At 38.5% G+C, this 115,391-nt stretch overlaps 4 protein-coding genes across 4 annotated transcripts; 1 reads left to right on the plus strand and 3 right to left on the minus strand.

Moving 5' to 3' along the window:
- Positions 1-3,704: 3,704 nt before the first annotated feature.
- Positions 3,705-10,363, minus strand: LOC139714622 (E3 ubiquitin-protein ligase RNFT2-like). The gene is made up of 8 exons (XM_071626302.1): positions 9,961-10,363; positions 9,124-9,200; positions 8,511-8,611; positions 7,622-7,775; positions 6,308-6,454; positions 5,411-5,476; positions 4,898-4,999; positions 3,705-3,836 (listed from the first exon to the last, which is right to left on the minus strand). The coding sequence occupies exons 1-8, from the start codon at positions 10,361-10,363 to the stop codon at positions 3,705-3,707; spliced, it is 1,182 nt and encodes a 393-aa protein (XP_071482403.1).
- Positions 10,364-18,861: 8,498 nt separating this feature from the next.
- Positions 18,862-28,845, plus strand: LOC139714621 (uncharacterized). The gene is made up of 9 exons (XM_071626301.1): positions 18,862-19,094; positions 19,590-19,680; positions 20,055-20,189; positions 21,126-21,296; positions 21,900-22,059; positions 24,876-24,960; positions 25,805-25,958; positions 26,708-26,861; positions 28,718-28,845. Exons 1-9 carry the CDS (start codon positions 18,862-18,864, stop codon positions 28,843-28,845), a joined length of 1,311 nt encoding a protein of 436 aa, XP_071482402.1.
- Positions 28,846-41,371: 12,526 nt separating this feature from the next.
- Positions 41,372-104,125, minus strand: LOC139714623 (extracellular tyrosine-protein kinase PKDCC-like). The gene is made up of 5 exons (XM_071626303.1): positions 104,069-104,125; positions 65,218-66,198; positions 54,955-55,150; positions 46,527-46,781; positions 41,372-41,975 (listed from the first exon to the last, which is right to left on the minus strand). Exons 2-4 carry the CDS (start codon positions 66,157-66,159, stop codon positions 46,570-46,572), a joined length of 1,350 nt encoding a protein of 449 aa, XP_071482404.1. The 5' UTR covers positions 66,160-66,198; positions 104,069-104,125; the 3' UTR covers positions 41,372-41,975; positions 46,527-46,569.
- An 8,654-nt stretch (positions 104,126-112,779) lies between these two features.
- On the minus strand, positions 112,780-114,775 carry LOC139714625 (testis-specific serine/threonine-protein kinase 5-like; the record flags this gene model as incomplete). The annotated part of the gene is made up of 3 exons (XM_071626304.1): positions 112,780-112,919; positions 113,373-113,428; positions 114,576-114,775. Coding segments are annotated over 3 exons (396 nt in total), but the record flags the coding sequence as incomplete, so codon positions are not given.
- Between the last annotated feature and the right edge of the window lie 616 nt (positions 114,776-115,391).

Genomic DNA, 115,391 nt, shown 5'->3' on the forward strand with positions numbered 1-115,391 from the left:
AACATTTTCTCTTTATTTTTCATTTTTTGTGGAATAACATGAAAGAGAAACGGGACTGTAGCAAGACAAACCCACATTTTTGTTTTCTACTTTACTAAACTGTGAAAGAAGCAAGACCGATTCTGTTGTACAGAAGGAACTGTGAATATTTTGGAATTGTACTTTTATGCATTACATGTGTACACAACCAATACCTTCGTTTGAACTATGTAACATTTTGCTTTTGAATGTAGAAGTGTAAGTATGATAATGATCACAAATTACGAAAAAAAGACAAAAAATGTGAAGAAAAACAAACTCGATGCACATGTTTTTATTCAGCGTAACTCTACACATTATTTAGTGTGAGATATTTGGTGTGTGACATGGCGAGTGTATTGCACGTGGGGCTGATCCGAGATGTGGAGATTGGAGGAAACCAAAAAAAAAAAAAAAAGATCAAAGACAGCACAACAAAAATTGTATAAAAACTTGACCTTGAAGGTAGGGAAACAAATTTTGCCGTAACATATTTCAGTAACAACGGGAGGGAATGTGTACTACTTACTTGTCACCCCCCCCCCCCCCCCCTAAAAAAAAAAATACTAGGATTTGTATTGCATTTATATCTACATTGTATAAGTTTACTTGTGAATTGTGACACCAGAACTTGTAGAATTCCTATCTAGAGAGAGAGAGCAGCACATGGAATTATTCCAAACCAAGTCTTTGAAACTTGATGACATTTGAAGTGAATGTCTAATTTTCCTAAAACTCTCATTGATGTTTTTCACTTATCTGTCTGCTTTTGCAGACTGGTTGACCGTCCCTCTGGTTCCTATTACACAGATAGACAAGGCAAGGAAGAAGAAATGCCTGACGACAATGGGTTTCATATCTCACATATTAATATATTTATATCTTCCACAAAGCAATTACTTTCTCTCATCCGCAAAAGCATGACCTTCCATATTTCAATATTGATGTAGTGTTTTCTACGTAATTGTATAACTAAACCAATATTAGGGCGACATAGGTGTGAGCTACAAAGGAACTGGAATGAAATACAATTACATTGTACAATGCATTAAAAAAAAAAGAACACACATACACATGTTTATTCTCAGTCTGAGATGGTGTTAAAAACTGTGACAGTCATGCAGTGTGCTTGCAGTGACAGCCTATTAGTCGCCCTGTACTTCCAAAAAGTATGCACATTGTACAACATACAATACAATCCCCATGGACAGGGCAAAATAATATTCATATGGTCTATCAAAGCCCCAATCTAGGATGGATAAACTGGCTTTGTAAACTTGTATCCCTCGATCCAGATGGTACAATCTTCTATCAAAACTGACCTCTAAATTACAAGATGGCAATTCACCCACACTAGTGGGAGGAGCTTGACATGATGCAGGTTTTGCAACACTGATTTGTCATATTAGACGTAGGTGCAATGAAATATATATAGTACACTGTGAATATACTCTGGTATTTCCATGGAATTGACTACTTCCTAATATCAGTGAAGAAATGATGAGTAGCGTGCCGTGGCTACAATAAATTGAACACTTTTAACTGCACTTCTTCACCACTGTCCACCTACAAGCAGTTTTTAAGTCATGCATCTCATTATTTACCTTTAAATAAATGACGGTCACGTCCCACTACATGTGTTCCTCACTCGTGATCAACTGCCTTCTGCACTATCGTCTAAGGAATGTGTAATACCAACAATCTGTTGCACTTTTCCAGGAATTTGATAACTGCAGTGACAAAGCTTTCTATTGCCAATGAGAAAAAGCATTCACTCTACCATGATGAAAAGCACCTACACCACTCTATAAGAATGAGGATGAAATTTGGAAGTGGATGTTGTGACAGATAAAGGAACTTGAATATTTGCCATTCTAGAAAGTCTGGTATTTTTTTGTTTTGTTTTTTGTTTGTTTGTTTGTTTGTTTTTTACTGCAGCAATGGTCAGTGCATCACACTCTGTTTGTTTCATCTTTAAGAGTAGCTGCTTGAATAACTTTGAGCACCTTGAAAATAGACATAGTGTACCAACACACACAGACAGAAACATACCATTTTTAATACTTCAATACTTCACAACAGTACTCCCCCATGGAAGCTCTATAAGTTAAAAAAAAAAAAACACACACACATAATCTCTGTCTCTTTATGACTAGCAGTGCTACATGTTATTTTCAATGATTTAGAAATCAATTCTTCTTAATACGATACTTGCAGTCACACCAAATATGCGACAAAATACAGACCAGGTTTCAGTGCAAACGTGTCGTGTGTTTCCACATTGACGCAAAAGGAATGCAAAGGAAGCGACTTGAAAACATGAGAATCTGGAAACTTGCTTCACAGAACAGTTTGAGAGGAGAACATTGACTGATACAGACATGTGGTGCTATTAAAGTTTGACCAATTTCCATTTTTGAATAGTAGTTTTCTCTCTCTTTTTTTTTTTTAATGCTATGCATACTAGCCATTTGATCTTATACAGCAATCTGAGAGGCATGACAACGAGTTACACTGGTTGAAAACCGGGTATGTCTTGTTTGATAGTAATGGAAGTCAACAGATTTCTATCCTTCTCTTTTCTCGCTGGGGATGAATGCAGGCAGTATCCATGGTAAAACAGATTTAGGCTTTCCAACTTCACCACCATGAAAACACGTACATCATCAGTGTGTAGGAAGTCAAGTAGAGTAATGGCTTCATCTTGTGCCTTGAAAGCGTTGTATGCCCCTCACATTTCATGAATGAGGCCGACATTGCTGTCTGTGCTGAATGGAAGCTCACGTTAGCGCATCACTGACGCTGCCACAAACCCATCGGAAATGATTGAGATTAAAGATTTCTCTCGACGTCGTTGCTGACCCTGGCGATATGAAATTGCTACATATGATACAGATCTTTCAGTTTATAGCGTGTATATGGTTACTGGATACATATTCACAAGTTAGACGGAGCTACTTCACAGGAAAATGCCTAAAGTAAATCAACTTGAATGGAAAATAGGAAACAAAAAGAAACACTGCTGGAAAAATATTTCTATCATTATATATCTTTATATAGCTATGTATTTGTATTTATCCTTTATGACACATTGAGCATATTATTTCAGCATGTCTGCAGAGAGTTCATTGTAACTTCTACTGTTAAACCTCATTGTCAATTTAAATATGGGTATAAGAGTGTCAATCTACATCTTTTTTTTTTTTACCACCTCATCTGGTGATTTCACTGCGTGCAGTCCAGGAATTATTAACACTCTTCTCTGGTTGATTGGATGGTGTCATACTAGCATGCTGCTGGAACTCCTCGGTGCATGTGGCGAGACGTTGATTGTACGTATAAGTAGTCCATCATCACAGCTTCAATCAATCACACACACGTGGAATATCACAAGGAAGCAATTACCACAGCTGTTTTTTTGGAGAAAGTAGTCTGAAGTGGACTGCAAAGCAGAGCCTTGGCGACAGCCCAAACAATCTGCCGGTTGGTGGATGCTACTCTTGCGACAGTACACCCAATCTGAAGGGTTGACTGCAGTCAACATCTCCATAGCAACAAATTTGCTACATGTCGCTCAATGTCCTTTTTTGGAAAAAAAAAAAAAAAAGGAGGAAAAAGAATTGCCCCTTCCACAAGAGCATGTAAGTAGCTGCTGAAAACTTGGCATTGACTGTAAGAGTTCCTCTTCAGAAGAGCTGAATGGACATGGCCGTGGAGCCGTCACGCCACGTGGGCGCCGAGGCGATTTGGGCGCGGCACATCGGGCACGTCCTCTCGCGGTCAAACCATAGCGCCACACAGTCCTCGCAGAAGATGTGCTGGAAGAAAGAGGAAAAGGCAATATGAGCAAGATGTACCACATGAGCATGTAACTTCTATGAGCTGTAGCATGTATTCATTACTCTTTAATTCTCTTTCCATTGGTATCTGCATGAAAGCCTATCAACCTCTCTTCTGATTAAAATTCTAACAACATTTGATAAATTATATTGACCAAGGAGGTGGACAGAGAGTCCATCTATATCCTTGATACTGGCCATCTGCTTGTGTTCTTTTAAAGGCATTTGACAAGAGCATAGTCAAGTTCATGATTTTTTATATTCCCCTTACAGGACATCTTCAATGGAGTTCATATAGCATTAATATATATATATTTTGTGTGTTGTTTTTTTTTTTGGGGGGGGGGTGGAGGGGGAGGGGGGCAACTACTGAAATGGAAATATTACAAAATGTTATGATAGAGACAGGTAAGTGGGCCAATCTAATACTAAGAAGTAAATGAAAGGCAGTAATGCAAGTCTGAAAGCATCTGAAAGCATTTGACTAGAAAAGAAAAAGTCAACCATGGAAAAATAAAAATGGCTTCATGATCATCAGCCTGCCACTGTTTAGTGTTGCTCTTCTGGGACCCATTTCATGAAAAGTTGCTGAGATAGCAACTTGCTAAAATGGCAAGTGCCATGGCAATGATACAAATTTAACTTCCTGTTGCTACGAGAAGTACAATGTAGCTATGGTAGCAAGGGTTGTTATCCCAACATCTTTCACAAAATGGGACCCCAATGTCTCACCTGCAACCTTAAGAATGAAACGACTCATGGAATTAATTTCTTGCATTATCCGTGGTGAGTAATTTTATACAGACATTTAGATTGCACCAAGAGTACTAAATTTCAGATAAGCATATACTCTAAATGCACACAGAATTCATATCTGTTTTTTTTGTTTTGCTTGTTTTGTTTTGTTTTGTTTTGTTTTAGATATATATATATATTTTTTCTCACTATGATCCGTGCTCTGATAGTTTGGTTTCATATCCATTCATATGCTGTGCACATGCTGATATATTTTTTCCACTCAATAATAGTTTGCCTCTTACTTTGCAAGCAAGCTGGATCGGTTCTTGGAAGGTGTCTTGACAGATGGGACAAGCCTCTCCGACTCTCCTCATCTGGTCCTGCGAGGGGGTAGTACCGTATTGCTGGTTGAGAGAGAACCAAAGTGGAAGAAATGAATTATGTATGGCGGGAGAGCTGCTACAACTGTAATACTCAACATCGAGTTAGCAAGCATGTCAATGTCTCTGAAAATTGCATTTTAATGAGGTATTCTGGAATACAGACATTATCAACTGGATTCTTGGCTTCAGCCACATACCTAAGAGCTGAAAGGGACTCCTTTATCAAAATTGACGTTACCCTGACTAGGGCATTACTGGAATCAACTTGCTGCAAATACAGTTAGATCAACTAGGTGATTTAGCATCTGACACATTTTCCCTGTGTGATACAGTTGTCTTTGATGCAATTAGCAAAAAAGGGAAGAAGGTGTTACGGAATGACTTTGAACATAATGTGAACTGAATGCACATAAATGTAATGTATGAACTCACCACTTCACTAAAAATGTTCCTCACAGCTTTTCTCACTTCGCTTTGTTTTCTGTAAATAGTAAAAGCCTGCGACAGGAATGGACAAGGGCAGAAAATAAGATAATCTTGTTGTCATGCACACAAAACCATACTGCTTTCAAAGAAAGAGCAAAAAAACAAACAAACAAACAAACTATTCTTATAAGGATAATGACTGGAGAGAAAGCCAATTCAAACACTTTTGAATTTCAATATACGGAATTGAATACAATATAGTTTCACGATATCTTCTTCCAGCTCACACACACAAGCAAACAGAAAATACATACACCTCTTCTGTGCAGGAGCAATAATTTGAGCATTTAAAGGTGCATAGTCCCGGTAGTGTAGAGGGCGCTGTTGATGATACTGCCGATCACCGTTAGCATTGATACGAAGATTACTGAAGTTGAGCTGTCATCAAGAGTAAAGTGCGTAGGTGTTGCTACCTAACGTTGCCTTCGTTGTCTTCTCTGCGCATCGCCCAGTCTGTAGTAATGCCAGGGTGCGTGCATATGTGCTTGTTATTATGACATCACAAAAGAAGTTTGCTAGCCGAATCATGAGCCGAACTGTGATCGGACCACTGACTACAGTGAATCAGACTTTTTCGGACTCGGGAAGTGGGCCACAGCGTAAGCGCTAAAGAGGAGTCGATAGCGTAGGTCTCTATAGGAAACTTGTGCCTTGCGCCCTCGTACGCATTTGACTAAAACACCAGGACCATGCACCTTTAAGCAAACACGAATGCCACCATCTGCTCTTCAATACATGCCAGCACAAGCGTCAATCAATCAAATCCCATGACACTTTTTCCCACTTCTCCTTTACATCCCAATTGTTGCATACATCAAATATTTCCTGCTGGATCATACTCACTTTTAAAATAACATATGCAAAAGTTAGGACGTAGCTGACAACCCAGTGTGAGTCCCTGTCATCTAGGAAGTAGGCCAGCCACAGAGGGAATGGCGGTAACATGCGATAAATCTGGGACAGCTCCTCGATGGCAAGATATACTTTCCCCTGCATGAAGAAAAAAGAAAAGTTGGTGATGATACAAGTGAAGCAAAGAGACAGATGCAGATATGGATAGAGGAATAGATAGATATATATGAGTAGATAGATACAGATCAATAGATAGATGAATAAATTGACAGATAAGATGAATAGATAGATATAGATAGATGGATAGATCAGATAGATAGATAGATAGATAGATAGATAGATAGATAGTGATTGATACAGAGATAGATATACAAACATGTAAAAACAGATAGACAGAAACAATATAACAGCATGTGCTCTTCTAATGCAATATCAATTCACATGTAACCAGCACTACTGGAAAATGACTTAAAGTCGGACGATCGTAACCCCTAATAGTACGTAAACTCCCGAACGAACGAAGTTTGTGCATGCAATTGCGCAATGCCAGACTGCAGTGTTACATCCATAAACGTGTGGGACAATGCTGCCACTGAGACACGTGTGTGTGTGTGTGTGTGTACGCATCATACACAAATATTGTGGTGATTGGAGGAGAGAGGCCAGAAGACGCGTGGCTCTTTTGGCCTCTCTTCATGCCCATGCGCACTGTGAGTGTGCGTCCATTCGGAATCTCGCGTGGCTCAGACAGCCATTTTGGGTCAGGTGATTTTGAGACCCAGTGTTGTTCGCTGACCCATTGAGCCAACGCTATTCTCATTCGGTGTCACGACATTGATACAGAATGGGGGGAGGCAGCGTGTTGCGTTCGTCTCTATGCCGCACAAACCACTCACCACGATTGTAAGGCTTTAATAAATACTAAAAAGATTGAAATTTAGGAATCACTAATTTGCAGACCATTCCCCAGAAGATTTGAAATGTTTTTCAAAAGTCAGAACTTTCATTTCTGCTTTTAAAAAAAAATACCAGAAAGGTTCCTGCAAAGATCTATACATGAAATCTAAAATTCACTTTTTTTTATACCAAAGTTGTTGGTGACTCTGTGAATCTTGTGAATTGAAAGGGCTTGTAAAAGATGGCAAAGGAATCAATGTTCCCTGGAATCTTCAGTGCAGAATAATTCTCTCATCTGTTCACATAGTAACGACAATGTGAGCATTCCACAGGAGTGCTCTCAATAAGCTTTATCATCATTTATAAGGAGTTCTCTCTGGGCTTGACCACACCCAGAAGGGCACTCACCCTCTTCTTGAAGCTGAGTACTGATGCAGGCAGGAGGGTAACAAGGCACTTGAGACACAGTGTGGAGTACTTGATGACAAAGTCTGAGATGCCCACACACCACAGCACGGCCCACAGTGTCATCTCCTCGATGTTTGGATTCAGGAAGATCAAACTAAACAAAGGAGAGGAAAAAAAATCATACATGCGTCTAATGTGATGACGACAATCCCCCAAAATAGTTGTAAAATGCTACCAAGTTTCCAGACATACCAGTAGTTTATGGGCACGGTATAACAGGCGTGTACACCTCTTTGGTGATGCAATTTACTCTACACAATAAAAACCAAATTGATTGGAGATGGGTTTTTCTGGACATCATGTTTAGTATTGCTGAGACGGACTGCCTGTAATGTCTACAGGTTTTGTCAATTGAACTGAGCAGAGCATGTTGAGACAGATGTTTGTGGACAGATTGACCATCTAAAAAAATCAACCACCTGGTAGTGCAAGAACCATCTTTTTAAATAACACAGGAAGAAAAGGTTTCACAAGGAGAGAACAGAATAGTGATATCAAATAAATCTGACAACGGTGAGGCAAATTACTCCACTTGGTGTGCTCCTCAATGTGCAACCAGAAATTATCTACACACAGCTCAAGAAAAGGTACAGACTAGAGAGAGATAGAGCATTATGAATCTATGCAAAGGCAAGATTGATTAAATATACCTTCACACAGACCGGGAGAGATTCCAGATGAGATAGAATGGCCGATGGAGACAGTACATACAACTGGACCCCATGAAAGACCAGCTAGTGCAGCTGAAAATACACTATCCAGCCATCTTGTCAGATGAAAAATGAAAACGAACAAACAAACAAACAAACAAACAAACAAACAAACTCACCATTTGTACAGCTGCTGCTCCTCCAGCACGTAGTAGATGAAGGCGATGTTGACCATGAGGAGACCGAGCCTCAACAGTAACGATGGAACACTCCTCTTCTCCTGATGCAGGAGAAGAAATGAAAAGTGAAAAACAGATATAGCTGCAGCCAAGTACGAGCAATGCTCTTAGAGTCAGTTGACCATTGCTTTCTTGGCACTGACAATCACGATGGCCAGATAATTTCAATGGAAACAACATTTAATTTGTGTAACAAAAGCACACACACCTTGCAATAATAGTGATGCTACAACCTTTGTCACCTCAGAGCAATGTTCTACAGGGAAGTTGTTGCACACAACTTCAGCTATCAAGTGATATGCACTTCTTAGATTAATATATAATATGTTTATTATTCATCATGCTTTAATTAAACTAAATAATTCACATTCAAAGTCCAATCAAAGTCCTAAAGTAAAAACAGAATAATCACATGAAGACATATAGAAAGACCAAAAAAGCTGTCTTACAAATTCATGCCAGTAGCTAACACAATTGACATCAACTGGCTGCCCTTTATTCCCATCATTCGACAGCTTCTTGACATACTGCGTGTGGATTCAGAAGCACTTACCTTCAGGTCAATTTCTCGTTTGACACTGCCGCTGTGATGTAGGAATGTGCCGATCAGACCAAGAAAGACTGTCAGACCTGCACACGGATAGAACATGGCAATGATACAAGGAAAGACGTCACACAGCCATGTCACAGAGAACATTCTGTACAATTTATGGAAGCAATTTATATTATCTCTAGCGCGCAAACTGAGATTCAGACCAAATGATGAACAGCAAGATAAAAAGCATTTCTGTCAAGATCGGAAAGAGATACTGGCATGATTTCAATTCTATCTCAAAAGGAAATACTTAGAGACTTATTGAATATTAATGCTCAAGAGCAACAGAGGTGATCCTCTCTTCTTTTTGAGGATTATCGTTACATGACAGCTGCTAAAGACTGGAATTTCCTTCCCCCTTTCCCTCCCCCCCCCCCCCCCCCCAACATTCATGCAAGAAAGAATACTAGCATTCAGATATTGCTCTAATATTATTCTGTCTATAGATTTAGGCACTATCAAACAGATCAAATGGGTAAAAAAACACATACTACATGGTATGGCCCTAGACATACTTCATGTCTTTGTTTTCTATGATATGCTTCTTTTCATTTTCATTCGATTTGTTTCCATGACTGAATTTGAAAAAAAAAAATCAAATGTGATCAAGTAAACAAATGACAGAGGTCATGCAAATTTAAATTGTGGGGAATAAGCAGCAGCCAATTTGGTACAATATGTTATTTCTAACACTGTTAATGTGTGCAGTCAAAATACTACAATGTATTCTAATACTCAATGGACAATAAATTGGAAAAACTACTTCACAGCATGCCAAATGGAGGTGGGTCTTACCAAGACGATGGTCGTAACCCAACTTGAGAGCAACGATGAGACCAAACAGCAGCAGCTCTGCACACCCTTCTGAGAGGTAGTGGGCTAGGTTGGTGTCTGTGAGGCCACCACGCCCACTTTGCCTACCACCCTCTCTATCTCCTTCTTGCTCTGGGTCCCCCATCGGCAAGCCTCCTCCTCCTCCTCCCCCTCCTCCTCCTCCTGATCTTCCCGCTCCACCACCCCGCCCTCCCCCGCCGGGTAGATGGAAGCGTCCGTCTGGATCTGGCATATCGATCACCACCATGTCCTGCTCTGAAGCGTTTGCTCCGTCCACTTCCGGGGGAGCGTCCATCGTCTGGAGTCCGGGTATGACGTTCTGAAGAGCGAGATTCAGTTGGCTCCGGAGAGAGCCCGCCGACATCACTGGAGTGTGCTGACACTTACATGAAACTCTTTGATTCGCACACTGGTCTGCTGCCCACACAGAAACTTGTATCCCTTTTAACTCCTGCACTTGGGAATGTACTGCCTCTCGGGAATAGGTGGCATTACTGAAGAGAGTCCCGACTTCCTTCAGACTTCCCTTAATAGATTCCTACACAGCATGGACAAAAGAATACCAGTATAGATTTCATAACCAAAACAAGCCTTATCAACCAATAACAACAACAACAACAACAACAACAAAATACACACACACACACAATAGGAAGACTGCTCAAAGAAATGACAAGGGAACTACAACTGTAAAATGTCTTCATAGTAAAAATCAAATAGACAGTATAAAGATCGAAGACTGCTCTTGTAAACATTGGCAATATTCGTCTTGTGATATTTTCTTTAATTGTCTTTGTCATTGTCATTTTGGAATTGTGATCACAAACAAATCCCATCAAACATGCAGATTAACTGGCGGTTTTGTCACATTTGAACAGAATAATGTCTGCAAAGGCTGGAAAAACTTTATACATACATGTATTTATTACAGTTTATATAGTTTTTGTATGTAACGTTCATCATCTGTAAGTAAACATTCCAATCTAGACCTCTATGGTACACATAAAGGTTGTCCAATTTTCACAGACATTATTTCATTCAAACATGACAATTGGGGCATCATTGAAATTTCTCTTTTTTTTCGGTTGTTTTCCATTTTCAGAAAGAGAATACCGTATTTGTGGGTAAAATCAGCCTAAGGGGTAAACTTGACTTGGCCCCTCGCTCACGACCCCATTACAAAGGGCCGAGTTCACCCACAAATATGGTACAAGTTCAGAGTTGCTGCAATGCTGGGCCTTCTCAGTTTCTAACAGCACCATGATGATGAGCATATCGAGCACCAACTAAGAATAACTCGCGACTCGTCTTGTTTGTTCATAAATATATGGAAATCATATTCTCTATCAAACAAGCAAACAGTTACAATAGCATTAACAAGTGAAAAACAAAATATATCTAGCATCTCCCCCAACACAACAGGGATGTCAGTGATGCGCCACACGCATCTCAGAAAAAGAAAAATCAGAATTAGAACTTATGAATAGAAGAGGATGAGGAAGAATAGAACTTAGACGAGTCATTAAGTCAGAAGAGGAAGAATGGAAAAGAAAAAGAAGAAAAGGGGAAGATGAGGAATACGAAGAATCAGAAGAAGAGGAATAATCGAAAGAAGAGTTAGAAGAGGAAGAAGATGAACAAAAAATAACTGCGATCTTGAATTGCAAATTACAGGCACCATTTAGAATGCATGGGACTACAGGACATATGACATTGCCTAACGTTACAATGGCTATCGTATGATTCCCCTACGGCTATCGTATGTATCGGAGTTCCTACCCTACTGTAAACCTGGAGCAAAGCTGCACAGCAAATGACTCAACATTACGAAAATTGAGTTTTAAAAATCCTTACACGTTTACATAACACTATGCAAAGAAATATACGTGATAAAGAAGAGTACACTGACTTACGCAGAAATAAGGTTACCCTACCTCCGGCTAATGACAATGACTGTCTTATCACTCTGAGATCCGAGCTCCATACACGTCGTTAGTTATATCTGTGCGTACGTACAGTACGTGTGTGATGATGATGATGGCAGTGATCGCGATGCAAATGATCAATGAACTGATGAGGACGAGCAGTGCAAATTTGTACGTTGAAAGCGGGTACAAATTAATGTGCTCACGTTTGGCGACGCAGTTGCAATACAATTATGTGAGCGATGTATTAATGGGGAAAACCCGAATACTGTTATGAATGTTGAATTTGGGTGCATACAAATTGCTCTTAAAAATTAAAATTCAATTCCTAGTGACCGACGTTTGTCATCGGATGGAGTAGGCTAATTCCTCGTTGAAATTTCACGGATAGGTTTCTATTCGACATGTCAGCTTGTTTGAGAGCAGCCGAATAATGAAAGAGAAGATATAATGTCACCAAAATATGTGAACAAAATGTATGCAGTTAGGATGTACTACATTTAACCTCGCGGCCGTTTTAGGGTTAAGGAGTTATAATATTATAGGCCTAATGTTATTTTTATGGTTATTGGACGTGCATCCTTTTAAAGATGAGCGAGACATGATGATGGCAAAGGCACGGAAATGCGCGAATAGAAATTGCGCAAAAATTGATACATCTGGGGACCGTTTCATTAAACTTTTTGTCACTGATTTACACTGACAACTGTTAAAAGCTACTGAAATCCTTGCGTCTGACCGGCTGATAGCAAATTTGTCGGTGAAAACCTCCGACGAACTCGTTGATGAAACGCCCCCAGACATGATCGACATAGAGAACTATATACATGTACTTGCAGATTATTCCATCCGTTTTAAAAGTGATGAAATCGTCTTTTCCAGGAGGGTAGAGTTTGCCATAGTTTCAAACACTTTCACACCATTCAGGTCTCACTGACACTTTTGAACATATTTCTAGAAATGATTGACTTTTGCTTTAGCTATGTTTCATAAAACAGGGTGGCCTATGTTTCACGAAATTTGACGTCAATAATGAATAAACAAGCAAATTATCATGCCCGACATTATGTTACAGTTCAAAAGAATCTCAGAAAGACGGCAACGTCACCATTAGGTCCCGATCATCGATGACACCAATGCACCTACGCAATTCTTTGGTGCACGATCTACACGATCTATTATGACTTCTGTTTGAATAACTATATAGTTGATTAGCCAGTGTTGGAACTAGCTCGAAAGGGAGGGGGATACCAGACCCTCCACTTGCTCGGATCCCCCGCCACAGACTTAGTACACTTTGGGGATTAACAATTTTCCGCACTTTTCCCAAACAGAGCCCTATAGTGTGGATAAGATCATTTTATTTCAATTCTAAAAATGCAAAAGCTCCGTCGTGTGGGAGGCGGTACCCCCGGGGGTGTATCCCCTCCCACACGACGGAGCTCCCCCTTTTTGATAGTACGACTTACAAAGTGCAAGTGATGACGCACGCACTGAACAAGAGCAGAGATACATCTCCCTGAAAATGTTTTCTGACTTCTTTTCCATCGAGTATGCACCATCGCTGAATTTCAGGTCTAAAAATGCAAAATACCCTGTATGGGAGTGGGAGGGGGATTTTCCCTCGCACATGTCTTTTGATTATTTTGCTGCAATACATAATAAGTCAAGAAGTATAGGCCTACACGTACAGGCATTTTACCATCTTTCAACACAATTCAGAAGAGAATATAAGTGCAAGTATTGAAGAGGAAAAGAAGTTGGCAATTCTAATAGAGGAAAATTATGTTTGCATGCACCATCCTGTGCAGGAATATTGGGACTAAGAGCGGGAACCCAAGCGCTGCATGGGGGGGGGGGGGGGGGACGAGTAAGAGGGCAGGTATAGGGAGGTGTTTTTTTTTTTTTTTTTGGTGTGTGTGTGTGGGGGGGGGGGGGGTGCCGCATGTACGGTGTAAGTCTATGTAATTAATGTACTAGTATAATACAGGTCACGCGCCATTTAAGTTTTTGTTTTGTTAGGTGATCCGAGAATCCTCTCGGATCACCTTCTGTATCTGTACTGATTCTTTGTTCTTCTTCTTCTTCTTCTTCTTCTTCTTTATTTCTCCGCAAAAGTTGTGTAGAGACTAGCTCAGAAAGTGCATTGCCTATGAATGTCAAACTTATACCATATGTGTATCATGTCCCAAAGACGACATGTCAAGTAAAATCGTAGTGATCAGTCGACCGTGACGTCACTATGACGTCATTATATGAAAACACATTTTCAATCATATCTCATTAATGGAGTGGAATTTCTCAATGAAATTTACGTCACATAAATTTCAATTCAAGGGAATTCTACCCATATTTTCAGAATTCCTCGCATCGTAAAGACGTGCGCGTACGCGCGCGTTGAAATATTTGTATGCTCCAATCAAGCTCAAATTTTTTTTGCATACGTTTCAGACCATTTGGAGCATTTTTTGAAAAATTGAAAAAATTGGACGGACGCGTACGCGCGCGCACATATACGCACGTACAGCTCATATGCAACAGAAATTTCCCGATTTTTTACATTTATCGGATGTCTGAAAAGTCAAGGAATATTTCTAGCAAGTTTCAAGTCAATCCGACTCAATATGACGTCATACGGGACTGTCAAAGTTGAAATTCCGCGCGCGCGTCAATGGCGATATACAGTACAACAATGCCCCAAAACCGCCAATTTTAAATCCGATTTTACTCGTCAGGATGGACGGTGACCCCCAATTTTCTTTACATATTCTGAAAGCTGATGAGTTGTACATGTCAGTTTATGGGTTGGCGATACTGAAAAAGTGATTCAAAGATATCAAATTTCTTAATAAAGTAAAAAAAGTAAATTTTCAAAATGACGTCATCAATTTTCAAGTTTACTTGGGCGTATCTCACTTATCCTTTGCCAATTTTCACCCAGATTTCAGTATGTTGTAGCTTATTAAATGTTCTTTCATTAATGTAATTACAACATTTTGATTGGATGGCGGCATCACCTCGTAAAAATGGATTAAATGTAATCTTGTCAAATTTGACCAGTTTACGTGTTATCTCTATGGGAGAGCAGTTTTTCTGGCAGTGAAAATTGACATGACTATCTTTTTCGAGCATTAGCTCACTTATGCTTCGGTGAATTTTTCCCAGATTTTAGTATGTTGTAGCTGAGACTTTGGGCTATCGTTAATGTGCCCTCCATTTTTTCATACGAGGCCGGCATCACGTCGAAAAACTTGGTTGAAAATGGCACGTGGCTTCGATGCAGCGTCATTTTGCTTATACACAGGGCCTATGGAGCATGAAATAGGTCATTGCATAGCGCATCCGACTCGTAATCCTAAGGTCCCTGGTTCGAGCCTCACCCTTGCCAATATTTTTTTTTTTCAAACTCTTTTTTTCTTCTTTTTCTTTATTTAGTCTTAATCTCCCTTCCTATTTTTATCTTTTTCTGATTTTTTAATGCTTCTCCTTCAAATTTCTATAAAATAACATAATTTTTTCTTTATTTTTCTTTCTTTCTACTACATTCTGTGCAATAGATGAAGAACAACAATGGTTATCAATCCCATATTTTGCACATGTTTAGTTCACGTCACCTACATTATTTCATAAAATAACAACTTCTTGATCAGACACCATCTTGGGTATGTAAATTAGGGTCAAAGGTCATAAATGTTTCATCCTGTATCTTGGTGAATACATGTCCTATCTTTCCAATATTTTGCACACACAAAGATCACGTTACCAGGATCATTTCACAAAATAACCATTTCTTTCTCAGATGCCATCTTGGCTGTGCAAAGTGGGGTCAATGGTCAAATATACTTTATTCTGTATCTTCGTTATAGTGTATACGGAATATGGTACCAAAGATGGCAAACCCGACTCCCTTTTTTTTAAATGAGAATCCAAACATCACACGGCCAATGTCCATAACCACAGATGAACCTTTACGGTCATGCCTATTGGGATCAGGACTCAAATCATTGACTTTCGAAGAGATCGGATCACCTAATTTGTCAGTGTTGACAAATTCCGAGTCTAGTTTTGTTTTGTTTTGTTTTTTTTTACGTTTGGAGGGATAATGATGACCGTGATCTAATGAATATGAAGATGACATGATTATTGTGGTTTGCTGATTGTGCTTGATACTGTATGTGTTTAGTGGTGAATCCGGGCGCCCCCTTTATTTTTATTTTTTTGTTAAAATAAAAGAAATTAAAAAAGAAATGAAAGGGGGCGTGCGCCTTCTTTATTATTTTTGTTATTTTGCGCCCCCCCCCCCTTTCCGGAGTTCCTGGATCCGCCCCTGGTGTTAATACATTCGAGAGTAACCACTTAGCAAAAGAGATTATATCAGAGGGGTGAAGGTTGAGGTGTGAATTTCCTTCAATTTGTCTCCCTCTGAGAGGGAGTATAGAGGGAGACAGTGGAAGAAAATTCACACCTCGAGAGTAATGTTTTTGTCATGTAAATTATAAAAATCAAATACTAGAGATTACTTAAGTTTTGCCCCCCCCCCCCCCCCCCCCCCCTCGCCTCCCCAACCCACCCTAATCATGAAAACGGATTGACGCCCCTGCATGCAGGAAGGTGCTTTTATAGGGTGATCATGGCATGCTGGTAAGAATATAATAACATTTTTGGATAATTAGAAGTAGTGTAGGTTCTATAATTGAATTTAAGTGAATATTCAAATAAATACATATTTTGGAGCAAATTGCCCGCCCGGCAGAGAGCTCCATAATTCTAAACGAACAACAACAACAACAACTGTTAGGTAATCACACACATGAGTTCTCAGAAATGAGAGGAGGCGGGGCAGCCGGCTGGGCGGGGCGGGGATGAGGCCGCGGGTATGTATCCTGTACATATACTAGTAGTACAGTAGTAGTGGTTTGAGCTGAAGCGTCCGGCGTCGGCATGCCCACATCCCGTAACTCCGTAATATTAGGGTGCAAAGAGTGCTGTAAGTTCCGTTTAAATTGTTTCTGATTTCTTGTTATTATAATGTACAACGGGAGCGCGTTGTGTACCATAATTTATGACTCTAGAGCATTTATTAGGACAAAATCAAGAAAGGTTTGTTATTGTAATTGTGGAAATATCCACAAAGGCACCACACAAAGTGAAGTGAGTGGGACAATGTGATTGTTACGAGGGAAGCTCACTCACTATTTTTAGCTTTGTTGATGTAGGAGTAAACGACTCCATTGTATCCCATGCGAGCTAGTCTATAGACATTAGATGACCAACATTGATCACAAAATTGAATGGTGTTTATCATAGGCCTATATAGTTATGTCAAGGTGCCAAGTAGGGTCAGGGGTATTTTGCGGACAGTAATGAGGGTAATTTAGTACACTAGAGTCTAGACTAGGACCCTACCTCTAAATTTTACATTGAAATAGACGAACAATTTGTTCTCATTCGTTCTCACAAGTCTTTTTAATTAAATATTGTTTTGTTTGGTAATGAAACAAACTACAAATGCTTTATAAAGCTAATGATGAGACACTGCAAAGTGATAATATTTGATTAGGAATATTTTAGACAGTTCAAGGACAGTTTTCACTCTTTTTGTTTTGGATTCCAAGCACTACATGTAATGATGTATTTTAAGAAGCAAATACCATGTTAGACAGAAAAATCTGTCTGTCTGAAGGCATTTTTTTTTTTTTTGGTTTTTTTAACTCTTAATGTGCCATGGTGTAAACCCCCTGTGTGATGTGCTACATTATTCTGAGGTAGCAATATGCTTTGGGAAAACATTCTGTTTTTCAAATCTATATGTAATTTTCATAGATTTTTGTTACGCTGGACATGTAATGCACAGAGTTGCAGAGAAAATGCCAAGCTTTGCTTTGATGTATAAAATTGAATGGCAAATCTATGATTGTATTGTTATTTTTTATGATCTGCAGCTACACACAAAATAGTGACAAAAATAGTAACAAATCCCGGAAGGAACGCCGCTTGATGGTCAATTATCGCATAAACTGCAAGCTACATGTGACAGGAATAGTATCGCGAGAAATGCTTCCATTGTAGTGTGGCATTTGACGATTTATTTATCAGTTTGGGCAGGTTTGCGTGTTTGAGCAGAATATATGGGAAGTTGGCACGCTGTCGAGTGAGTCGGGCGTGCGAACATGGCACATAAAGAGTTAAGTCATTTTTAAAAATTCTATAGCTCTCCGTAGTATAGGAGGGGATTCCGTGAAGCCAGGCGTAGTCTCTGTGGAACATACATTGTATACCCCACGTGACCAGATACAGACCAATCTTTCATTCAAATATCATACGACATTTGATATACATTTGAATTCATTGAACATCCTTTAGAGAATTTTAAGTGTGGATTTATTTTCTAGCGAGTGTGCCTAGAATAGGAGATCTATTACATATTGTTGTTCAGCATCTACTTTATCATTTGCTATTAAGTATTATTTAGGTGGTTCTTTCCTTCTTCTTTTTTCAGATCTTGTACCAGCTTTACAGTTCTACCATCTGTGGTCTTCATTGCATTTCATCTCAGAGCAAATTGGTGCCAGCATTGATGATATAAATGATGACACAAACAGCCATGGCAGCGAAAAGATATGAATTTCTTTGCACAGTGCATAGGCTAGGAGTCTTCCAGGGGTGGTCTAGTGGTATGAGACCGCTTGATCAAGTTCAAAATGTGCAATTCAGCCAGTGCAGCGGAAGTTGGAGAGCAGCTACTGCAGTTAGAAGTTCAGAGTTACCTCAGACAGTAATATCAGGGATGCACAAAGTAGTTTTGAAAAGAGTGGCATCAACATCCTGTACATCTTTATCATCATTATCATCATCGTCTTCATCATTGTCATCGTCATCAGCACCATCCTCCAGTGCTCTGCCAACATCATCCTCCTCATCGCGCAGTACTTTGTCAATGGCTTCATCATCGGCATTGTCACTGCGATCGTCTTCATCGGCCACTGCATCGAATCCAGCTGTCGGGGGTCAGCGGCAGAGGCTCATAATCCTAGGGACAGGATGGGGTGGCTACAGTGTCCTGCGGAACGTGGACAAGTCCCTATATGATGTGGTGGTCATCAGCCCTAGAAATCATTTCCTGTTTACACCCCTCCTAGCTAGTACCACAGTGGGCACCCTGGAGTTCAGGTAAGATCTCACCAAGAAATTGACTTTGCTCTGGTGAAAAAAAATATTTGGCACTCACACACAAGCCGTGCTAAACAATGTCTTGATTGGATATGATATGATACATTTTGTGTGTTAATGAGCACTCGCTTTTTCAAATTACTTCAATTCTCATAAACTTGAAGTATCTAGCATGTGATCATTGATACTCTTGGATCAAGATTGAATTAAAACATCAGCGAACTTTCAGACATTTCTGTACTTGTTAGTCACACAATAGTTAATAATTTCTCACTTGCAAATCTGACCTATATCCATAGAATTATGTTGATGAGAGTGTTGCTGTTTTTGAGACCTGTGAAGGTCTGATATATCAATAGCTTTTACGGAGGTATCAGCTCTCACTTTCAAATCCACTAAGATATGACCACGCTTGGCATCAGGGCCAAAGCCTCACGTTAAGTATCTTTTGCATTTCAGTTGAGGATAGATTGACATGACTCTCTTGTTTTACAGGAGCATCATTGAGCCCGTGAGGAATGTTGGATTCAGACAGTCGGATCACTTTCATCTCTCTGAGGCCATGGATTTGGATGTCAAGAACAAGGTATGCACCATCAGATGCTCATGGTAACTCAATCTCCTTGTGATTTATTTTCAGCTACCCCTCATGCAATGCCATTCCATGTTAACTTCACTTTAACCTGTTGAGGACAAACTGATTTTGCTATAACCCATGTTTCCCATAGTCACCTGCCTGAGTATACTCGGGACTAATCTTCAACTGGTTGAATAAATTTCATGTAGGCACAACTGCTGTTTTGAGTTTCCGTAGCTGTTGTACAGTCAAGATAAAACAACCCGCCCCCCCCCAAAAAAAAAAAAAATGTCATTGATGCCAGAAGTGACATGAAGCATACAGTGAAGAACGTTTGTTGTATTTTATGAATTGTTTCATCTATATATGCAACCTCATTTTAGGTGGTAACCTGCCAGAGTGTCATTGATCGCAGCACGCTGTACAATCTGGAGTACGACAAGCTGGTGATTTCTGTCGGTGCCATCAGCAACACCTTTGGTGTGCCCGGTGTACGGGAGCACACATTCTTTCTGAAGGTAAACAAAAATGTGTGTAACTCTAGGGCACTTGATAGGCCTTTAGTACTATTCTTTTTCAGGCAAGAAGATTTCATTTCGTGGAATATGATTGCAAAAAGAAGACATACAGTTAAGCTCCAAGGCAATTCAAATTTGTGTTTGAATTTGCTTGTCCGGCTCTTAAAAAAATGCCAGATGCAAGGATATTTTGAAGGATAATTTGTTATTGCTACAGTCTTTTATACTGAGGAGCATACCTACCTTTGACCTCATGAGTACTTGCAAAACAGATGTTTTACCTGGAATTGTTTTAACATGGAATTGTTTACAAATGCTAGATGTTTACAGACTATACCAATTTGTAATTGGAACTGTAATGTTTGACCTAATCCATCATACTTTACTGCACGATATCTCTGATTATTGTTTTGAAATTGACCATAATCATGATACAAGGTTTAAAAATAATATGAATTATAAATCAATAAGAATCAGATCTGAAACAGGTAAACGCGCCTTGTCATATGCAGGCAGTATAATTTGGAGAGGATTTCCTCATTATGTCAAAAAGATAAACACCCGTAATGCTTTTCGGATATCATTGCGAAAGTATCTGTTATCAATATAATAATGATCCCCTATGAAAACATGTAAATAATTATGTACATATAACAATTCTTCTGTAAATATTGTAAATACGTTATATTATAATCTATATCATTGAAAGGACTGGCCTCAACTAGCCTGCACGCTATTGCCAGTTCTTTTTTGCCAAACTATATCTTAACTATTCATTGTTGTGACTTCGTTGACGATGTTTGTTTGTTTGTTTGGTAAATAAATCTAATTTCATTTCATTTCATTTCATTACCTTAAGGTATACCCAAAATTGTCAAACACCCTGGTAGTGCTGTGTTTTGATTGACTTAACTTGACCCATGCTGATGATTTCAGGAAGTCAGCGATGCCAGAGCGATCAGGAACCGCATCCTGAGCAACTTTGAGCTGGCCCTGCATCCGGGCATCTCTGAGGAAGAGAAGAAACGGCTACTGCACATTATCATCGTGGGAGGGGGACCAACAGGGGTGGAGTTTGGAGCAGAGCTGTATGATTTTGTGAAAGAGGTACGGAAATTGGCTCTGGGTCTGTACCTGAAAAGGAACGCTAGATACTCATTTAAGACTTGTGTGTATGTGTGTGTTTGGTTCTAAGTGTGATTGGTATTTGGCAAAGTTAAAACAACCACATTGATTAGAATGATAGCTAGTTGATACTTGCAAAACACCTTTTCCAGTGGATTTGAAGTGGTTTGAGATGTCATCCCTTAGTTGGCATTGGAGTCAACCTAGATGTGCAAACTACTAAGAAGTGATAGTGCAAGTTAAGTGACTACCGCAGGGTTTCAGAATAGATATGTCTTCAGTTGTTTGAATTGAGCTGTTCGACTGAAAGTGAGAAATTTTCCTAGTTTGCATATGAGTATTCATCAAGAATAGAGTGATCCATCCACCAATTCCATCTCATCATGCAACCTTTGTTTTTACTCCCAGAGGATTCTATCTTCATCAAGCAATATAGCATCAACAAACTTTTCTTTTTCTGTCAGACACATACAAATATTGACCAGTATTGCCCCTGTGAGATATTGTAAATGTCCTTTCTCTTTTTCTCCCTCACACACACACACACATGCATAATCTGTCTTCTTCTCTTTTTTTTTTTGGCAGGATGTCTCGCGACTTTACAAGCAGGAGCAGGGACACGTACAAGTGTCTCTCATTGAGGGTCGCAAGATACTGGGCGCCTTCAACAAGAAACTCCAGCAGTACGCAGAGAAGAAGATCCGTGCCAGGAGCCAGATGGAACTCATCCAAGCCAACGTCAGCAGTGAGTGTGATGTCATCTCGATGTATCTACGAGCTCGTTTCTACAGACTATTTAAAATTTGAGGTGATGCGAGGTCATGTATGGTGATTCGCAGTGATACGCGATGATGCATGGCGATGTGCGATGACACCTCAATTTTTTTCCTCAATAGAAACACATCGCGTTGTGGGTAATGTGAGGTGATGCAAGGTGCTCCGGCGTCCACCTTTTTATTTAAGTGGTTGATGCGAGATGATGTGAGGGACAATTTTTTAGATGCAACATAGCGGGTGACAAAATCTGCAGTGTGCCAGAAGTATTGAATTATAGAGATGCGCATCACCGCATATTTATTGCTCATTAGAAACGGTTCTTGAATACAAGGTGATGTGGGGGACAAACATTTGCGGTGATGCGAGGTGATACAAGGTGTCCAGTAGAAACATGCTCTATTATCCATGAATTTAATTTCAGTATTTTCAATTAATCAATTTGTTGTTTGTTTGTCTGGTTAGGCATTGCTGTTGATATTTTATATCATTACGTCTGCAAGCTGGACTAGTATTGTTTTTGTTTTTTTTCTTATTGATCTTTGGTTTGTGAAAGAGATAAACTGCAAAAGCACGATATGTTCCATATACTGTAAAAGTGGTTTCTTTCGCGTTGGTTTTATTTTCGCGCTTTGAGGTTGAACTGCGAATTTAACATCACGCGAAAATGTTTTGAACTCGCCCCTTGTTACAAAGCTATTGCACACAATGGTCATGCACACACGAAGATTCCGCGCATTGAGTGTATTGATGGTCAACACACACACAGGGATACCGCGCAATGTACATAGTGTTAAACTTTACAAGCATGTTATAAAGTACTCGAGAGACGGGATTTCAGGTAAGCCTGCATTTGATTTTAATTTCTATTTAATAGATAAAAGAATAATTGGATTATAGTTTGGGTTTTCATGTGCAAAATAAAACAGTTTTTGCCGACTGTGAATTCACAGATTTTGCCAACCGCGAATTTAAACACACGCGAAAAAGTCGGCACCGATAGAAACTGCGAAAGTATCTGTATGTGAAAGAAACCACTTTTACAGTATCTAGGATTTCTCAAATTATGTTTTGAAGCCACATACTATATTAAATGTGTTGAAATCCACAATGTGAGAATTGATAATTGATGTTTTATTTGTTCATGTGGATACAACACTTACTTTTCTAGAAAGTTCTGTAACTTGATGATGATAGTGATATTGCAGTAATATGGCCCATTGCATCAAACTTCATGAACTTATTTGTACTTGCCATTCTATAGTTTTCTTATACACTAAGTGAAATCAAGAGTACTTTCACTGTGGTAGCCCCGCTTGCGTAGAAATAGTTAAATTTGATAGGCATTATCATCACTTCAAACAGAAACAGTAATGGCTCGGGTTTTTTCGAGACAAATAGTGAAAGAAAGATGCCCCTAATGCTCCAAGTCGCTTAGTGGACTTGGCACAGATTTGCTTCTGCTTATCTTCATTAGTGATGTCTATTTTGAAGAGACATATCAATGTCTTTTGAGGAAAGAGCTTCTTCACCATATAGGTATTAAGATAAAAACAAAATTAAAACAAAATAGTAACATTTACTTCTTGTTTATCTTGAAAAGCTCACTTTTCAGGTTAGAAGAGTAAAAAAGACAAGAAAAATAAATAAAAGAATGACTGAGGTGATGAATCGGTGATTCTGGCTTGTAGGATGTTATCATCCTAATTCATGCTCATGTATATCTGAGAAGAGGATGAAAAATTGGCTGAGGTGATGGATCAGTCATTCTTACAGGTAGGATGTCAGCGTTCTAATTCATGATCATGAATATTCTGGCAAAATGGAAGAAGGAGAAATAGGCTGAGGTGATGGATCAGTGATTCTTACTGGTAGAATGTCAGCGTTTTAATTCATGATCATTAATATTCCAGAAAAATGGAAGGAGACAAAAATAGGCTGAGGTGATGAATCAGTGATTCTTACTGGTACAATGTCATTGTTCTAATTCGTGATCATGAATATTCAAGAAAAGGGGAAGAAAGAAATGGCTAAGGTGATTGATTAGTGATTCTGATGAGAAGGGTGTCACCATTCTAAAGGGATTGTATAGTTTTGGGTGAGACCTAATTACAGGTTTCTAACATTTTTTGGTGAGATAATGAGAAACCTCTTATGAAATATGAAAGAGCATGTAATTCTATGAGGAATTCAACGTTTATTTGATGAAAATTGGTTTTGAAATGGCTGAGATATCCAAAAAGAGCGATTCTAATAAAGTATGGGACCCACACTTTATTACGATCGCTTTGTTTTACTTTGTTTTTGGATGTTTCAGTCATTCCAAACCCGATTTTCATCAAATAAACTTTGAATTCCTCTTAAAATGGTATGCTCTGTACTACTGTAAAAGTGGATATTTTCGCGCGACTAATTTTTCGCGATTGGCCAGGTCAGAAGAGTTTCGCGTGTTTTTAATTCCGCGGAATCAAGACGGCACGCACAGGAACATATGGCAAGCAAAAATATTCGCGGGCTTTTATTTTCGCGCTAGTTTCTGGTTGCGCGAAATGCGCGAAAATTTCAACACCGCGAAAATTTCCACTTTTACAGTATTTCATAAGTGTTTTCTTGGTGTCTCGCAAAAAGTTACAAGCCCAATTCTCACCTCCACCAATACTGTATCATGCTCATGAATATTTGGGAAAAGGAAAAAAAATTCCGCCAAGTGATAAATCAGTGATTTTGACTTGTAGGATGTCATCTTTCTTACTCTAATTCATGCTGATGAATATTTTGTGTCACAAGGTGTCCAGGCAGACAGTGTCACTTTGTCCGATGGAAGGACCATCCCTTGTGGCCTGGTCGTCTGGTCAACTGGTCTGGCTCCCAGGTGAGGCACTGGTGTCTGCATTGGACAACATCTGGCATGGGAAACTCACTGAAATAATATATTGTTTGCAAAATTCAACTTTTTAAACTGGCAGAATGTGTGCACAGAATATTGTATGTCAGACTTGATTTTACAGTTACACAGTGCCTTGTTGTGCAGATGTAACGATCATGCAGTTCGTTTTAAGTCTTGACCAATTTTATACACTGTTAGGGACAAGTTGTTCATGAAGAAAATCTCGTAAGGGATTACATTGTAGCTTCTCCTTTACCTGTGTATGTGTGTGTGTGTCTAGCAGTTAAAGGCAGGTAATTGCCATATGTTTCATTTCAAAGATCAAGTGATAGCAAGTGACCTTTTACCTTGAAAGAGAAGATGTTAATAATGAAACCAAAATTTGGATTGAATAGGTTTGGATAAGTAAAAGCTTAACATTAAAAAAAAGCAATTCTGAGGTTGTCCTTGCTTTCAAAGTGCTTATGAAAGTTTCTATAGCTGAGTTTATGTGCTTTAATTGACATGAAAAACTTGGAAAGTTTTATCGCATAATGAGCTAACGCTATTATTGTTAAGTTGTGATTAAAGCTGCTAAAAACAGAGAAAACAATAAGGAAATAAAAATACTTTCAATCATAACTTCAAAATATTCCTTGTTATGTTACAAGTGAGGTCTCATTGGAAAGGTTTCATTCTATTGCATCTGATGATGAACTTTAAAATGTTAAAAGATGGTGCTTAGCCCATTTTGCAATGAAACTCTTTATGTGTTTCAGTAGAAGTATCTCATCATTTTTTTTCTTGAGTATCATTTTGTTCTTCTGTATTTCTCATGAACGGCATGAAGGCCATTTGTGGAGTCCTTAGACCTACCTAAAAACCAGCAGGGCCAGCTCCTGACCAACAGAAGACTACAGGTGGCCGAGGTCGACGACGGCAGCATCTTCGCCATCGGCGACTGCGGGGAGATAGAGGAAGACCCCCTACCATGTACTGCACAGGTGCGCATTAAATCCTTCTGTGTGCTATGTAGACATAGCTGTGACCTGCCAAGCTTTTTTATTTGCATAAGGTTTACCTTCCACCTAATTATAACAATAATTTTGAACAGACAATATTAAAGTACAAAATACCTCCTTTACCATGATATCTCTTGTCTTTTGACAACCCTGCAACATGTCTGTAATCACATACAGCATGGATTATGGTGCATTTATGGAGAGATATCAAATGAACAGCTGCTATCTGTCACCCTGTATCTTCCATATCATCTCTTATTATTATAAGATTTTATCTCACTGCACCATTATATAATCCTCCCCTCCTTCAATTATCTCCCCTTTCCTACTTGCTCCGCCCCTCCTTTTCCCGTTTTTCTCCACCTTCTTCCCCCATTCCCCCTTCTTGCTTCCCCTCTCCTCTTACCTTATTTCCCCCTGTCAACTTATTATTGTATTTCCCCCTCCCTCACCCTTTTCCCCACTTCCCTTTCCTGCCTCCTCTCCCCCTCTCCCCTTCTTTCCTCCTTCCTGTTCCTCCTCCCCTTACCTCCCTTGCCTCCTCCCTTCCTCATCCTTTCCTCCTTGCTTTTCTCCCCTTCTCTTTCCCCTATCTTCCACCCCTCCCCTCTTCCATACCTCATCTCCCCTCTCCCCCTTTTCCTCCCCTCATCCTCCTTCCCTCTTACCTCCCCCTCATCCCTAACCCTTCTTTCCCCTTCCTCACCCCCATCCCCTCCTCCACCATGTAGGTTGCCGAGAGACAGGGCAGATACCTTGCCAAGCTCCTTGCTCACCAAGGACCGGCCTCAGACCTGCCGCCTTATCAGTTCCAGGGCTTTGGGATGCTGGCCTATGTTGGGGACTACAAGGCACTGGCTGACACACCTGCCATGAAGACTCAGGGTAAGTTGACCAGTGAACTAAAGGACTGAATCATTATACAAATGATGCACAGGACAGAGTGGATCGGTGAGAATTGGATGCGCGAGTTTAACTTTGGAATTGTTTAAACCCATGAACGCAGCGAGTGGGTTTTAGACTGTTCCAAAGTTAAACGAGAGCATCCAATTCTCACTGATCCATGAAATAGTCCCGTGCGTTATTTGTGTTATGAAATGGGCCTGTTAATTAGTGAAGTACAACCATTTTCCCCATCATGCGTCCGGTACACCTACAACACTATACAAGACTTGAGCCATGCGTTCGGATTATACCGGATACATTGCTCAGTGTGGATTAGTAAAAATCAATGCGTGACAATTGACCAGTCAGATTGCAGAGATTCTAAAGCCCATTTTATAACAAGTAATGTGGTATTGCAAATTTTCATGATATAACACAGACCAATACTAATGAGTTTACCTTCACTACTAGAAAATTAGTTCAGGTTTAGTTTCATATTGCTCAGATGAAAATACATAGAAATAACAAACACACGGTCATGGACAAGGAAATGTTGCAGTACCATAGTAAATGAGAAATGTGATGGAGCCTACACAAAGGAAAGCTTCTTTGACTGGCTTGAAGGTCTCATTAAATTAGTTTTAACCGGAGGTTTAAAAAAAAAAAAAAAAAGCTTTGTGTGTATTCGTATTACTTAATAAAGATTCTTGGTTTTTTTTTTTTTTTTTTTTTTTTTTGGGGGGGGGGGGGGGGTGGGGGGGGGGGTGGGGGGGTGGGGGGTGGGGGGCATGAGGTCAAAGGTCAAACGTCAAGTGAAAATGTTAAAATCCCATTTTTTGTTAATATCTCGGAAATGGTTCAAGGTACATTCATGGAACTTAGTGAATATTCATGTACTGATTGGCAGTGATTTTGGAAACTTTAGGGTCAGAGGTCCACGTCAATTCAAACTTTCATTATTTTCTTATGTATGCAGTGCCTGAGGGTTTTCTTTTTTTGTTGAATTGTTCTTATTTTGTATGAGCCTGCATGTTATTTTGATTTTGTAATTTTACATTTGTATATCTATGTAATATTGTGTATGTATATTTTTCACTTTTGTAAAATCATTTGTAATTCAGCCTCTGGCTGTGATCAATGATTTGTTGAATAAAGATACCATTAATAATAAGTTACTGGTGTGAAAAGATTACACAGATTGGATAGACAAATTATGGCAAAAGAAAAAAAAAATACATGTACATATGATGAATTAGTAAATAACAGGGAAAATTGGTGAAAAAGTGTAAAAAAGCATGATAGCCACATTTTCATGACTGTTGAAGTTATTGCATTGTCATCATTCCATATGTCTATGAGTGTACATGTCAGTGCTCTCTCATCCAATGAAATGTAGTATTGTGACAGTTGAAGACTTGTTTGTTAAAAGCTTATACATTTGTATATGATTATAATATTATATCATATGTTATATAAAGCCAAACATCTTCATGCTTGGAGACGCTGTATGGCTCACTTGAAATGGCTATGTTCAATTTGTGAAATTGGATATAGCACTTTGATAGAGCCTTGTTGTGATTTCTTGTTTGTTTGTTTGTTTGTTTGTTTGTTTGTTTTTCAAAACCTATGTCATGTAGCATATGTGCCAGGAATACCAGAGAAGAAATTTACATTTTAGATTGAGTGGCTGGCAGTTATAAAATCTGAAACAATTTTGTCATACTTCTGTTGAAATGCTAAGCAATGCCAGAATGTAATAGTCTATAAATGGCAAACAAAATGAGAAGAAAAAAAAAAAGAATCATGCATTTTGTGACATTATTATTTTGTTTCTGTCTCTGTACCCTCTGCCTCAGGATTCAGTTCATGGGTGCTGTGGCGGTCGGCTTACCTGACACGCCTTGGCAGCTGGCGGCTGCGCATGCAGGTTCCCATCGACTGGACCAAGACACTCCTCTTTGGCAGAGACACCTCACGTTTCTGAGATGTGGCACTGAGACGTTCACGCTTTGGCATGCCAATTAGAGTGGGCCGATTATTCGTCAGTTTTGTTTTTGAAATAGTTAGTTTTGTGAACATATTTTGATAGTGCCATTCATTATTTTTCCATCCAGAGGTGATGCTGGAAATATGGAGCGGTGCTTCTGATTTGATACACACTGAAATCGGGTTCTTTATTACAGTTGAACCTCTCTTATCCGGCCTCCCTTTATCTGGATCTCTCTATTATACGGAGGCAATCGCGCCGTGATCTTTTTTTTTTTTTTTTTGAATAATTACGGGAGGAAAGGGGGATTCCCAACTCCTTGAGAACTCCTACACAAACACACATGAATTACATATTACTTCCAACATGATTAGCATACATTACATCAAATTTCCTTCCAAATTGCTTACCTTCAGACATTTTAACATCCCCAAACATCCCCAAATGTAACAATGAAAAGGTTGCAGTATACACATTACTACATGTGATACTACAATGGGCTACATCAGTACATGTGTATGTATATGTACATGTATAAAGTATTGAGTCTCCCGTATCCGGCCAAATCCCTGATCCGGATGAGCCCCGGTCCCGACTTGTCCGGATACGAGAGGTTCAACTGTATATGAATAAGCATGGCTTAAGTCAATCCAAGATCACCAAGGCAATGGCCGTGGATGCCACTATTGAAATCACTGTTTGGTTTTTTTGGGGGCAAGTTTATGCCCTTTTTAGAACTTCTTATATTTGCTGTCTTAGAACACTTCAGAAAAGTTGCTTTGCCTCCAGAAAATGATGAATTTAAGCCCTGTTGAAGAGTTGTGTGTAATGTGGTAAAAATTGGCAGAAGTTATGTTCATTTTTTTTTTCAGCTGACTGGCAGAGTCATGGATATTCAGTGTAAAACAACAGATGTTCTAAGTGTATTCATTCCTTGCGTATAATGGCATTTCCAACACCTAGTTTAGCGTAGTGATTAAGCCTAACAACCAAAAGATAAATCCATTGATAGTCTAACTGGAAAGTTTTCTCACTTGGTAGATTAAGAGATCAGGGATTTGATTATTGTGTGATTGAAACACAGCTTAAACTTTGGTGTTTGGTAAATATTCTCTACATGGCTAAAACTGACGGAAAAATTTTTGACAGTGCCTCCCAAAACACAATCTCATACTGGTTTCAGATGCTCTACCAAGACAAGGACTACTGAAGTGTGTTTTATTTATTTAATTTTTTTTCAGACTGTCCTAACAACTACCCTGTCAAAAATGACAATTGTCATTTTTGTATTTACTGTTCCAAACCTGCATGTTTTAGTCTTTACCTCCTGAAGTATATCGATACTATATTGTTTGCTGTCAGTTTACTAGTGTGTCTTTCACCGTGTTGTGATGCTGCAAGGTATAATACATGCCTTTCATTTGGTTTACTGTCTTTTCATAGAGGTGCTTTGTCCATTTGAGGTGCAGGTAACTCAGGCATCCATGTTTGGGAGCTGCTTTTCAGTATTGTATGTCGAAAATCATATCATGCACAGTTCAGTGGCACCTGTACAACCTTATTGGATGTTTTTAGTATGTATATATTTTGTGTATTGTTCTGTGAGAATTTGATAAACTCAGGGTGTTTATTTGACATAATTTTTAGTTTCATATTATGTATACAAATGGTATAAGTAAAAGGAGCACATCATTTAGCAAGACCTTTAAGTAACACCTGAACTGTCTCATAATATTTTGAATGGAGGAGAAAGTTTTTTCCTTTTCTTTTGAAAGCAGAGATATACAATAACAAAAAATTGGAAAATGTAAGTATAAAGACCACAGAATATTGCACGTGCAGTATTGCATATGGAAAAAAAAAGTACACAACTTCAATTTTGCTGTAACCAAGCAAATCTATATGAAACAGACTGTATATACCACCTTGACAATCTTGAAATACAGTACAAGGTATCCCAGGAAAGCCAATTATTTATACACTGCATATCTTCATCTGAATATTTATTGTTATTTTTAAGAAATTTTAAAGGCAGTCATTTTGGTTGAAACTTCCGTGAGTCATATCAACTGATCCAAGGGCAGCAGACAGCATTATCGTGGTTGGGAACCTGGGGTGGTATTCTGAGACCGTTTTATCTCTGTTGTAAGTCTGTTATAGCAAATCGGTATTCTGAACACCGTTTTATCTCTGTTGTAACTTGTGTTGTAACTTGTGTTTTATCTTGCGCTCCCTTTGCCTGCGCATACCATTGTCTTAGGGTATGCGTACGCGCGTACAACTGGGCGCAAACCTGAACACCCATTAGATTACACGGTATTCTGAAAACTGTTTTATCTTCTGTTGTAAGTCATGGTCCGTGCAAATTTATGCTTCTGAGATAAAACAGGGAGGAAGGTGTTTTATCTTTGTTGTAACTTTTGTTTTAACTTATGTTAGATAGTGAGGTAATTCATTAACTCAACATTGTGGTACGCGAGTTCAAAATAAAAAAAGATATACAAAAAAATAAAAGCAATGTAAGTACAGAAAGGCAAAAGATAAAGCAGTTTGACAAAATGTAAACTCATTCCACAATACAAAATTTGGTAACAGTAACATTGCAAGTACATTCGTGTAGCATAATATGCATATCATATAATAGATAGAACAACAAACAAATGAACAGAAAGGTTACCGGCAGTTTGTTTCAAGCACGAAAACACAAACTCATAAATACAAAACTTCCTATATACCATGCCAAAGACCTTTTTTTAGAAAGTTTCCTCTGAATTATATTTAATTGATACTGGATATAAAAAAGTAAAAGTCATTCAACTCTATTTATGGTACCGTTTATGATCATTCATCTTTCAAAATATCAAACATTTTTTTCTTTTTACGTGATCTCACTATATTCACCTATGAGAATTCGGCATTTTCAGTACCTTTGGGTGTTTCAAAAATATTTCGCAAGTGCTTGTTCTATGAGAAATTTGAAAAAGCTGACATCGGATATTAAATTTTTCACAAATATCAAGAAGTCAGTTAATCTTCTGAATGCTGTGAGTGCCCTTAATAAACATTAATAGTTAACAAAACACAATAAGCATGATAATTTCCTATATCCCTCTAATGGACAATCCTGTGCCAAAATAATGATAATGATAATATTAGTAATAATAATGATAATAATAATAATAATGATAATAATAATAATAATAATAATAATAATAAATTGCAAGGGCCTATGAAGCGTATAGTTCCCCATAAACCATGAAATTCGGATTCCTCTCACGAACGCCAAATATCTTATTATTTTTTAAACAAAATTTCAAGTAAAAAGACTCAATTTGAGATAGCTTTTCGAATCCCCGTACCGCACCAACTATACGTCAAAACTGGAAAGCAGGCATAATGATCAAGCTTCTGCTGTATATCTCTGGCTCTCTTTACCTGCGCATGCCATTGTCATATTTGTGCGCACGCCAGAGAATGAGCACTTGTTAATATGCGCAGAGTTAAGCAAGGCGCATTTGCCCAAGGGAGAAATCTTATTGGTTAAAACGTCTTAGATGCTACTTCTAACAAAATTTCCTATTTGATATGATTATTTGGGTGGGTGTGGCTTTCAGGACTTACAACACCGTTAAAACGGTTCTCAGAATACCGATTTACGACTGTTTTAGCGGTGTTGTAACTCACAGACTTACAACAGAAGTTACAACAGAAGTTACAACAGAGATAAAATGGTGTTCAGAATACCACCCCAGATGTTTTGTGCCTGTGCTTTCGTCGTGTGTAGACTCCGCGTAATTTGTTGTGAACCAATCCCACAGAACCCATGAGCCCGACACCTAAACTACATCCTACCCTTCTGTTTCCCGATAAAAAAATTACAGATGTCTGTAGAAATGTTAAAAGCAAGAAAAAGAATGAATATTCTGATGCTTCTGTGTTAAGAATTGTGGCATAGTAATAGGATAGGAATCTGTTTCTATTCTGGCTAATGCAAGTATTGCTTACCGCCTTGAATTTGATGCCATCTATTGTGATAAGTGTGAATGAGAGGATGACATGCGGGAATGTCTCCTTTGTGTGCAAATGTTTTTTTAATGGTTGTTGTGTGCCAATTCTAGAGAAAAATAGATTATTATTTAAGTATTAAAGGTTAATTTATACATCATGTCAGATCCTATAAGTAGCTTTTGACTTACATCATGTCAGATTAATAAGTAGCCTTTGACTTTGATCTGAATTATTGTTACAATGCGCTGATGGTGGTTTTCGTTTTAATGGAACCAAAAATGTGAGGACCACTCAGAAGAAATTGAAGCACACAGTTTTTGCTTTTGTGCCAAAGATATTGATGTGTTTTGTTTTTGTTTTTTGGGAATGCATGAAGTGTATCATCACACGTACATATGAGCTGCTGCTTCTGATACTTCGCATTACCCATTTGGAAAATCGTAATAGAGTTTTTGTGAACTTATGAATTTCTGAATCACTATTTTATGAGGAATATGGTATATAGAAGAATGAGATATTATGTAGCATTGTGTCAAATGGCTTAGTGATTATGAATCTGATTGACGGAATTGGTTGTGCAATTTTGTGGTGATCTACTAGAGCTGTAATTTGTGATATCTCTGTTGTTTCGAAATAAGTTTTTTAGGTGGATTAGTGTGCCAATCAAATGTATGTGTGATGCTGATCATGAAATTTGTCAGCTAGAGACTATTGTAATGACATAAAAATGAGTATAGTGAAAACATATAGAGAGAAATATAGCTTATATTGGTTCCTATAATTATATAAAGTGTCTTGATTTTGATATTGATGTCATTGAAAAGTGCATTTACGTAGAATGTCAAACCTCAAAGCAATATAAGTAAATGTTCTTGAAAATTAAGGCAGATCAGTCAAGAATTTTAAGCAAGTAGAGTAAAACTAGTGTTTCATCATTCTATTTGGCGAGTAATCACATTAGAACAGGATATCTTGAAAAAAAAAGTGCATATATGCATTTGTACATACATCTGGTATGGTTGGGGCACCACCTATCGACAGGGCACCTTCCCATCGACACCCTGCGTATCATGGCTGTTTGCGTATAGAACAAAAAAGTACGCGCGGGATTAAGTGTCATTAGCTATAAAAACAATAAAAACGAAGACACGAAAATCAAACTCAAACAAACCAAGCTAAAAATTACACATCCGATCAGTAACGACGCATGGCTGTGAAATTCACGTGTATTACCTATGGCCTGTGAAATTCACGTGTATACCTATGCTGTGAAATTCACGTGTATACCTATGGAGGAGAGGGGGTGTCGATCGCAAGGTTCCCTTTTTAGCTGCGCGAAGAAAACGGAACGCACGCACTAAAATTGCGCTATTTTAAAACGGAGATTCATAATCAACGAGACGGTCACGACATTCAAAACTGCAGTATTTATGGCATATTTGAGGTAAGAATTAGGCGGATTTGTATTATATTTTTAGAATAAACAAGCTACAGATCCTTAGGGTGTCGATACGTGGTACCCCCAACCCTACTCCAAGTAGTCTATACAAATATACAGTATAGTGGGGAACTCCTGATTGGGTAGGATTTTGAGGAGCACCTCTACATACATATCTTAGATGGATAGATATTAGGATACAACACCTCACTGTTAATATCACTGTGAAATTCATTAGCACTTTCATCCCTGACGAAGGGGGAGGCCCCCGAAAATACATATTTTGAATTAAAATCAAGGCAATTGGCATTTAATGCATTCCTCTATAGTGACATTATTATAGATAGATATAGATATGTGTATATATATATTTATATTATATATATATATATATATATATATATATATATATATATATATATATATATATATATATATATATATATATAATATATATATATGTACACACACAGAGACTCTAACTCTCCCGTTTTAGACGGGAGATCTCCCGCCGAAAACCCATTTTTGCAAAATCTCCCGTTCTCTTGTTGGAAAAAATTTTTTACTTATTGCTATGGTATGTTGAAAAAATAAGCCTTATACACACCAGAGACCATCTAGAACCCTAGGAACTTCGCGCTTCGCACACATCAACATGGAGTATCCCGTTTGCTAGGGGTTTCAGGCGGGAGAATCTCCAGATCAGAAGGTGCTTTGGGTTGGAGTCTCTGTATATATATAGCGAAAACTTTCTTTGTTTCCTTCCTTGTTTCCCCCCCCCCAAAAAAAAAAAAAAAAAATATATATATATATATATTATATCTATTGAAGGGCTACACATCCGATGACATGGCTTTTCACCACTTAGGCTTATGTGATTGTTGGTTGAGCAGAAAAACCACATCATCAAATGTCTCACCTTGTATTTTCTCACTTAAACTAATAATGTCAAGCCTACAAGTAAAGAAGATGTATCGTTTGCATGCCTCACCACACAAACAAACACACACACACACACACACACACACACACAGGAATAAGTGAGTTTAAATGCAAAAACGTATATATCCATATTTTTTTTCAATTTGAAATATTTGAGACTGAAGCTGCTGAAAACAAAGAAAATGATTAAAATATGTGTTATAATTCTAATAAAGTCTTCAAAGTATTTCTTGGTGTGCAATAAGGGCAATATCATTCACAAGTTAGATTTTTTTCTCCCGTTTGATGATGACCTTGATTTATAAAAAAAGAAAAAAAAAACACCTCTTCGATAATGGCATTTGTCTGTTTTTGCATTAAAATTCTTCATATATATATATACATAATTATACACATACTTCAGCATTTGGGTTTCTTCACAGAACAGAAGCATTCATATGAAACGACGCACTTATTTATATAGTGTTTTTTTAAATTTATTTTGCATCTTTTTCTTGCAAGCACTCCATCATATTTTAAAAAGCTTGCAAAATGATTAGCGAAAAACAAACACAAATAACCACCAATATTTTTCTTTAACATTTTTTTTTCTCATCATCTACAAATGAATGTTATGTTGCCACAACGGAGCACAAACAATTTGCACAAAATGACCATGTCATAAGAAATGGCAAGTCCTTAATGTACACAGAACGATCACTAAAAAATGCATCATCACAACTTTAAAAAATATTGCTTTCATATCTTATTTTTTTTTCACTTCACACCATAATTATTTGCACTTCTTGTTTCAGATCATGTGACTGTACAGAACTTATTATGGAAACACTGTACAATTCCAGGCAATAACTTGTCTCAGTAAAATTCACATTTCCGTAAAGTATGCAGAATGAATATATACACAGCTTTTAATAAAAACGTTACATGGCATTGTAATCACATTAGGTGGGGTCAACTATTCTTCTTCCCGTGGGGGGAAAAAATATCTTAATCATGTTAATGGCAACTAATACATCCCACATATAATATATATTGTACTTTACATCATAACTACGAGTCACTGTTTGTTTTGGCAAAATGTGTCAAGAGTAGCAGGCATTGGCAGTGCTCCTGAATCTACATAAATTCCATGATTTTACAAAGGATGGTTTACATATCACATGACAGTATTCAGCAAATCAAAGAATCTGCATGCATATCATTATGTTATCAAAAGTGAAGCGTTTAAAGGGACGCAGTCCTCACGAAATTAAAAAAAATATGTTGTTGTTGGTACCTCCAATGAACTACTTTCACCAAAAACAAACTTTCAAATCACCAAATAAGCTTGTACATTTTGGTTGAAAAAGTGTGACTCTGCATGGTGAATATGCTAATGAGCAAGTCTTGGCGGAGAGTCATACGTCATCGACGCACAACTCTTTCCAGCGGTGTTCTGCTCGTCATGCGTACGCTCCCTAGTTATTTATAAATACATGTTTACTATTTATTTTATGTTAATTGTATATATAAATAAGCTTGAAATATTTTGTTTGAAATAATAAAACCACATATTGTCACATTTTATGAAAAAATAAGATATCATTTTGAACACTTAAATTGGTTTTCTGAGGCACGGCTGTCAACTTAAGAGTAGGGCATCAATGACGTTGCACCTTTTGGCAGGCTCTTACACGATCGCTTGCAGGAATTATTTTTTTAAAATCGCCTACGGAGACAATTTTTGATGTCCACGCGTATAAATTGGTGAAAGGTTATATTTTTTACTCTTCTTAATTATCAGTACAGTGAAAATCTCAGGACTGCTTCCCTTTAACTCTTTTACTGACTGAAATCAAGCCTCCAGCTGTTAAACAAGATCTCGCAATGTGACACTCGACAACCAAGTTCATCCGTCCATGAAAAGACCTCTCGTTTTATTTGTGAGAAAATTGGCTTGTTCATGCATCCCCCCCCCCCACCTTAAGCCTGGAATGTCATCAACACTGAACATGGAAAACATACAAACTAATGTAACATACTAAGCTCATGTAACAACCAGTCCTCACTGACAGCTTGTCAATACCTCAAACAAGGTTCAACTGCTCAACATTTGCTGCACAAATGACAGCTGTGCACATCATCAGTACATGTATCTACAGTTTTAACCATCGTTTTCTATCTCTTTCCCTCTTTTCTTTTAGAAGTAAATTACTTGAAACAGACACATACCAGCCCTCTCCCCTACCCTCCTCCCCCTCCCCCATAAAAAAGTAAATATCTAGTACAAACAATTCATTTTTACATATGTATTTCATCCCATATTTGCCAAGTGAGGACATGAAAGTTGTACACAATACAGGAGTATATCATGCCAGTGCCCCTCCTACTCTCAACAAGCAGTATGACACTATTACTAAAAGCACATGCAAAGAATCTGTGCAATTCATCATTCTAATAGCATTTACATTTCTTCTTTTCTTTTCTTTTTCTTTGAGGGGGGGGGGGGGGAAGAGGTTGATGACATACAGTAAAAACAAACAAACAAAACATTTGCCTGCTTTTTCATGAACTACATTAGGTTTACATTAAAAAACTTTGTTTCTTCAGCAATCCCTGATATTGGCATACTGGTAAGCATACTGATGGCACTTTACAGTCAGTCACATTTAATGTCCAATTGCCAAGCTGCAGAGAAAATATGACCTTAACAAATCCCTTGGAGAAAAGCACAGAAGTCAAATTGGGGTATACACATTGAGCAAAGGACCACACACAAAAAAATAACGTAGGTGACCTCTGTTTCAATGTGATTCCATTTTCTTTTCTTTCTTTTTTTTTTTCATTTTCCATTTTTCTTCAGATCAGAATGAGGCAAAAAGGTGTCTGTCAGTACAACTTTACACAAAACAGGACAAAGTCTGTTTTATTAAAATGGAATCACTTGATGAAAAGCATTATGAAAGAATGGACAAAGAGACATCACAGCCCTCATGACATACATGTACATGTGTGGTGGATGTCACAGATTTCATGTTGAATGGAGATTCTGTGCAGTGACTTCAAATAATTTGCAGTGAACCGAGCTATTATGCACATAAACTCTCTATGCTTTATATATTTTTAAAGTTGCACAAAAGTTTTGGGAAACCAACCCCACATGGACACAGCATTGCAAATTTTCCATCACAATTTACAAAACTTTCAGATATGACAGACACTATAGCGAATATACAAAGAAAAAACAAAGAAATCTTTATCTCTATTACTTTTTGATCCCACTGGACCAATTTCAGAAAGCTTTGCTTGTTTACAATTTTCATATCATCAGTATCTCTGCACAAAATATCTTAAAAATATTGTGCCTTTTAATCTTCACAGCAGTTCAGTGGAGCACAAAATTTAGAAATATTTCCACATTGTGCCACATATTGCCCACAGAAAAACACATCAGAAATCAAATTACTGAAACATAATTCTTTAACAAAGAAAAATATTGATATGTAATGACATTGTCCCACATGGCTATAAAAATAAATGAAAGGTATTATAGGTTAATTGTTAGGTGTTCTACAAAACTCCAATGCTACATAGTGGTTTACATTTACTGCTTATTTATTCCCAACAATTACTCTAGACAATTATTGCAAACAAACAACAAAGAAACTTTGGAAATTTGAAGAAAAAAAAAAACACTTGCGATTTGATAAACTTGATACTAAATTTTGTGAACTTGGCATTACTAAATACATGCCTCCCTCATTACACTGCAAAGTATAGGCTCTGTGTAAGATAAGCATTCAAAGCTATGAAATAATGATGTAAGGATGTCAAAAACACATAATGCCATGCATTCTAAGAATGCATAAATAGTAACTCTCTCATATCAAAATCAGGTACATACATTAACAAAACTGTCACTATTTAGCCTGAACTAACGATCAAATTATGATGTTCATAGTTTTAGGTCTGTTCCTTTTTGTTTTTGTTTTTTCCTTTTTGTTTTTGTTTTGTTTTGTTTTGTTTTGTTTTGTTTTGTTTTGTTTTGTTTTGTTTTGTTTTGTTTTGTTTTTTTTTTTTGGGGGGGGGGGGTAACCATTAAAAATGTATCAAACAGATCTTTAAAAACGTGAAGTAGCTTGAAGCCATAATTACAGAATCACCTTGAGACTGAACAAAGAATGCTGTCCCCTTTGGGGTCAAGCACAAAAAACAGAACCAAAGATAATTGACATGATGTTAGAAAGGAAAGGTGGCAAGACCTTTACCTGTGAACCCTGTTGCTGTTTTCACGAGTCAATCCCTTGCAAAATCTGTTATTGATGATTGATGTCTTGGAATGAATGCATCAAGCATGGCAACTCGAATAACAATGATGCACAAGGGGTCGTGCACTACTGGCATCAAATAAATACCCCCTTGCAAACAAAACCCTTCACACATGAATTAAATTCAAAAAGGCAATTTATAAATCTTTTAATTTCCGTGCTTGTTTTTTGTGACCTAAACTACCCTTTCATACTTGTTTTGCTGCATCAAAGGAGTAAACAGTTAGAAAGAGCTTTTCATTCAAGCTCCATTGTGATTAGAATGAGATAAACAACTAAGTCACACATCAATTACAGTATCTATTCATTAGCCCTCATGGCTGATATTTCAGTCATTTGATGCATTCGCAAACATTTTGTCACAATAACTGCAGACAATACATGTAATTACAGAAAAGACTTTGAAAATTCAGACCCCCAATACCTAAAAAAAACTGCAGTAGATTATTCACTGAGACTTTGGTTTCTGGGCAAACCAATCAAAAATGGTTTTCATCATAATTTCTTGACTATGATCAAGAAGTAGGATCTCTCAAGCCTACAAATCAAATGTTCATGTTCACGTTTGACTGACCTGACATACTGTGGAATGAAATGTAATGAGCAGGAAGCATACACATGTAACACTCTTGATTTCTTTGTGTTTTATATCTATTTTTTTTTTTTTTTTCAGCATGCAAAGCTGGAATCACAGAAGGGCACATCAACTCTGATCTAGGCATTACTAAGCTGGAGCTCATTTAAGCTTTTGATACAAAGGCTCATGCATAAAATGACAGGAGTCTTTTAGTCTTAGGCTCAAATCACACATCATTGCAGTAATCATAACATTCCAAATGGCGCTGTGCCAGGAATACATCTAAATACAGAGAATAATAAATAGCACAAGCACAGCTGACTTTGGTGTGATAACATTGTCAGTTGACAAGCAGAAGGGCTTTGTTACATCTATATACTTTTGACCATGTGTCTTATGCCCATTTGCTTGTCAACTGAGAATAGATATGACTGTCTTAGTTTGGTTTCCTACCTATCTAATCATAGAAGACTGACTAGTCTCAACTCCAAACCTCTCTCCCTCTCTTTCTCTCACCCCAAATAGAAGCCATACAGTTTGTGAAAGTTTTCTCGATTGTCCTTCCACCAACGATGCTACTACATTGACTCCACCCCATTTTACCCACGAATACATCAGTGACACAGTCATCAACGAGCAGATATCATCTCTTTCTTTTTTCTTGGGAAACAAATAACACTGTTTCATGTTGTTGCTGATAAAAAATCTAACTTTGATTTTTTTTAATCTTTTTTTTATTTAGGGATTATTTATGTTTGGTCCATTCAGTCATGTTGCTCATTTCTTTTTCTATGTTTATTTGGGACAGGTGTAGGGTACATTTACCTACATAGGAATCCCACTCATAGCTCACTAATGACAATGCATTCAACACTCTGATAGTTGATGCTTACAACAAATCTCACAAGAGGGCGAAACACAGCCACCACAACCAAAAAAAAAACAAAACAGAGAAAATGTTCACTTAAACAGATAATGTTATTGTTTCTTGCATCTTCATGATGAAACCACTTCCCTGTCTGTCTAACCTCCTGTAAAATGACGCATTATGGGGGGCTGATATCCGACGGACGTAGCCTTAAAGATCCCATAGCATGGGGATTCACGGAGTGGGAAGGTGATCCCAGTTTGGGTATATTTGAGAATCTGTGTATCAAACTGTGCATAGCTTTACCACTGATCTCTATGTAAGCATACACACAGCCGAAGGATCTCCACTGGAGTCCACCTTTACCGATGAGCCTCCGCTTTGATGCGCATATTCGCTGGCACATGGCTGACGTGGGTGCTATTCAGAGTTTTGAACATACCCCGGTGGGCAGGGAAAGTTTCCTTGCGCTATTGGGTCTTTAGCAGGTCTTTGGGGGTCAACGACCTCAGCAGTTCACCCATGACGATAGATAGGAAACCACAGACAGCCCACGATTTGGTTTCAAACATGAATTTTCTTCTTCCACTATGACGGGTGCCGACTCCTAAAACATGGCAGACCTCCGATCTCCTCACGAAGTGCAACATCCGTCACTACAGTGTATGTTCCCTGTCACTTCCTCTAGCATGGGTCGGAGTGGGGGGGGGGGGAAGGTTTGGGAGAATAACATTCAGCTTCCTGTTGACTTCTTATCTTCTTCTTTCAGCTCCCGTTGCATTCCACGCATACTTGAGATGTTTTTTGGCAAACGCTGGTAAAAGGGTGCTTGGGTTGTCACCGGGGGCAAGTACGATTTCCTCGCCTCAGCCGTGACCTCATGCTCGTGTCTCCCCGCGGCGTCATATTCCCAGCATCCTTTGCGAGCTTCAGCCGTCTCCAGGCGGGGCCCGAGCCAGTTGTCAAAACATGCATCCTCTCCGCCATCTGTTGGGAGAAAAATGATACGTGTAAGGAACGCCAATTCGTGGATGCCTACGACAAGAGGAGTCTTCCAACACTATCAGTTCTCAAAAAACAGAAGTCAATGTCTTGGGGGGTAATGAAAATGGCACATGATGGTATTTCAAGAAAAGTGTGTGACCAAAAATAGCACAGCAGCATTTTTCTTGAGGAAATAACGTCAGGCAGGATGCACACACAGCTCCTCACAGAATGTAACACTGGCGTGAAGCCAGCATGAAGTTCATAAAAATGACATTGCTAGTGGCAAATATAACAAACAGATGTTTGTACTAGCAAAAAGGAAGAAGGAAAGATGACAAAATTGGCTTCCTTATTCACAGAACTGATGGATAAATTTTCCTTTTCTCTTGACTGTTCCTTTCTGGGAAAAGAAATTGAAAATTGTGCAAAGAGGGGCCAACAGCACTGTACATCACTTCAACAAATGTGATTAATAAGAGTAGTTATCCTTCTTTAGTCCCATCAAGCTCTTTACAGGCAGGACAACTGCTTACGTCTTAGATGAGAGTAGTGACTAGCAATGTACTCTTAGTGGCTGTGATTGGATAATGACTAAATTGCCCACACAATTAATACTAGATTGTGTGCCAGCACAAAAAAAAAAAAGGAAAGAAAAAAAATGGAGTTGACCCACTCAATATTGCAATGATATAATCGACTGGATGTGTTGGCAAATTGCCATGCACAATAAAAGGGTATGATTACACAATGATTGGGGCGGCTTTGTAGCTTTCTGCTAAATAAAGGGCAAAAGAACTCTATCTGGTCAGCTCTGCAACTTTTTTTTGTTCTTTCAGAAAGGAATTTGATTGACTTGGTTTGGACAGCCATCCAGCCACAGTGAGATGATTGTGAAATTGGTCAGTAGACTTATTATCGTTATATAATCACTGGCTAGACGTGTTGGCAAATTGCCAACTGCACAAAGGGGTGTGATCGTATATTTATAATGTACAAGGACTGAGATGAGTTTTTTTAACATTTGTTTTGTTGTCTTTTCAGTGGTTGTTTTGTTTTCCTTTGTAAACAATGTTTTATTTGGACATCCTCCAAGGTTTTTCTTCAACGCAATTCAATCTGCAACCATGGTAACTCGCGTCAGGAGGGCACATGTCAAAGCCTAGTCAGACCAGACACATCTTAGGTTTGGCAGTAGGAAAGTTCTCTTGTTCCTTATATTTCCTCTCATTGTCTGCGTAATCCTCACGCACATGACAACATGTCTCAAGTAAGAAATAGTGAAAGGTCACGTATATTAATACATTTGTATACACACATACATCATGATCAAGATTAGAATTCTCTGTAATGGACCAAAATAATCATTTGGGTTTAAAGACTCAAATTTCTAAAGTCTGTCTCTATACCTGGGAGAGTAATCTTTTCTCTACTTCTGTAAAAAATTTGGCAGCTTAAAACAAAACAGAAATTGAGATATTAGCAGTTTTTCTGGCACATATCTTTTTTCTACTGATGCTGCTTTCACTGCGAAATAGATTATATTGTACACGTATATTTTCATTGATACAGTGTACTTTTGCACAGCATGCCTGAGTGACCCTAATCTTTAAATCCTATTTTCTCCCTTTTTTCTATGCAACTGCATCTCCTAACTCTCTCTCATTTCAAGCATGTTTTGAATGGGTTAGAGTGGTCAAAATTTGAACAAGTTATATGTTTAAAGCTTAGAGCTTACATTGCACTTCTTTGAACTATGTAGAAAAGTGGACATTTATTTTGGTCTACTTTTTGTGCGTTTTGAGCTGGGCAGTCAGTCAGATAATGTGTGTGCATGTGCATGTATGTACATTCAAGTAGTATGTTCAAGTATACTTCTCGACAGGAAATATCATATTTCATGATTTTGTATATTTGAACATTCAAGTGGAATGTACAGCAACAAATGAAAAAAATATATATATAAATTTTTATTTATTTATTTATTTATTTTTTATTTTTTTGTTTATTTTTTATGTTATTTTTTATTTTTTTATTTTTTTTTATTTTTTTTATTTTTTAAAATTTTATTTATTTATTATTATTATTATTTTTTTTTTTTTTTGGGGGGGGGGGGGGGAGTGACGTACATAAGTCCATTGTACATCTATACCTCTGAGTCTGTGCGCATGATATATTTCAAATTGATTTGAGCAAATGTTCCAGACTGAAGATTTTCATTTGTGTCTGTCATATCAAGCTGACAGAAATACAACAGTTGGCAGGGAACCAATGACTGGCTGTCAGTCAGTGGATGATGGGGATATTGATTGATTCATTCCATTATGGAGCTCTCCATACATCCGCCCCTGAATGTATGTATACAAATCTTACTGCTAGCTTCAGGATGACTATTTCCTGTCCCTTAAAGGTTAAATATCCCCTTTGGAAAAGTCATAAAATTTTGCATGGTTGAAAAATAATGTCTCCCAACATCGTCTTTGAAACCTTACAGTTACAAACCTCAGAGTTTTTGTAAAAGAAATGAAAAACTAACCCCATGTCACTTCATAGTACACTCCTTTCTTGAACCGAGAATAACGGTTGGAATCTTTTTTGAAGATAGAATCAATTCACTGGATATCTACAGTCCATATTCCCACTCCATCATACAGAAATTTGCAGTTTTGTTATTCTGAGGAAAGGTCCAAATTACCTACAAATGTATCTCTACAATATACACATGTACCAGCTTAGGAAAGGAATCTAATTTTCAGGGTTGCAAAAGGGACACAGGAACTTTAAAGTCCAATGACGGAAAGGTATTTGAATCCAAAGTCATTTGAATTTTGTGTACTTCCTTGTGGTTTTGCCTCTTGGCCCGTTTTCAAGGGAAGATAGAGGGTTGGGTAATGGCAGACCCAGCAGGTATGGAACAGGAATAATGACAATGGATCTAATTTGAAAGAGTTTTTAGATTTTCTACAGAAATGTGGGAATGAGTGCACTTACGATTTTGCAGTTTTTGATTCCATTAAAATAATAAAAAAGAAGGATATAAACCTACTGATGGTTCTGTCCTATTACTATCTAAATACTGCAAAGTGAAATATTGCATAGATATCCAGCTTCTTTTCTCTTTCTTTATTTTCTTCCGTCAATCTCAGAAGAGGAGCCAAACATGTGACATTTACGCATCATTAGTTTTGGCTCCAAGCATGGCAAGGTAAAATACAAAGCAGACCTGCCAGGTACGTGTTTATCCGTTTGCCCGTCTGATGCTCGTCGCCTCGCCAAAAAACCACATAGCTCTCAATTAAGGGGATGAATGGATACGTTTATGCAGGATGATCGAGGAGCATGAAGGGAATCGCAAGAATTCCTGCTTATCTCGTTTACAGTCTGGTCTGCCGCCAGAGGGGTGGCGTGAACTTGAACCCCATCCCAACCCTGACTGAGCTGAAAGGGCGGGTGGCGCGACCGACGGCGGGACGCAACGTCATGCTTATGTCCCCTTCTGTTGACGACCACACACCTGTAAATCCGCTTTACACCTAAATGACAGAATGCTGCAACGCATACTCAAAGGTCCTGGATTGTGCACCACTCCTCCATGACTTGACGGAGCCATCGACAAATCTTTTCTCTTTTTTCCTTTCCATATTTTGATGCTACGTCTGAGAGAGTTTTGCATTGTTTTCCAATAAATTGATGAATATTTGATATACATGTATCCAGTAACTGTCAGTATTTTCATATGTTAGCAGATATTTGTTTGTTTGCTTCCCCCTCTATTGCAATGTACAGGTGTGTGACAGCTCAGTTATGGTTCATTTATACTTTTGTCCAAGCTTCCCTTTGTAAAGAACTGTGCATAGCCCTCTGATTAATTCTGAGACTGGTCTACGTATGTTTTTGAAAATGTGGAATGAGATCTGTTTTTGAAATTACACACAACACCATTTCCCATTTCATGAGTACGAAATCAATATTCTTGTTTTTCTTTCCATATTCTTTGCAATGATATCTTATCATATTCTCAAACATGTCTGATTTTTCTTGCAGATTGCACAAAGATTTTCAGGAAATCTGATTAGTCTTGCAATGCCTTCATTCCTTACATATTTACTTGTACAAGAGCTTGTGATGTTTGTCAGGTTACTACGTGAAACAGTGCTCAGAGAACTGGTGAAGACTTTTTTCATTTGTTGGTATTTCCAGAACTTCAATTATTATAATTTTGGTGGGGGGGGGGGGGGTACAATATTTGTCAAAATCTGACTCTCACCTACTTGTGTATTCAAATATTCTTGAGGAACACATTAAAATGCAGAAAGTTAAAAAAAAAAACTAACATAAAAGAAAAGAAAAAGAAAACACACCACACCACTGCTATAGTTTTTACCTAAAATTATGTGCAGGCTTCCAGGACACAAATCTTCCTGGATTTCACATGAATGCAGTTGAACAAATAAAAACACAAAGTCAACATACACTATTGGAAGATCTTATCTCTCTGTCTGTATGAAATATGAACACAAAAGTGTGTTTGTCCACCACCTACATGTAACTCACCCGTTGTGGGTTGACCACTGTGCAGGGGGGCAGGATGGAGTGGTCAAGGGACCGACTGCAGGTTCTTCAGCCGGTACACCATACCCTCGGCGTCGAGGTCGCCCCGCCTGAGGGACTTGAGGAGCCGCCGAGTGGCGGCCTGGAGCGGGGTGGGCACCTGGTGGCTAAGAAGTGGCCCGATGAAGACGTCGTAGGCCCGCTGCAGGTTGAGATGGGCGTTGAGTCCCCCACACTTCATGTTGCTGGCACACTTGACTGCAATTCAGATGTAAAACAGACGCGAATGGAAATATATATGAATATGAATAATATTAATATAATGTAGGCTAAATGTACTGTAAAAACCAGAAATTTTCCTGTGCATTTAATTTCACAAATTTCACGATAGCCAAGATTCATGGAATTAAAATGCACTGAATGCCAGTGGCAATTCAAAAAAATTTCATGCCGCAAAAAGGGCACTGAGTTTCAATTTGCAAAAATTTCATGCCACAAATATTTCTGGTTTTACAGTATGTACAAATACAATGTTATGTATAGAGGGCGCAACGGCAATCTCGGAAAGGTTCTTCACCGCTGCAAAATTTTGCCCAAAATTCCGGATTTGACCGCGCCCGCCGACATCGTTATTGTTATCACTGTTTTGGTGAGTGTCTCAACATTTTAATCCGTCGTTGAATTTGATATGTTATCGGTTGATATTTGAGAAAATATCGGCAGAACATTCCGTATTTTCTTATTCGGAAATTACAACGACCATAACGGGTGCTCAAGGTGACGACCCGCTGACCAACCCCACTAGCCGATCGCCGTCAGCCCCCTACCTTTCCAGCTGCTACCTTATCAAAGGTTTTAGTGGCGCCACCTAGCTGACCACGTGATCAAGCTTCGCAAGTGCATAATGGGCCGCAAAGGTATACTGCATTCCGTCGTCCTGCTGCTAATCATCTACATAGCTCAGACTGAGGCTTTCACTCGCTTAGCCATCCCACAGTATGAGAGGAATGAATGGCAGCAAAGGAACAATGAGCTGAAAGAACTCATAGCACCTATTCATCGTGACCTAAATCACCGCATCTTGACCCCCAAGGAGGCCGCCGACTCTTTCAGCCATACCGTCTTCGGCTACTTCGCTTCGCAACCCGACTTCGTCAAAGAAAACAACTCACGAGCATACGTCGAACATGAACCAAAAACTCTAGCTGACGCGCGAAAAAAGAAAAACATTCTCCGTCGAAAAGCATTTGGCAAGGAAAGCACTGAGGAAGACAGAAAAAACTTTCGGTCAGCAGTTAAAGCAGTATCTTTTCTGAAAAAGCGATCTGACAAAAGGAAAGCTGGAAAAACGGCAGCCTACCAGGAAAATCTCTACAGAAAAGACTTCTGGAACTTCTCAAAACAAGTATGTAACGGAGACTTTAATAAAGCTACCCCCAATATTTCCTTCTCGAAAGAAATGGCAGATGAGTATTATCCACAAAGATACTCCCGAGCTGAGCATATCGATTTTAATCAGCTCCAATGGTTCCCATACATAAACGTAGATGAAAGAAATTATGAATTTGATTTAACCCCGGTTACACCTAAACAAGTGAAATTAGTATTACAAGCCAAGAAGGCTTCTTCCTCTCCCGGGCCAGATGGCCTTATGTACGGCTTGCTTAGAAATACTCCTTGTGTTCACCATTTTTTGGCCACTCTATTTTCTCAACTACTTCTTGAAACAAATGACCCCCCTGAGAGCTGGTCCTGTTGCCAAGCAACGCTGATACATAAGGCCGGGGATACAAATGTACCGGAAAATTTCACAATGATTTCGTTAACTTCTTGTGTAAGTAAAATTTTCCACCAAATACTCGCAAACCGTCTAGCATGTTATCTGACTACAAATTGTTTCATTGACTCGAATGTGCAGAAGGCTTTCATCAATGGAGTTAATGGTTGTGTCGAGCATAATCAAGTCTTACATGAAATAATTGCGCACAGTAAAGCCAAGAAACGCACAGTGCATCTAACGTTTTTCGATCTGGCGGATGCTTTTGGGAGTGTTGGCCACGAGTTGATATCCCATTCCTTGCATCGTTTTCATGTACCAACCAATCTATCGGTGTACATCGACAATCTGTACGGTAGATTGCAAGGTAGTGTAAAAGGTAACAAATGGCTGTCTCAACCTTTCACGTTTAAAAAAGGCGTGTTTCAGGGAGACCCCCTCTCACCTATGATTTTTCTGTTATGTTTCAACCCCCTTATCGAATATCTCGGACAGATGAAGGATAGACTGGGGTATGATCTGAATGGCACCAGAATCATAACAACTCCGTACGCAGACGATTTTAGTTTGATCACGAACAACAAAGTACAACATCAAAAAATAATTGACCAATTGCACTCATACACAGCGTCAATGGGACTCAAACTAAAACCTTCCAAATGCTGCAGTCTTTCTATCTGCGGTGGTGTCCCTAAAGAGATTGACTATTCAATCGGCTCTGAACGTATTCGTTCAATCAAAGAAAAGTCTCATAAATTTCTGGGTTCGCATATTTGTTTTAGTGGCAAACCAGCCGAAGTATGCGAGTTCGTTCACAATGAAATAATGGTCAAGATGCAAAGAATTGAAGAAACATGTGTCCGTCCGGAGTTTAAGGTCGCCATCTATTCATGTTACCTACTAAATTCTATCCGTTTTTTGCTTACAGTTCATACACTGCAAAAGACCCACCTAGATAAACTCGATGTAATGACCGACAAATATCTGAAAAAATGGTTAGGTGTTCCCGCTCGTGGTGCTAACATCGCCATTGTTCACTTACCCCATGGTCTCAACATCCCCAGCCTATCTGACATCTACCGCCAGTCTCAATCTCTAGCTTTCACCAGATCGAGAGTCAAAGCTGATAGTGTCGTTAACCAAGCGATTGACTCCGCCATTGAAAGAGAGTCAAATTGGGCACGTAAACAGTCCACTGTTGTGAATTGTAACGTAACTCATGGTAAAGTGGAAAATTTAGTTAATGTGCAGACAAGCTCATGGAACGCAGTAAAGAAAATGGTTAAGCAGGTAATAGAGGAGGATACAGTGAAATACTGGACTGATCGAGTAGCGCCACTCTTAGTGCAGGGGAAATTCACATCATTACTGTTACTGGAAAATGAGAATCTAACATGGAAATCGATCATGTATAACCTCCCCAAAAGAGTTCTCAGTTTCATTATCAATGCGTGTATAGATTCTCTGCCCTCCTACACAAACTTGCACACCTGGGGTAAACGCCTCAGTGATAAATGTGTCTTCTGCCCGGGCACCACTGGCACTTTGCATCATATACTTTCAAACTGCCCAGTTTTTCTAGATAGATACGAGTGGCGTCATAACAACCTGCTGAGGTATATGTATAAAACATTTCTTGAAAATCTGTCCAACGGGACGATTTACACTGACTTAGAGGGGCACTTAATCGCCGGGGGCACCATACCTCCCCATATTCTCACTACAAGTTTGCGCCCAGATTTAGTTATCCTTAAGGAAGAACAAGATATCACGATTGTTGAACTAACTGTTCCCTTTGAAATGAACCTCAAGGATGCACATCAAAGAAAAGTAGAAAAGTATAATTCAATTGTGCGGGACATCTAGGATAAGGGCTACTCAGTGTCATTCCACGCGATAGAAGTCGGGGCAAGGGGCCTAATAGACCGGGGGAACAAAAGCCGTTTAAAGCGAATTCTGAGAACAACAGGTTCAAAGATTCGTCCAAACGAATTTTTCCAGACACTCTCTAAACTCGCCATACTCTCCTCTTTTTCAATATTTTATGCCAGGAAAGAGAGAGCTTGGGGGGAGGTACGGCACCTAGATCCATGACTTATTAGTTATGCAATATTCGCACCCACTATGAAGCCGACGTGGAAGTACAGGAATATGTTTGCCGGTCTGTAAGACACATGTTTGTAATCATGTGTTATGTATGTGATATAATTGTAGAATATTGTTTGAGGTATGTTATAATTATCAATATAGATATTTACTGTTTGTATAATATACAGGCGCAAATATTTACGGTTTATATGTGGTATTGGCTGTAGATTTTTTTTTTTCCCGGGAGAGGGGGGGGGGGGGAGGAGAAGGGTAGCCGCAGGTATGAGATGGGGATAGCGGGTGAAAGCTTATTCTGCCGCTGCGGCTGGTTTGGATTTCGCATTTTTTATGTTTTGTTTTTTGTTGGGAAAGGAAAGGAATTTGAGGTTAAATGATATGTTTGGAAAGTTGAGATGAGATTAGTATTGATGCACTGTAATATTATGGGTGAATGGGTAATTGAAAAAAAAAATGTAGAAATGTTTGTTTATAGTTTTTGGTTTTAGGTTGAAAAAGATTGATAGTTGTAAATAAGATGGGTTCTGATAATGTGGTAGGGGTATGGGGCACAGAGCCAAATAAAGATTAACGTTGGTGAAGATTTGATGAGATGATGATGACAATAAGGTTTATGTGGGGTTTTTTTTTGTATATATGTATGTGTGTGTATATGTATGTATATGCATATATATAGGCCTATATGTGTATTTGTATAATTTATTATATTATATTTTAATGCGGATTATTGTATTAATACTGCGGATGATAACTACATCACTGCTGTTAATGTAACACAGAAATAGTATTATGTATTGATTGTTTTTATTGATTGATCACCGGTAATATCTGATATTCTATGTGTGATATGGGTTGCAATAATGCAAACTCTAATATTGTTGTTTTGTATCCCCATGTACGTGTCTAAACCTGCCATTCGTTTTGAATGAAACGGTGGACCTGGTTCTTTTGTATATTTGTTATTCTCACACTTACTTGAACTTGAATAAAGTCATGATTAAACAATGTATAACATGTTTGTATAATGTACACACTGTATGTAAACAAAGTGCTGAAGTGATGACATTGTAGATGCACATCCCACATATTGTAAGATAAACCTTTAGGCCAGGTGAGGTTGTTTAGAACCAGTATCCAAGGTGATGAATGGCTATAACATCACGCTCTGATACTCTACACAGGCAAACCTGCCATAGTAACCACCTGTTGGTAACAACCACATTAATTTCCCTTGAGCAATCATTAATGTCATCATTACCAAAGTACTGCATACAAAGGAAGGAGAGGAAGTGGGGGGGGGGGGGGGGGCAAGGATATACATGTAGTATTTGCTGTCATAATGCTCAGGTGATTGCATTTTATAAATCCTGTGCACCATTGAACAGAAAGATCTATGACTCAAACACTTCATACAACCCAATGTTCATTCATTGCTCTTCTCACTAATTCCCTAGGACACTGGATCACCTGTGCTGGAATGTTTCTCTTTCGTTGTCGTGCGTACAGCGCCATGTGTTGACACTTGCCCCACACTCGCCCACACACCTGTCAAAACACACGTCAACAAAGCTTCTCCCTTCAGGAAAAGATGGAAGTTAAAGGCAGATTCCACCCATGGTGGAGGGGAACGGGGACCTGGACAAGGACAGGTGACTTCCTCTAGACACTCCTCTATACTCTGATCCCCTTTCTCTCTCTCCCTCTCTCAACCCACCAGTCACCCTACCTAAGCTCATTTGGATATACAATTGTATGATATGATATGATACGATATGATATGATATGATATGGTGCAATACAATGCAATACCATACAATAAGATACAATTATACAACATGACACAACACAACATGATGTATGGTATGGTATGGTATGGTATGATATGATATGAAGAATACGATAAATCATATGATATATCTTCCTCTTTCAATAAAGTACAGGCCACCTTGTGTTGTATAAGCCTACTGGTTATGATATGATATGATATGATATGATGTCTTCTTCTTTCAATACAGTACAGGCCATCTTGTGTATCAGCGTACTGGATATAACATGATATGATACAAGATGATATGATATGATTCAAGATGATATGATATATGATATGATATGATATGGTATGATATGATATGATATGATATGATATGATATGATATGATATGATATATAATATAATATAATATATGATATGATATGATATGATATGATATGATATGATATGATATGATATGATATGATATGATATGATATACAGGTATATATATGCACACAAACATATATTCAATGTTTTCTTTCTTCAGCTCAAAATAGCCTTGCTGCTTACAACTTGGTGTTCTACGATACCCCTGGTTTTTTAAGTTGTGTGTGTTTGTTTGTTTTTTTATATATGTATGGATGAATGCCTGTTAAAAATAATGAAGTCAAAAAGTATTTTGAATGTTTATGTCTACTTCTATGACCATCTACAATGTAATTCCACAGTGGACGGGGGAACAAGGAAATACAATGTAATCAATCTAATTATGGTTTTATGATAACATCAATATTGTAATAATGATTTGCACGATTATTGTCCACATATTGTGTAAATGCAATTTACATGCTCTGTAGCTATTAGAAACTGGTCTATAACAATTACTATCCTACACTTTTTCCATTCTTGTGTGACTCATTTCCACCACACAAAAATAAAAACTGTTTGGGAAAGTTTTTTGAATGTGAGGAACTAGAAAAAGGAAGATCAATTTATAAACATCAAGATTTTGATTTGCCTGGTTTAAGAAGTTTTCTCATAGTGTCAAAAAAAATCGTTTCAAAATATGGCAAAAGAAAGAGAAACCAAAAATAGAAACAGTCTTATGTGTGATGTGATAGCCAAGTCGTTCCTCTGTTTCAATCACCCATCATACTTCTTATCACAACAGACTAGGACAGCTCAGCATGTTCACTCACAGCCTGCACGCTGAGAAACAAGGTCTTTATCCACAGGGAGGGAAGGGAAAAGGGAGAAAATGGGTTTTCCTTCCTCCTGTTGTCTGCTATGCTAATTTTCATTTTTGTGTGTGAAAAAATTGTAGCGTCTGCCATATACCATTTTATTGGAAAAAAAAAAAGGTAAAAAGGGAAGATGATGAATTGAAGTTATCAGATTCTCTCCTAGAAATTGATTGAGTTGATAACAATCTGAACGACACCAAGAAACACACACATAGACAAGCAGACACACACACACTCTCTCTCTCTCTCTCACACACACACACACAGACATCACCCACACCCACATACACACAAACAGATGCACAAACACACACCTCTTCCAGTACACACAAAGCAACATGCATTCAAATACACCAGTCAGGAGGGGCCAGCGCTGACAAATAAAGTATTTTCACTCTCAAGGTTTTCAATGTTTATCATACAGCACAAACAAACACACCAGACTACTGTAAAAGTGGATATTTTCGCGCGACTAATTTTTCGCGCTCGGCTGGGTAAGAAGAATTTCACGTGTTTTTATGTAATTCCATGGAATCCAGACATCAACTACTGGAACATATGGCAAGCAAAAATATTCGCATGCTTTTATTTTCGCGCTGGTTTTGGATTGCGCGAAATGCGCGAAAATTTCAACACCACGCAAATTTCCACTTTTACAGTACTCCTACATTGAAAGCATTTCATTTTTCTTCGGATCTTGGGTGCTCCATCCACGATGGCATGATGTGTGTATTGCGCAATCAAGTGAAGCATCACCTGGTGAAATCAACACATCCTCTTCGGGAAGTTACAACATACCATTTCAGATTTTCGACGAAATGCCTAAGGAAATCTGAATTTAGAGCCAAAAATTTTTTGATCTTGAATGATGAGGGCAGATGATGTAATATTTGGCAAGTAAACTGTGCTGTTGATAAATGCCAGGTACAGTTGCACTGTCCTTATTCTGAGGAAAATCAATAAGGCAACTGTCGTGAGCATGTCATCTCTAAATACCTGAACATCAGCAATGTATTTGCTATATCCTTTCCCTTTTTCTTTCCTATGGGCCGAGAGTGGAGGCCAGAATTATTGACCACAGTCACAGCATGCCAAACTTCCAGTATGAAAATTAAGGTGGTGAATATCTATACTGACCATACTAAATAATCGTATTTTTGTATTCTGTCAACAGATATGACTTCTGTAATAATATGAACTATGTCTCTCACATACTGTATATGCAATATATACTCAACGTTTCTAATTCTTGACGAATCAGGACTTCCCGACAATTTCGCGAGTGGCTAACTTCACGATCAAGGAATACAGTAGGCCCTACTAAAGGGAGAAAAGTATGGGTGCATGTCACATTCATGTTGAGATCAGAGTTAATAATTTTGCATGTCTTCAAATTTGCAACATAGCCCCCATCTCACGAAATAAAAACCTCGCGAAATAAATGGTGCAAACAGTAGGCGACTTTTATAGTTTTTGTCTTGATGGATTTTGGTAGGCCTCGCCCATTTCTTTGCTTTTCTCAATCAAACTTCAAAGCAGATGCAAACTCACCAACCGACTTGCCTTCGACGAGGCACTGCAGGTTCTTGTCGCAGTCAGGCTCCGTGCTGCTGAGGTCGTCGACGTCTGCCAGCACCAGCACGCCATCGACCAGGACAAACTGTTCATCGCGGAAGTCGCTGATCGCCGTGCTGCCCATGGGGGAGCTCTCCAGGAACTGCAACAGGTTGCCCATGTCCATACAAAGCTGGGAGGATGGAGGGACGTGAAACAAAAATAAAGTAAATACAATCACATTGTTATGGATAGACAGATGGGAAAAAGTCTATACGTTGTAGATTCATTCATTTATACATTTATTTTTTTTTTTCATTTTCAACAGATTAGATGGATAGACAGATTAATAGACTAGCAGATGGACTGATTGATTGATGACAGATAGATGGATACATACTGATTTATTATTATACAGTCAAACCTGTCTTAGCAAACACCTGTCTATAGCGGCCACCTGTCTATAATGGCCGCTCTTTTCGACTCCCTTGCAACCCTTAAGCTACTCGTATTCTCTATCTCAACATGCTAAGCGAATCTCTGTTTCTTTTATTACCATTTTTGTAACAAATTAAATACAAAGTCCTGCAATGATCACAGGTTTGCCATGCTGTCAGAGCACCGTATTTACAAAATTCAGGACTTCATCACCTTTATATATTTGATGTCTCTAAATAAGCATAAATAGCAGTGAGCATATCAACCCTTTTGATCAATATGTACCTGGTACTCCTCCGTCTTTACAAGGAAAATGTCTTCTTGGCAAAGCCCTTTTTGAATAAAGCACTATTAAAATACAAGCATCAACTATGGCAACAACACATTGCTGCTGCACCTGTGGAAGCCAACTGGCAACAACACTTTCTTGCTACACCTGTGGTAGCCACTTGGCAATGGCCAATCACCTGTGTTGTTGACATGGCACCTGCAAGTGCAATATCAATGTCACTTACAACAATTGCACAACCCCAATTGTTGTCAAGTAGGATCTAGGTCTTTTAGGATGAGTACATCACACCCTGTCACCAGATTTCAAATCTATTGGTTTCTAGGCTCATTCAAGAACTGCAGAGATCAAAGTAGTGCAGGTGTGAATATTCTGGCGAAATCAAGCGATGCAAACAGCCGGAAGGTCAGATTGGCCAATGCAGGGTGTTGGATACCTTGAAATGTGTGATCCATTGCATTATATATCCTGCCCATCTTTCACACAAATTCCGACTTTGAGAGTTGATATTCAGCAGATCAGGTGATAAGGTTGATACTACACAGCTAGCACATACTAGTAATCATCATATTTCAGGCTTTCCTCCTTTTTTTTTGACTGGAATTTAATCTGTTTATCACACACACACACACACACACACACACACACACAAAGATAGTAGGCAGGTCCTATCATATGTGAGATAAAATACTTAATCCACAGCGCAAACAAGCTTATCACAGATTAAATTAAATGCATGAGGCCTTCTAACACTCTATACCACCATTTTCTCTGCAGGAAATATTCAATATTTATCGCCCTGACACTGAATACCAAAAAAACACCTCTCCCGCTGGCTTTTAGCATGACAGAACAACACGATCAGTGACAGCTCTAGGGATATCATCAACTTGATGAAAAACACCCCTGACCTCTAATTGAAACCAGCAATTCAGACATCTAGGGGTGGTTTTAATTAGCAAGTAGTTGCTATAACATTGCAAGACTAAGGTCTGACATTCCTGTTACAGTATCAAACTAGAAATGTCGCTAAGGCGACTGCTATGCCTCCGCCATAATGTATGATTCTCCTAATAGGTCTATAGTATATGTGGACAATGTATAATTACATTTTCACGATATTGGCAAAATATTGAAATTACATGTTTGTCACAAATGTGTTGAATGTTCACCTTCCTTTACCTAGGTTTAATTAGATGAATAGGAGAGCATGTATTTGGGGATTCAAGGACTTTAACTTGACTTTGACCCATTCATAAGTGTATGAATACTGTAATTTCAAGGTATGGAGAAAAAGTGTAATTTCTGTATTGAAAAGTACACTGTTATCATTTTTTTTTTTGGCCTTTGACCCTAAAATTCATAGGATAATCACTGTCAGGCAGAAAATGCATAAATATGTAGTAAGTGTCAAGATAACTTGAGCAACTTCTGAGATATGGAGGAAAAAATTAGTTCCGCACTTTCCCTTGATCTTTGACCTTTTGACCTTTGAGGCAAACCCCCACCCCCCCCCCCAAAAAAAAAAAAAGAGAAAAAGAAAATTTCCAGATAATCTAGGTTATACATGCATACACCAAGTGTAAAAAAAAAAAAATTGCTGGCATTACATAAATACATGTATGAGGGAAATAGAAAAAATTTGAAGTGTTGCACTTGACCTTTGACCCCTGACCTTTGACCCTATGAACCCTAGATTCTCTAGATAATAACTGCCAGTCAGTACGTGTATATATACTATGTTCCATGAAGATACCTTGAACAATTTCCAAGGTACGGAGAAAAAAGCGAAGTTTTAATATCTTAACTTAACCTTTTGACCTTTGACCTTTGACCTCATGACCCAAAACTTTCACCAGAGAATCTTAATTGGGTAATACATGTTTGCACTAAGTTTCAAGAAAATATCTTCAGGCATTGCATAGATATGGAGGAAATAGTGAAAATTTATGTATTTGACCTTGACCTTTTGACCTTTGACCTTGACCGTGTGCACCCAAAAGTTGATAGGCACAACTTCACCCCCTAATACACATACATGCCAAGTTTCATTAGGATACCTTAAAAGGTTTTGATAGTTACCCTGTCCACAAAATTTATTACGGACGGACGGAAGGACGGACGGACGGAAGGACGGAAGGACGGATGGACGGACGGACGGACGGACGGACAACCCGAAAACATAATACCTCCGGCACCACTTCGTGGCGGAGGCATAAAAATGCATACCGGTACAGTATTAGATTGCTAGAGTGGATATTGTGACAGCTGGCTTTAATTTGACTGAATTTTACTCTCTTTTCTGCATTACAAACTACGCTGACAAAATCAGTGCACTTTTAGTTGACCTTAATTAACCATAGTCAATATCAGTCTAAAGACAGAAAATCTAGCAGAAGATTAAAAAAAGGCATTTCCAAAATTGCATGTTTTTCTTTTCATTTTACTTCATTTCATTTCATTTCCAACAAAAATGCAATTTCAATAAGACATTTGAAAACACATAATCGCACACACACACACACACACACACAAACAAACATTGTAATCCAGGAAAATACTGTGAACTGAAATACAATAGATATTTTGACTTTTATGACAATACAGAATCAATATTGTTGATAATGGAAGGAGCTGTGAAAAAGCAGATGACAAAATAACCTTGCCTAATCATCATTCATAAGTGTATGTGACTCAATATCACTGTTGTGAGTGAAAAACCTTTGGAAATTGAAAATGCAATATGTTCCTTATTTCATTACAAAAATTGTCATGAATCTTGAACAATGCTCATTGTGTTATTTAATTCTATTCACCGAAGCCAATTTGAAAATTGGAGTGAAAGGGTCACTTTGTGAAACAGATACATTCTTATCCAATTGGCTGATTTAACTGGAGAAATTTTGATATTCTATATGACTGTCAGCAGTGCATGTACATTCACTTGGACATCATTATTAAAAAAATTCACAGTCATTTTTAGCTACATTATGAATATGAATGAATGAATACTTTCAGGTGTGTATTTTTTTTTTCTTTTTTGCTGTATGACAATTTTCACTAGGTTCACCTTTGTAAAAAAAAAAAAAAATCAGAAACTTTATTTATTCTTTGTCTAGAGAAAATGTGTATACACTGTGTTGGCATATGATATTCAGTGTAGTGTATAGTGCACTCGCAATTTATAAGTATAATTATGCTGGAAAGCATGCATACTGGTATATTTTTTGAATTTCAATCAAGAGGTTGTATGTTGAGAGACAGTCTATATCTGGAGCAATATTGTCCTCATGTGTGAATCAATCATCGAAATGTCTCTTCATCAAGCTGCAGATGGGCACTGCATCTCATTTTTCTGAAAGGCTAGCAGTCTCCTGAGCAGAACCCAGAACACCTACGATACATTCCTGATGGAGGAGAAACTTGAGGACGAACTTTTTTCCCCATGAAGGGGGGTCATGCTCTGTATCTGGGCCAATGGAGTTCGGCGGAGCGGCGGCAGAATTATACCACCAAAAGAAAGTCACCTTTCTTGATCTCAATTATGCTGCCATGTTCCAGTTAAACATAAAACTGGTGGCTGGCACCACCTTATATTTTTCTCCACAGGTCCCCTCCCTTCACCCCGCCCCCCCCCCCCCCTCCCCACCTCTGTAACAAAGATGTAGCTTTCTTTCATGCTATGATGGAAACTGGGACGCAGCTGGCTAAGGGTGAAAAGGGATGACGGTCTACACCAACCATATTCAAATATCTTTGCAAGGTTTCATATCACATTGTAGATGAAAGATGTGTAATATTCACCAGTAACTGGGTAGTGAAGAAATATAACATATTTTGTACAGGTACATCCAACACATCAGTTGGATTGATTTTTGAATCATGCTACATATTGCAAGCATACTATAACTACAACTGTAATTGTGTGTGAGTGTGTGTGTGTGTGTGTGTGTGTCCACAGACAAGAATAAAGATTTTTGCATTTTGTTTCAAAATCATTTTTCAACAACAGTTAATATTCTTTTTTTTTGGGGGGGGGGGGAGGCGGGGGCGGGGGGGGGGGTGTGAACACGACTACTTAGGAGAGTTAACTTGTATCATTTAGTACAGTACGTTAAAAAAAAGCTACCAGATTAAAAAATTCCATGATGCTGAAGTAACTCCACAACCATCCTCACTTCATCAGCACTCCACCCACTTGTACCCAAACCACCCCATCTTCTGAGTCAAATTACACCACCAATCAACACACTTTTAAACCTGACTGCGATTCCAGATTATTTTCATGCGACTTTTCCGCGCTTCAACCTGAAATTGTGACGGCAGACGGCCGCATTGGGGCTCTCTTGAAGCACTGTTCCCACACAGGTCAGGAAGCTCCCAATTTTTGATTTGCTCGCAATATCAGACTCGTGGATACCTCATCAAGATGATCTGTCAACAGCAACAGCTACCACAGCAAAGCACATGGTGGAAATTTCATCAAAGTCTTCCATTACCGACGGCAACCAGGCTGCGTACAATGTCAGGACAGTTTAAGCCGGTGGTGATCGGAGGGTTAAGTGGAAAAACACTCATACTCCAGAATTCCTGTATTAAATCAACAGAAGGCCAGTGTGACTGCAAAGTATAGCAAAATCTACCCTTAATACTTGGGGGTTTAAATAAGACCCCCAGTCCCACAAGCAAATATATCTGCTACATATCTGTTTGTGCCTCTGGTGGGCCCCCGAGGCAAAAATTGCTCCATGACCTGCTCCTCGTCAGCCAAACAACAATCTCTGACTTTAATGGGAATCAAGCAGTCTGTAAAGTTAGATGGTAAGTATCAGTGAATATAAATAGATTCAAAAAAGCAGAAACAGCATTTTGGGGTTCATGGCATTCACCTGTATTGACCAAGGTCCAGCAAATCCCTGCTCTGGGCCAAGGAGAAATGGCATGTCCCCAAAACTGACCCTAAAGTGAGTCTTACACTTTTTTTTCTTCATTTCTCTCATTTCACATGGCTTGCATCAGCTTGAAAATGATGAGAGGCCACTGCACACACACATGGTCAGAGAATTTTTGAGTACAGGATCATAGTAATATTAACTACTTGAAGTAGTTAATATTACTATGATCCCGTTTATACAAGTGTTCAAGGTCATGGACATGTCAATAAAGTTTCCATCATGCCAAGTTTGGGGTACTGTAGTCACAAAGTTTTATTTTCACATAGATCTAAGGGTAACAGCTTGAAAACACTGAACTTTCTTTCCCTTTTGACACCAGTGATTGGATTCTGCTTTAGATCAATGTCATCAAAAGTTTTTCAGTGCATGTTGAACTGCTTGTGAGCAAAATCAGGGACCCCCTGGCATACTATAGGGGGTGCCTACATACAAAATTGTACCTCTATCAGCCATAATCTATCCTTTTACAAGTTGTATTTCAGTATTTACTCTTTGCTCAATCTTTCCAACCAATTCATTTCCTCTAGAAATGAATGATGAATGATTTTGGTGTCCATAGAAATGTAAACAGAGAGTGTGGAACTGGTTGCCTAGTGCTTCTGACAATCGTGGTATACTATAGTTACTGGTGTCCTGGCAACGGCTTACACAATCATCACACACAAACATATCGGTTGTCATCCACACAAACTTAAAGTTTATGTTATACATCATACAAGTATTAAAGCAGAGAATGCGATGTGCATATATTGTATATTCCTGTTGCTCTGCTGGCTTGGTCTTCATCCATGATAAAATTTAGATAACTATTGATATGATAATTGCAACAACTCAGATTATACTTTATTACCTCCGCCAAGGGAGGAAGTTATGTTTTCGTTACCGTTGGTTTGTTTATTTGTTAGTTAGTTAGTTAGTTAGTTAGTTTGTCCGTGTGCAAAATAACTCAAAAAGTAGTTAACGGATTTGGATGAAACTTGCAGGAAAGGTTTAGAATGATACAAGTAACAAATGATTAAATTTTGGTAGTGATCTGAGAATTTTGGGGGAATTTATGAAGGATTTTTGATATTTTGCAGGTAGGCCGGTCAATGAACTTGGGAGTTCAGGCTGCGCGTATTTGAGGTTTGCATGCGCACACTAAAGTGCGTGCTCTAGTTTCTGCTAGGGCGAGGCGCGCCGTGCAGCTGAGGGTTTATGACGTTACAAAGGCTTCTATATTGGGAAATTGGGCGACTTTCAGCACACAATGCTATAAGTACGTATGGGTGGAAATCACTGATATCTCTATGGAAGAACAAGATCAGTGGTGGAAATGAGCTGCATGCTTGGCGGAGGTCTGAACTCTCATCAGAGTGCTTTTCTAGTTTACTATTGTAGCATTTTCTTTTTTCATCTATAGTCATCATCATCTGGAGCAGAGACAAATTTATCCTTGCAAGATGATTTCGATGCCTTTTAACTCTTTATGTGCCACATTCGCACGTCCGACTCAGTCGACGGCGTGTCAACTTCGCATATTCTGCTCAACAAACAAAGCCGCCAAAACCGATCGATAAATCGGTAATCCCGCGGTACAATCAAAGCGTTTCTCGCACTTTTGTTCCTCTCATATACGGCTTGCATTCTATGTGGTGAATGACTATCAAGCGCTGTACCCAACTAGATTTTCCATGTACACTTTAAGTTTCTGTCACTATTTTATGTGCAAAAGTCATTCCTTTACAGTAATGTAGCAACTGGTAATTCAAAAGAAAAATTGAAAATAGAATTGTTATACATTGTATATGGAAGCAAAGTTTGGCATTCCTCTTTAACTTTGCTCACTATTATGTCCAGCTTAACAGAAATTTGTAGAAGTTATACAGATTGGAAAAACAGAATTCTTTCTCTTCGTGTCTCAGAATAACGTGGCACACAGGGGGTTTCCACCATGGCACATAAAGAGTTAATAGTTCACTGCTTTCCCTTCTGATACTGCAAGGTTGCCCAAATTCCACATTTTGTTTTTTCCAGTGGATACTTTCAAAAGCAAAAACAAAAATAACAAGAATGTACATTTCACATCACAGTTATTAAAAGCTCCTTTTAGCAATGTAAAGTGATAATACGTTTCAACTTTTGTGCTGATAGCATCTTAAACTCCTTTGATGTTTGGAAAACATGAAATATAATATTTACATTTGGCTTGGAAACACTTACAAGACGTAACGTGTCATCCTCTAGAATTAGACATTGCGCAGCCATATGATTTGTGGTTCTTATATGACAAGGTGTGCTGTTATAGGGATAGGAGTAAGGAAGGAAAGATTCGCTGCCTGGAGAGCAGAATAGTTGGTCACGACTGCAACCTGTTTTGATCAGCACCGTCAAACTTGGACGTGGTCCAAAGTTGACTCTGCACGACAGGCAGCTGAGTGAGTGGCTTCAAGATTAAAAAAATGATAAACAAAATAAAAATGAAGGGGGAAAAAATCACTCCATCAGCCGGAGCAAATGCTTTGTCACATTTCTGAACGTTAGCTAGAGCATATTACTGGTGGCTGTGCAGGTTTTTATGGCAAGCCCGTTATTTAGACAACAGGGAGCGGGGTATTTATGAGTGGGTGTGTGACACACTGACATTTATAAGTAAATGGGTCTGTTCTCATTCACGAGACAGACAACATTGGAATACGAAAAAAAGTAACCTTTTCTCACAGCCATTAGCAGATTTAATCTAAACAATTTGGGTCCAATGTCGCTGTTAGACTCTTTTAGTACCTGTAGACTAAGCTGTAACATGCCGAGCTGTTCTATCTATATTGGGGGCAATGTCTCCAATGAAATTTTGAGTGGGATCACATGTTTGACTCATACACTGAAGTGCAGCCACATGAAAGTCCCACACAGCGACTGGTGCAACACAATATGAATTCATACACGGATGAAACTATTTCAATATATCTTCAGTTTACTCAAGACCTCTATGATGACCAAAAAAGATAACTAGCAAAACGGATGTGCCGGAACAGCTGAGAGAGGCAAGAGACGTAGGGTTGAAGATGCAATAACTGAGACTCATAATGATCGCATTATGTTGTCATGGCAACGGGCGACAATGCCCTGGGCTGAATTGGCTCTTGCGACATTTTAGTTTACTTCTCATGCAGCACTTTGAGCATCAAGAAGTGGAGGGAAGATGCAATAAAGGAGACGAACAACTATCAAAATGGTGTAAGAGGTGAAACTCTGGAATGTCTTCTACCATTATTTTGGAAGGAATTTGGTTTGTTTTTATGTTTACGAATGTTATCATGAGGACATTTTGAGTAGATGAAAAGGCTAATGGGTAAAAACTGCTCACAAATCCTGCACTTTACAGGTAGATTATTTACTGGGGGAACGTCATTGCTGGTTACTTGACGTACACCAATAGTATGACATTTCCTCGTGGCTCTCCCAACATGGTAAACTTTATTTGCTCTGTTTTTCCCTCTGTTCCCCTTTAACACACAGTCGGACTCTCCATTTCCACTTCCGTCTCATAGCCTGACCCAATTTCCTCCTGAAACAATCTAATTTGTTAATATAACCAACTCCCAAGGTCATTAAAGGTGTTGAGGGCATGCAGGCATCCAAAAGGAGTGTTAACGTTTCAGATTAAATTTGAGAATGCTCTCAGGTGGTCCTTCTATACTGGAAGGCAGGCTAATATGCCCCACCCCCCAACACTACTTTGTTTTTAAAAAAAGGGGGAAAAATGATCCTGGGAAGGGATAAACAACCCAAAATCATAATGCTGCCAGCCCCCTTCAAGGGGGTCATATGAAAAGTAATTCACAAGAATACCATTCTTTAAATTGCAAGACTTAAAAGTACAGTTTTAGACAAAAATCTTGAGTTTGCACTTAACATTAGTGCAAACTAAAACAAAACTTTGTACTTAACTACACGGGTAGCTATTCAAAGTAAATCATGCATAAATGTACATGTTTTATAAACAGGGTATAATCATGTCTATCATCATTTTCAAACTATTACCATCAAGCACATCATCTCACAATCCACTATTAAAGTGGAAAACTGAAGTAAAAATTCTTACCAGTAGTTTGTGGAAGGGTAGCATGCTAGAACTTTTTTTCTCAATTCCGAATCTTACAACATCCAATATGAGTCTTTGGCCCATAAAGTCTCGAGTGGAATTTGCCGTAAAAATCATCATTTTTCAATTGGCATTTCTGGATTTTCACAGTATATCATTTATTGCAGAAAATAACATAGAACTGGTAAGAAATTTGCCAATCTAGGACAGGAAAAGGGATTATAATCTATTTTTAAGTATATTTGCCAAACTAAGGATCTGTTAATAATCTTTCTATTACAAGACATTTATTCATAAGCAACTAGATACAAATGACAAAGATTTCTACTCTTCCCCATGAATCACTGACAATGAACACTAGAAAATATGATTATCAGATACAGCACCAGACCAGAGACATATGTCTTCCAGGGCTTGACGGGTTAAATAAAATAATTTGAATAAAACAGACATAAGGGTTTCCATGGTGATTTGAGACACGGAAGGCCACTTACCTTGACTCTCGTCTGCCAGGGCATCTCCACCAATTCATGGAGGTGGACCGGGGAGCCGAGCTCCACCACCAGGGTGACTCCTCTCTCCCGGATGTTGGGACTGCCGTTCTCACTACGGGCGCACAACCCGAGCAGCTTGATGACATTTGGGTGGCGCACCTGCCGTAATATCATCGCCTCCTTGAGGACCTTGTACATGGCGAGAATAAGACAGTCCTCTTTCTTCTTGTAGATGCCCTGCTGGAGGCAGTCCTTGACGTTCTTGACCTGCATGCTGGTGCTCTTGACGGCCACCTTCCGTCCCAGGAGCGTCCCTTCCTGCACAACCTTGGTGTGGCCCTGACCGATGGTCTTGCCCACCTTGATCGAGTCCGTGTGTCTGCAGCTGTAGATCTGGGTGGCCCGGTGGCCACCTGCAGCTGCTGCACCGGCATCTGCTGTCTCTCCGACCCCAGCCCACCCACTCTGGGCCTCCAGCCCTCGCACCTGGATGGTGCTGGCATGCTCCGAGTTCACCTGCTCCTGGAGCTCGTCGATCTTTGTGAGGAGTTCGTTCTCGTAGGCCTGGGCCTCTGAAAGCTTGCTCTGGAGGGTCTTCACAACATTTTCCAAGTGCTTGACCTTCTTGTAGTTGGAGAAGAACGAGCCGACGTCGTTAACATCGGATGGGTCCTCCCCGCCGGCCCCGCTGCGGAAAGTGTAGAAGAGGAGCGACAGCGACACGAAGCAGGAAAAGGAGATGGCCACTGTGTATGTGTGGATCCTCAACAGCGCCCTCATACTGGCGCACAATGTCCACGAGGGCAGCAGAGGCTCTGCGTCCCGCTGCCGCCTCTCACCTGGCCCATGGAGGGTCTTCCTCCTGCGCTGCCTCCAGTCTAGTCTGGTAGTCAAAGATGCGGGCCAAGAGATGTAGGACGTGGAGCATGATGTCTCAGGCATTCATTTCACCCCTGGAGCCTGCCCTCCTAGGCGTGTCATCTGTGGTGTGAGAATCAATGAGGTAAAATTGTTGAGTGCTGCTTCATGAGAATCAAGTACATGGTGCGACAATCCTGAAATTGCTATCATCTGATGATCTAATGCAGGTAAACGTTAGCCATAACCAAGGTCAACAAACCACACACGCGTTGCACCCACCTGCTTTGAGTGGTATTATGATCTGATGTATTTCCCCACATGATACAAATTTGTAGTTTCGGTCACCAAGGAAATACACTGTAAAGGTCCTGTGGTTGCAGGAAAACCCTTTGGCAACAAACATGGATGCTTAACTCATTGTTTATGGCACTATATGCACAAGGATTAACTGTACATGGTAGGTACAATGTGTGCTGTACCACAGGTAAAATAAATACCTCAAGCTCTACATACACATTTAATATGATACTGTACATAACAGTGTTTTGCATGAAGAGCTGTGTGTGTGGGGTGAGGGGAACTATATACCTCTCCCTGCACAGTGAATTGACACATCAGATTAATTTACCATCTAGTTTACAAGGATCTCTTGACAACAGATGGTGCGACCAATAAGAACAAATCAAACATTATACCACATGCAATCAGTCTGAAGCTGCATATCCACATGCAATATCTGTTTGAAAATGATTTTGGCTAAACACTAGGTATTTCATTCAACTAGGTCCTTCTCCCTTTCTCCTTATTTTTCCCTCTAAAAATTATGCATTTTCCAATGTAAAGAATCTTTAGAGCCATGTTTAAAAAGTGAAAATGCATAAAGTCTCCCATTTAAATGTACACTTGAAATAAGTGACTTTCATTTTTCTCATGCTTGGATCTTTGAAGGTGAGCAAAGGACAGAGTAGCAAGATTGATATTTCTACCAAAGAGGCTGATGTTGAGGATATATTCTTCCCCCTTTTTGTTGTTTAAAATGCTTGCAGCAAATTTTCCTTGCAGGCACACACATTCTATATATCATTATTATTATTATCATTTTAAAATTTTCAGTAATGTGACACACAGGTGTTACAAACCAACTTGCTTGGACCAACTAAAACTCACTGTTGGACAAGTAAAGTGAATGTGTACTGGACTGTTCAATACAAGGTTAGGCACTTGCCAAAATACCCATCTGGGCATGTAGAAAGAATACATTTTTTATAGTTCCCTCACACACTTACTTGGAAGATATTGGATATTCATAAGCACTAATATTCCAGTATCACAAAGCTCTTCATACTCCCAACCACTCCCCAAACTCCGAAATTCTTCCACACTCCGAAATTCTTCCACACGATCCATGGATTCAACTGCCCTCTGATGCACAGTACGCACACCATTCAAAGCCACTACATTGGGTAAATCAGGATGAAATCGCAGTTTTCATCTCCTTCATCATTACCCTGAATCGGGAAACTTTTGACAAAATGACACACCTCGTTGCCAACGAGGGCAGGAGTCACCAATCTCAATACCAACACTCATCAACCCATTCTGCACTAAATGCATTTGCCCTGGGGTTCTACCCAGCAATTTCACGACTGTAACTCAGTGTATCAGAGCCCTATTATTGCCTTTAAATGCAGATATTTACCTTAATTTCAACCCATACAGTGGCGGACGTGCCACAGCCCACCTTGTGATGATTGTAATGAACAAAACTACAAATTTTCAAATGCTTGATTCCAAAACACCCAACAGACATCTGACTACAAGTCCCTTCAGACTGACAGAAACCTGATACATTACAGCCAAATAGGATTTTGACTGGGTGTCGATTTTCAATAAATTTCATATTTGTGAATATTTCTACATATTTGAGCCATTTCTCTACTGATTCTTTCCCATCCCCACCCAAAAAACTGTTGTGTTCTTTGCTGTTTTTTTTTTTGTTGCTTCATGTGACTACTGCAATGTTGTCATACTATATCGAATGGTTTTGATGATCTGTATAATGCTCAGTCATGGAGCATTCTATTTCATACCCTCCGCCATTCTATTACCTTTGGTGTCATTCACAGTTTGAGGCACTTTGGGTGAGGGAAGTAGCACATGACCTGTTGCTATGGTGACACAGCTTTCACTCTAAAGGCATGTCATAGGTATGGCAGAGTTAAAGGGATCATATAGTTTTGGTTGAGACCTAACTGGGGGTTTCTAACATTTTTTGGTGAGATCTAATGAGAAACCTCTTTTAAAATGTGAAGGAGCATGCAATTCTGAGAGGAATTCAATGTTTATTTGATGAAAATCGGTTTTGAAATGACTGAGATGTCCAAAACAGAGCAATCCTAATAAAAGGTGGGACCCACCTTTATTAGGATCACTTTGTTCTACTTTGTTTTTTGATGTCTCAGCCATTCCAAAACAGATTTTCATCAAATAAAATTTGTATTCCTCATAGAATGGTATGCTCTGTACTACTTCATAAGTGGTTTCATGGTATCTTCCAAAAAGTCAAAAGCTCAATCCTCCCCTTAACCACTTTGTTATGAGAATGACCCTATGGTTGTTGGCTTAACTCTTTTGGTCCCGTGGGTATCATGTTTGAATGCGATGTCAACAGGATTTCAGGGTGGTGGTAGTGAGAGGGTTTAACCGACTGAACTCTTTGTAACCTTTCACCAGTGAATCGTGACAAGACAGAAAAGGGCCGCAAATGGGAAAGGAAATAGAGACACACAGCGAGAAAAGGAAGAAGAACTCTATTATCACTGTGTAAATACGCTAGGGAAAGCATTCATGGAGTCTGTAATTAGCATCATTCATCCATGGCCCGCATCACTGTCGTACAATGGTCAGGGCCAGTATTCCCAGCTCAGTGTCTGGATTTTGCTACACTGGGATGATTTGCTGGAAAAAAAAAAAATTAAAAAACACCAAAGAATAAAAGCACCATTCTATCTAAAGACTGCACAATTACGCTATAAAACACTCTGTGTCCATCGGGATATATAGTATCAATCCCATCATTACCATAATTGACTTCAATCAGGGAAGATGTGTCTTTTAATAGCCAGTGTAGTTCATGGAACAGTGAACAACTTTTCTCTTCTTTTTTTTTTTTTTTTGAGGGGGGGGGGGGGGGGGGAGAGAAGAGAGATACCAGGGAGAGACACCAGGGAGAATTGAGCAAGGGTAACAAAAACCCTAAACTTCATAGGAGGCAGTAAACCCCCACTTTGCTCTCTTGTTGCATTCACGTAAATGATAATAAAATTTGGAGTTATAATGCATGCACTTAATGTCGTTGGATCACTTTGGATCATTAACCAACAAGAACAAAGTTCTGTGAGATATTTTCATTGAACAAAATTGTGCATGTTTGATTTTCACTGGAAATTTAAACTTTCATTACAGGCAGAGCATATAATGTGGAAGCAAGTAGATGGAAGATTTCCCTAATAACATCACTGGTCAATTAGTATGAATTGAAACAAGAATAAACTCTCACCCCCACCCCCCCCCCCCAAAAAAAAAAAAACAGTTCAAGAGCTAATAGCAGCAGCCCCGTCACACTGCTGGTGAAAGGATTGCGGCATCAGAAATATCAGATAACTTTTACTCACACGTCATGAACCAAACATCATCTGAAACACGACTGGGAATATTTCAGACGGGAGTGCAAGTTGTCTATTATTTCTTGTGACATTAGCAGAGACATTTTGCAATGAGAATGCTTGGCACAAAAAAAAAAGGATTATTTTTTAGTTGTCATCTGCCTTTCACTACCTTGTTTAGATTTCTCCCTACAGCCACACACAAAAAGTGCAGCTACAGTAGCCTCCAGGGGTGTTTGTGACATCATGGTCACTGTAGCCGGAAGAAGACTGCTGAGCCGATTTTGCACACGCATCACGGTGGCAAAAACTCCTATTCTTCAGACACTACAATTTGCTTTGTTGCAGTGAGAATGGCAGCGTAAAACATCACAATCTTAAATGTCCCAAGAATAGCATTAGCATTCCTGTACTTAAGCATTGAAGCAAGGACACTGAGGGTCTATTTTCCTACATTGTAATTTTGTATGCTTGTCCCAACCAATGTAGATCCCCCCCCCCCCAAAACAAAACAAAAAAACAAAAAAAAAAAAAGTCTCAATCAGGTTCAGAGTTGTGAAAAAGATGAAATCACCCCTGTATCAACACCATCCTGGCAAGCCGTAATGATTGCACTATTATACAAGGTTGTTTCTGCTGTTAAATGGGGAAATTAAAAAAGAAAATGATGATCAAATATAGAAAAATATATATTTTCATAAAATATAAATGTATGACTTTTCATTCTGTAAGTAAGAATATTTCTAAAACTTTGGTAAAAAAAAATTTTGCCTGAGAAGCATTCAACCATCTGCCAAGCTTAGAGATGTTTGTTCTATTTGAGGTACATGTGTAAAACAGGTACCTATTGGAACATGGTACAGTAACTACATTTTAGTGCCACATACACACTCATGTACGAATCACCTGTCACAGGTTTTTTTTTTAATCCACTGGAAAGATTTTTAACTGATAAATATGTTATAGGAATTGTCATTCAAACATTGATATCAAGTAACAAACATCAGTTATGTCAGGACTGATTCATCTTGATATGAATGGAAATCTCTACAGTCCCCCCCCCCCCTTTTTTAGAGCATCTTTCTTTTTCTTTTCTTTTTTTGCTAGTCTATCAGGCTGGTCTATCAGTACCACAGTTCTTGGGAGACCATTTGTCTTTGTGATTTGTACAGGCTGCTCTCTACTATTATTTTAATAGACATTTCACAACCCTACCCCTCTTTTCACCAAAATAACAAGTAATTTATCGTGAGTCTCCATACCACATGACTGGGAGTGACATCATGGAATTCATCAGTGTCAAGTCCAATTACAGTAAAATCCACCCGGTGTGTCTCAGTTCTCTCTCCACCATGGGGCAAGAAAACATTACCTTCCTACCAGACATCCAGTGGAAAAAATATGTTCTTGTCCATGAACTATCCCAGCCTAGCCTACCTTCAAGCCTGTGCTGGACAATCGGCTTGAAAATCGATGCGTTATCAGTGCAGTCAGTACTCAGTTTGTGTGTTATATTGTCAGCCTTGAGCTAAGGCTGTTCACGCCGAATATTCATCCAGCACACTTTGCATCGGGAGACAAGGAAGATTTGAGGAGATTACGTCTTGACTGATACCCTGTCTTAAAAGACTTAGACCAAGATGTCCTCCGGATGTTCTCCAGAGATGAAACACCGTGGTACCGTTCTGCAGATTGTAATCACGCACAGCGTGAATGATGCGTGCAATGTCTTAACAGGCATCCCTTGACACCTCAGGGTATGTTACTACTAAGTATACCTTTAGCAGGGCTCCACACTAACTTTTATTTTTGGTGGCCCAAAGGCAAACATCCGACCTTTTTTGGTGGCCCAATCAGGCTACCAAATTCTTCATTTCTGAAATTTTGGTGGCCCGACTTGCATTTTTGGTGGCCCTGGGCCACCGGGCCACTGTTAGTGTTGAGCCCTGCCCTTAGTATAGCATAGTATTGCTGTTTTCTTCTTTGAAATACATCTACTGTGTAAACACATATTGTACCAGAAAATGAAGAAAATGTTAGTCAGAAAACTAGCAACATTGTTTACAACCAGGATGTGATGATATTCACACTTGGCCATTAGCATACATAGCGCACGCTGGCCACACCAAGACTTTTGGCCACGGTGACCAGGTGATGTCATATGGCTTCTCAGAGTAAGATTTACCACGAGAGTGGCCATCACTGGGATTTTACCTGGATGCTGCCCCATATCTACCCTGGATGGTCTAAGGAAAAATTTACCCAAAGGTCCTCTGGAGGTTACGCGGGAGATGTCTACTGTGGCACATCCCAACAGACATGGGGTAATGATATTCTCTGGAGGCTACCCCGAGTTTTGTGGTCTGTTCAGACAGGGCTTTAGGCATGCATTCAATCAATGGACAAGAGTGAAGAATCTGCAAGTGTCATTGCCTAACAGACCGGAAGCAAGACTATCATACTCTGGTGTTTATGGATACAATGCAAATATACATTTGTGTATTATCCCTTGTACAATCTACCTTCAAAATAAACAAGTTACCAAACTAACCAAATCTAGAGCACTTGATTTTCAAGTTTACAAGCCTGAATCCATCCAAAATGAAGGGGAAAAAATGTATATGATGTATAATGTTAAACATCTGTTTCACTAGCATCATACAATATGCATACCCTCAAATGTTCCTTGTCACAAAATGCATAAAATAGTTATACTACATTCTCTAGGAGTGTACGTAACCTCTTCGGACTCATCATGCTGAAGGCGAAAGAAAAAGGCAAAATAAAAACAAAAACAAAGACTCAGAAAAGTCTCTGTTTAAATCACATATTGCTATGTCTAGACAGTGTTGGAAATGAAATTAGTATATAATTCCAAATAGAATTATAATAAATATCTCCCCCACTCCCCCCCCCCCCCCCGATCTCTCTGTCATCTTCTCTTTTGTCTCACCATGGGGGGATAACCTTTGCTTTCTTTCAAGGGAGTAGTAAATACAAAAGAATGGATTTCAGAGCCGAGTAATAGGATTTCTTGGCATTCTTGCACGGTGTCCTGCAGAGACAGACACATCAGTGCATTGGGCAAAAAAATAAGTTTGAGGTACATGTATGATGGAAATAAACCCCTGTAGAAATAGGGTGACATGGACAGATTGAAGAGAAAAGGCCTATACACACACATTCAAAATTAATAGTTTTTGAATATTGATTTTTGTTACGCGATGCAAATACTGTTGATTCTCATGTGTGGACTCAAACAAAAATTGTTAACTCTCATGATCTGCATCAATACTTACTTTTTTTTTTGGGGGGGGGGGAGGGGGAAACCTCTGCTATAATTTGCCTCATGCAGTGTTAGTGAACCACACACAGAAAAAAAGCTAGCCTTTTTTTTTTCAATTGCTTAATGCAACTCACTACAAGGTGCATTGATACTGACGGTTAAATATTATGGTATTTTGCGATGTGACTGTACATATACCACTAAAGTAGACCACAAAATACCATGGTATTTAGGGTGGTAATTCAAACACAAAATGTGTATATGAGATTTGCGTGTAAACTGTCACAAAACACACTCCATTGCACATCGTTGTTGTTTTTTGTTGTTGTTTTTTTGTTTTTGCAAGTAACCTGACACTCTTCCTATCTTCTCCCTGTTGTTGAATTTTTTTGGTTTGTTGTATGTAATACTAAATTTTCATACCAGTGATGTGATGCCACAGAAATGAAAATCATGTGAAATTCATCTTACCAGACCTGGGGGGCAAAGATTAACTCATGCAAATATTTCCGCTTTTACAGTATGGGTCAACAGGGAAAGAATGGGTAATAAACCTTTATCAAAGATACAGACCTCTCAACCATACTGAATTTGGAGGAAAGAATCTAAATTTTGACCATTCCCAGCTCTTGTTTCAACAGGAGTTTCCTATTTTTCTGGATAATTTTACTACACACTCCTATGGGAACTGCTCTTTCTTTCCTGCTTTTGAGCAAAATCATCCTTATTTTTCAGTCAGAAAGGTTGGGAAGTCTGTATACAGTATACATATGCCAGACAGGATTTGAATCTAGGAGCCACTATCTAGGAGCCCAGAGTTTTTAACCCACAGTACCGCAAGTGCTAGAGCCGTTAGTCATCACCTTAGTATCATTCTCGTCTCATAAACATAAATGACAGACTAGCAGTTGGATCTCACATGTCTAATGACAGAACAGCCTTGAGTGTGTTCCAGATATTTTTTTTTTTCTCCTCCCAGTTTCAAAGTGAAAATGTGGCATTCTACTATTTCGCCAACCTATAACATCGTTGCCGACCAGACGCATTCTTCCGCATCATGGCACAGAGATCCATATGTGTGTGTTTTGCACACCCCTGTTAAGACCTTTCCAACTAGAAAGAGAGAGAGAAAAAAAAAAACGACAACACTAAATAAACAAAAATGTACCATCCTGCTGGTGCCTTGTTGTCATGTCATCAATGCCGTTCCTCATTTTTTTATTTGCATACCAGGGGGAATGGCAGGGAATAAACAAATACTGTACATTCCATGTTTAAACCACCATGTAATCAACAACCAATAAAGCCATTTTATTCAGATGTCAGTTTAAAGAAAGGCTTAGAAATATGTTGCTCAAATCTTGAATGACAGAAAGAATTGTAGCCGCATTCAAATGCAGGAGTATGAGTTACCGTTTTTTGGACGTTGCTGCAAAAATTGATTTTATTTGCCACTGTTCACACACAGTAAAAAAAAAGAAGAAAAAAATCACTTGTCTGCAGATGAAGTGCTTGAATCTCCATTGCTTTTTCTTAATAAAAAAAAAACAAAAACAAAACAATTTTCTCTTTCTATTATAACACACACTGCACGGGGCAAATCTTATAGCAAGAATTAAAAATAAAAGTTGGATTAGTTTTCACATTGCAAAGCATACTGCAAGAATCATTATTTCCTTTTTTGTCCACACACAAGAATTAATGGTTTTCGCATTGGAATGCAGAAATTGATTTTCAAAAAAAAAAACAACATAATTTCAGATGTGTGTGAATGTGGTTACAGAGTCTGAATCGACAAAAAAAAAAAAAAAAAAAAACCCTGAGTAAACATGGCCTAATTTGACTGTCAGAGTGCAATGCATAAATCTTGCCAACAAAACAAACACAGGGACACAAAAGCCCACAAATAAAACTGTACCTTCTCTATTCCCTTTTGAGATCTGGAAGGGTAGGTAGAGTAGAGGAACAAACTTGTGAACATTTATGGAAACTTTTTGTCCCTGTTACGTGATGTAAGATACAATGCAAAACCAGCATCATACAGTGGGCAAGTACATCTAGCATGAAAAAATAATGAACATTTTGTTTTAAAAAAGTGACAGGACAGTACGTCAACGTGGAAAAAAAAAAACAACATTAGAAAACTGTGTTGTCATCATACATACCAAAGCTATGTCGTCTAAATACAAAATCCTATCACGCAACCAGCGCAAGATCTCTCCCCCACGCAGGAATGCAAAGCAACACAAGTGGGTGATTTGATCGTTTCAATAAAAATCCAAAGCAGGTCCACAGGAAAGGGAGACAGAGCGCAGATGTCTGACAGCTCTGGTGGCTTCAAGCACCGACAATGATGTGAGCGACAGCGATCAGTCAATGAAACTCCACAGCAGGCCATGGTTCAATCAGCTACAGACTAGCCTAGCCTCAAGGCTGACAGATTTTTTTCCCTCTTCATTACCAAAATTTTCACTGGCAAATGACTGCTGTGTTGCTATTCTGTTCTGCTATGAAGATTTATGGCAAGATGACTCACAGTAAAGATTGTACAGAAACTGAGTAGATACCAATTCTCAAATGACTGTATTCTTTATCTATGTACTACAGTTGCTTATTTTTGTGTATTGTTAGCTATTCTCCTTTTTCGGGGGGGGGGGGGGGGGGGGGGGTGGGAAATGGATGGGGTTTGAACTGACAGTAATACTCAGGCAAAGTCTATACTTCTTTGCTAAGGAATAGAGATTATCATATGGGTGCACTCAATCTAGTTCATTAAGTGGAGAGTGTGCATGATTATAATCATGAAAAGTGAGAATTGTATGGTGGTTTTAAATCTCAAAGGGGATGGTACAACAACAATTGCAACAACATCAACAAAAAGCTTATCAGTGGATGGACTTTACATCAAATCTCCAATCTTGTCTGGTGAACACAAGAAGAGCTGTGATGTTTCATGAGATATACTGGTCTCGGCAAAACCGGACAAGTTCTACGGTTTCTCATCTTGATAGTTATCAAAATGAAAGAAAAAGCTGCTGGGAGAGCGGTGAGGATTTGGAAAGGAAAACGGACGACCATTAAAAAAAAAAGAAGAAGGAAAAAGCAATGTGACAGGACGCACGTCAGACAGGGGTAAGAGATAGAACTGTGGGTTTTTTTTCAACTTATGAATTAATCCTAGAACATTAACCACCGGGAAATCTACGGGATGATCAGCATAGTTGTGAATTGTAATGGTAGAAGGTCGAGGGGTGGAGTTGTAATGATTTTAAGCCCAAGTCATTTTGGTCAGAAACCGCCCAAAAAACGAGCACAGCCACATTACCTATCAATTTCCACATCAAATTACAGTCAACATCACATGAAATACCAACAGTTAAGGGGCCATGTGACAACTTGAACACAGAAACTATAATATTTGGAGGTATTACAAAAATCAAAGTACCGCAAAATCATTGACACTTTTTTTTTTTTTGGGGGGGGGTTTACGAGCAACAATGCATCATTAATTGTGGTCTTGTTTTCATGTGGCTGATTCTGCAAACAATAGCACTTGTCTTCAAGGAAAAAAATGAATGATCTAGTTTGTGTTAAAGTTGTTCTCAAGACATATCATCTGCAAATAGCATACTGCAGTTTGAAATTAATTTCTAAAAAAGGATCAAGATTATTACATACATCTGACAGTCTGAGCCAATTTTCTCTTCTTTTAAAATCACGATGTTAAAGAAAGGAAAGAGAATAAAAAAAACTATTGCAAAGCAAAGAGTATTCTGAATAATCATATTTTGTCCTTTTCTGATTTTGGGAACATTCTTAGAATAGGTTGCTTTAAAATCTACACTATTCAATGTAACCAAAAGTAAGTAAAGACAGTCTGTCATGTTGCATTGAAAAGAAGGAAAGGACTACATGATGTATCTGATACTCTCAGGTGCAATTTCTTTCACTCAATGAGGGACTGTAATAAAATGTACTGTAATAATAATCTGAAAAGCAATAATTTCGTGACAACGACTATCAATGGCATACATGTAGTGCAGCTATGGATAACGCAGCAATATTACGTGCGCCAATATTATCTTTTCTGCCTTGGAAAAGTACTTTTAATGTCTTTTTTTTTCTTCTAAAAATTACACAGGTCTACAACTTCATCATTTTCTTTTACAATGGTTTGGCAGGCACACACATTCTAAATCCATGGGAGAAGGAAAAGTACATGTACATAGAAAAAGTTGTCCTTGATCTATTAAATGTGATTATTTCTAAATTGGAAAGTGGCAGGGATTACATCTGTCCTATATTTCATCTAAGATGTGAGCCGGCAAGAATACCTCGGGGGAAATAAGGAGGGAAATGAAGGGAAGAGATAAGATTGCGGTGGATATACAGATTTCAATACAGAGAGGGGCTCTCATTTAACTAAGGGTGGATTCAGACCACCATGATGTTTAGAAATCAATCTCTTGGGGCATATTGTGCAAATGCCACACATGCATACACATATAAATAAACACACAATCATACATGTATTGTGTATCTAAAATGTATGACAACCTAAGTTTTGCTTCACATGATACAAATTATGCCTATCACCTTGCATAAAATTCATATGTAGAGAACAATGCTTTATAAGTTCAGAACTCATGACACTGAAAAAGACTACCCCCTCCAAACAATGAAAAATAAACAAGTGAATAAATACATACATAACCAGAAGGAAAAAAATGATACATTTTCTCATAGCTTCTTTGCAAAAATTAACAACAGAGTTTCTCTCTGGAAACAGGCAAAAATGGCAAAAGCTGATAGGCTATTGTTGCAGCAATTACTGTAATAAACTGCTATTTTTGCCGGGGTTTAATTTTTGTGAATTTTGCGAATCACAGTTGGACCGCGAATTTAACAACACGCGAGTCGGGTGCCCCTCAAACATGCGAAAGTATTAACTCTGATTCCAATATGAATGCAACATGCACACAAACAATGTACTGGTACCTAGTACACAGTATACAAACATCATTAACCCATTGAGGACAGCTTGATTTTGCTACAACATGCATTTCCCATAGACACCTGCCCGAGTATACTCGGGACTTATATTCGGGACTCGTCCTCAATGGGGTAACAAGGTATGTGGTAATACCATACAAATATTCCATGATATCAAAATTATCTACTCAGGACATTGTTGGAAGGTCCCCATTCACAAAAATTAACATAGACTAGCTAAATATATAGCAATATTGATTAGCATCCACAATATGAAGGCAGTGTGTGTGTGTGTGTTTTGTTTCTGTCTGTTTGTGTGTGTGTGTGTTTGCGCATGCACTAATGTCGCGTCCTAAATCTCTACCTAGCCTTCATACAACACAAAAGACTTCTAGCTCTGTCAATTCATCATATCCCACGTGCGACAGGTAATCAACCATACAAGGGCACCGCTGACAGATCGTTCCCATGACCAGCACAACACCCAGGAAGGACTGACCGGTGGACATACTAATTCATAAGAGGTCAGCTTTATCATCTCCCAACATTTATCAATTTCTATGAGCTATGATTTCTATTGACCAAAAGATCGGTCTGTATCTGGTCGTCGGGGATATGTTCCGCGGAGACTGCGTCTGGCTTCACAGATCCCCTCCTATACGGAGGAGAGCGACAACGTCAAAAAATATAAGACTCCTCTGGACAGACGGATCTTTCTGTCTATAACGTCTATTGCTATTAAGCAATTGTGTTGTCTTCATTTTTCATTCAGTGGTGTGTGGTGTAATTTTTTTTTTGTGCCATTTTACAGAACTGTAATCTATGCAAATATATCTCAGTTCCCTGTCATGATTCAAAACTTGCACTGTGCCAAACAATAATGCATCTTTTTTATTGTTTGGATGAGGAACTCACTACAAAACATCAGGGGTGTTTCACAAGGGATTTAAGTCGATTTTCAAATGTTAAGATCACCTTTAACTTATGGCATACCACTGGTTTCCCTGCTCAGTTTTATCAGCATTTCAAAATCAACTTCAAATTGTTGTCAAATTCTACAGAATAATTCTTTTGTAACTTTATCAAATTCAATTTTGTATATGAATGGCTGCATAAAAAGGCTCCAAAACCTTCATTTTCATTAAAAAATTAGAATACCATAGAAAACATCCACAACATACCATAATCTTAAGTTGATCTTCACTTTTGAAACTGATTTTAATTTTTTTTGTGAAACACCTCCCCCCATTGTTTTACAAGTATATAATAGTCAAAATTTTGAATATTTAACAAATGGTTGGGATTACCATTTCCTAATTTTTAATTATAATGATAACATAGCTAGCACATTACATATTCTAATTTGCATTCAAAATTTATTGCTTCTTTATTGTCAAAAAGCCTTTGGAAAACTCTTGAGATGGAATGTTAAACCTGTTCTTTTTGTTTGAAGAAGAAATGATTTGTAAGAAAAGCAGTCCTCTTCTGGTTTGAATACCTCCTTTAATCCAGAAGATTCCGGCAGCGTCTCAGGCTAAACTGCAGAGATGAGCCACCTTCGCCACTCAGTCATCCTTGTTATATGGAGTAGATTTATTCTTGGCAGTGGTTGCACATAGGATACACATTATCAGCAGAGCCAGACAAACAGGAAAAATGTGAAATAAATAAATGTAAACAGTGAAGCTTGCAGGAGGCAGGCCCTCTAGAAACAAATTCATTTAAGTTTTAATTTGATTTTTTGCGACATCCTGATTTGCTTTTTTGAAAAGTGCAGATACACATTTTTTCCCCAAATTTTTCAAATTGTTTACTCCAAACTTTTTCTCTCTCTTTTGTCTTTTTCTTTTTTTGCCATCATAGACAAAGCAATTATCAATGTGTATTAAAAAAATACAATTTTGCTGTCAGCAAGAGAAGATGCTGTGCCATATACACGTGTATAACAACTTCGAAGAAGACTGTCTCCCACATATATATGCATTCAGTCATTTGTAACTCTTCACATTATTTGTACACTAGGTAATACAATGTAGCTGCAGCAAAGGTCACGCAGCTGCTATGCACAATATCTGGAAGTACTGAATCACCTGCACTTGCCACTGAAAATAGAAATCTGGCCACCAAATACACTGCAGTTTTATGTACTTCATTTTTGTTGTTGTTATATTAAAGTTACTTCTGTTCCACTGGAACTTTGCATCACAACATAAAGTGGTATCACATCACAAACCATTTACAGTCGTACTTCTGCACAAACCTACACGTATTGACCACTTACCTTGGAGCTGGAAAGCCCTACAGTACAGTACGGAAAGTTGCGACCGTGGACTGCTTAAACATGAATGTTTACCCTTTAAATTATGTGCCCACAGTCCCATTGTCCCAAGAGCAAACAATTTTATTCAAGGTTTCAAGATCTATGGTGAATGCTTTAGCAAACAGTCCCTAACAAGTCACTCTGTTGGCAAACAGACGCTTTTTTTTTTCTTAAATGAGGAGGACATTAACTTTATAACCCGTTAAGGACGAGTCCCGAATATACTCGGGCAGGTGTCTATGGGAAATGCGTGTTGTAGCAAAATCAGTCCATCCTTAACGGGTTAAGCCTGTCCCACACATACCCAAAATTAAATGTTTCTTTTTTAATTGATATTTGTAATAAAATATGGGATTAGAATCAATTATTATGTGTGAACACATACACACACACAAACAAATAATTCAACTGTCCCAATTTGCATTCCAATGAAAAAATGAGCCCATCTGATTGTTTTCAGAAACTCTTGTGATAATTTGCCTTGCACAGTATGTGTACTCTGCATCAATTTCTTGTATAAAAATCTCACAATGCAACTCGTCATGCTATTAAAGTCCAAGGTAAAGGTGCCCAGTGTCATGCTCCAGTCAGTGTTTTAATTGTCATGCGCAGTTTGGAAATTTTAAGTGCTTCTCTTGCAGCCAGCCGATTGATAATTTCTGGGCATGTGTTAAATGTAGGAAATAGACTTGATAAGTGCAATCCAAAAACTGATCTCTCTTGCCTGTGAATGAGTTTGATGAAACAATTTAACTTTCATTCATATCCAACCAGGTAGAGCTGAACAGCATTAATTCTCTCATCTCCCAACGCTGCTACAAATTTCTCATTACTTCATCAACAGAGAGGTTACAGTCTGTTAAAGGCATAATTTACCATTTGCAGATGAAAGAAAAACACAGCATTAGTCCTTTGAAATAGTTATAGAATGTGAGTTAGGGATAGAAACAACCACTGAAAAAAATTTTAATCCGCATAATCGATGTCAAGTATCGGTAAGTACACAAAATGTGAACAATAGTTATAATAAGAATGTTTCCAGACTAAACCGTCTACAGCTATTGTTTATTGAGAAAAATACTGATACATGTTTGTATCTCCTTATATTTTAGGCTTTATAGCAAAAATGTTATATGGTAGGATGTTTTGTGATACAACAGACCTACACATATGCATCAAATGTGATATCTTGACATTCTTTAAAATCACTGCTCCCAAAGGTAAACAGGACTCTTAATTTCACAGACTTTCTGTAGTGAAAGTAACTCAACTTGCAATTGACCATGTGTGCAAATAGGTTGTTATGGCAGTCACAGAGTTAAGGTAAATATTAAGAATGTCAGAAGAAAAAAAAAACATTCTGGAGCACATATCTACATTGTACGAATATCTGTCAGGAAGACACTCCTTGTCTATTGTGTGACCAAAGGAAATGGTACAGGAGGGATGGGTTATCAGGGTTTTGGGGGGTTTTTAAGGTAAGATAATTATAGTTCTCAGAAGGGCTCAAAATTCATCTTCCACCATATTGAATTTGCTTGCAATATAGAAAAGGGTCTATCAAGAAACTTGTCTGGCTGCATGATTTGCTAGGATAAGGAGTTGTTAGAATTTTGAGATTAAAAGTATACAAATAATTTTGATCTCAGTACATACATGTATGACTTTTATTGTAGAAGAGCCATCCTCATTCAGTAGTGGGTGGGTAGAACGTTACGTGAAGATTGATCATGCCCTAGCAATCACACATCCCAACAAGCTGCATGTGATTCACTCTAACGTGGAAGATCATGGATACTGCTATGGCGTGATTTGTTGATTATCAAAAGTCATTTATACCTTTCACAGCAACCCCGAACAGATATGTTCCCATGTTGCAATACTGTCAGCATACCTTTTTGGCTAATATTTCATATTTTCAGCATTATTAACCCCACTGAATAAGAAAATCTTGTTATCACAGCTCAGTATTTCACACATTTTTTATGCATATGTGTATATTTAGAGTAAAAATTGACAGTTTCTGCAGGCATATTAAATCTACATTATACCTTTAAGGGATTCTTGGATGTAGTGTGTGATCTCTCAACTTTGAGATCAATCAGGAGTGGCTGCCGCACAGGTCAGGTGAAATTGCTGCCGCGGTAGAAACAACTAAAATACATTGTCTAATGCTTGCTTTCCAGTGAACACGACAAACTTGCATGTTTTCTGTGGTAGTGACAGTCCCCACCCCCACCCCAAATTTGTGATTTGTTCCTGGGGTCTCATATACTGGAATGGGTTCAGGGTAGCTATAAAGACAGTGTGCTGCAAATTCTACTACTGTATACGCCGAATATTTCGCGAGGTTTTTATTTTCGTGACTTTTGCGAGTTAGGTGCTATTTGTGAAATTAAAAACACACGAAAATATCGACTCTGATCCCGATGTGGACGTGACGTACGTGCGTACATTTCTCCGTTCAGTATAGGACTCCACGATCCCGTATTTAACCACTCGCGAAATCGTTGGGAATTCCTGACTCGTGAAAATTTAGGCTCGCGAAATATATGGCGTATACAGTACATCACTCGGGTTTTACGTTGATGTTGGCTGCTGTGTCATCTTCCAGTGATGGATCATACCCTAAGCACTTAGAGAAAACAAAGGAGGCAAACATGGAAAAAATACTTTATGCTGTGTAATTTCATCTCTCACAGTAGAAACCTAACACAACTTTAGCTGAAAGTTAGCATACCATTTACTAGCCATATCAGAGGAAACACAAGATCTTGCAAAAAAGGGAGTCAACTACCACTTAACTTCTTGCTTCATGCAAAAATATGTTGATGCTTGAGAAAGAAAAAAAAAAAATCACATAGCGGTCCCAAACTGTTAAAAATATTGTCTACCCAGCTTTTCTATGCATCATTCAGTGCTCGGTATGTAACGGTATAATACAAAGTAAATGTAGCAATCCGAATTTTCCCCATAATCCTCGGCATCCTGTTGTGTGAGTGGTGGGTTCAGATGCGGGCACACTGTGCATTTGGCATCTGTTGAGAGGAACAAAAAAAAAAATCTCTTTGATTCTTTCACAGATAAATGCTGTGAGTGTGAGCCGCATCACTGGCGGAACTTAAAGGCATTATCAACCATTTGCAGATGAAACAAAAAAAATAATACTTTAGCGCTTCAAAATACTTCTAAAATGTGAGTCAGGGATAGAAACAACCAATGTAAAAATTTGAATCAGTATAATCAATGTTAAGTATTGTTAAATATACAAAATGTGAACAATAGTTATGATAAAAATGTTGCCAGACTAAACCGTCTACAGTTAGGGTTTAATGAAAAAAAAATAGTGATATCTCCTTATATTTTAGGCTTTATTGCAAAAATCTTATATGGTACAGTATGTTTTGTGATACAATTACAACTGACCTACACATACATGTATGTATCAAAAGTGACATCATGAGTATTTTTTAACTCACTGCTCCCAAAGGTAAACAGGGCCTTTAACTCACAGACACTGATTAATTAAATGGTAGAATGAGCACATCACTCTTGAGAATACCACAGTGAAAAACACTCTGAGGTTTTCTCCTTGCAGTTTTTTTTTTCTTCCCGCATTAAGCTCCGAAAGGGATTACACAGACCACTAGGGTTCTTTGCAAAAAAATAATCCCCTTTTTCTCCTCTACCTTTTATTTTGGGTCATCACTCAGTTCGTAGACTAGGCAGAATAAAGTACTGTGAATGAGCAGTTGCCTTCAATTCGACCACAGAAGATAAAAATGCCAAAACTATCACGACAAAACAGTGTCATGTATAGGAAGGTATTAGAGCAGTGCTAGTGGCTTTTGAGAAAAAAAAAGTTACAATCATTGATTCATTCTAAGAAAGGTATGCTGATAAATGAACTAATTTCTGTCAGAAAATAGGATCCAATTATTCCACTTGCTGGTACGTGTACTACTTGTAATAACACAAAGAATTTAATTTTTTGTTATATTATGTATAAAATGCCAGAAACCACAGCAACTGTAAAAGCAACGAAGTACAGTAATTATGGACAGGTTCTAAGACAATATTGCACCTGGTTTTAATGGACATTTGTATCTGATAAATTCAGAGACACCAAGTGAAGCTAAAAGATGTCATAATCTGAATTTGTAACAGTATAACATTTCATCCTATATATAGCGATGTTATCAATAATTTCCTGGTATTACTTTTTTGTTAAAAGAGCAATGACAATGCAAAAGCGACCAGACTTTTAGAACAGGTGGTCTATCATTGTTTAAAGTTTAATTTATGGGTTATATTTCTAAGACACTGATTACTAGAATTCAGTTTAGTGTGCTCCCTCTTTTGTTCCAATTGCTAGAATCTAATTTAGATTTTCTGTTTTCGGTAGCAGTGGATTTTCCTATGTCTGCATTTCCCTCAGTACTAGATTGAAAGTTTGGGCTATAAGGTTATCAATTTCTAAATATCTGAAATTCATCTCAACATGCCACTTCTCTTGATCTTCTGATGCTTTTCTAAAACCTCACAAAATGGCCTTGATAATCAACCAGTCCTACAATTTCTCCAAGTGAAAACACTTAACCAGTGTATACAATTTCTAATTTAGCATACAGCAATATACTGAGCTAGATTGCAACAGTCTGGTCAACAATGTGAACTTTGCAAACAATGACTCACTGTATATATATGCAAGTACATTTCACAAAGTTTGCAAGTCGATCAATGTTCATGAAATTAACAACTCAGGAAAACATTGCCCCTGTAACACAAAATATGTGTTATATCTATACAATAGTGTATCATTTCCAAGGTCAGAAATCACTAACTTTTCATCTGAAAAGGGATTTACGTTGTATACACGATGTACTCATTTTTCACTCAATTACTACGGTTCTCAATTGTGAGTTAAACCACTTGTGAAATTGGTTCACAAGTCCAGATTTGCGAAATACCTCTGTGTACATGGCACATCATAGTTGCAGACAGTCTCTTCCAGTACCAATGTATGAAACATATAAAACCGTGCAAGGCAGATACTAAGTTGCTTAACGTGACAGACATAGAGAGATACCTGTCTAGGACCTGCTCCCACACTGTCAGGTGGAAGGAAATCACTGGGTTATTAACACCTTTCTATCACGCAAAGCGTGGACTAGCCTGAACTCAAGGCTGACACGCACACACACACCATAAATGTGCCACATTTATGTACTCAATGAAACAGGTCTATGTGTAACTATAATTTGATAACTTCTCTTGTTTTAAAAGCCCTCTTTTCCTATGGAATGTGGAACATGAAAAGACATGAAAAAAGGTGTATAATGTATGTACACACATTTACTGTTCAATTCAATTTCACAGAAAATGACTCCAATGTGTGTTGAAAGGACATGAAAAATACTATGTACATAAGCCTGAAACCTAAACTAGTCCAGTAAACGTCGAGAAGTTAAATCATTACAGAAAACAGGACATGAAATATTACGTCTAAAGAATTTGAGATCACGTACAGGGAGGTACAAATTTGTAGCCCCATTTGAAAGGCCTACTTGCTGTTTTTGGAAGGTCAAAAAAAACAAAACAAATATTTTGTCATCTTTGTGATTTTTTTTCTAGGAATATTTCCACTCTCCTGCATTATTCAAATTTCTTTAAAAAACCAGGTGATACTATAATTGTGCCATACATGCAATGGAAATAAATTTGATGCATGGGTAGGCTCTCTTTCTGGTCTTTAACAGCTCTGTAAAGAAGTCTTACAAAAGCACCCTCTCTTGCTCTCCTTCTCTTCTTTAATATTCCTAAAACTGCTAGTATCACACACAAAAAAACCCTCTTCTTCCCTAATTTTCCTTTCTACTGCTTCCTATAGAACTGTCTCCCCCCCCCCCCCCCACCACCCCCATGACTATAATTGAAACAGTTATCACTGTGGCATTATCCCAAACTCACCATTTCTTGAGAAACAATTTATCTCTCGAGAAACATATCTTTGCTACAGAAGTGAAGAGACCACAGATTAGACTGTGATCTAACCTATTTTCTGAGCACGTAGTCTAGAGTGCAATAGTATCAGTGAGATCATTAGTGGAAAGACACGTAGGCTAATAAACACCGCACAACATCAATCACTTGCACGGCAGTCCTTGAGATTATCTTATAGTATACATACACAACACATCAGGAAGGGTGAAGATGTGAGCAAAAACACATACCAACACGGAAGCACCATCAAATGGATGTGAGTACAGAATAGGCATGTTCATACTGGAGATTACCTCAAGTGATTTTCATTGCAAACTTCAATATTCCACACACACACACACACACACAAAAAAAAAACCCTTCAATATCACACCAGTGTACTTGTACAAGTTTTGTACACTGAATAAAAAATAAAAGAGGAATCACTGTTTGTTCATATAGGTGGCATTATGCTGACAGTGACCAGAAGCTCTTGACTATGGGTGCATTTATCTTTTTTTTGTTGGCAGAAACAGGTTTTCCAAACGGCTTTCAGGGATTTTTTTTGAACGGAAACGCAAAGTTGTTTCGATAATGGGGTTTGGAAAGCCTTTTTGAAAACCGCATATTTGTGCTTTCCGAAACAGGTTTTAGCCAGAAACATGTTTCTTGAAGTGAGATAAACGCAAAGCCATTTTGAAAAGACTTTAAACAGCGCACATCATATATGACCCCTTCTCCTCGGGTCAAACAGTGCAATGCAGCTGCGCAGAAACAAGGCCAGTTAAGTTGATAAACGCAACTTATTTTGTAAGGCGTTTGTATAGGGCTTTGGAAACGACTTTTGATAGTGGATATTTCAAACTGGGAAAAGATGATAAACGCAGCCTAAAACTAAGAGGAAGGCGAACATGTTTGCTTCAATACAATTGATGAACTGGTTTCTGATTCATCATTTCAGTTAGCCCCAACTGGGTAGCTCTATGTGTGTTATCTTTAGATGTGACCACAAGCAAAATAGTATTATATAGTTTTTACATGACGACTGTATGAACACAAGCATAGCAGGGGATTACTATCAAAATGTTTAACATATATTCAGATAGAAGTGAAGGTAAATTTGCACAATACATGCAAGATAGATTTTGCTCATCTTATTACAGTCACAGCTGGGGGACCTTACGATAATCATGATCTTATTTTTGAATTAAATCACATATCTTGCACAGGTATTTAAGTTATAATCCAATTCTACCAACTATGTGTCACTATCCATCCTGAAGACTTTAAGTGAAAACAACTGAAAGGCTTTATCGATTCAGCACAAAATGGCAGTCGAAACACACATCCAAAAGTGTGAATTGTTTGGATGATAACTCCGCATAAACACTACAAGAATTCACACACTCGTGATTCCTTTATTTGTTCTGCAATAAATATACTTCAAAACACTCTCAACTACGAGGATCAGTCTTCTGTTTTATCACAAATAAGGCAGAATTGGGATGGCTGTTGTTCTGTTTTTTCCCTGGATGACACATCTGATGATGAGCTATATGTCTGGAATCTTTCATCAGCCGCTGTGAGGAAGCTACAAGTCAAAAGGTCAGTCACCTTTGCATCTTCAGATGATTAGGGGTGAACTGAGGTCGCAGATCCACATTCATCCAGGAAGTCTTACAGGAAATTATATTTTTTGCAATTCTGTACAATTTTCTTTTAAAAAAATCCATATCTGCAGATGGGATCACTGTTTTTGAGTATCCAACTACACTCAGAGCTTATGGGCTAATCTACAGCTACGCAATCATTTACTTTGAAACCAGTTAGATTTTCTCAGGTTTATCGAGTTATCAGTGTAAGTCATAAAATCAGTATTTATTGATAGTTCAAATGGTGGCCAAGTTTTCTTTTTATATCTGGAGAAAAAACAACCCAAAGCAACCAACCCAAAGCAGCATTGCCTAGACAGTATTAAAAGCAATGAATAACATCAAATGGGTGCTTTAAGCCATAATACTAACAAGGAAAAGTAGAAATTACGCGGTGCGTAATATATGTCCCCGCCGGAAGTAGCATTTAGTAGCAAAATGTACAATATAGGTAAAAAGATGCAGGTCAAAGGTCAAAGAAGTCAAAGGTCAAAATTCTATGTAGAAGTTTTGAAGCCCTCACCTAGTGCCATCACATAAAGCAAACGGAATCGAAATCGGGTTAGAAATGGCGAAGGAGTAGCATTTGGTAGCAAAATGTACAATACAGGTCAAAAATCAAGGTCAAAGGTCAAAGAAGTCAAAGGTCAAAATTCTGTGTAGAAGTTTGGAAGCCCTCACCTAGTGCCATCACTTAAAGCAAACGGAATTGAAATCGGGTTACAAATGGCGAAGGAGTAGCATTTTGTAGCAAAATGTACAATATAGGTCAAAAATCAAGGTCAAAGGTCAAAGAAGTCAAAGGTCAAAATTCTGTGTAGAAGTTTTGAAGCCCTCACCTAGTGCCATCACATTAAGCAAACGGAATCAAAATCGGGTTAGAAATGGCGAAGGAGTAGCATTTTGTAGGCAATGTACAATATAGGTCAAAAATCAAGGTCAAAGGTCAAAGAAGTCAAAGGTCAAAATTCTGTGTAGAAGTTTTGAAGCCCTCACCTAGTGCCATCATATAAAGCAAACGGAATCAAAATCGGGTTAGAAATGGCGAAGGAGTAGCATTTTGAAGCAAAATGTACAATATAGGTCAAAGGTCAAGGTCAAAGGTCACAACTGAAATTCTGTATAAAAGTTTCAAAGCTCCCATGTAGTGCTATCATATAAAGCAAACAGAATCAAAATCGGGTTAGAAATGGCGAAGGAGTAGCATTTTGAACATTTTGATCACACACGGACGGACGGACGCTATGACACACGGACGGACACACGGACACACACACGTACGGAGCCCGTTTCATAGTCCCCTGCTCGAACTCGTTCGGCGGGGACAATTAATGTCTTTGATATGTCATTCAATAATGTATTCATATTATATGCACTGAACTGATGTTCAAAAGTGCAGATCAGACCCGCAAATGTCCTCCTGTAGTCTTATATTAATCAAACATCTCATACCACATCTAGGATGGATTGGGGATGATTGTCATTCAATGGGAAGTTTCAAAAAACAACTATTTTGTTAATATTGTTCTACGTCTACTACCAAGTCGGTACTACTGCTGCTGCTACTACTGCTGCTGCTGCTGCTGCTGCTGCTGCTGCTACTACTACTACTACTACTACTACTACTATTACTACTACTACTACTACTACTACTACTACTACTACTACTACTACTACTACTACATCAAATCCATCTTTATGTTTGGGATAACTTCTCTTTAGAGACACCAAACCAAGGAACCTAAAAAATGTCTCAAATGAGAATGGGCTAGCAGCCATAATAACTTCCACTAACTCCCCTCCCCATCCCCTCTTCCCCCCAAAAAAGTTTGTTGGTTTGTTTGCTTGTTTGTTTGTTTGTTTGTTTGTTTGTTTGTTTGTTTTTTATTTGTTTTTTTTTCCTTGCTAGAGGTGGGTGGGTGGCATCTTTGAAGGCATGCTGACATAGACATCTTGATTTGCTGAGGGTTGCATATTTTGAACCTTCACTGCACAGACAATCCATACACCCAGCAGTTCATTTGGCACGAAAAGAACTTGATGCCCAAACTGCTGGTACAATTGTTGCTAGGATGAGTACATCACTACTACCATATCTCTCTCCTCTCTTGCCTCACCTCATCATGCTTGCTACTCCATCCTAATTCATTACAGCAAAACAAAAACAACATGAGTTATGCTTTTCTTCTCTCTCCTAATCCTAAAAGGTATTGTTTACCAATGGGAGCAGTGATTTAGAAAATGTTTGAGTCGTCACATTTGATGCATATGTACAGGTCAGTTGTATCACAAAACGTCCTACCATCTAAAAATTTTGTAATAGAACCTGAAATATAAGGAGATATCACTATTTTTCTCAATAAACCATAACTGTAGCCATTTTATTCCAGAAAAAAAAATATTGTTCACATTTTGCATATTCAACAATACTTAATATTGATTATACTGATTAACATTTTTACATTGGTCGTTTCTATAACCATAACTAACATTTTAGAACTACATGTCTTTTGAAGCACTGGGTTTTTGTTTCATCTGCAAATGGTTAATAATACCTTTAATCAGCATGAACCCAAGATGACTCTACAGCCATTGATCCCATTAATCTACTTTAGAGGGGGAAAAAAAAAAAAGAATTCTCTTCCATGCGCATCCAATGCTTCGGTGGCTGCCGAGCTTCGTCTAAAAGGTCTCTGACTTTGTGTACAGTCTCATTAGACGCCACACAGACGTGAAAGGAAGGGAAGGCGACAAAGAAATCACTAGACCACCTACAACAAAAAAAGAGCCAATTTACTTTGCAGACAGTTATTGACACTTGGCAGTTTGCTGCTTTAGACTTTCCTAGTAATGGGAGTCAGTAGTAGCTTTATGAGGTAATTCAAACACCAATTCAAATGCAGTGACAAACACCTATTCTAAGAGAAACTGACTCCATTTTGTATTGAGTTGTCAACTTCGCAAAGTCCTGAGTGCTTCTTACGTAGTGTGGAAGCACAAGTGTATGAAACAGTACTACTGGAACTTGCCCAAAACTTTTAGCACTAAATATGATGTGATTTTCCCTTTCACACGATCATATACTACTAATCAAAGCAAAATGTGGCTTCATGTCATTCTTGTAATTTCCCGTACTGTAGTCCCATTTAACTCCAGAGTGGGGAAGGCATTACTAGGTGCAAAGAATAACTTGTTGTTGTTATTGTTCTCTCTTCAAAAATAAATAAACAAACAAACAAACAACAACAGAATTACTTTCTTTATATGATTAAGTATCTGAAGAAATCAAACATACCTCCTTGGATACCTCTTGGTACCAATCCACTTTTGACAAGAGACTCTTTTTTTTAAATGAAAGAAAAGCTGAATTCCTTCAGGGAAACATTTTGCAATATAGTCAGAAACTCTGAACAGAAAATATTAATATACACAGCATAAAATGACATTATTATCATGATTAATGTGTACTCAACTACAAATGGAACTTGGCTGAGGAAATTCTATTGTGTCCTCATCAGAGCATAATTCCTTTTTTCCTTTTTTTCTGGTGCATCCACACAAGACTATAAATACAGCAATCAGACTGAAAAGAGCTTCTAACTCGCCCTTCACTTGTGACAAGTGTGATAAGTTGTTGAGAACTACCTCTCCGTTTTCCAAGATGTGTATCAATCTCTTATTTTTAGACCGACCTTTCCAACAAACGTGCACAGAAGTGCTCATATAGAGATATACTGCAATTCCCCAGCTAACGAGTTGGGGAACAACAACACAGCAAACTTTGCTCTGTCAGAGTTACAAGCATAAACACACACAGAGCTCTGTAGAAGAGAAAGTTTCAAAGAAGGTGACTCAGGGCTTCCCATGAACTTGGCTCTGATTTATTGCCGCTCTGCTGACAAGTACCCTGACACGGTGTGACAGCCTCTCCAGGAAAGAGCCAGGGCTTTGAGACAGCTTGCTGGCTGCCCTCCCGAGCCGAAACGTCACCTGCGTGAGTATGTGTGCGTTCCGCGTGCAGATACGTGATCCAGTCTTGAGTGAAGACTACACAGTCATACTCCTGCGCATATTGTTGAACATCGACGTAAACTTTCGGCCACACAGCGTGGGCAGGGACAGATAGCAGCAAAGCGGATGGTCTCTTCCCGTCTCTGTGCATTGTTGCTCTACTTGTGCTCAGTCCAATTTGTTTTATTCATCATGTCTGCTACAGGCTTGTCTGTTGTTTCCCAAACTTCGCCCAAATCCGTATCTGAAACCTCAACCCTATTTTACAGTTGTAAACCTACAGTAGACTCTTTTAATACCCTGACTGCACTTTTCAGAGGAGCATGATGTAGCCTGGCTGGAAGTAAACAAACTGGTTGTTTGTGTTTGTCAATAACACTAAACTAGTTAACTAGATTGGAGAAGCTGTGGGTGGAAAAAAAAAATCAGCCAGGAGCCTGAAAGATAGGCTACAACAGTCCACGACCTGATAAACATTCACTCTGAATGAAAAATGCCATAAGATTCAACAAGAACTGATAAACCCCATAGATGATAAAACCACCATCTCAACTATAACCTTTTCAAGTTCCTCTCCATTGCTATTCATCTGTGTATCAATATTTCTGAAATCATATATTCATGTGGAAATATCTGTGATAAAAATCTTCAGTGGATTATTTCACATTACTTTATCAAAAGAAATTCAGCTGCAGGAATCATCTTGTCGTTATCAAATTTGCATGTATCTAATTTTCAATGTGTATCTTATATTCATGAAAGATGAGATGAAACTGGTCAGTCATTGACAAATTTTCAATAAAATTTCCAATTTGAGAGAAAAAAAGAAACTTTAATCTTCCAAAATTTATTGAGAATTTTAAGAATCAGTTTAATATAAACTTAGCAATTAAGAGGCTTTTCAAAATTGTGCCACCAAAACAATGAAAAACAAAGGACGCAAATGAAAGAAAATTTTTCAATCTTCCCTTTGAAAAAACTAACAATAAATAGTACAGGTGAATATCTGAACGAGAAAAATAAACAACAGATCACAGAAATGTGAGAATCTGGGGCTTAACGGCATTGTTTACCAATTGCAGATGAAACAAAAACCAAGCGAGTGCTTCAAAATGTAGTTCTAAAATGTGAGTCAGGGATAGAAACAACCAGTGCAAAAAAGTTAATCAGTATAGAGTATTGTTAAATATACAAAATGTGAACAATAGTATATAAAATTATTTCTAGACTAAACTGTCTACAGTTACTGTTTAGTGAGAAAAACGGTGATATCTCCTTATATTCTTGGCCTTATTGCAAATTTTTTATACGGTAGGAGGTTTTGTGATACTGCATACAACTGATCTACACATATGCATCAAATGTGATAACTCGAACATTTTTTAAAATCACTACTACCACTGGTAAAACAGTACCTTTAATCCATACATGCAGAAATACCTGAAAAACATCTTTAATAGCTGATTCATCAGACATTACAGCATACACATCATCAATGCACCGTGTTGTTGTGTGCAACACATCGTGACTGTGAGGGCGTGTTTAGGATGAGTCTGCAAATTCTACACCTGGGAAACATTCTCATCAATTTTTGCAGAAAGTTCAAAGAGCCTGTGCATATAGGAGGTTGTGGGATTTTAGAAGCTAAGATATCTGTCCTAGATGTGTAAAATGCAATGTGGTTAGGAGGAGCACAAAAAACAACAATAACATCATAAAACCTGAAAACTTGTGTAGATGCTGCATTATTTCACAAATGCTTTGATCTTTGATTGACCATTTCTTTGTTCTCATAATGTTCCATTTCCCCTAATGCTATTTGCTTTCATGTTACCGCATGTGATTGCATCTCACATGATTTATTTCCTATGTAGTAAAAAGGTTTCTCTTTCTATAACCTTAAGTTGCAAGGAATCTACTTTATTGCCTCAAATTGAAAAAACAAACAAACTAACCAGCGAAGGCTTAAAAACCCTGTACAGTAGGCACCATCGACACATTCATCCCAAAATTCTTGCAGCATTGTTGATATTCCCTTCTTTAACAACAGCACTTCGTTAATTTCAAGCCCTGTTGACTCTTTCACATTCAAAGCTGTTCTCGTGAGATTTAAGCCACAGGCGGTCTACCTTATACCTTTCATCTCTAATCCTTCTATTCATTTCTTAACAGTGAAACATGGACAAATAACAATATTTGGGGGTTTTTATATATCTCTCTCTCTCTCCACAGGATCAAGAGGAATCAATGTGCTAACAGTTTAAACTGTCTTCATTACTTGAGCATTTATATCCACAATCCACTGCACATTCTTTTAAAGCATCTTCTAGTCCAAGGATTTAACGGTTGACATTAAATCCACATTGACCAGAGCCACGAGTTAACCCGATAGAGCACACAGGTATGTAAATCTGATTCTCTGTGTATTAAAGCAGACATACTGTAATCCTCTGACTAGACAGAGACTACAACCTTGGCAAGGCGTCAGGTCTCTACTGTAGTTTTCGATGATTGAAGAAATATTAACCTTTGTTACATAAAGCAGACAATAATTCTTGGTACAATTACAGCTTGAATTTGATGTACGGCTCATACAAAATGATCACCTCAAAGCAACACACGGTCTTTATGAGTAAGAGATGTTACCCAAACAAGAAGATAATGCTTATGCATGATACCAACATGACTTCTGAGAATCCAATTTTTTCAACAAGTGCATGAATACAGAATACATGTTGATGAATTCTGAACTTTTTATCTCTAATCTGCATCATTCTCATCCCCTAAACCAGTACTTCTCAACCAGTGGGCTGTGGCCCACTGGAGGGCCACAATGTCAGCAATAAAAATAAAATGAAAAGAGGTTAATATCCAGTCTAACTGGGCCTAAAAAGAAATTGTCGGAGCCAAAGTGGGCCTTGTGTTGAAAAAGGTTGAGAAGCAAGGCCCTATCTAGTCCCAAACTTAAAATATCATACACTGGAATGATTTCAAATTCTTTCTTTCTTTTTTTTTTAACATCATAAAAGTACTTCTTGCCAAGAGGCCATTCCTGTCAACAATTTTGAGGTCTGGTGTTCTTGTATGATAGCAACAAGAAGTACTATTACTGGTCACAAATCCAGTCATCTTTTGCACTTTATTGCAAAACATACAACTCCAAGAACATTCACCTGTTAAAACTTCCCAAAATCATTTTTCTTCTTTATCCCTAATGCACACACACACACAAACTCACACACAAACTCACACACCTGGTAACCACTATTACCACAAAGTCCTAGACGTACCATTGCTAACAAGGCAGCATGTTACAATGCTGCAAAGCCGACTCCATGAGAGAAGAGACAGGTCAATGACCAAGAGACAAGAATCCGCAGACCTCAATAATGGTGTCCGGTGTTGCCACCCTCCGGACTCAAAGGAACACATGGGAGCGCAACTAATCTCTCTTTCTAGTATTGACTTTCTGGCTGTCTGCATGCAATATAACGTGCAGTGACACACACTGACACCACGCAGTGGAGTTTACTAGTTCCGAGAAGGAACTGCCACAAATACATGTACTTCAAAAGCAAATAAAACAAAACAAACCCCCCCCCCATTTCTTTCAGTACTTGAAACAGCAGAATACACTCAATCATCTTTGGCATATATCCATACCTCAAAGTACAAGTGTATACTATGCATGCATAAAAGTTGTTGTAGACACACTTGTAGTAGTGATCGTTGTCAATATTGAGTCTGAATAGAGTGCAAACTGATTAAAACTGTGTGACCCATTCAACAGCACTCCCATGCAAACTGCTGTTCTATGTCTATGTCAAATTCTTCTACATTACTCATACTGCTCACACAATTTTGGGAATAATTACTAGCCCCCTTTTCTTGACCGCAGACTTAATGACTAGAAAAGCTGGTTTACTACTGCATTCATCTGTATGGAAATCTTTCCCCTGGGACCTGGTAAACAAGCTTTCAGTTTCCTTGTTCCTCTCAAAAATGGGCCTGTTTCCATCAAGATAAATACATTGTAGACTAGAAGACCTGAAATGGGAGTACAGTTTTCAAATCCAGTTTGAATGCATCAACTATCAAATGTTTTTATCTTGGGCAAACCTCAGGCAAGCTTTCTGGTTTATCAGATCAGGGATCCTTTTGTTACGGATATAAAAAAGAATACTAAAGGTATGAGATTTGAATGCACATTTATGACTAAATCCAACTATTAAATGTTACCAATTGCTGTAATTCTGTCCTCGAAATGTACATGCTGAACGTGATTTCTTCTGTATGTTTTGTACAATTTCTTTTTAAAAAAATATACTATTGTTTTATTTGAAGAAATGGAATTAGGAGAATTCACACTGTAGAGTATAATATTCTGACTAAACATTTCGAAACAAGAACAAGACTTCATCCACTTTAGTTCATAGAAATTCACAAACTTTGCTGGCAAAGTTAATCTGTGTTTATAATGAATAAGAATAAGCAAGGTCGCCTCTGTTCCCATGCCACGTTCATCATTTCCACACAACTTTAAATAACATTTGAGTCGCCCCCGTGCTGAAAGCACAGACATATAAAATAGAATGTATTCTAGGACACAAAAGACCAGAATGGTTAGCAATTAAAAAATGCAGGCCTATCCCTCACAGTGTCTTCTTGAAGCGATTTTTTATGACATTTTCAAATTCACTTTCTGTATTAGATTAATGTCTCTCATATTTCTTTAAAAATAATAACATAATTTTATCACTGTGATAAATGTATAGCTATAAGATTACACTCAATGGAAATGAAAGCTTTAACTATAATCAAACAATCAATATACCCAAATCAAAATCATTTGGTAACAGATTAGGCAGAAGCAAGGGAAACAGACAAATTTTCAACCTCAAAATAACTACATGTATATTGTTATAAATGACTTAAATAACTTATATCAAATACTTGAATAGTATATCATTTACTCATTATTTATCTAGCGATCCATGTCCGCCAAGCTTTGCTTTTTAGTGGATCACTATTTTCCATAATCGAATTTATTTTCCGCTCGCCCACGAAGTATCTATACATTGTTCCTCCTGATTATTGTATGTTGCTCTGAAATTTATCTCGTATACTACATGAATCTTTTGCAAACGTTTGAACAATATTATTTCATGACATGTATACTTTGTACTATGTTTTTGATTTTCGTTGATTGGAAATAAACTATGATTGAATTGAACCTGAGAATGAAGCCTGGATGAGAGAGAACAGTATTCAATCAATTACTAATTTCTTTGCTAAATTGCTTTCTACATGTATGTGACATTATTTGGACAAAACTTTTTCTTCCCTCCTTGATCCCCCTACACTTCACAATCTCTTCGAGTTTGCCTTTTATTTCAAATATGAGATTTTGCCACTGAAATGCACATTATGCAACATTGGCTCAGCAGTCTCACAGAGCCCTACAGATATTGCCAGATGTTATAAACAAAAGCCTGATCACAATTACTCTGCATCTTGCATTACACGTACAACAGGGTGTTATCCAAATACTGAGTGAAATTCACATAACAAAAATTGTGCCTTTTTTACATTGAGGAATTTTACTGCAAATTGTGACGGCAAACTTCAAGCAGAGTCGGGAAAATTGCACTCCATTGTGCAATTTCCCCCGGCAATATGGATGACTTTTGGCATGGTTGCCTAGCTACTGTCATTGCAGCATTGCAAGTTTTCTAATGACACCGATTTTCATTATCAGTGTGAATGGTGAGAGTGGCAACAGTAGAAAGGGGCTTGGGGTTTCTGCCAGCTCATCATACACCCACTCTTGCCCACGACATGCCTCCGTATTTATATTTATGTAGTGCTCAGTCTTTAACTCAAATGTCAATCGCCCTTCTCAGTTCTCTCTACACTCTCCGGCATTGAATTACGAGCGGAAGAGAAGTGTTGTATTTCAACGCCCTAATCTTGAATGTTCACACTAAGAATTGTGAAAAGTCATGCGCTCCTCTGACCATTTGGAAATCCAGCCACGAAGTAACTGTGTTTTCGGATAAGGAATTGATAGTCTAATCTACATGCACTGCTTGTCATGCTATGCCACAGGGCTTGTCCGTAATTCCACAGGAAATGAAATAAAATGCTGATCAAGACTGATTTGTACATAACTCAATCAAGATATCTAGGCCAAATACATAACATGACATTGGTGTAATTTGACTAGGTTGGCTTAAGGGCGCATGGCATGTAACACACCACATCAATCATGTTGTCACGGTTTATGAGACGAGGTAGCATTTGATAACTTTTTATCAAGACCCTGTCAGTAATCTTAACAGACTTTCTATACCTTTTCATCAAAACCCTGTTGTAATCATAACAGGCTTTTGGAGCACTTGTAAGATGTAATACAGTGTACATCCCTGAAATAGAACATGTGAAATCATGAGAGAATTATATGTTACATTACCTGAGTGTGATGAATATTGGTGGTGCTTTTTGAGGCTTATTAGGACTTTTCAGTACAAGACAATCAAATTAAGTATAAGGGTGAAGTTGTGAGCCACTAAAGATACTTTCACTTTGTTTTGCTGAGCAAGGGTTACAGGTCTGTCTGCCTGCATGAGAACCAAGTACAAATTGTAGCTCAAGAATTAGATCATGACCAATTTACACTGGTGGGGGCGAATGGGGAGAGACTAAATATAGTCCCCCTCCATTCATTTAGTCCGATCCACTCTCGTTGCAGTGCTGGATACAGCGTACATACTCAAGAAGGAAGTGATCAATAATGTTTGGTATTGCCTCATCCTACGATGTACACACAGGGTAGAAGGAATGTGCAACATACTTTGTACAAGGGTACATTTAAACCAAAAAATTTAGCCGAACCAGCCACATATCTACTTCACTGTAGACTGTCAAGACCTGTCATGATATTAGAACATGCACTACAGTGCGTGTTGGTGTTTTCAAGAGTTCAGTCCCTTGCCAAGCAACGTGGAAGTAAGACTGATTTGAAGCACAGATGATGCTAAATAGATCTAGGTGCCTATCAATGATTTAATAACCTGATACAGAAAGGAATAAAGGGGAAATATCAATGTTTACAAAGTGTTATGTGCAATAGAAACATCTTTTATGAATAAAATATGATATTTGATATTGTAAGACAGATTTTCAAACTTCCTATGATTCTTTCTTAAACTTGACATTTTACACAGCTCGCTTTCACAAAGGAAAAATGTGAATATATCTCACTGGAATAATTTTACTTCTCAAATTTAAATTAGCAGTTTTGATCAATAGAAAAATACTTTGAACAAAGTTCTGCACAGTCCTACATGTACATGTAAAAAACTTGCTACGCACAAGAAATTTTGTATAGCAGTCATACAAAAATGCATAGCAAATTGTGATGCGACATCATGAAAATTATTCCCTGTATCTAGAAAGAACGAGAGTACACTGTACCAGTAGTTCTTTTTTTCCCCTCCATGAAGTAATTTTGTGGCACAGCAAACATTCAGTTTGTCATCTCAAGGTATGGCCATAAAAAAACTTTGAAACAGCATTTGAGACAACTGGCATTTACTGTGAAAGAATGTCATTAGAGTTTAGACATCACTGACAAAGTCACTCAGACTTAAATTGTGTACAACAATGTGAGCTGCCAAATGGCTTCCACTGCTAAAATCCATCAACGTCATTGCGAATAAACATCAGTTCCACTGAAACAAACACTCGGATGGCAGATCTGTGATCACGAGAAGAAGAAAAAAAAATACTCAGACGCAGCCATTTCCATCAGAACAGTTACAGGTCAGACCTCAGCATGTTCCAAACCCCTGAATGTTTACAGACATATTTCATTGTACCTGAACAGAAAAACAACTGCCAATGTGTCAACACTCTACTTCCCCTTACCCCACCCCCCCCCCTCTCTCCCTACTTCAATACCTCCCACTTTCTCCCTCCCCATCTCTTCTTCTTCTTCTGCCCCACCTTCCTCAGTTACCCCTCTTTAATTCAGTTTCACAAGAACTCCCAGAGACCAGCTTCATACACAGTGTACAATACGACAGTCCCAATATAGTTCGAGAACTGACTTTCACACACATACACACATAAATGTTGTAGAATTACTGCAAAACGAGGATTGTTCATGTGCATTTTAATTTCGTGAATTTCACGAGAGCCAAGAAATGAAAATAAAATCCAAGCGAAAGTTACCTACACTATATGTCTGTAAAGCACATTGAGATACTTAAAGGACAAGTTCACCTTTATAAACATAAGGATTGAGAGAATGTAGCAATATTAGTAGAACACATCATTGAAAGTTTGAGGAAAATCAGACGATCCGTTCAAAAGTTATGAATTTTTAAAATGTTTGTGCAGCAACCGCTGGATGAGAAGACTACTGCAGTGTATGAATAACTTGCGTACAACAATATAAGGAAAATATAAAGAGAATTTCACAAAATTCCACCTTTTGAAAAAAGTACACATTCCCCTGACTCGTTACCGACAAATGTTATGGGCAATATTATTCCCCCCTGCCTTTAGAAAGAGGCAAGTCAAGAGCTCTTTTAATATGCGAAAAAAGTGAAAATATGTTGAATTTTCTTTTACATTTTCTTTATACTGTTGTACGCATATGACTCACAAGCTGTAGTAGTCTCCTCATCCAGCCGTTCCAACACAAAATTTTTAAAAATTCGTAACTTTTGCATCGATTGTCCAATTTTCCTCAAACTTTCACTGATGTGTTCTACTAATATTGTTGCATTCTCTCAATCCTTATGTTTATGAAGGTGAACTTGTCCTTTAACCAGTGTGAAATGTGCTATATAAAAAACAACTATTATTATCATTATTATTATTACTATGCATTGAATGCCAATGACAATCCACAAAAATTTCATGCCGTGAGAAAGGTCATCAGCTCCAATGCCCTAAAATTTCACCCCACAAATATATCTTGCTTTACAGTTCATTATTGGGGGTGTGTGTTTTTTGTTTTTTAAACAGTTGGTTGAATCATTCTGGTTATTGCAGGGACCCTTAAAAGAATACAATACCAAATCAGTAAAATAACTGATGCATTCACAAACTGATACATAATAGCACCATAATGTAATGACCTCTATTTTAGGGACAGTCAAATACAAGTCAAAATATTACAGTAAATACCGCTTTTAACCATCTTGCCTGTGGAAATTTAACTCTACAGCACATTTCAAATTATATCACTCCTTCATTTCTGTGTGAACTTATGGAATACAGTAACATATTTGGATACAATTACAATCAGCATGAACTGAATTATTGAAGCATATATATCTATTTGATCTAGTCAAACTTCACACCACAGTGGGAACATTTCTGACCACATTACAAGCTACAAAGAACATGCAATTCAAACTCAAGCACCCTATCCACTTCACCCCACGGAGTTAACAGTGCATGACAGTGGGACAGACAAATGTTTGTTGGATGTAAACTGTCACACATGGAGGCAGGCAGGCACGGAAAGGTGAGGAGACTGCTAAGGTTCAAGTTAGGCACACCACTGAAAAGACAGTACAAACTATGCCTTGCATCAAAAAAATAATAATTATGTTCCTGATCCAATGTGCTTTCAAAACACATACATGTATAGATATACGAACATGTACTGATGCGCTCTCGTGTATACTGTTCATCTGGTTTCACAATTATTATGCAATTGTATCCATCATCTTGAAAGACAGATTTGAAGTCATAAAGTAGATAATCATCACACCGTATTAGGTTTGTGCTTAACTTGCAACACAGGAAGCAACATTGTAGGCTAGCAACTGGTGAGGTTTCGGAGCAAATTGCACTTAGCACTATGTATATTTCCTTCAAAAGAAAGTAAGAAATTGGCTTTCCTGTCCAGTATGACACATCACCTTACAGAGCCACACTATTTCGGCTCCTACAACATTTTTCCAAGCCCATTTAGGTCAAATATGAATTCTAGTTTTTTATTTCATTTTTAGCCGACATCACAGCCCATACATTGAGAAGTAAGGCCTAAGACTAGAGCCTTTTTGCCATAACATGACGTGGCCCTTTAAATTGCCCTGAAAATGAGTACTGTATGCACAATTGACTGTCAGTGATTCAATGTAAAAATACTACATGTGAAGCACTTTGAGAAGACATCAAGCATTAAAGGGATGGTATAGTATCAGTCGAGGTAAAGATTCAGCTTTTAACTTTTTGTGAGATACTAGAGTAAAATATCCCGTTTGCGGCAGTTTAAGCATTGTTAAGGGTTTTTCCAACTTGTAAACAAATCAGGCAAATTATTTTCAACCATTTCATATATCATAGACAAGATTATTCATTAATATGCAATTGTTTTCATAAAAGAAATTTACCACTGACCAACGCAGTTTTCATGATTTACCAGGGCAAAACCCAGCACAATTTTCGCCGATAAGGGCGATATGCGACGTAGTATTTCTGCTTGCGGCACGATGTACAATCCCTATGCAATACGCGCGTGCTCCGCGATCTTTAGCTGAACGCCTTCACATGTCTCGCGAACATTGCGTAAGCGCCAATTCCCATTGCGAAAGTACGTGAAAATAGCGGGCGCACATATGCATTGGCCGCAAACAAGATCGCAATTCTGGCGGTGTTGTTAATGTCTTTCTCGTGTTTTTCTGAATTTTTTTGATGGTAACATCCACTTTCCGAACAAAAATGGCGGCCCACATCGGCTCGCGAAAGTTCTATTTTATGTGAGGATATGTTTTCAAAATCCATGAGCATCGGGAAAACGACAAAAAATCAAGTTTCTTGGACCATTATTTCTTAATTGTTATGTTAAGAAGTACCGAAAATTTTATTTTGGATGCGATATGTTGTCATTTAGGTGAGAAAATTTCACTTTCGTCAGAGATTGTGCCCATTTTATCGGTTGGTTTTTGTTGATTGCTCGTGTGTTAGTATATGTGTAGTGTGCATGTAACAGTGCAATGCTGTGTTTAGCGGTATATTACCGTGTATGTTGTACCTGCCGCGAACGGCTGCACGGCCGCTTACTGACGCAGTTACTCTAGTACTTAGAAACCACTTTACGAAATATTAAAGAGCAGACAGTTCTAAGAGGAATTCACAATACACAACAGCAGCTGTCTACTGTATATGTTATAATATATCGCTATAAGCATGTGACAATGTTGGTGTTGGTAAAAATTTTATTTACATGTAAAAAACACGCACCACGATTCAACCTCCCAAGCCATAATTTGACTGTGCACAAAAGCATAGGTTTCTACATGTAGTGGGTGGTGTCATGGTCAAATTATGGGCAGCTTGCTTTAGTCTATCTATATCATATACCATATTAGAACCCAAGTTTTAACACAATTTTCCATCAAACACTTGTAAGCAAACACCGACAAATAACCTGCACTTGTAAAATAAAATGAAAACAGGTTTTTACACTGCCCATTTCAACATAATTAAATTTAAAATTTTAGATCTCGTCATTCACTGAACACTGACAAGCTCAAAGAGTAAACTGTTTGCCAACCGTCAGGCAGAGCTCATTGAGTGTAGAGCAGAGCAAAGCAGAGCAGAGGGCACATGATGAGTTTAACGTTAGACTTTTTTGTACAATGTAAGCAGACCCTAATTTTACTTGTGTTATCAAATTATCTGACATTTGATATTTGTGCCCTTCTGTTAACATCAATTTTGAACCACCATAAATGCAAGATATCTGATGATTACATTGAAAGGATAAATGCTAGAGATCTCGTCGAAATGTAATGAAACAAATACCGGTTGTATTTTGTACAATGTAGTCGTGCGGATTCACGCACAGATGGCTATGAAAAAAAAAAAATGCGTTTGTAATACCGGTACATTTATATGAATACATGGGACTAGACTGGAACGAACGACAACTCGTAAACATCGACAGAGAAAAGATCCATCAAGTCCAAAACACTTTTTCTGGGTCACAAACTCCCAGTATTCTTGTATAAAGCATACAAATCAATCTACAATTCTGAATTCATGATATATAACTTACCGTTTGGCTCAAATAAACTTCAGAGAACGTCTATCTGCTATCAGTCGGAGCTTTACAAAACGTGTGGAGATCAGTGCATAGGGCATATAATAGCTCGTGTTATTACGTTGCAGGCAGCTAGCTAGCTCGGACGATGAAGATCCTAGGATGAATGGGACAAGAGCTACCGCTACCGGGCCTCCCTCCGCTTGCTTGCACTACAACGTAGTGTGACCGAGTGACAAAAACACACACACACACACGGCGAGGCACGACTACTAGTACTAGTACTTCTTTGTAGGAATAGAGTGGAATATGCATGATAATTCAGGGATCATCTCTGTGATGAGAGCCAATGTTATAATATTCGTAATGGGATGTTTAGTAAATATATAACTTGTGTAAACAAGCGGATAAGCATTAAGTCATTTGATCAAAAACAATATTATTGGGACAGTATCAGGCTAACCATATTTTGAGACTTTTTTTGTGGGTTTTTTGTTTTTGTTTGTTTGTTTTTGCCAAGGGTGATCCGTGAGGGAGTCATAAATTAATGGTTGACTCTTCTTGCTCTACAAACCTACCTTATCTGTTTGTAGAAGAGGCTGTGTCTTGGTCGTTGCTGGTCGTCAATTGCTGACAAATTATCTCGGTATGTAACTGGACTGCAAGATGTATTGCTTATAAATATGGTTGTCATCTGTTTTCTATGAACCATTATTTCTATGCAAGACGATCTCAGCGACTGTATTACATTGTAACGGGCTTGTGCACTCAAAGTTGATGTGATGAATGTCTGTGACAATAAGTGTAAGGTGAACCACAGAGGTATGTGTGATAAATGTATACCACCTCCTTGGGCTACACCATCTAGAAGCTAGAACTCATGAAACTTTCTTTGTCAGCGCAGCGCAGAAGTCTTGTCGGATTTGGTACGAGTTTTGTTTATTAAAATGCAAGTGTAACCTGAGCGAGATCTCTGTGTCAGTACTTTGAAAGGTGTGTAATCAAGTTCAGTTCAGAAGAAAATGATTCAAACTGATTCTTAAACATGTCTATTCCTTGCATTCCATGCTACATGACCAAATGAAGTGAAAAGGGACAAAGGCAAATAATCAACCAATGGTAATATAGATATAAGTCATCAAAAGTAGCTGATATCATAGGTAGGAGGATTATGTCTAAACAGTTATGCCAGCAAATCCTCCTTTAATCTTTTACAGGAGCATTATAACTAATAATAATGCTTGAGCTTTATTCTTTTCTATTTCTTTTTTTTTTTTTGCCTAAAACATCGTGTGGTTTGCTAGAAGTTCGCAAAAACCAACTGTTGAAAACTTTTGCATTTCCTTCATAATCAAGCGAACATGAAATCATTTAATACATACACATAATTTTAAAGCTAATAACTACCATGATTATGATAATGATCCCAATATTTATAGCAAACTCTTGCCACAGTGTTGAACAATGTGTCAGTCAACCAGCTTGCTTTTATTGCACTTGAAAATTTACTGTATTTTTTTCAGTGAATCACCAGACTTCATCAATATGCTTGTTATAAAGATAATACTGATGATGGTGTAATTTTCATTCTTACAATGTCACGTTAAACCACTAAACAACACGAGTATGAAACTATTCAGTGGAGTAAACTAGCACTAGCAGACGACAGAGCAAACTCGAACGTTTGATTAACTGTTATGGACAAAAGATGGCGCTGATCATTTTTGCTGCAATGTGATGTGTGTTTGGTGGCTTCGACGGTAACGCAGTCGGGACTAAAAACTAGGACGTTTATTGTAGATCATTCATTAAAATCAGACAGTTCATGTCGGGATCCAGGTTCTTGAAGATAACGACAGTTTGTATTTACATTACTTAAACAAGCATGTTGCCACGGCTGCATCACCAACAAGCTCCCCCAGTGACTTGTCACGTGTAACTGTTGTAGTGTGAGCTGCTGGCGTTTTTTTATGAAAAGGAGCTATCCACACAACAATCTTCCAGACACACTTTGTGTGCGTTGAACTGTCAATTTTAGGAATTGCCTGTCTTTCAGGTATAAGTTTCATAAAGATGGACACTGTTCACTTCACTACATGATGAGAGTCCATGTTAAGACCACAAAAAAGTGCTCTTAATCGGTGAGCATTAACATTTTTCATCCTGACGACTATCGACTATACATGTGCAGAGTATAGAAATACATCAGATTCTCTTTTCGAGTCATTACTGTGATTGCGTTCGTTATAATGTCTATGCAGCTATCTAATGGATGCCTCTTCCTCTCTTAGTCATGAGTGTAAAGCAAGGAAACGTGAAAGTATGTCTCAACTGTGTTTTCCTGGCCTGAGTATGGGCAGATTTTGCAAGTGCGAAATCAAATTTCGAGCCTTCAGTTCTCTTCCCTGCCGCGGTTGCTCCAGCAGGTGGTGATCTTTCGGAGATTTCCCATTTCTGGCGGGACTGATGGGCGATACAGTTATGCACTCGCGCTTCGACAACATCTTCGCTTTCTTGTTGGTGTCCAACTGGAGATCACGCCCAGTGGGACCAGGCGAGGTGGACGACGACAACGAGAAGTCGTTGTTTGGGTTGGCAGGGTCGTTGGACACCGTCGGTAATCTCGTCGTGTGCTTGATGACGTTGCTCTTGCGCTGTCGATTTCGCTCTTCGACTGGTTTACTGCGGAGTCCGTTGGCCATGGCCACGGCCGTGATCGGTAGCACGGTGTTGTCGGTCGGTGTCGTCGGCGAAGCTTCGGCACCAGTGGGAATGATGCTGTCGAACTCGATGTCATCGCAGTACTCATGTGGTGGCGCCATCTTTGTCATTATATAGAAAGAAAATGACGAAGAGACAACATTAAAAAAAAAATCAACATCAACATTCTTAGATACCTTCTGATTACCATCAGACTAATCAAACTGTGTATATTTTTGTATACGTGATTTACGGAGAGCAGAGAAAATATGTTTCAAGTTGAAATTTTGCAAGCATACTTTTAGATCAGCTGATCAAAACAAATGACCAAAATCCTGTACAACTCTCTCTTATAAGAGGTCTATTGCAAGCGTGCGGGTTTACGACACAAATCTGAGTTGCATCTCTGACATGTAGCAGAGGGTGTGGAAAGGTTTTGATAAGATTTTTTGGAACATTGAATCCGTTCTAAATTTTATGATAGTTTGCTTCTGTACTTAAAAATATTTGTAAAGATCAACTGAAGTATGTAAACTCTGATGTTGTACTATGCACATTGTTTTTCCTCTGGCCATAATCCAGTATTTAAGAGTCTTTTCAAAGGAATCATTAGATCATTGTAGAATTCTTACGTTGTCGAAGGTCGTTCCAGACGGTGTTTCATAGTGACGTCGCCGCCTTATCGTGACATCTTTTATAGCGTTGGCATTGGCGTTGAGATTGACGTTAGTATTGACTCTCCCTCCGACGTTAGAAATGACACTACCACCACCACTGCCACCGTCGCCGTCGACGGGTTCGAGTGCTGCTGAGCGGGACGTGATGGGTTCGTACTTTTTCGATACGAGACAGTTTCCTCGCTCGCTCTCCACGCTGAACAAGCGCTCGCCCTCCGGATTGGTCGCCAGAATGCGTCGGTAGAGATTGCGCATGCGCGTCCGCACGTTGTGCGCGTAGTTTGGGGGTGTTGAGACGCACTCACGTGCCGCTAGTTTCTTCTTGAAAGAGGCGAGCTTCGCGCCATAGTACTTGTTGTGGTCGGGGCCGTAGTTGTATCCCTTGCCCATCGAACTCTCGTTTCTATTTTCATCTATACGAGTGAGGAGATATAGAATTAAGGTGAAAATACGGCGTAAATTCCTCTCCATAAAATTCCTTGACCCTTGTCCTATCAATGTGTAATTACCTTGCACAAAATGTATTTTTCGATGTAGGCCCTCCACCTATTGAAATCACAGCAACAGAATGAGGATGATGAAATAATGATACATAATAATTAATGTTAAACCCTCTCAGGACAACGAGTTTAGAATACCAACGGCAAGTAGAATTTTAATTGATAATGATAATATTGCAGTTGTTAAATTCAATGGTGGAATCTTCTCCAGTTAGGTTTAGACTGAGTGTTTGTGTGTATTCAACATGCCATAATTATGAATGCATTTGTTGCTGTTGCTGTTGTTGTTTTCCACATGACGCGTTACCTTTATGAATATTTAGCTCCCTTTTGATGATTCGTCCGTCTGCAAGTAGTATCGGCGTTTTAGTCGGTGATCTCGATTGATCCCTATCTTGATCTCGACTCCGTTCCCGCTCCCGATCTCGATCCTGATTCTGATCTTGATCCCGATCCTGACCCAGCGGGTCGGGATCCTCCATTCCCGGCAGTCCGGCACTCCGCGCCTCGGCTGTCTTGATGATGGCACGCCGATCCTGACGCTGCCTGCCGTACGCACTCTCCGTGACCGTCATGAAGCGGACAAACGACTGAATGGCAACAGAATAAAGAGATTTAAAAAAAAAAAAAAACTTCACCATAAAAAAGGGTTAGTCTCGTCATGGGTATATCTACAATCTTAGTCATTTATGTCACTCTTTTCACTTATTTTTATACATATATTAGATTTTGCATGAATTCGTTCACCACGTGCATGTACAGTTACTACGAGTCCCGTTAAAAGGAAATTCTGGTCCAGTCAAAAGTTAGTCTGTATAGAAAGAAAAAAAATTAACAATACAAACACAGAGAAGAAACTTCAAACAAAATGGGATCAAAACTTAAATAGGAAAGTTATGAAATTGTGGTGTTTCGCTCGTCTTCGTGAAAACAGTCCTTGAACATTCAATATGAAGTTGCAATGAGTTGCTGATGTCTCACAACTTGCCAAATAGTTTGTATATGAAATTCATCATGATAGTGTGTCCGGTGCAGTGGCGTATCTAGGGCAAACGGCGCCCGGGGCATGCGTGAAAATTGCGACCCTAATTTCTGAAAGTGTTGAACCCCAACCCCATCCCGGTAGGGACTTTAAACAAAGTCCACATGATATGCTTTTTCAAGCAGTTTAAAGGGGTCTTTTGAGGGTGATTTAAATGTAATGAATTTTGATAAATTTTGGCGAGCGAGCGCAGCGAGCGAGCCGAAAATTTTGGTATTTCAGCTTACAAAACATGGAATTCTTGTCATTTTTTGCTAATCAAATCGTACAATTCCAATCAAGATATAGTGACGGCCTTATAGAAAACGATTTATACCAACAAACTGCATGAGGAATTTCAAAAGTACTCTGGTACGCGCGAGTTAGCCGAAATTTGTATATTTCCACGTCATCATCACGTTTTGTTATCTCTTTTTTCTTTCTTTTTTGATAAATTTTGGCGAGCGAGCGCAGCGAGCGAGCCGAAAATTTTGGTATTTCAGCTTACAAAACATGGAATTCTTGTCATTTTTTGCTTATCAAATCTTACAATTCTAATCAAGATATAGTGACGACCTTATAGATAACGATTTATACCAACAAACTGAGGACTTATAATACTAATACGCTAAATTAGTACGAGCGAGTGAGCCGAAATTTGCATATTTCCGCGTCATCATTACGTTTTTTTCTTATCTTTTTTGATTTTTTTTTTGCGCCCCCCAATATGTTCGAAACCGTTGGCGTCCTCTCTTGATCCAATCGGCGATCGCTTCAGAACGAATGAAATTGCAGCCGCTGCTCCGTGTAACATTTTTCGTGCTTAATATACTATGATGTGTGTGCACAATAGACATTGTCATTTTGTGCGCGTCATCGTCACGTTTTGTTCTTATCTTCTTCTTTTCTTTTTTCTTTTTTGGATAAATTTTGGCGAGCGAGCGCAGCGAGCGAGCCGAAAATGTTTGAATTTCAGCTTACAAAACATTGAATTCTTGTCATTTTTTTGCTTATTTAATCTTACAATCCTAATCAAGATAATAATGACTGCCTTATAGATAACAATTTATACCAACAAACTGTGCACTTGAAAAAAATACTCTAAATTGTACGAGCGAGTGAGCCGAAATATGCATATTTCCTCGTCATCATTACGTTTAGTTCTTATCTTACTTGATTTTTTTTGCGCCCCTTCCCCCCCCCCCCCCCCCATGTTCGAAACCGTTGGCGCATTCTTTTGATCCAATTGGCGATCGCTTCAGAACGAAAGAAATTGCAGCCGCTGCTCCGTGAAACATTTTGCTTGCTAAATATAAAATGACATGTGTGAACACAATAGACATTGTCATTTTGTCCGCGTCATCATCACGTTTTGTTCTTACCTTCTTTATTTATATAAATTTTGGCGAGCGAACGCAGCGAGCGAGCCGAAAATTTCTGTATTTCAGCTGACAGAACATGGAATTCTCGTGTGAACACAATAAACATTGTCATTTTGTCCGTGTCATCATCATGTTTTGTTTTTATCTTGTTTGATTTGGTTTTCTGCCCCCCCCCCCCCTTTTCCGGGCGAGTTTTTTTTTTTTTCCTCTTCTTCTTGTTCTTTTCTTTTTTCTTTTTTCTTCTTCTTCGTTTTTTTCTTTTTCTTCTTTTTTTTTTCGTTTTTTTTCGTTTTCTTTTCGCCCCCCATGCAAGGAGTGGCGTAAGGGGCACGTGCCCCCTTGCCCCCCCCCCCCCCCTAGATACGCCACTGGTCCGGTGTGTGTGTGTGTGTGTGGGGGGGGGGGGAGGATAATGCGGGTAGTTTGGAAACTCCGAGGATGAGAATTCGTGAATCTAAAAAGAAAAGGAGAAGAATGAAACCGTGCTCAAAGAGAGACTCACCTTCTTCTTAGCAAAGGTAGGGTCTTTCTCGAACATGGACACAGCACTCTCATGCCACGCGTTACATAATGGCTCCTGCCGCATCCACGGGTGCTGTATGATCTCGTTCACACGCATGCGTAAGAGCGGTCGGTGACGTAACAGTCTCTTAATGAGGTGAACGCACTCTGGAAAATCAATACATATTAATTATTATTATTATCATCAGTGACACCACAATATTGTGTTTGTAGTTGATAGTTTGTGGCACTTCGACAAGGATATTAATATACGCTGAAATTCAATATCATATAATAGTAACACTATAATGGGCCTACTCTTATTGTCAATATCTTACGGAGAACACAATACCCATGCTCTCATTATTTTATATTAAAAGTAGTGATAAAATTTTTTCCGAGCATCGCAGCACACAATCATATCAATGTTGTTTCGTGATGAATAATGTCAGATCTACTATACCACATAAGTATATCAAAGAATAGGAGCTTTCATTAAATTTTGACCTTCATTTTAGTCATTGCATCTCTTTAGAATTTGAGACTGTAAGGGCTGACTGTTGTTTTAAATCACTTCGAACAGTAACTTTGTAGCAAACTGAGGCACTCCTGACCAGTATACCTAACAATGGTCGGAACGTGTAATTCAGCGATCGCCATCATTGTTTGGCTTATTGAAACAAAGGGAATGCATTAGATTCTCTCGTCAAACTTCTCGTTTTTGCGTGAGTAGTATACAGAAAATCAGTCTGTACCTCACATCAGTTCACGACAGGCAGTAATGATTATGTAATTTTATCTCAAATTAGGTCATAAACTTTTGATGTACGCAGAGTTCAAGACGGGTCGCGTATTGGTAAGATCACCGAGAAATACAACCGTTTACAGTCTATATCCTACGACTGAAGCCATATCTTTTGAAGAACACTAATTAAGCGTCAGATTTAACCCTTTCAGTACCAGGGACTTTGGACAGTGCGTATGTAAAATGCTTTGTGGTTTTTGTGCCAATCAGCACTCAGTAGAAACACAGGGTTAACACTTTCTGGGCCAGGGACTATGTACAGCGTGTGTACAACACTATAGGGTTTTCTTCGCCAATCGACACTCAAATTAAACACACAAAGGGTTAAAGCATCCTTTTCATACAGATTCGGGGTAATAAAATTTAAACTCCAGGACCCGTTGAGCCCGATGGAAATCATAACATGATTATTGGCATGTACTCGTTCGAACAGGCACGTTCTTTTAGCACTAATTTCATGTCCCTTTGTTTAAGGAGGTTCGTCTGTTTCATACCTTTCGAGACCCACGTCTGGAATTTGAGTTTCCTTTTCGTCTGGTCCAAGAGTGTGTGAAGACTCTGGTCGTTGTATGGCAGCCGTCCATTCACCATGGCGTATAGGATGATGCCACTTACGTATATATATAGTAGAAAGTAAACGTGAAGAGATAGAGAGAGAGAAAAAAAAATGTTGGAGCTTCACAACTTCCTGGATCGATGCATACAGCGCTGTAAATAGGCAGAGGGAAAATTATCCTTCGCCCTTTATGTTTCTAGTTCGCAACCTCCTCTTTCTCCTTATCGGAAATAAGAATGAGAAAAAGAGGGGAGGATAATCTCATCCTCCCCTCTCATCCTCCCCTCTTTTTCTCATTCTTATTTTCGTTCATCATCTTCTTCTTCATCATCATCATCATCACTATCATTATTCTTGTTGACATTTCTTCCCCTCCCTATCCTACTATACTACTACTACTACTACTACTATTACCTCTTCATCACCACCATCAACATTATCTTCTTCTCCTCCTCCTCCTCCCCTCCTTCTCCTTCTCCTCCTCCTCCTCCTTCTTCTTCTTCTTCCTTTTAGTTCCCCCCCACTTTTTATATTCTTATCTACAATTTTGTGTCGGAACATTATTTTATAGGACAGGGAATGACTTACAGACTCCAGATATCAGCGAGCTTGCCGTCGTAGTTCCTTCCCGCCAAGATCTCGGGGGCCGCGTAGGCGTAAGAGCCGCAGAACGTCGACAACATGTTGCAGCGGTTCGACGGGAAGCGACAGGCGAACCCGAAATCTGCTTGCGGTGATAAGCAACAGTGATTGATGAGAGAAGAGATAGATAGATAGATAGATAGATAGATAGATAGATAGATAGATAGATAGATAGATAGATAGATAGATAGATAAATAAATAGATAAGAGAGGGACAGGAATGAAGTGGTTATCGGATGTAGGCTACGCCATTATCTCGAGGGTGACAGGCAGAATTGGTTTGATCAAAGCCGATAATTGAGATGATAATGATCAAATTGAAGACAATAAAAAATGAACCGACATTTAGGAAATGCATTTTTTTCTCCAAACTCAATTATACAATTTATTGTGGAATAAGTTTGAGACGAGTCTCTAGAGTAGTGCTATTCTCTTACAAGCTGAAAGTTTTATGCAGATGAAAAAGCAGGGGGTCCTCGGAAAAGTGGGAATTTACCCTTAAAACAAAGAAAATTATACGACAAGTTTTGCTCACCTGATATCTTGACATTCCACGACTCGTCGAGAAGTATGTTTTCGCATTTCAGATCTCTGAAAAGAACCCAAACAAACCAAGAATATCTGCAGTGTAAAGTAGCTATAAGAGCTGCATCAAATAGTGAGAAAGGGTTCGACGTTCACATCACGAACACCGTATACACAGCCTATACAAATTGATAGTATATGTCATTCAAATGCTGTGTCTCTCTACAGTTACATGTAGCTTTCTAATAGATTGTGGTCCATTCTTTCGACTAAGGGCTGACAGATGATATACATGAATTTTAATACTCTCTAACAGGACTAGAGTGGACTGGGACCCAGTTATATGTATCATATTTCGTCAGGCGTCTCCCGTCACTGTAAACATTGCAACTAGTCCCTGGTATTAAGGTATCGGCACTGGTCAAACAAACAAACAAACAAACAAACAAACAAACAAACAAACAAACAAACAAACAATCAATCAAACAAAAACACAAACGTAACAATAAAATTGCGATTGGATGCGACAGCAGTAGGAACAACAACAGCAACAAATTGAAGATGATGCAATATTATCCTTGAGCTGAAGTTAGGGCGACAACAGTATATGAAGAGCTTGCTTCCAGAAGGCGCTAAATACGTCATTTTCCAATGGATTTAGCGCCTTTTGGATGCAAGTTCTTCATATCTTGGCATTGTGCTATCTACCGTAGACGAGAAATGACTATATAGCGTACAGCGTACAATGTACATCACTGTCTATTGGTCATAACTCAAAAAAAAAAAAAAAAATGTGCACACAGCCTAAAACAGCACTTATCTGTTCGAGACAACCAGCAAATCGTTAAAGGGTAATCGTCATTTCCCTATACGAAGCACTTCTTTATCTACAGTTGCAATCTTCAGCTGATGTACACTCTTTGTATATACTTGAAAAAATACAATTATATGTTTTCTTCATTTTGTCTTCTTCATTTTGTTACTCATTATCACATGTATTTTGTTAATTTACGTTTTTGCAGTTATAGGGAATTCATCCCGTAAAAACTGACCCTCCTTTGTAAGTCATAATCCAAGCCCCTATAATGTTTCATCAAGGAAAGACAGACAACGAGGTGACAGCTTCTATCGCAATGTGGTATCACCCCTCTTCCCTCCTTTTAAAGGAGCATGTACAGTTATAGGATGGAGAAAGGCGGAGACGCCACCGTACCTGTGAACAACATTCAGACCGTGGCAATACGTTACACCGCCCATGATTTGCCGAAAGAGCTGCCTCGCTTTCTCTTCGTCTACGGCTAGCCCCGTCTCCAGGACGCTGTCGTTGATGTAGGACAGGATGTCACCGTTGGCGGCGTACTCCAACACCAGATAGATGCCAAATTCACTCCGGAAGAACTCGTACAGCTGGATCTGTCAATTATCGTGTCATATCACATCAATATCATGGTATTATTATTTCCGTGTTTCATTCTCATCTCCCTTTTAATTTTTTCTTTAATGTTGGAAGAAAAAGGTCAGGTTGCAATCGAATACAATTCATTGTGTTGTCTATCAAAATCGATTCTTGAAATCAAATTGTCCAACTTGAAATACGTGACAGCCACAAAGTTCTCGTAAAAGTTATAGCAAACTTTTGTATGATACATACTTTGAAACGTAGGATGATATTTTACTTCACCAAAGCAGTTTGTATATGACCGTCATGAGAATCTTGAATAGCATCAAACGTCAACAAAAAAGAATGTAAATCAATGCTGTTTACATACGTGTGCAAGCTATTAAAAAGTGTGCCATGCTTTGAATTGCTATAAGTCATTCTTCTTTTTCATCTTCGTCTTTAAACATCATCTTCGTCATTAAACTTCGACTTCGTCTTTAAACAGCTTCAGAGTCGATATTAGTTACAAAAGAGGAAAGTAAACTTTATTCGTATGACAGGTAAATACTGTATAATTGAATTGTATCAACTGCTTGGGGTATACTCCAAAGCGTTATATCGTTGTTCTCGGTCGTAAGGGATCTGTGA

This window comes from Diadema antillarum, unplaced genomic scaffold, assembly GCF_040938485.1.
Source record: "Diadema antillarum isolate AM-2024a unplaced genomic scaffold, OU_Dant_1.0 seq00002344_RagTag, whole genome shotgun sequence".
Taxonomy (NCBI): domain Eukaryota; kingdom Metazoa; phylum Echinodermata; class Echinoidea; order Diadematoida; family Diadematidae; genus Diadema; species Diadema antillarum.

Coding starts and splice junctions, on each gene's coding strand:
- LOC139714623 (XM_071626303.1), bottom strand. CDS start 66,159: ATGCCTGAGACATCATGCTCCACGTCCTACATCTCTTGGCCCGCATCT. Junction 55,151..65,217: donor CCTGGCAGACGAGAGTCAAG/GTAAGTGGCCTT, acceptor CCATCCTCCCAG/CTTTGTATGGACATGGGCAA. Junction 46,782..54,954: donor CGTCGAAGGCAAGTCGGTTG/GTGAGTTTGCAT, acceptor TCTGAATTGCAG/TCAAGTGTGCCAGCAACATG.
- LOC139714621 (XM_071626301.1), top strand. CDS start 18,862: ATGGCTTCATCATCGGCATTGTCACTGCGATCGTCTTCATCGGCCACT. Junction 19,095..19,589: donor GTGGGCACCCTGGAGTTCAG/GTAAGATCTCAC, acceptor CTTGTTTTACAG/GAGCATCATTGAGCCCGTGA. Junction 26,862..28,717: donor ACCTGCCATGAAGACTCAGG/GTAAGTTGACCA, acceptor CCTCTGCCTCAG/GATTCAGTTCATGGGTGCTG.
- LOC139714622 (XM_071626302.1), bottom strand. CDS start 10,363: ATGTCGGCGGGCTCTCTCCGGAGCCAACTGAATCTCGCTCTTCAGAAC. Junction 6,455..7,621: donor TACTCAGCTTCAAGAAGAGG/GTGAGTGCCCTT, acceptor TTCTTCATGCAG/GGGAAAGTATATCTTGCCAT. Junction 5,000..5,410: donor GGAACATTTTTAGTGAAGTG/GTGAGTTCATAC, acceptor TCTCTCAACCAG/CAATACGGTACTACCCCCTC.